General features: G+C 25.1%; 11 protein-coding genes across 13 annotated transcripts in view; 5 read left to right on the forward strand and 6 right to left on the reverse strand.

The window, feature by feature from the left end:
* Positions 1-1,034, reverse strand: part of LOC112594126 (ATP-binding cassette sub-family F member 2) — a 5,375-nt gene extending 4,341 nt beyond the window's left edge. Inside the window, exons 1-2 of one of the 2 annotated variants that reach the window (XM_025338765.1) lie at positions 888-1,034; positions 384-526 (exon numbers count right to left, since the gene is read on the reverse strand). In XM_025338765.1, the coding sequence (XP_025194550.1) occupies positions 384-525 (142 nt within the window). In that variant the 5' untranslated portion in view covers position 526; positions 888-1,034. Of the gene's footprint in view, positions 1-383; positions 527-887 lie in introns of those variants that run through there. The other variant, XM_025338766.1, reaches the window with a different exon arrangement.
* Positions 1,035-6,247: 5,213 nt separating this feature from the next.
* LOC112594153 (WASH complex subunit 1) lies at positions 6,248-7,833 on the forward strand. The gene has a single exon (XM_025338809.1). The coding sequence runs from the start codon at positions 6,417-6,419 to the stop codon at positions 7,740-7,742; it is 1,326 nt and encodes a 441-aa protein (XP_025194594.1). The 5' UTR covers positions 6,248-6,416; the 3' UTR covers positions 7,743-7,833.
* Positions 7,834-8,329: 496 nt separating this feature from the next.
* On the reverse strand, positions 8,330-11,766 carry LOC112594123 (protein HIRA homolog). Its single transcript, XM_025338762.1, has 3 exons — positions 11,379-11,766; positions 11,013-11,272; positions 8,330-10,903 (listed from the first exon to the last, which is right to left on the reverse strand). Exons 2-3 carry the CDS (start codon positions 11,205-11,207, stop codon positions 8,396-8,398), a joined length of 2,703 nt encoding a protein of 900 aa, XP_025194547.1. The 5' UTR covers positions 11,208-11,272; positions 11,379-11,766; the 3' UTR covers positions 8,330-8,395.
* Positions 11,767-12,055: 289 nt separating this feature from the next.
* LOC112594124 (replication protein A 32 kDa subunit-B) lies at positions 12,056-13,940 on the forward strand. Its single transcript, XM_025338763.1, has 4 exons — positions 12,056-12,203; positions 12,985-13,166; positions 13,234-13,503; positions 13,567-13,940. The coding sequence occupies exons 2-4, from the start codon at positions 12,993-12,995 to the stop codon at positions 13,870-13,872; spliced, it is 750 nt and encodes a 249-aa protein (XP_025194548.1). The 5' UTR covers positions 12,056-12,203; positions 12,985-12,992; the 3' UTR covers positions 13,873-13,940.
* Positions 13,941-13,988: 48 nt separating this feature from the next.
* On the reverse strand, positions 13,989-20,131 carry LOC112594135 (phosphatidylinositide phosphatase SAC1). The gene is made up of 13 exons (XM_025338782.1): positions 19,972-20,131; positions 19,717-19,901; positions 19,115-19,209; positions 18,842-19,047; positions 18,637-18,768; positions 17,008-17,113; positions 16,302-16,489; positions 16,087-16,242; positions 15,697-16,014; positions 15,398-15,634; positions 15,220-15,321; positions 14,362-14,422; positions 13,989-14,287 (listed from the first exon to the last, which is right to left on the reverse strand). The coding sequence occupies exons 2-13, from the start codon at positions 19,773-19,775 to the stop codon at positions 14,133-14,135; spliced, it is 1,815 nt and encodes a 604-aa protein (XP_025194567.1). The 5' UTR covers positions 19,776-19,901; positions 19,972-20,131; the 3' UTR covers positions 13,989-14,132.
* Positions 20,132-38,252: 18,121 nt separating this feature from the next.
* LOC112594233 (tubulin beta-1 chain) lies at positions 38,253-41,387 on the forward strand. The gene is made up of 4 exons (XM_025338919.1): positions 38,253-38,430; positions 39,450-39,558; positions 39,636-39,831; positions 40,202-41,387. The coding sequence occupies exons 1-4, from the start codon at positions 38,374-38,376 to the stop codon at positions 41,181-41,183; spliced, it is 1,344 nt and encodes a 447-aa protein (XP_025194704.1). The 5' UTR covers positions 38,253-38,373; the 3' UTR covers positions 41,184-41,387.
* Positions 41,388-43,877: 2,490 nt separating this feature from the next.
* Positions 43,878-51,223, reverse strand: LOC112594110 (hapless 2-like). The gene is given in 10 exon segments (XM_025338740.1): positions 43,878-44,572; positions 45,156-45,397; positions 45,905-46,289; positions 47,176-47,336; positions 47,393-47,509; positions 48,401-48,618; positions 48,681-48,818; positions 49,422-49,550; positions 50,965-51,096; positions 51,098-51,223. Coding segments are annotated over 10 exon segments (2,343 nt in total).
* A 2,249-nt stretch (positions 51,224-53,472) lies between these two features.
* On the forward strand, positions 53,473-59,679 carry LOC112594136 (islet cell autoantigen 1-like protein). Of its 2 annotated transcripts, none has more exons than XM_025338784.1 (7): positions 53,473-54,043; positions 54,600-54,847; positions 55,669-55,829; positions 56,553-56,907; positions 58,353-58,446; positions 58,555-58,816; positions 59,440-59,678. In XM_025338784.1, exons 1-7 carry the CDS (start codon positions 54,021-54,023, stop codon positions 59,539-59,541), a joined length of 1,245 nt encoding a protein of 414 aa, XP_025194569.1. In that variant the 5' UTR covers positions 53,473-54,020; the 3' UTR covers positions 59,542-59,678. The 2 variants fall into 2 exon arrangements, with proteins under 2 accessions (XP_025194569.1, XP_025194568.1); XM_025338783.1 differs by lacking the exon at positions 53,473-54,043 and adding an exon at positions 54,273-54,337 and having other exon boundaries at positions 59,440-59,679.
* A 2,425-nt stretch (positions 59,680-62,104) lies between these two features.
* Positions 62,105-64,939, forward strand: LOC112594154 (fas apoptotic inhibitory molecule 1). Its single transcript, XM_025338810.1, has 4 exons — positions 62,105-62,339; positions 63,690-63,915; positions 64,674-64,726; positions 64,796-64,939. The coding sequence occupies exons 1-4, from the start codon at positions 62,208-62,210 to the stop codon at positions 64,937-64,939; spliced, it is 555 nt and encodes a 184-aa protein (XP_025194595.1). The 5' UTR covers positions 62,105-62,207.
* A 139-nt stretch (positions 64,940-65,078) lies between these two features.
* LOC112594155 (dynein heavy chain 10, axonemal-like) lies at positions 65,079-82,088 on the reverse strand. Its single transcript, XM_025338811.1, is given in 27 exon segments — positions 65,079-65,430; positions 67,792-67,971; positions 68,083-68,250; positions 68,351-68,700; positions 69,712-70,060; positions 70,129-70,274; positions 70,350-70,566; positions 70,643-70,802; positions 71,433-71,614; positions 72,614-72,937; positions 72,939-73,367; positions 74,685-74,842; positions 74,926-75,206; positions 75,391-75,612; positions 75,691-76,227; positions 76,365-76,696; positions 77,776-77,973; positions 78,952-79,144; positions 79,221-79,353; positions 79,592-79,750; positions 79,944-80,121; positions 80,183-80,368; positions 80,560-80,748; positions 80,896-81,107; positions 81,176-81,287; positions 81,500-81,652; positions 82,023-82,088. Coding segments are annotated over 27 exon segments (6,108 nt in total). The 5' UTR covers positions 82,086-82,088; the 3' UTR covers positions 65,079-65,133.
* A 19,612-nt stretch (positions 82,089-101,700) lies between these two features.
* Positions 101,701-111,780, reverse strand: LOC112594221. Its single transcript, XM_025338905.1, has 12 exons — positions 111,747-111,780; positions 111,027-111,258; positions 110,884-110,960; positions 110,606-110,660; positions 109,781-110,058; positions 107,654-107,855; positions 106,775-106,951; positions 106,233-106,659; positions 104,250-104,300; positions 103,642-103,704; positions 102,238-102,414; positions 101,701-101,966 (listed from the first exon to the last, which is right to left on the reverse strand). Exons 2-12 carry the CDS (start codon positions 111,218-111,220, stop codon positions 101,766-101,768), a joined length of 1,902 nt encoding a protein of 633 aa, XP_025194690.1. The 5' UTR covers positions 111,221-111,258; positions 111,747-111,780; the 3' UTR covers positions 101,701-101,765.
* Positions 111,781-112,255: the final 475 nt, after the last annotated feature.

Genomic DNA, 112,255 nt, shown 5'->3' on the forward strand with positions numbered 1-112,255 from the left:
TATATATATATATATATATATATATATATATATATATATATATATATTCACTCTACTATGTACTACATTTAATTATAAGTCTAAACATACCAAAACAAAAACTAGGTTGTTTTTTAGGTAACATTTTTAAGTTGAAAACAGTTGAAAAACCTAAGAGATCATATTATTGGACTTGAAATATTTTGTACTGACAGATACAATATGAATATAATTGTATACTTAGTCTTATTTAATTCTTATTATTTATAACATTTAGATATTATCAGTGGTTTAACTTTATTTACGAGCAATATTGTTGTGAAACAACCCAGCAATATTTGAATATAAACCAAATCATAATAAGAACAATTTAATTAATTAAATATAATGTCAATAAGTGTTACCTTCTTCACTAATAGGAACATTTTCTTCACCATTTGATACTCCATTGCTGTCAGTTTTAGAACCAGCTGGTTTAATATTTTGCCTTGCTTTTGCTGCATCTTTCTTTTTCTGTAGTTGTCTCTTTTTCGCGTCAGATGGCATTCTAAGCATAAAATTTAAAAATATAAATCAATATGCACTAATATTAATTATCATATTTTGTTTATAATAATTTAAATAGATAAAACAAAAGGAAATGTAAAAAATGTTAAGTGTATGTGGAGTACCTATATGAGAATAGACAAAACTGATTAAGTATAACACATATTATGTGATAACATGCAATAAGTTATTATTTGAAATGTAAACCATAACTATTTTGACTACAACTAAAATTAAAGTTTATTGTAAAAAGTAATTTATTAAATTAACAAATATATTTAATGTAGCATGACAAATAGTGAGTATAAAATAGAGCAATGACCCAAGGACTCATTTGTTGCATGTAGACGATTAACTCATACCTGAATACAGTTGAAAAAACACAAAAATGTATTTAAAAATGTATTTTCATCAAAACAGAAACAACAATTGGGAAGTAGCGAAGAACAGCAGACGTATCAAACTTTATAAAGTAAGACACGAGCTTTCCTAATTTTTAAAACTAAGATATGAAGTTAAGTACAATGTTTAATAAACGATAAGAAACTAACCTTAATTTTTTATTTTTTTTAAATCAAAAAAAAAATTATTAAATAATAATTTATATATGGCCAAATTTGTACAAATTGATTGATTGTTTGATTTTAAATTTTACTCAGTTTTAATTTTAATTTTTAATTAAAATATTTATAATTAGTAAAAAACAACTTAATATTTTTCTTCCAAGAGTTTTTAATAAATTGTAAGAGAATACAATATTTTGTGGGCACGGTCTTAGAAGATAATATAAATTCTAACTTTTAAGGCTATGTGCCTATATGACGTAGTTCTTTACTTCTATATAACATTTGTACTAAAAGTGCTTTTGTTTCATAAAAGGTTATATTAATTAATAAATGTATATTAACTAATCACTATTTAAAATAATATATTTTATAACATCAACATAATATAATGTTTTTTATTCGTAAAAAAAAACAGTAATTTTATGATTTAAAGTAACAAAATGAGATAAAAGTTATCAACTAAAAATTTTAAACCCCGCTATTATTTGAATTCTTATTTTTATACATATCTAAACTTTAAAAAAACGAATCGTTTTAAACTGTCAGATGTATATGAATGGACTAATTCGAAACTATATGTTTTAATCATTAGCGCAGTCAAACCTCCGTTGTACCTATACCTACGTTTCACTTTAGGTATCACATTATTTTAATATTTATATTTTATATAATAAAACACTTCAGTATACTTACAATAATTTTTAGCGTGGACTATAACCATTGCCGGAAAATAAAGTCCACGTAAAAACAATTAATCTAGGTACATTGATATTTCGATATCCGTTATTATAATTTGCTAAATATAATTGATATTATCATGAAATTTATCGAAATAAAAATGCGCAAGTATACCTTTTTAATATACTTATATTGCCATCTTAAAAAAAAAAATAGTATTTTATAATTATATAAGGTCATCAGACTGGTGAATTATTACTTTTTATTTATTTTCAGATTTTTATAAACTTCGATATAATGCAGCTGCAGTGACATCGTACTACCTCGGAGCAAATCGTTTACCTATCTATATTCAATAAACATGTTACTGATAAAAGTCCAGGAAAATTCACTAAAAATTATATTAAAAGAAAGTTAGAAACAAATGACAAAAAAAATAGACGTAGTAACTAATAGTTTTTTTTAAAACATCTAAACGATCTATAGTGTCTAAGAAAAATCTAGGACCAGATGAAAATTATGAAAATGTGTCACACGACCCATTTTTAGAATTTACTGAATGTGAAATTGAAAATTACAAACATAAATATCTAGAAAAGTTATCACTATCTGAGTATTAAGTAAAAACATTAGAAATTAGAACTAAGAGGCAAAATCAATACGAAGAATGGTACATTGAGAGAAAAAAAACGGTTGGTATTCACAAAAATAAAATTAACTGATTCAATATTATTATTGTAATTATTAGATTATATTATTATTTACAGACTCGGTGCATCTATGTTTGATAAAATTTGTAAATTACGTGAAAAAACATTTTGTATGAAAACAACAAATGATATTTTATTTGGGATATTTACCGGAAATGCCGCAACTAGATATGGAATTACTAAAGAAGTAGTAGCAAAAAAACAGTTGGAAGAGCACTAAAAAAAAAAAATTCTGCCTTCTGGTCTGTTTGATGATATAAATTTATCATTTGATTGTTTATCATTAGATGGTTCGTTGGTAGAAATTAAGTGTCCAGCAAGTGGTAAAGAACTTTCACGGGAAAAAGCAATAAATATTGGTAAAATTAAATGTTGCTTGGTAAATAATAGACAATTACAATTTACAATTAAAATAAAATGGTAATTACCAAGTTCAGGGGCACAGTCGGAAAATGTATTGTTATTTTTGTGTATGGACCCCAAAAGGTAATCAATATTGTTTAAATAATTAAATGAAATTAATAATATCTACGAATAATATCGTCTTTTCAGGTTAAATGTACGAAAAAATTCAATGTGATGATGAATTTTGGGGGAAAAGTATGAAATTTAGCGGGAACATTTTTATTTGTAACATCTTTTACCAAGCTTTATAAAAGAAAAATATTAATGACAAATTTTAAATAAATAGTAATAATTAATAAATGAATGGGTTACGGTACATTTATTATGAATTATGATATTATTATCCTCGTAAAACTATTATAATTTATTCACCAACAATTATATTATTAAAAAATATGAAAATATAATTATTATTTTTGTATTAATGACCCATAGTGAATAAAATTTTTATTGTCTTGCTGCAGTAGCTGTAAAATGTGTCTGGCTAAAATTACCACCACATCAACCGCGGAAATATGTGTACGGTTATTTACACTATTTACAGTAGCCGGGTAGTTATATTATTAGGATTGTAATATTGTTATTAAGCTATAAACCGATTAACTATTATGTATTAATTATTATTTTTTATTACTAGGGCTCGAATGTTTAAGCACTTAAAACTACTGTAATATGCATGCATTTATGCACTAAAAAATTACGAAAAATGCAATCAAAATATATGCTAAAAATTATAAAATATGTATTTTTAACCAATAAAAATGTCAAAATATGTACAAAAAAAATGTATTGTTTATTTTAATACAATTTTAAATATATTTTTTAAATTTACATAGCGTTTTATTTACTTTAATTTACATTATTATTTATAAATTAGGTATTACCATTATTAGCGTTATACTGTGCTAGGTACTATATAGTTTTTTTTAATTTGTTCAAATTTGTAATTTCGTCTATTATTGTTTAGTAAATTTTTGTAATGTGAAAAGTTTCGTTCTACATTAACTGATGTTATTTAAACCTTGTCCAATAAAGTACTGTGATTCCGAACAAACACGATAAGTCGATAATAAACATTTATATTTTACGTCAATACTTGGTAAATTGTAAACTGTAGTTACCACCCATAAAATTTATACATACAATTTTTTAAATTAATTATATAGTTCGTTAATTAAATTGTTTTTAAAAAAATGTACTAAAATATGCTTTTTATTTTTAAAATCCCAAAATATGCAATTAAAATACGAACCATTAAATATGCAAAATAAAAATAGTATTATTTGATTCAGTATAACATGAATTAAATATGTATTCAGGTTAGCATTAAATTGGATAAATAGAAAAAAATATACAATTTCATTAACATCCGAGCCCTATTTATTACCATTCAATTTGGTAAAAAAGAATAATAACATTTTTATGTTATGGTAATAATTAGTTACTGAAAATTCAAGGAATTTATATTCATGCTTGCAATCAGTGGCGTAGTTAGAATTTTTAAATGATGGGAGGGAGAAGTTAAGATGGTTTAGGTCACCAGGGATGATTCAAAATATGCATCTTAATTAGAATTATTTTGTTTATAATGTAAAAGTATTTGAACTTCATAACATTAACGTCATTAACCATAGTCTTCTTGTTTTGATCGTTAATTTGCTGAATAATAAAAATATTAAAATAATTAAATAAAAATCAATGGGAGAGGTTACAACACCCAAACCCCCTGGCTACGTCGCAGCTTGCAATCCATTCACATTGACACTATTGTTGAAAAATTACATAAATTTTGCTCGAATAGCCATGCAATAGCACTTTAAAAGATCAGGTTTTTGAAAATAACTACTTATAATATTCCATTTTATAGATGTAGTCACAAACAATTGAAACATCCATTTCTTCTTGGCATATTTAGGAATGCTTTGAAATGTCAAGTGTGTCATCGTCTTCGATTTAAGATCACAAGAAAATGTTTGGGTATACACCAATGTTTTTACATACAAATTTAAACTTGAAATTTCTTTAAAAAAACAATTATCTTTATTTATAATTTTTTTTAGGTGTTGTATTTTATGAAGAATCTTGAAAAAAAAATTCAAAACTATGAAAAGAAAATCGAAAATTCTCTGTACTTTTCAAAAATTACTGGAAAAAAAAATCAAATATTTTTAAAATTTTAATATTATTATTAAAATAATTGATTGGAGACTTTGCAGATTTCAATGTAAAATTCCAAACTATCAGTAGTATTAACCAAGTCACTTTCAGAAATAGACTGTCACAATAATTTTAAGTAATATTTCTTCTAAATTTATTTCGCCTTGTATACGGTAGTCAGTTAAAGTATTTTGACATTTCTGATTTTATCTCTGATTAAATACTTTTATAATACCGGGGCAATGGTAATATTTTCCAAATGTCACCCGCAAAGACAAATGTTACACCTATCGTTTTATCTGATATTTTAATATATTTATAAATGTTCTGATTGAGATATTGAAAATATCATGTATTCGTTCCAAAGTCCTCATTTCACCAGGTAAATGAGGCAAAATCTTAGTAATAAAGCTAGTATAGCTAGTATATTGTTTAATCTAGTGCAGACTATAAAAGCCCATGTTATTTCTAAAATCACAAAAAACAATTAAAAAAAATATCGTCAAATTATTCCATTAGTTTATAAGCTGATTCCGATCAAAAAAGAAATACAGAGAATTTTAAATATTATTAAAGATTTAAAAAATAGGGGTGCATAATACGACAAAATTCCAAGTCTGAGAATATAATTTTGATACAAATCTGCAGGCACGTTGTGTTTTCACCGCATGCAACCTCAGTAGACTTAACTGTAAATAGTGTAAATGATGAATATAATATATTGCCAATACTATGTACAAGTGTCATAGTAATTATGCATACGAGTAGGTATAAGGTATAAGTACCAAATTTACGTAAGAAAATCATTATCAATTGTCAGGTACTGTCAGGCACATCAAACAGTGGCAGGGTAAATGACGATTATAACAAGTAGTTGAGAGTGTTAAGACACATATTTATTTCATATTTGAGATGCAAATACTCGGTTATTAATTATTATCATCACACCGTATTGCCATTACCACCTTATCATGAACTGATAAGTCTATTATGAATACGTTTGTGATATTAATGTGATAGTAATGTCAGAGTAATGTAGAAAGTCAAATTCATTGATAATTAAGAAATAGATATTCAATTCTATTTGATCAAAAAAAAAAAAATAATTATAATAATATTATTCACTATTCAGTGGTTCTAGTTCAGTGTTGACTGTTGCTCAGTTTTCTCTGTTTATACTTTATACATTCTTTATTTTTCATAATTTTACATTATGTTGTCTAATGTCTATTGTCTAATATTATAAGTTCTTCGAAGTTCTATGATATCAAGATAAATATTGTTAAGTTTTATTCATAATATTTTTGTTTTCACGTATTATAATAGTGATATAAGTATCATTTGTTTTTTAATTCAAACATTTTCACTTATAAATATGGTTCAAGTTAATAAAGAAGCGTATATACCACTGTTACCTTATGATCTAGGATATGAAGAAACTATTTTGCAATTGATAAAATCATTAGATTGTCTAGATAAAGTTGTTGAATGTGTCTATGAACATGTAAGAGGTAATATAAACTCACAAAAATCAGAAATTGAGAAGCTGAGTGAAAAATTGAACAACATAGCTAAGAAAGTACAACAGTTGTCAAATACCAAAAAATCAATTCAAGTTTATTCCAGTTCAAAATATCCAGCTACACATTTACAAAAAGATTATGAATATAGTTATAATTTTGAAATAAAATCTGATATTACCGACAATATCCAAGTTGCTCATCAAATATGTGTTTCCAATGACCCAAATGATAAGCTTAAATTTTACCATGTTAATGATGAAAATAAAAAATTATCTAAAAATAAAGATATTATTCAAATGAAAGGTCTAGGCAGATTACCTGATGATGTTAATTACATAAATTCCTTGTTATTATTTAATTCTAATGAAAATTTATACAAAAACTATGTTTTATCTAATCCCTATAAAGTTAAAACAATACCGACGAGTAAACAAGTCGAAACAGTTCAATATATTAATAAACCTGTATTTACACTACCATTGAATGATATTGAAAATCAGTTTAATTATTCTTATACACCAGAATATGAAGAGGTTCCTACTATTGATGTGCCATCTGATTTACCCGATCTTCCAGGAATTGCGGGTGATGTATTATGTTTTAAAAATGAAGAAGAAAATATTGGCATGCCACCTGTTAGTAATCCATCCAGTGTAGTAGATCTTCCAAGTTTTGATGAGTTAGACGAAATTAAAAATAATGAATCAGTTCCTGAACAATTGATACAGACTGAACAAGAAATCATTAAACCAGCTGAACTAGAAGAATTGTCAACTGTTGTATCTATTCAAAATAAAAATGATCATATTGAAGAAATTGATAATTCTGTTAAAAAGGATCAAAATGTTAATAAAACATATAATGATAATAATATTAATACACACAGTGTTTTAATGGACGAAATAAGAAATGCAGGAGGATTACAAAAAGCTAAATTACGCTCAGTGGTTGATAGAAAAACCAACAATGAAACAATGCCTACTGGAGATGGATTAATGGCAGATTTACATAAAAAATTAGCAATGCGAAGACAAGGGATTTCTGGTAATAATAAGCAAAATGATAGCGGCTTAGAAGGGGTTATTTATCGTATGGCTTCAACGATGTTACCTCCAAATCTTGAATCTGAAAGTGAAGCAGATGGGGACGATGACACAGAAGGTGATTGGGATGATTGATTATTCATTTAGTCCAACATAACATACTTTTTTATTCATTTATAATTAAATTTGTTTTTTTTTTATAAATATGTATTAATGTTATATTCAATTCTTTATTTACCTAATTATTGTTAAATTGTTCTATATATTTATGTAATATTAATATCCAAATTATTTCTAATCAAATATTTTATTTTTAAATGTAAAATGTAAATATAGAATTTAAAAGAAAAATAATTTATTAATATATTGTTATAGTTTCAGACTAGTTAGGTAGTAAATAGCTTTTAACTTAAAAATATTATACTAATATTATGATTTAAATGTTCACACATTTTTAATTACAATAAAAATAATTTAAAGAACTTATAAATTAAATACAAAACATATTGACAGGTAGATACATTACAATTTTTTATGAAATTTACAATTATTTTTTTTTATACAATAAGAATTATTATTTTAACTAATAGTGTACAGTATTAGACAAAGAAAACACGATTTATAGTATTTATTATTTAAATTATTGAAATAAAATATTGATTTTTATTATAATTTTATAAAATACTGGAATTTTCAAGAAAGTTAATTCTATTTTTAGTTATTCTTTTATTGTAAAAATATATAATATAAGAATTATTTAATTTAAATTATACAAAATAAATAATTAATCAGTCGTTTAGTGACATTTGTTGTAGTTGGTCATGAAACTCTGTGAATAATCTTTGAGTGTTTCTTGAACCAGCTACAATAACTAATACTTCTCTTAATAGATCATGTTTTGACATACCAATTATTGTTTCAACTTTTTTATTACTTGAATAACCATGTGAAGCTCCCAACAAATCTTGACATAAATATCTTAATTGATCATTGTCTTCTCTATCAGTTAAAAAGGAAACATAAGCCAATAACCAGTATTTATACTCCTTGTCTGACTCTAAAGCTAAAGCTGCTGACATCTGTTGTTCCAAAAATGATTTTGAACATAATTCACTGATTCCTTCAGTGTCATTAAAATCTAAGTTTGATTTATACTTTGAGGAATATGCTTGCATGATACTTAATGGATACTTGCCACTAGTCTTATTTAAATCATTATGTTTATTTTTTTGAGTAGAATTTGAATAAATAGCATCTCCACTATCACCGATCATCATCCAACATTTTGCACTTATAGAAAACATATATGATTTACCAGTAGTCAATGTGATGATTGATGTTCCATTTTCAGTCAGCATACATTTTTGTACATTTACTGGTTTATTTTTATTAGAACAAATCAATGTGTTCAGTTTTTCTTCATGTAGAACACATTCTTGTTTATATATGTTCCATACAGAAAGAGAATTTTGCGTTATGCATAATAAGTAGTGATTATTGGATTTTATGGAAGTTACTAAAGACGATAGTACATAGGGAGGACATATTAATAGACCATTTTTTGACTCCATCACATGAATGGTACAATCACTCAATGCTACAGCTATTAATGATAAAGTTTTATTAGTACAATACTTAACTACACTTGAACTAAATACTTTCTCCCAAGCAATTATATTATTAGTATAGAATTTCATTTTAGTTATAGTCCCATTTATAGTATTGCATTTATCGTTTTCCACAACAACTCTATCAGTGCATACGTTTGAAATGATAAATTTTCTTTTTTGTGATGTAGTTTCATTAAAATTAGGTCGGACATCAGATGAAATATCATTATCATCCACATTATTAAATTTAATTTTTTTAGTTGAAAACAAATTTGATAATAATGCTACGGGTTCTGGCCTTTTCTTGGATTCTCCTCTATTGGGAGATATTTGTAAAACAGATGTAGGAGTGCTCTTTGGTATTGTTGAATCAATAATTGTTGGAGTTTGAGATTCTTGACTAAAGTTACTGCAACTGTTGCTTATATTTGGCTCAATAATATTATTCACTCTTTCAACAACTACTTGACTTTTACATTCACTAGACGACGAAAAAGGTAAAACATTTATTTCTTCTGCATTATCAGGTGTTGGTGGTATAAAAATAGGTGTAATACGTCTACGCCCATCAGATGTACGAGTTTCAATTTGTTTTTTCAAAATTGGTGGTAAAGGTTTAATTACATTTGGAGTTAGTTGTTTGATTTCTTTTTTAGAATCTACTTCTTGAACTTCTGATCGTTGTGTGCCATTCATTTTTAGTATTGCAGGATTTTCTATGAGTAAATTGTTGTTATGACGTTCTAAAGGCGAGATACCATACATTTTTTTAAAAATTATATTTTTATCTTGATTTGTAAGTGCTTTTCCAATATCTTTTGGATCAAATATTAAAATTGCTATGGTTCCGTCATATGAACAAGCATACAAGTTTAAACCATTCGTTGACCACGACAAATCTAACACAGGGCCTTGAAATAAACTTTCAAGAACAACAACTGGTCTTTTTAATCCTGTTTGCCATATTGATACATTAGTATCTCTCGAGCCTACAGCACATAGACACATGTGATGATTCTTCTTACCAACTTTTCTCTCCATTATTGAATTACTAAATCTCACACAATTTACAGCTTTTCTATGTCCTACATAATCTTTTTCATATGTCCAACCATCTCTTTCAATAACTTTAGCTACAGGACCTTTATTGTTCATGGCATGAGCCGATACCAAGTATTGACCGTCTGGGGACCAGCTGTGCCGTAGTACAGAAGTGTTTCCACCACAGTCTTTGAAGGGAGTCGTAACAATAGTATCTGTTTCCCAATCAGATGTTCTCCATATTCTTAAGGTTTTATCATCTGATTGTGAAGAAATATATTTACCAATTGGATCCCAAGAAACTCCTTTTACTAGACCAGTATGTCCAGAAAGAACTTTATGGACAGATGGAAATTTTTGAGCATCCCATATAATTATTGTATTGTCTACTGAACATGATGCCAAATATTTGTCATGGGGTGACCATGCAATATCAAGTATATCACCAGAGTGTGAGCGTAAAGTAAACATACATTTCCACGTTTCAATATTCACAATATTTTTGGTACCAAATACAATGTTTCCACTATTAGGATATTTGCTCAATGTCCACACCATAATGATTTTATCGTCACCGCCAGACGCCAAAAATTTGCCTGAATGACTCCATCGAACACAATTAACACTCGCTAAATGGCTGTCAACCTAAAAAAATTAAACTATATTCGTTTTTTCAATCATTATTTATTTTATTATTGACTTAAAATCATTTTGAACCTCCCACTAGTATATTTGCCAAAATAAAAACGCTCACCTGGCACAACATTTTTGGTACATTTTCGTCGTTTTCGCTGTTTTCGTCCAACACCGCCGCTGTGTTCCATAACACGACTAGTCCTGAGTCTCGACCCTGGCCACCGGTGGCCAGACGAGTACCATCCGGATGAATGTCGATTGAAAATATGGGCATACCATTGTGAGATATCCATGATGGTTTCAAAATAATCATCGTATAAGATGGCGGGTTTTATTTACAATTTTTTCTTTGCACTAAATCCGTTCATAGCCAACAATCTAAATGACATATTGTACCTTAAAGCTTATAAAGTAGTTATGAACCAAAAGCAGAAAACAATTTTGTTTTTTAATCTTTGGCACTTAAATTTTATTTTTTTTTTACCGGGAATTATTTTTCATGTTTTTGTTATTCGTTTCCGTCAACGCGACGTTACGGACATCATGAATGTCGAAATTGTTCGTAACTACCATAATTAAACCAGCTATATCCTGATTCCCGGTAGAAAACTGGAAAATCCAAATTGGTCAACGGAAGAAGTGAAAGCATAATTTAAATATTAGAAATTTAAGATTTTATGATAGAATTTTATCTTAAACCTTGAAGAAAATGTAGTAAGCCTCACTGATGGCACGGAGTACGGACGCAGCTATACATCGTGTTTATATGTATTTATTCGATATATATTTTAAATCGTATGATGTCGTACGAAACATGTTCGAACGGCGAATACGTCGAAAAAAACAGCACTGATATTCGACTGTTTATTTTTAAATATTGATCTTAGTTCGTAATCGTAGCCCGTAGATAATTAATAATAATGTATCAATGTACATTTAATAGCTACATCATCATATTGTGACGAAATCTAGTGTGAATTGTGATGATGAACAATTTTTAAATTATAAGTAACTTTAACAAAAATGTCAACAATATCCGTTGTTCACCATTCAGCCGTCTGTATCTCACCGATTCCTTTATCACATTTCTCGTTTTACCGCCAAAACAATAGTTTGAGACAAACATTCTTTGGTTCGATTTTGAAGATTATCATTCGTCAATCGTCACGATTCACGATTACGCGTTTTAGCTTTTAGCATTTACGCGATTAATCACTGTCCGGCGTACACGGTACACGTTTAAACTGTGCATTCGACATCAATTTCGTTAATAATCATAGTTTTCTCTTCAACGAATACTTTCCAACAGGTAAGAAATGAATATTGTGATTTATGGTGGCATTAAAAATCTGTTTTTCGTTTATAGAATTTCGAATTACGCTCGTGTTCACCGTTTCAATGTTTAACTCCACTATTTCGGTAGAAAAGCAAATTAGTAACTTTATAATTGGTAGTTGGCCTTGTTAGACTTTTAACATTGTCATTGAGTACCAATAAACTATTGCTTATTGTCTGTTTTTGTCATATGTTTGGATGTTCTAAACACCTAGTTCAATGATATTTAATGTTATACCATTGATTAAATAAATATACATGTTTATTTAATCAATTGTTATACTTTAATTTTTTGTATATCATAATTTATTAAAAATTGAATGTTAATATAATATGCGCTCTACAAATAAGTTTTTGATTCAGTATGTGTTCTACATTATGTCGTTTTAGTTGCATTTTATTTTACTATTACTTTACCTTAAGTGTTTCAACAGAGCGAAAAAAAGGTTAAACCATCTTGGCGGTAAAGTTTCCAACTTAGTAATTAAGATAGGACTACAAATGATAAAAAAAAATACCCCTCGTTTTTTTCAATAATTTAATTTTTGTGGCCAACCATTACATCTTAATGCTTTGAGCAAGGGCTTCTGTATTCGCATCGGTATATGAGGTTTAGCGATTTACCACAGTGTTGAATGAGACTTCGGCATATGAGAGTATGAGACACCTATATTGAAATAATTTTATTTATTTTTTAATTTTAATAAATACCATGTGTTATCATAATTATTTTTCTAATTGTAAAATGTTTTTAGTCTTAAAAATGTGGGGTGACGATGAAGGTGGATTCAATGTCACAATGACACAAAGTCCAACAACAGCATCTGGAGTAGAACCAAAACAAAATACTGTAATTTCAGTAGCTATTCGTGAATTATTAGATAGTAATGAGGAAAATAAAAATACACATGTTGTAGTTGTTGGAATTATCAAGCAGGTAAAACATTTATTTAATAATAATATATCTACTTAGAAATAATATAATGTTATTTTGTGTTTTGTAGGTTGAAACACAGACATTAAAAAATATGTTTACAATTGAAGACAATACTGGTCGCTTGTTATGTATTCAATGGGGAGATGAGAACGAACTGTCAAGATATCCTAAATTGATTGAAAACGCATATTTTAAAGTAGTTGGTAGTAAAAGAATTCAAAATGACAAAGTCACATTGCTTTGTCATAGTGTAAGACCTTTAGAAAGTCTAAATGAATTAACACATCATTTATTAAGTATTATTGCGTTACCGTATCAAACCGAGGAAATCAATATGGTAAGATTATCTAAGCAACCAAGGAAAAGAATAAAATAAAAACTGCTAATTAATTTTTTTAAGGCAATTGGAACACAGCAGTCAACTGCAACAAACCAAAAGGACTTTTTAATCAGTGGTGATAATACTAATGGGTATATGGATACCACTAACAATTTATCGCTGAACCCTAAGCAATTAAAAGTTTATACAGTGATTAAGAGGTGCCAAGACGAGGCAGGTTATTCGGCATCAGATATTCAAAAAATACTTCCAGATAAAATGTCATTGCCAGAAATAGAAAAGATTCTTTCATTTTTTATTGAAGAAGGACATATTTTCTCAACCATTGATGAGAATCATTACAAAGTCACTGATTTTGGAAGTTAATTGTTCAATTTTTAGTACTTATTAACATTATTTAAGAAATTGTAAACACTATGAAATAAGTTATTATTTAAGCATAATAATTTGAATGTATTATGTTACTTATACAGTACATTTTTATTACTAAAAATAATCATTACATTGGTATAATAATAAAGATAATAAAGCTATAACAAGTTAATTTTCAAACATAAGTTTTACAACGGTTTATACATCCTAAAAAGTAGCATACAGTTATAAAAAAATTGAGTTGGAATGCAATACTAAGACTGATGATGATGAAGTCTTTTTCCATTGTCAAAACTTGACAGCCGTGGATAATTAACAAACTCTTTTCCATAATAAAATATTAACGACAACACACACATAACCATTGTGCCCCAGAATAGAAGAAATATGTATGTTCCAGTGTTGTATTCTAACAAACAGATAAATAATATTATTAAATTTAGTTTATGATATAAACAGTATAAAAATGTATCCATTACTAACCAGAAGTAAACACCGCGTTAGCCATGAACATCGCTAGTGCAATCATTAAAATTATTGGATACTAAAAAACATAAAAACCATTAATACATAAAATGTGTTATAATATTAGCATTAAAATATTAATTTGTTAAATTATGTTATGTGATTCTTTATAATATTTCATGAAAATTATATCTACACAATAGTACTAAATTCAACTGGAATATTATATCAACATTAGTGTTATGTTAACATCCACAACTATTAGTTTTGTGTAATAATTAAATTTTAATTTTATTAATTAAAATGAATAATGCTAGATTGTACAAATTTTTGTAAAAATTTCATCATATTGTTGGTAATAAAAAAGTTTTAATTTTCAATACTTTAATAAAACTATTATTCCTATAATAATTTGAACTAATAGTTGATTAATATTCTCTTAAACCTAATTTAATGATATGATAACTATATTCAATTTTAATTATAAAAAATGTATGATGGACCTATCCGTTTTGTACTAATGTACAACTTTACATCGAGTAGTTACAATTATGTGTTGTTGGTTTTAATAATAGAGTAAATTAAGTTGTTATCAAACTTAAAGGTAAAAACATTGATTTTTTTAAGCTAGGTATAATTTATATATGTTCATATCTCACTTTAAAATTATAATAGAAAAAAAAAAAATGTTTTTATCTGTAAGTTAAATAATAAAGCAAATATTCTATGTTACTGCAAAAAAAGCAATTTTCTTTAAAGTAATTTATAATTGTGTTAAATTATTATTTATTACACAATCCTAGTAGTAATGCAGAATTTTGTACATGACAATGCAATTTAGAATTAGTATCATTATTAATTTTATTTAATACTTGCCATAAAATATTTAAGAGCTGGTTTAACTTCTAAAGGACATGATAAAGATGCACTTTCCTCAGCATTTACAACATAATTTCCCAAAACAAGATCAATACTATCCTATAAAACATTAATAACATTTTTTTATTATAGTTTAAAAATTACACTATTTCAATAATATGAATATTATATTTACTTGACGAACTCCGTCTCTCAAATTGTTTTTGTAATAGCGCAAAATTGAGTTCTTTAAATCTCTAAACATTCCATTGTAAGTGCGTTTACCAGTTCGTGTAAAATCAGTTTTTAAGGCTCCTGTTCCAGAGTATTGAATTGATATAATATCAGCATGGTCAGCCCATACTGATTTGAATAAACTTTCAAAATCTAATTGATCTTCTACTTTTTGTCCAAAGTTTAATATGTCCATTTTCTTAAATGATTATAAAATATTTAATTTTACATTTTACATTTAATAAAATAAAATAATTTTACCTGCAACATAACAGTCAAAATTCTACGGCCTAATAAACTTTGTACAACATTTGTTCGATCCAAACAGTCTACACAGTTTGTTCTAAATACTCCTTTTTGTAAGATAAGCAACTTTCCATCAGAGCCAAGAAGAAAGTACTTTAAATTATCTTGCTCATGAGCTACTCTATTTACCAAAATTGAAAGTCTATCCCATCTCATTTTTTTACATTCACTATGAAAATCAAATGCTTCATATTTAATTTTATTATTGTCCAACATAGTAACAATATCATGATAATTGCGTTCCAATTCTTGTTCTGCACCTCTATGATCAATCTTTTATTTTCATTATTATTTATTAGTATTAATTTAAAAATAAAGAAATTTTACAAAAATAATTTTTATTACCAAGTTAATCAAAATTTGTTGACCATAAATAGAAATCTGTTCATTAAAATGAATGGTAGCTGCTTCTAAATGGTTTTCATTTTGAGCTATCTGCATTACAGGTTTATATTTAAGTGTTGGATATTGTGCCCAAAATAAAGGAATTGATCCACGTGTCTAAAGAATCAACTTAATTAATTACTGATAAACGATCAGGTTAGTGATAATTGAAATACCTGTACATAAGAACTCATAGTATTATTATATTCTACTATCATTTCTGTCTCAACAAAATTGGCAACATTTCCGTTCAGATCAATACCACGTTTTAATAATCTTGGGCCATGACGATTTCGTGATCGTCTGGATACTATTGTCCAAATAAAATCTTTTCCATTTAAAATGCAATTATTTATCGCAATAACTGAAATTAAAAATAATATACATACTACATATTTATAAATATTTATGAATAATTATTGATTAAAATCAATAAATATTTTAAAACCAACAGCTGATTTATTGATAATATATTTCATTAGTTTTAAATTTTTAATTTTGTACACATTTATATTTTATATTTATATTTTATAAAATTACTCGAAGATTATTCAGTAACAGACCAAAGAATAATTATTTTTCTAAGATTAAATATAAAATGTCAAGAAATGCTTTTGTAACATTTATGTTTAAATTTAGGAAAAACTATACTGTGAAGACTCACTTATTCATATATAAAATTAAATATATATTGTTTTTTTCTAATTTATAAAATATAATTTTATAAGTAGCAATATGGCTGTAAAACAAATCTGTAAGCTTCAGAAAATCAATTATTTAGAGTATATAGCTGATAGGTGAAGTCAATACAGGTTGAAATACAATATTATATAAAATGTAGGTCAGAATGTTTCTTATTTTAATACAATTATAATAACTTACATCCATGAATGATGGGAACACAAAACTCATGATGGTCCATACAAAAATTCTTCAGTAAAAAATGATTCCACAGAAATCGTTGATCTGCTCTTTCATGCATTGGAATCTAAAATAAAGAAAAAATACTTTAACGTTTTAATCATTAATGATAAAATATCTGAGATTAAAGTCAGGTCTATACAGACAGCAAAACAATGTTTTTGTTTTAAAAAAATATTTAGATAATTTAGTCTATAAAAGGAAAGTTAATTTTTTGTACACTATTTTACTACTATTTTAACTAACATTACATTTATCAATAAACTATTAAAATCGTATTTTATCAGTAATCGTTGATTATAAATCTATCTTACAATTATTATCAAACGTTATTTATTATTATTTATTCAGCTATTGTTATGACATTAGCATTTCAGTGATTATTTCAGTAAGTCAGTTGTTGTCTAATTGTTGTCAGTTTAGTTTTTCAACTTTTTTAATAAGTAAAAATAAAACTGACAATGATTTGATTGAAGGTGAATATGGGTCGTCTCATTCTGAAGTTTTAGATGTGTTGGATTTGCCGTTTGGTTCAAGAGGCAAGATGAATCAAACACCATTTAATAGCTACAATAAAGGAGATTGAGGAATTTAGCTGCTCTAAAGAAAAAATTAACAATAAAGCAGACTAAAATATTGTCATTTTCCAAACCTTTGTAATAAATAATGTACATACATAGTTTTTTCTTGTTTCATTTTGATGACATTAATAATTTGCTTATTGTTACTAATGTCAAATTGAATAATAAATAAAATGTTTTTATATAAATGTTTAACTTTTAATATATTATACTTCAATTATCTGTATATTTGTTTGTCAGGACCACCCTTGACAATAATTAGTCCGAATAATCAGCGTTCTTTTATACTTTCAAGTTTAACTAAGCGATTCAAACTATTATTTAAAATGTCTTATATTTACACATAAATTATGTAGAAATATAAAACCCAGGTAAAATTTTAGGAAAATTGTAACTTATTCAACAATAAAACAAAATTTTATTTTACCAGACTATTAAAGTTTGTTACCATATGCAATTTGAATGTAACGGCGATGTAAAAAAAAAAAAAAAACTGGTAATATAATTAGTTAGATAAGACAAGATCTTAGAGTGAATAATAGGTTATATCCTTGAATTATATATTATATAACTATTGATTACCAAAAATAAATCATTAATTATGTATTCCTATGAGTTAGATATAAATTTTAAACTTTGATACATTACAAAAATATCATTTAGGTGCTACTGTTGACTGAAATGATTGTTAATACAGTAGAGCCTCGATAGTTCGAACTCTCATTAATCCAGATGGCATAAGTCCATTTGATCATAAACGACATAAACACATTTGCAGTTTGTTCAGAATTCTTCAGAAATAAATTACTGATTACTATACTTAAGTTCTATTATTATAAACATTTTGTTTTGGTAATTCATTATGATAAAGTTATTTATTATTTTTGTAATTTACAGTGCAATAAATATAAAGGTGGTGGAATGAAAAATAATTTGAATTTGTCCGGATTATCGAGCTTTTACTGTAGAACTTTTAATCATTAATTAACTGAATAATTTTTAAACTTACATTTACAAATGATGTAGAAGTGTTATACAGCCTTTGCATAGTGTGAGTTAAATCATAAGTGTATGAGAAATAATAATATGGCGTATTAAAAGTTTGCTTGATCATGTTTAAATATTCAATATCCATTCGATCCTATTAAACAGAAATTATTTTCATAAAAATATAATACTAGTTTTAGATACAAAAATATAAAATATATATATACTTGTGTTTCATTTATATGAAGTTTAGTCTTAGGTACAGGTAAAATATCAATGTCTATCAATTTCCATATATCATGACCATTTATTTTACCAACAAATTCTTTTTTTTTTATTATGATAATATAAGGGCCAATTAAAAGTTTAACGACACCTAATATTCCAGAAATTGTTTGGCTTTTAATTTCTGTTGGTATTTGACCATTATTTGCTGTAAAATAATTAAACTCAGTTAAATAATAACAAATATGTACAAAATAAATCAATAAATTAAATACTTTGTTTTTGAGAAGTAAAGTCAATTCGATCAATGTTCAATATTATATTTGGGTTTTGTACAGGCTCAACAAATATATTATTTGGACAAATATACCTGAAAATAAAATAAGTTTGTCATATTTATCATAAAAACTGGTAATAAACAATTGAAAAATAAATAGATAAGATATTCAATTATATCCTAGTTATTAAAATTGTATGACCTAAGTACAATAAAAGATTAAAAATATAAAATAATTTTAACATGCATTACAAAAATACTTGATTTTAAATAAAAAATTATAAATTATAAATCAAATTAAATTTTGCAAGATATATTTTTAAATTTTAACTTATAAATAATATACTAAATTTTTCTCTGAATAAATGCCTACATTATAAATAATGATAATTACTTAACACTATGAAAATATAAAATGATAATATAATTTTAGTTTCAATTATTGTAGTCAAATTTACTCTATACTTTGTACTTACTATGAATAAAAACTAAAAAAGTAATATAAGAAAAATGTTTTTAAAAAAAAAAAAAGCTATTTTTAATTTGTCCAATTGCTGATTTATGCAGAACTTTGAAATAAAATACAGAAAGTTTACTTACATATTAAATTCGTTATAGATTAACGAAGTGGCCTTAATGTCTGCAGCTGTAGAGTTCATGTTTAACAATCTATTGATGGTGAAAAACAAAAAAGATAACTAAGGATTCACCTATATTTGAAAGTTTTAGAAACGGTTAAAAAAGTCTTGAATATCTTCGATTATTCAGCGACCGATGATGGGTACCTGATGCAATCGCACATATTAAAATAGTAGGTAAATATTATTACCAAGTACAACGATTTATAAAGAGTACCTAAAGTCGTGCTAATTACGGTTTGTACAGCAAAAACATAAACAATAATAATAATTTATTGTTGTTATATGGTCGTAATAGCAATCAGCATAATGTTTTTATCTAATATTTATATTATATAAAAAAATAAAATAGTTTGCGTTCGACTATTATAGCAGAAAAGCTCTGTTATCACTTATCATTTAATATTATTTTGGTAAACTACACAGTCGTAGATATACATATATTTATAATTGTGCTATCGTGGTAACCAGTAATCAGTAATCACGAATTAAGATACGTATACATATTTTGGTCCACGGACCACGGTGGTCGGTGATGATAATTTAATTCATCACTGTTAACAGTATCAAGTCAACTGATACTTAAAATTTAAATCCTTGCCCTTTGGTACTATACTAATTTTAATTTCCCAACAGCTATATCACATACCTACCTACTTTACAAAATTTGTGATTTGTTATTATTTATTTATTTATTTATTTATACTTTTAATGTTTTAATTTGACAATAACTCAAGTCTCAAAACTGATATATGTGATTTCTAAGTAAAACACATTTACGTTTTTCACCTTGTCATTTTTTTTCCTTAATTCGTCATTTAAAAAATGTTTTGATCACATATGTCGGGAAAGGTTACTAGTCGAACGATTATCGTGACTACAAAATAATGTGTAACCACCGAACCAATGTGTTCATGAATCCATCTAAGATAGACCGGTAAGTGGTAATACAATATCCTTTTATTCTGTGGACTGTGATATCGGCATACCTAGTGGGCGTATATAGATGGGCGCGCGGTATCCGGAACGTGACGTCGGAAATCCTTCGAAAATTACGCAAGTTGTTTTGTTATATCGCTTCACCAGTTACCACCACTTGCCGAATAGACACATTACCTTGAACATTTAATAAAAACGTACACCGTATAATAATGACAATAATCTATTATTCTATTCTCATCGTAGTGGTTAGTACCTATGTATGTACCTATGTTATAACTTTGCGTTGTAATTATATTACAATAGGTCAGGCTATTTTTTTTAGCATGTCCACTCCTCCCTTAACAATAAGTTTCATTAGTAGAACAACCCCCTCCTTTAACTCAGTGACCTCATCAGTTACTCCCTTAACAGTAGGAGCGTTATCTAGAATATAATATTATGTCATAAAGTAATATAAAAATGTAGTAAAGGCCAGATAAAAAAGTAAACGGGCCTCCAGTTGTTTCCTGAGCTATAGTAATTTTTTGCTTACAATAAACTTCTGAATAATTCTGATACTCAATTAAAGGTATATTTATAATAATATTTTTTAATAACCTACATCTATATATTTTAAAAATTATTGTTGGGTTACGCCTTTTGGTAAAAACCGTATAACATATAGGTATAAGAGTATGACGATATAACGGCACTGCGTGTTGATAAGTCATTCAGAAGAGGGCTTTGGGTCACATAGGTAGTATATATTATTATATAATATACAAATAGTTTAAACATTATATCCTTGTACATAAATAGTTCATGTATACATATATAATATAGCACTATACACAGTTACAGTTTTTCTTGTTTATATCCCTGTAAGCACAAATATAAAATTTATAAACTTAAAATATAATTTAAGAACCGAGAATACATGGTTAAACAAGTAGCGCCTAAATTGAAAATAATTGCATAAATTCACATTAATGATGGGAAAAAAAATTTAAAATTTTTCATTTAAAAGGACTTCTAAAATGTAGGTATATTCAAAAAACAGGTTTGTGTAATAAATTTACATGAATATTTATATGTGTGACGTACTAATATGTATATATGTTTATGCATGTGACTATGTGAGTTGTGAGTGTAGTACGGTAATAATTATTGAGCTAAATGTATACCTAGATAAAAGTTTCTCAAATAAAATAATAGCGTTTTTCGCTTCTAAACAATACATTTTTGGTATAAATAAATTATTCATTATGAAATGATTTTAGTTTCGATTAATGTAAAATCCAATAAGGTAAATATTTAAACTGTTAACAAGAAGTACGGATTAATCCGTTCAATGATAGAATATATTTTTACATTACCTATATTAGTATCTAAAATGTTAACAATTTTTGAGTAAATAACTATAACTTTCAATCAGAAACGTTTATCAAATTTACTACAATCATCGCGTCATATATCATTATTATTGGTAATTAAACAGTTTTTTATTATGAAAGAAAAAAAAAATGAAATATTTAAAATTAATAGCATTATAAAATTATGAAAGCAATGATGTTTTTATTGTTTCGAAATTATTCTGTGTTAAAAACATTTTATTCGTTAACAACAGTAGACAAATATACAATGGTCACAACTGTCTTGTGTTCATGAGAATTTTAAATGGCAGCAGGAAACGTTATAATTTTGATTGAAATAAACTGTTTAACAAGTAATTGATGTAGGTACATGTAATAACTGATAAGAATATATGTGTATATACGATTTGTTATTACTGTTATGTAAATGAGTAATGAATTACGGAAGTAGGTATCAATAGTAGATCTAGTTCTTCATATTCTCTCATTCCTTTTTAAAAAAAGTTCCTCTTTATAATAAAAGATACAATTTAATGATATAATTGTTTTTTTTTTTAAAGAATAATAATAAAATTTAACATAAATCTTGAAAGTTACAGTTTAGATGACAAATTGTTGACAGTTTGAATACGATTTATTTTAAATAAAATCTCATTAAAAATAAGGAGGAGTTAATATTATATATATCTATATATGTATCTGACACGTGTGTATTGTGCAGTTATACTTTCTCCTTTTTGTGAAGCTCAATAATATAACGGTGCATAGAGAAGGGGACATATTGCAAGACTGAACATAAAATATGAGTTGCTATCGATATTCCACAACTTTCTCTATTTACGGCTTATCACAGAAAATATTAGTGTAATACTTTTTATAGTTTGAAAAATTAGCTTATGAAGTTAAGTAAACTCTAAGCAGATATACTCTTAAACTTCGTATTTAAAAATAAAATCGTATTATTTGAGTTTTTAATAAATATTATTATAACTAAAATAACTTATAAGGTTTAAAAACTATTATAATATGCATAAACCTATTAATTATTATTATAGAATAAAGATGATAAAATGTTGATATTTAAAAAAATATATTATTAATTAAACCTTTAAAAATATTTTTATTTTGTTTATATTACATGAAATATGATGCGAATATGAAAAATTTATTATAATTTAATTAACAACATTTCCTTTGATCTTTGGAAAGCTTAAATTTAAAAACCATCGTAATTATACTCATTTTAATAAATAGCAATTAACAACATTTCAATAATTTGTAAATTTAAATTTATTATAAATATTAAAAATATAATATTGAAACATTTTAATGTATTATTAGTACCTACAAGGAATTGAACACCTCATGATTAAAATGCAACTTTGTGCAAACTATACGTCAATGGCTAATCAATAATAGATATAGGTGTAATAAATACATAAATATATAAAATAAACATGGTTAATACTAAATAAATATTAAATATGTATGGTGTATAAAAGCTTTAAACATTATTTTTCATTTAAAATAATCATAAATACTAATAATAGTTAAAAAATATTACTAACTTAAGCATAAAGGTAATATAATATTTTCAATAAAAATTATATTTCGTTAATAATTATTATCTTAAAAATTTTGTTTTAAATATCGAGTAAAAAATAAATCATTTATCATTAAAACTACAAATTTTTTACAAAAGATTTATTAAAAATTAATGGATATTGGTTAAGCATGTGAGGATATCAAATGTATAATACAACAGCATATTTACATATTTAAGATATTCTTAAAGAAATTTAATAATATTAATAGTATACATTTACAATTTTTATGTTTTTAGATATTCAAATTCAAATGTCTATAAAATGTTTATATTTAAACGAAATATTAAATAACAGTTATTTTTTTAATTAAAAAAAAAAAAAAATGGATTGTTATTATATATCACGATTTTAGGTATATTCATACTACTCTAAGAATTGTAATACGTCGATATTGACTTGTAAGTTAAGAGGATACTTTACATCCGGATATGCAGTTGTCATCGTCTTACAAGAATACAACATAACAAATTAATGTACAGGAATCGATATTTGAGTGAATTGAAAACCTTTCATCAAACTTAAAGGTAAAAACAATGTCTGCTATCTCATGTCGGTTTTTAAGATATTTTAATTTTTAAGCAAATCATAAGCATTTTTATATTTTATTGTTTTACATACTCATAATTCACTTGAAAATTAAATTATCTAACATAAATAATAATAAGTTATCTGTGTTCAAACAAAGATAATATGTCAAACCTTTAAATTTGATAATGGGTCAATTAACTATTACGTTAAAGCTAACAATACAAAATTAGTTCTAATGAATGCAAATTTTCTATGTTGTACATTTTTAAGACGGAGACGTCACGTCAGTCTCGAGTGCAGTGTCCTCTTAATAACCACTATAGGAATATATTATTTATTTTAAATTCATAGGAAAATTTCCTTTTTACAAGATTATACACTAAGATTAATAACTATTAATTATTATTGTAACTCTTATTACAAATATATAATATTATTATCACAATTTTATTAATACTATTATGATAATTTTAAAACCTTAAATCTAAATTTATTGCGAGGAAGTACAAAAAAAATCTAATTAAGCGGAAATCTTGTTGGGCAAAACTAAAGTTCTTGAAAAAATGTATTATTTCCACTGTTGATAATATAATTAAAAATTATGAATAGATCTAAGTTCTATGGTATAAAGAAACCAATTTAGGAAAGTCTATGATCTTGTTCAAAATATCGTAAACTAACATAATATCTGCTGATATTCGTATTTTAGTAATACTCAGTGAATCTAGGCTCAAGAAATTTTCAATAACTTCAACGGTACCTGTAGTGATATATATAATATATTTAAGTAAATTTAATCTTTTTAAAAACTTAGATTAGACATTATCAAAATGATTTATACATTTTGAGTAGGTAACTAAAAAGTCAGATCAATGAACCGAATTCGAGGTTAGATCTTACAAATAATATTTAAAGTGTTTTTAATTTCTTTCATATTTGTAATGATAAAATCTTGCATTTTATATGATTTATTTATAATCATTTCATGATTTAATTTAAATGATAAATCATCAAGTTGTTGCTAAAGTCTTTATTAGAATTTACTTTATTAAGATAATAGTTATTAATTTGATGTTGAAATATTAGTGGATTTTTACTACGTATAAAAGAGGTAACTTGGCATTTATTTGTATTTAGAAGAGGAAGATTTTACTCACTTCATTGGAAAAAAAACTTCTATGGCCGGATTGTAAAATATTTGCATTATTAATAGATTTAATGTCAAAGTATAATTTTATATCCTTTACAAACAACAAAATATTAATACTAGTGTTAAGAGTCGACAGAAGATTATTTATAAAATAGAGAATAATTATAATTCTAGGCGAGAGTCCTGACTCCTGAGGTCACTGGATAATCATCAGAATAGCTAAACGAGATTTTTGCTGATTGTATACGATTAGTGAAATAAGAATAAAGCTAATTTAGAAAGTTACTTCCGCATCCAAAGCTTTTAATTTATGATATAATAACGTATGACTTACTTTTTCAAATGCTATTTGAAAATCAGTACTTTTGATTTAATTGATAATTAAATAATTATTTATTTATATGAAATAATATCACAATAATTAGGTACTGTACACTATTATAATATACGATTTGTTTTTGATTAAAATTCCTTCAATTTTTTTGCTCAACGTATTACTAATACAAAAATAAATTACAAATATTCATGAATAATAATAAATCCTAAAAATATAGGTCTCCACACAAAAATTTGTTTTTAGATTGCAATAATTTATTATTGAATTTAAATTTTACACATAGATACATTACATCAGTCTACTCAATAATGAGCTACACCATTGACACCTATACAATATTAAAGTGATTTATTAGGTTTTTATTTGTTTTAAATTACTCTTTAATTTTTATTAAGACAATTGTGACAAGTTAACAAATAATTTAATGTATAGAGGTAGCTAAGGTAGCTATAATCACTTATTCGAATCCTAAGTATACATCTCATGACAAAATTTCGTCGATATCTTTTGAAACTTTCGATTTGGCGACGTTACATTTATTGTGGCGCCTTGTAAGTGCACTAGTTTTATACTATTGCATGTTTTCCGCAGGCGTCTGGCTATTGATTTTATTTCTGTTGCTAGGACCCATGGACCAGAAACAAAGCTTACTCATAGGTATAATAAAATGATGACTCACGTTGTGACATGAATCGACGTGCGTGTGTCGACTTGTTTGCATGCAACTTAAACTAATTTTATTGAAACTCTTGAATATTAATGTAAGTTGATTATGCGTATAATACTAGCTGATTCTTTTAGCAGTTAACACTCGTAATAACAATTTTTTTTAACGTTTATGAAAAATAAAAATATTTTTTTACTATTTTTTATTGTTATTGTATTTACTTTTTTGATTCATAACATTTATTTTTAATTTCATATTCTGAAAATTTTAATGTAAAAATATTGAATTTTTAACGCGTAATAATTTAGTTGTATTTATAAACATTTAAATTTATGAATGATTGGAATAATCGCAGTGTACCATCATTTTACGGAATACTGCTGTGTATATAATATACTAATTAATCGTTTGATATTTAATTATCACGCATTTATTTCTACAGACATCAAAATTCTTAAAATAATATATTCTTTTATATGAAACTAATAAATAATAATGTATGTAAACTTTAAAAAAATTAAAAAACTTATTTTGTTTATAAAAATGTTTTTAGTTACGTTAATATTAATTTTTTATCATAAAATCAATGTTAATTATTTAAAGAAGAATTTCAATCACTGTATAAAATATGAAAATTTATTGTGTAATAAATTTATTTTTAAAATATTATTTTTATTCATTGTACTTAATCAATAATATAATAATAATAAACTTATATATTATAAATTATAATTAATATTTACAAATTACAAATACTATACTATTATAAAATAAAAATTAGGCTTGAAAATGAATACTTAAAAGTTATTATTGTATCTACAACTACTAGAATAAATTTTGTTTAAAATTGCATTTAGTAATTTATTGTTAATTTTATAGTTAAAAAAATTTAATAATAGTATATTTTAGTTGTGATTGAAATCGTTGCGAAATAATTATATAAACACAGTTCGTCATTTTAGAAATTAGTCAGTCCTTTATGAAATAACCTGTATATAAATAGTAACCAAAATTGGAATGAATGTTAATATTTTCTTAAAAAGGATTGGTCTGAATATGTAACTAAGCCATATATATATATATATATATATATATATATACGAGTATATAAACTCGAATTCAAACATGCCTACCTTTAACAGTCGTTAGTATTTATATCCGAAGCTTCTTGTAAAATAATCATGATTTATGTATAAGTAATGAATATATTATCTGCTAAAATTAAATAATTATTTTTTCCCATCATATATTTATAACTTAAGTATTCCTTAAACAATTAAACAATAATAAAAATTTTAATTTAACAAATAATTAAAAAAAATCTAGATATTTGTTTCATACTTTCATTAATAGACAATTTGGATGTAAAATTAGTGACATATAATTAAAATAATGCATAAATATTACAAAATATAAAGTACCTATAAACTCTACATTTTATGTGATTGTATCAAATTTATTTGTTATTTATTACAATATACGTATACCTGTGATAACAATAATTATTGTAATTTTAAACTTTTAGTAACTAAGTTAGTAAAATAGTTTGTGAATTTGTGGTGATATATTTTGTTCACTTAATCTAGCTTATATATATACCTATATATTATATACTTCATGTCTTCATACATGATATATAAATATATTACACCAATTCAGTATATTTATTAGTAGTTATTATTATAAAAATTCGACATTTATGTTTTGTTTTAAAAATAAAAAAAAATTATAATCTAACATTTAAGAAATGTCTATACATATAGGTACTTATCATAAACTTATATACTGTCATTATTTAGTCAGTATAAATAATATAGCCAATATAGGCAATCGTCGATGGACAATCGTGCATAATTTTGGTACATAAATATATATATAATGGTTTGTCATATACTCCAATGACGAATTTTGAATAAATATTATTACCTACCTAATATGCTATCTACCCAACTACACAGTGCGTATAGTGACGCAAGCAAACGCGCGCGCACACATACATACCTATATATTCAACTATATACCTAAAATATAATATATTAACTTATGTCGCGTGTACACATGACTGTATAATATGCAATGTAATGAATGAAATATGTAAGTACCTACTCAAGATGTAATTGTGCATTGCAATTTAATTTTGATAATATAGAGTATCACACATCATACAGTTATTATTGCTTTATGAATTTAAAATAAATAATATTATTATATAGGTAATAGATATCTATGTTATTCATACACATGGAATGAAAATAGAATAAGACGTACACATTTAATACTTTACAATAACGGATATAGTATATGTATTATTATAATATATATATATATATAAACTGTATGGTGTATAGTAGTGAAGTGCGAAAGGCTTTTTCGAAAACAAGACCGAGGATGACGGTCAGTCTATATACGGGCAAAGCTATATAGTGGCAAGTGGGTAGGTTTGGTCGTGTGCGTAGGTCGTTTACCTACTGCGCGATGTGATAATCGTCGAACCAGCAAACACACTGAGAACGTGGCCTTATATGGTTACATACACTAGTACGTGTTTCAATATTTTTTACATTATTTTCATACTCGTTGCCACGCCGATTCAACATAAATATATATATATATTCCGTTAAATTTCCGTTTGGCCATTTTTCTTATGTATAAATGTATAATATATATATATATATATATATATAACATACTATATTACTATAACATTAGACCAGATGTTTTATCTTTTATTATTGATTAATATCATCCGTGAAAGTCTTGCGGGTAACGCCATCATCGAATTCACAGATGAAGAATTCTGTACATGATATTTTTTCCTGAAGTTTAGATCATATTATTATAGGTTTATGGTGTGTATCTATGTATTATACAAAACATTTTTAATACATTTATTTTTATCTCAGAACAATTTACTAATAAAAACATATTACCCGTAATAATGACATCTGTTTGCTACAGTTCTGAAAAAAGTCATTTGTCAGTCGGTTTCACAAATATAAGTTACATAATTATCATATAAATCGATTTTGTGTATTATACATATATGGCCAGAAAAAAAACCATTAAAAATTTAGTATTTTCACTCGCTTAAATTTATTTATAACCTGTAGTTTTCATTCGTGTGAATATAACGAGTAAAAATATTTTATTATAGATATAAGCCTTACAGTTTATAACTTTTGTTGCTATAGTACATCAGTATGTAAACTATATTACTTTAATGTAATAGTTTATCAGTTTATTATTTTAAACATTTTTGTTTAAACTACAATCTGGCTAATTGATGTTGTTACATATATTTTTTTAATTATTGTGTTAAAATACCAAATTCTTTTACAAAGTTGAGAATTATTAGCTTTGTTAAACATTTAGTTATGTCATATAATTATGTATATATTAAATAAATAATAATTTTTGAAGCATTCTAAAATTTACATTGTACAAATGTTTTTCCATTATGATATTTATATACTTTTAACTAAAACGTGGTTAGTTTTTGAACTTATGGACTACTTCACATGGGTGAATTTTATAACAAATTGGAAGAACAATTAGATGATAGTAATTAATTTACCCGGAGTTAAACTATTTTATAAAATATGAAATATTAAATAATAAAATATTTTATATAAAATATAAAATTTATTCAAAAAATAGTATTTTTTATGTTATGAGAAACTTAATTTATTATAGGAATCTCTATTTTATATGATTTAACTAATGACTTTTAGTTTAACGAAAAAAATACAAATTGTTTTATAATTTAAAATAAAATGAAAATTTTAGCTTTTATAAGAAAATTCATCAATAAAAAGTCGAAACTGTTAAAAACAATCTTTCAAATGAACAAATGCCAGATGATTGTTAATAGTTAGGTCAGGCAACGATTTACCAATTCACTGGCCCAGTACAATTTAAAATGTTGTGCCCTTTTACCATAAAATACAATTGTACTGGTTAAACATAATTATTAAATAGCAAAAACATTATACATTTTTAAATACCTATACTTAATAATGTAATATTTATGCTATGAAAATATTATATAATATTATAATATTAAACTAAAATGTATAAACATTTTTTTCAAAACAATTTATGTTTTTGATTTTAAGTACACATTTATAAAATTAAATTTTTTAAGTCAAACTTTATCGAAGTGTACACAAAAATTTTCTTGTTTTGTGTTTTGTAAACTTTTTAATAAAGTTATCGAAACTCAAACTCTTGCTGAATAAAAAATATAGTAACTAATTTTGTTTGCCTGATATCGGTGGACCCTTTGTTTGAGTAAGGCCCAGTGCAAATGTCCCAAATGCCCTTGCATAAATATGACACTGAGTTCAGTGTCTACGTGTATATAACAATACGTCTGAAGTGCTTTAAGGTTTGTTTAGTCACATGATATCATTTTTAAACTATTAATTATCATATGAAATACATTTTAAGTTATGCGACTATTATGAACTATAAAGCATCTTAAAAATGTAATTGTAAAAGAATCTCTAAAATTTTTTCTAGTTATGATATTTTATTATTATTTTAATTGTAAACTACTTTTTATATACTAACATAATAATGACACATACATAATAATAATCTTATTTATATTGGTATCGATCTATCAACTCAGAAAATATGAAATATTGTTGAAATTGAATTATATCTTATTATAGGTATCTTAGTCATCGTATTGTATATAAATACCTAACTATCTATATGGTTAATCAAGAATGCAATTCTCGAAAAATTTATTGTACTGGTTTTATCTAGACCGAGGTTTATTAAACTAAAAACTAGCTGCAGAATAATTTTCATTGCAATAAAAGGTTTAAGATATGTAAGTACTACACACTGTGTAGTGAGGATAGTGAATTTATATTTTTAATAATGACTAAATTACTTGTGAATAATACTAATAATAGTTAGGTTGGTGTATATACGAGTATTATACATTTATATTAATAAGACTATAACTTGTAAACAATAATTATTAGTCATTATTCATTAATAATTATTATACATGTGTACTTTTATTACTTATTGTCTTATATTAATAATAATAATAATAATAATAATAAAAATGTTTTAAATCCTCTCTTCACCATTTTTATTGCTATCTTACCCGTCACTTCGAACGTACAACACAGCAGTTTCGTGTTCTGTAGAATTAATTTTATATTATTAATTTTGTTAATATTATAGTAAATACTAAATAGACCAATTATCAAACTTAAAGGTAAGAATATTATCTTTGTTTGTACATGGTTTATTACAATATTTTAATTTTAAATGCGTTAAAAGCATTTTTAAATTGTAATATTTTACATAGGTACTTATGAGTTATGAGTCATATGTCATAACTTGCTTAAATATTAAAATATCTAGTGAACAACCACGTACAAACAACCAGATAATATTCTCACACTTAATTTTGATAATGACTAAATTATCTTTAATGTTAAAGTTAACAACACGACATTGGTTCTACTAAAGGAAAATGCTATGTTGTACACTTGGACGTTTAAAGGTTTGAGAAAATACATGTAGTAGACAAGTGGCATTATGGTTGTTACAATGTTTAAATTATTGCGATTGATAAGTTTACTTGTGATCATATTTTATTTTATAATGATAAAATTATATAGATTTGCAAAAAAAATCAATAACATCACCAAGGGCAAGTATATAACTAAAAGTAAAATAAGTGATTTAATTAAAAAATTGATTAATAGTATAGTACCTATTTGGCACCTATATATATTATTGCAGGTATTTAAGTAGGTACTATATGAAATATACCGGGAAGAGAAAATTGATAAAATAGTTTTATTAGTTAATTATATTTTTAGTTACCAGTGACAAAATTAGAAATTATGAGTTAATTAATTACTGTTTGGTTTTTTTTTTGTACCTGTATATTTTAAATATTTTACAAAAACTATTATAATGAAATACATTTAAATAATTTTTAAAAAGTGTGGCTTATCTTATATTATATTCTTTTTATTTACACTAAAATTATTAAAAAAATATACATTTTTAGTTATTATTTACCTATTTTTGATAATATATATATATTATACATAGGTACCTACTATAATTATAACATACTAATACACACATTTTATTGTAAATACCTAAATTACTTTAAAGTATTTTAAAATATGCCATGATATGAAAAAATATTTAAACACCTATATTAGTATTTTTAATATTAATACTTAATTTATACCTATATGGCCTACCTATTTAAATCAATAGATATGGTATGATCATTGCAGTATATTATAGCATGTAGGTTAGTATTAGCCGTTAGGTATAGGTGATTTTTATATATTCTATATTCTGATGTTTATGTAAGTTAAATGTTTTACTTTATACAATGACGTTAAAAAATTATAAGCAATTAGGTTTTTTTTTAGATTCTGAGCGAAGTTATAGATGTATTTATCATTATTATTTTTACTTCTTAGAATATTTGTAGACGCACATAATAATATGTTAAATTAAAAAAATCTTGACTTGTTTTTTTTTGAGGTCTCAATATAACTATAATTATTACTTATTGTACCCTTGTATAGATTGTAATATTCTTAAAATAAAGTCATATTTAAAAAATAAATGAAATAAAATAAAAAGGTTGATCTAAAACATTTAAAATAATTTTTTATTCATATATGAAGAAATACATTTTAAATAATAATTATTATCTATTAGAAATAGGATATTGTAAATATGTAATAATATCTATTGGATTATTAAAGGGTAGGTATATCTATATCTAATTAATTATTATTTACCGAACTTCTATGTTCTATCATTACTTTCGAAATATATTATTTCTTAACGATTTTATAAGTTATTATTACATAAACACTGTCTATTAAACAGTAAGCTAGGTATTATTATTATTTATTATATTATTGCTGATAGCTTTACATCAAATTTATGGATGTTTTAAATTATATTATGATACATGTTAATACATTTTATAGGATATGACATTACCAAGGTCCTCACCCACTATGATTCAAGTAATGTATTTTAAATTGTGGGCGGCGAATCTACTCCTACTTGAAGTTAAAATAATTGTTCAATTTCCGTCATCCGTTATTGGTGGAAAAGGAGCGCCTCCGTTAAAATAAAAAATCATATAACTACAGCTTCGCATGACTTCTTTAGATTAAACGAACAATTACATAGATTGTACAATAGGTACCGTATTAAATTGACATATTTATACGCCGTTCGCGATATATAGTATTATAACATTTAGTAACACCAGAAAAAAATTAAACTTCTTATACATTTTAAGATATATCGCATATATAATATTATATAAACATGATAAATTATATAACTTTAACGAAGTAAAAAATACTAATACTAATATATTTAGTGATAAAAAAATTTAATAACAATACAAGTAAAAAGTAATTGTAGGGTTCACATTTGCCTGCCAATTTTTGTTAAAAGCCTTCTTAGACTTACACCAAAATTAAATGAAATCATAAACATGTGATCTTAGTTTGATATTGAGTTAATATTTTATAATCTGTATTTTTAAACTCTGATCCGAACATGAAATGAAATTAGTTTTATAATGATGTGTGTTTATTTTTGTATATCTATCATTGCCTTCAGGAAGAATATAAATTCTTCAATCTTTAACTTTAAGGATTGTTTTTGGTACAAAATTTAATCTAGTAGATACTTTGAGAATACAAAAGTAAAAATTTGATACAAAACAAAATAAAAATCATGAGATATAAGTAATATAATTTGTAAATAGGTACATATATTATTTGTATATTAGTTTTTGATAAATTGACTTTTTATTTTATTGTAGTTTAATAATGAATAATTATAAATCTTTCAAAAAAAAAAAAAAAATTCCAAATATTTATATAAGAAAAAACATTTAAAATACTAATCACTTTTAGTTAATTAGCTTTCAAAGTTTAAATTTTTAAAAACATTAGTTAAAATTACAAAAAATACAATTATTTTAAAGTTAATTATACTTATCTTTTTTGATATTTTTAAAATTATGCAAAATATTAGGAACCTTTTATAAATAACATTGTATTAAAAATAAAAATAAATATTTTATTATAATTATAACTACATAATAATTTCCAAGTATTAGTGATTTTGTTAACATTTATATATTAAACACTTATAAAAAAGTTGTGCTTATTATCTATGTATTTTTAAATTATTATTAGTAAGTATAATAAATACGTTTATAAATTATTTACAACCTACTAAATTTTTAATTCAAAAAAGTAAACTTTATTAGCAATTATAAAAAAAAAAATAAAATTACTGAAAATAGCTTTAAAACAAATTAAAATATTTTAAAAATTATATCATGTTTAAAATATAATAATTAATTATTAATTTTTAGATTACAATAAAATATGTATTTTATTTTGTCTAAAACTATAAGACCTATTGCATAAATATATATGTAGGTATACATTCCCGTTTTCATAATTCTTTTTTAATTATTTAAAATTGTCATAAAAATTTAATTTTCAAAGTACTAACTAGATACAATTTTATAATATAACTAACTATCGTGAATATTGGAGCATTTTTATATCTCCAAAATATGATGATAGATGTTAGACACCATTCTTACCCACATATTATATCTATATAGTGTCTAACTTGTTTGGGGATGAATGGTGTTGTAAAAACTGATCTGTGGATTTAGTATATATCATGGAGTAATAACTAATAAGTATACCTATCTAATGTCTAATTTTAAGAATTGATAGCCAATAGATATTTCTACAATAACACATAATATTAGTTCCATGAATAATTAAAATTTAACCTAGGAGTATAAAACTAATGAACTAGTTATATTTTACTCATATACCTGCTGTAATAATTGTAATCGGGATATTCGTTTAAAGCCGGTAAATTATAGTGTATAAAAATATTTAAATGTATAATGTACAATATGAATTTTGGCGGTAGATATACATATACCTGAAGGTGCTATTACCAATATAATATTGTAAACCTAATATGTAGGTCTTAGATAATGTATCGATATGAAGTAGGTACCTATTAGTGGTTAAAGCAGATAGTAATGATATATTATTAATTATTATAAATTATAAATTATGATAAACATATTTAAATAATAATCATATTATAACGGTTTATTTTTTACTAAATAAAATTGTAGGTATTTTTATAATTAAGTACGGGTATAAATTATAAATAATAATAATTTTCATCGAGCCCTTAGCAGTTGTATGTGTGGAGCTAAGAGTAATATTTTTTAAAAATTTTTAAATCTGTCTGTAGGATTGTTAGTAAAGTTTATATAAATGCATTCATAATAACTTTTATCAAAATATAATTATATGTGGGGTTATCTCTCATTATAATTTTAAAGATATATTATTATACTAATATGACTGATATGGTATTGCGAGTATGTAAAATTATAACTATACTTAATTCTTATTTATTACGTATATAAATATACTAGTATAAATGTTTTATGTGCATTATATACAAGTCCTTATATGTATTTTTTTTAGACTTTACACTTAATGACTACCGTTACAAATGCACATACCGTGTATAAAGTACTACAGTCAATACTAAAATACGTTAGGCGTGATTTAAAGGTGTTTGAAAAAGATTTTAAGGTAATAGATTTATAATTCATTTTCAGTATACTCATGACAAATTAAATCCGCATAATATACTAATATGAATAATCGAATCAAATAAATTCAATGACACGTACTCTCTCATCAAATTATACTTCATATTTAATTTTAATGACTTCGGGTGGGCTTAAATTCATGATTTCTGTAGAGTGTAGATGTTAGCATGCAATTATATCAGAGCAGTAATAACCCTTCAAACAAATATGGGTAGGTAGTAAAAAAATTATTATTATAACAACTATTGCATGTTATATAATACATAGCTGCATAGATATATAAGTATACGACGTATAATGTACCTACATATTGTTATGTCGACAATTGACTCTACTAAAACCCTCTTTTGTCGTTATGATTAGTATTTATGAAAAACTGGGAAGCTATTTCACCCTAAAATAAAACATTGCATTACGGTCATGATATTATATTAAAATCAAACCGACGCCGGTGATTCCATGTACATGTTTCTATCTGCTACATATTATACCAACTATATTAAACTTTTTTTAACCGTTTTTTTTAACTTTTACATAGTACCAGGTAATTTATAAATAAGCCAGATGCCCTTAATGTATTAGCTTTCATAATTATTATAAAAAAAACATCAGTGTTATAGTTATTGTGTTTACTAAGATAAAAAATAAAAATGTTAATTTGTATTATATAATCATTTTTTGTTGTCGATAGGTATTAGTTATATATGTATTGTTACCTATTAAGTATTAGTATAATAGTATCCAGTTCATTCATAAAATCTCAAGATAAAAAATAATATAAGGTAGGTGCCAATGAATATGAATTTGACCTTGAAGTACTTGTATAGAAATAACCAAAATAAGACCTAGTTATGTCAATATTAAGATTCTGTGAATTATATCGTAGGTAGAATTATGTATTTACTTATACTCAATAGATAACAACGTTACTATTTAATAAATAATAGGTATAGATGTATAGCTACCAAGATATTTATAAATATATTTAAGAGAAAGTCGAGGACTTTAAAATCCCATACTCAATGATCAATATGGAAATAGAAAATTATGAAATAACCATGTACCTGTTATAGTTTATAGGTAATTACTTAAAAGTATCTTACAAGTTTAATGAATTTGGTACCTAATGTCATTTGTCATTTGAACAATAAAATTATGGGTATAAACATAATTTTTTTTTATATCAAATTTTGATATTTTTTACCCGATGAAATAGGTAGGATATAGCCGTCGAGACAGGTGAAATTGATTCCAATGTACAAAGGTAAAGGCACTTATTACCCTACCTTTTAACAGTCATTGTAGAATTATTATGTAATAAAAATTATTCATCTTTTCAAATGAATTTTATCATTAATTATTGCTGTGCCTATACGGCTATACTTATAAGTTATAACAAACATAAACAAGTTATTTTTTATCGGTTTCCTGTTTCACCCAAGTACTAATTATAATCTACGGATTAATTAAGGCCGTTTGTTGTACTAGGCATTAAAAAAAACGTTAAATGTGATTGTTTATTTTTAAGTTTCAAGTACCAACAATGACTGTATGTAAATATGTAATGTTATCATATAAATAAGATACATAACCATTACATTAATATCAGGTAATCACTAATCACAACTGTTATTCAAAGTCTATAATATGGAAATAATACTATGTAAGTATGTAACTATGTATGTAAGAAATAAGAATGATATTTTTCTTTGAAAAAGTTAACATAATTCTTGAATACTGAATAGAGAGCTGTGAGCAGAGAGAGGAAGAGTTATTGAAAGAGGGAGAGAGCGAGAGAGAGAGAGAGAGAGAGAGAGAGAAAGCACTTTTAACGATCGAATACGTTAAATTTCCGTTAAAGGATAGAACGTAGGGCGAAGCAGACGGCGGCATCGGGACAGACATCGTCGTAAACAATCGTTTTCAATGCGGTATGTACTGCACAGCGGCGGCGGCAGTGCGTTGGCCGACGCCCAAAACGGCAAGCGGCACGCGATTAACGATTGGGTTATTTAAATTCAAAAACGACAGTGCGTCGTGCGGAAGGTAGACGAAAAAAAAAACCAAAGGAAGTAACGAGAAAAATCGTTATTTCGGTGCGTTTGCGTTGGCACCACTGCAAGAACCGGCCAATCGGAACGCTTTAAGGGCGTCGTCCGGAGCGGGGTTGCTGGTGCGTCGCCAACGCCACAAAACCGACAAAACCCGTGCCGTAGCCATTTTATTTCTCTGTAGCGTTCGAGACGGTCGCCGTGTTGTACCTCAATTATTCCGAGCTTCTCACTCGAGCACTTTTAATTTTTTAATTTTTTTAATTTTCACTTCAACCTTTAACCATGAGGGAAATTGTACACATTCAAGCTGGCCAGTGTGGAAACCAAATTGGAGCCAAGGTAAATATAAATAGTAATGCGGCGTTCGGTCTGATCGTTCAAACATGGCGGTCGGGTCAAGATACTTGGCGGTATCTAACCGGTATTTTTTTTCGAAACTTAATTTATACTGGCGTCTTCGATTATTATTTAGATAAAAAAATTTCGATTTTCGAACATAGCATTGTTTTTCTTACTCGCAATTTTAGTTTTTAATTGTTTGTTCATGTTTGTATATCTATATACAATATACGTGATCTTATACGAACCGGTTTTCAAACTACAGCGTGGGCAAGTTTGAAAGTCGACAAAGGATGCGATCTATGCATCTGCAAAAACCGTTATCGTGTGAATCGCCTACTTTTCTTTTTTGTTTTGGTTGTTTAATTTGAATACTTAGAAGAAAAAAAATTATCTTATTTTGTTTGTTTATAATTTATTTTTTTTATACACTAAATGCTGATTGTTCAGCGTGTATTGCATTTTATTCTAGTTATAATAAATTAGTTTCTAAGTGATTTGGATTTAAATTGGTATATTTTTGCTATTCCATATTTAAATTTGGCATTAGTCAATTGATGACAATTATATTATTCTATTTAAGTAGGTACTTTAATATGAACTAAATACAGCTAATGTATTCCACTGTATGTTATAATTTTTATGACCCACTAAATTTATAAAATTTTTAAACTGTTGTTCAAGGCAGTTAATTTCATTACTATTATGATATGTAATTTTTAACATGTTTCTTTTTAAAGGTTGTATATAGTTTTAATTTATTTGGACTAGGTAGCTTGGTATTTTTTATGCATCATAAGTCAACCGTAACTTAATAGTTATTATATGTTATTATTACTTGTTTTAATATTAAAAGATAATTTATATTCTTAACTTAATTTAGAAAAAATATTTTTTTGTTCTACTGTTATATTTAACATAAGTTTTTTAATTGCCTAATTCATTTTTGATGATAATAATCACAAAATCTTAATATAATGCCCTTTAAAATGTATTAATTTTATTTTATAATTTTTTAGTTCTGGGAAATCATTTCTGATGAACATGGCATTGACCCAACTGGAGCCTACCACGGAGATTCTGATCTCCAGCTGGAACGTATTAATGTTTACTACAATGAAGCATCAGGTAGTGTTTTCTTTCAATTTGATACTCTTTAAATTAAATTTAAATAATTATTTAACTAATAATATAAAAATTTACAGGTGGAAAGTATGTACCTCGTGCCATTTTGGTTGATTTGGAACCTGGTACCATGGATTCTGTCAGATCTGGACCGTTCGGTCAAATTTTCAGACCAGACAACTTTGTCTTTGGACAGTCTGGTGCTGGAAACAATTGGGCTAAAGGTCACTATACAGAGGGTGCTGAACTTGTAGATTCAGTATTAGATGTTGTCAGGTAAGTTTTCAATTATTACTTCTAGAATATTTATTTTACTAGTCATCTATTTAAATCATAATATTGATGCTAGTTTTTTTCTTTTTCTTTTTTATTTAATGTAAAAGTGTTATGAGTGATTAAAAACATTTTTGTAAATTTATTTGGAATTAATTTCTTAACCATTTGTTTTAATTATAATATTATGAGTTGATATGCGATAATTGTATTGTTCTTTTCACTTAAATTTATTTTACTTAATGTTCTCAATGTTGGACACTTATATTTAAATATTTATCCTTAACTATGCGTATTAAATTTTGTTTTTACATTAAATTATAAATTAATGTATTAACTTTTTTTTAATAGTTGAATGTTTTTGTTCTTTTAGGAAAGAAGCTGAGAGCTGTGATTGTCTTCAAGGTTTTCAATTGACACATTCCTTAGGTGGTGGTACTGGTTCTGGTATGGGAACCTTATTGATCTCCAAAATCCGTGAAGAATACCCAGACAGAATTATGAATACATATTCTGTTGTACCCTCTCCCAAAGTGTCAGACACTGTTGTAGAACCCTACAATGCTACCCTTTCAGTTCACCAATTGGTTGAAAATACCGATGAAACCTATTGTATTGACAACGAAGCCTTGTATGACATTTGCTTCCGTACATTAAAACTTACAACACCAACATATGGTGACTTAAACCACTTGGTCTCTTTGACCATGTCTGGAGTTACTACTTGTCTCAGGTTCCCTGGTCAATTAAATGCTGATCTCCGTAAACTCGCTGTCAACATGGTTCCTTTCCCCAGATTACATTTCTTCATGCCTGGTTTCGCTCCTCTTACATCTCGTGGAAGCCAACAATATAGGGCACTTACTGTACCTGAACTTACCCAACAAATGTTTGACGCCAAAAACATGATGGCAGCATGTGACCCACGACATGGACGTTATCTAACTGTAGCTGCTGTATTCCGTGGCCGTATGTCTATGAAGGAAGTTGACGAACAAATGTTAAACATCCAAAATAAAAATTCGAGCTACTTCGTTGAATGGATTCCCAACAATGTTAAAACTGCTGTGTGTGATATTCCTCCAAGAGGTCTGAAAATGTCTGCTACCTTTATTGGTAACTCTACTGCTATTCAAGAGTTGTTCAAGAGAATCAGTGAACAGTTCACTGCTATGTTCAGGCGTAAAGCTTTCTTACATTGGTACACTGGTGAAGGTATGGATGAAATGGAATTCACTGAAGCCGAATCCAACATGAACGATCTAGTTTCTGAATACCAACAATACCAAGAAGCTACTGCTGATGAGGAAGCTGAATTTGATGAAGAACAAGAACAAGAAGTTGATGAAAACTAGACTTCTTTTAAACAATTAGCTTATAATTTAATTTTTGTTACATTTTTTTTAAAAAAAAAATTCTGTAAATTAATCCATTATTTTTTTATACTTAATGCTTTTTCATTCCATGATACATTTCCCTCATACTAAAAAAACACTGCTTTTATTTATTTTGAATTATAATTGAACAATATAGCTTTACGAGATTAAAATTTAAAATTATTTTCAAGCACATGAATATTCTTTGTATTTCATTGTATTGATATGTTCTTTTTTAAACCTTTCAGTTTTTACAAGTCATGGGTAATCAAGCGTAATAATTTATTATATGATAAATATATTATATAATCATTTTAATTAATAGTACTGCTTGACTTAATATATTGATGTGAGATATTGGAATATTGTATATTGGTAGATTTAATATTACTTGCAACTTAAAGTTAATTTCTAACACTGATACAATTTGTGGTTGTTTTTAAGTGAAACAATTTGAAAACTTATTGTCTTAGTGAAGATAATCAAAGTATTCAAAAAGATAGTTTTGTACTTACCAATTCATCTAGTTTGGTATCATACTACTTGATATATGTATATTAGAATAAGAATTAAGAAATTATTTTTTAGTAATTTGGTTAGTATTCTGTTGGACTTGAAATGTGCTCGTCGGTTGACTTGTGTTGTGGGTCAAACACGCCGTACACAAAAATATTGCTTCACTGTCGCCAAGTATATTTCTTAAACAGGAAATCGAAGGATATTTACGATTTTTGTGAAATATAATGTATATTGTATAGGCATTAACGGTTTTAAGTAGAACATTGGATGTTAATTTTAAAATTGTGTACAGTTAATATTAGGATTTTATTGATAATGACAAACATCTATGCTTGCACTGAACCATGGAGAATACCAATATCATGATCTTGGCTTAAACTTCAAATATGATTTTTAATTAAGGTTGATATAGGTATCAAAAATCGGCTAGTGCCCAGTATAATTGTATAAATATGTCTCTAAAATATTAAATTATTATAATATGAAACCATCATTTTATTCTTTTTTACCCCCAAAAAAAAAAAGTTATCTTAAACTATAATTAGGTTAATAAAATTTGATTATTATTTATTAACAAAACTGGTATTTGGTTTCAAAAAATATTTAGAATAAATATGTCAGAATCAAAAAAGTGCAATGCAATTTATTACCTACCTATTTGGAGGCAACCACTAATCATTAATTATTATTATATATTTAAACTATAAAACCATATAATATCAACCAACCGTATGATATTTACTGCAACACCGCATAAATTATTATAGTTAAGAGCGCTATAATGTACTTATTACCTACCTACTGGGCATTGGCTACTAGTACTATAAGTAAATTAGTACCTACTAATCAGTAGTCAATGATTTAAATAATTTAGTTAAACAGCAAATTTCCGCCATGGTCGATTCCGAGTATAAATTTTTAAAATTTTTTATTGAGATTTTAACTAAAAAATGATTTTATCTTAATAATTAGGTATTATGTTTTACGTTGCAACATTGGTCAGACAAGAAAAAAACACTGTAAAGCTCACATTTAAAATTTTTAAACTCAATTTTTATATTATCTTAAGCAAGTATACCTTCGATGATGATTGATATTATTGGCTGAAAGCAGTACCTATGTAGTGAAGGAAAATTAAATTCGATGATAGCTATTCATAGCACACGAAAAACGATTCTGAACAGACTGCGGAGATTTTCTGACAAACGTCAGCTTAAGTACCTATATTATATCCAAGGTTATTTTTAAGATTTATAACCTGTACCTACATAAGATGGCTTCACGTTTTTCAATTGTCTTAACCGGTGGTCGTCATTACCGCACATTTACCGTTCATAACCGCATATTTTACACCGTTCAATACCGCACATATTTATTCTATTGTTAAAAAGGTAAATCTGAAAGGTTGATAGTTCAAAACCGCACTCATTTGATTGACAAAAATTAAGCATATTATATTATAAAAAAATAATTTAGTACAAATTAAAAACGATTTTATGTATAATTAAATTGAAATAAATGTACACTCTAATGTTTTTAAATAATCAATTAAATGTATTTCCTTGGTCATGAAACGATTTTATAAATTTAAAATATATTTTTTCCTACATACTTTATATGTACGGTTTACGTTATCGTTTCGTACGAGTCTAAATTTGGTTTAAGATTTTTTGACCTTGATTAAAAAATATGGTGTGCGGTACTAAATGATAATATTAATTTAGATAAATGTATATATTATTGAAATATATTGATGCGTGTGGTATTGAACGGTTTAATTTGGGGAAAATATGCGGGATAAAATTATAAAAGTGTGCGGTTTTGAACGACGACCTTTTTTTTGAAAGTGTGCGATTATGAACGACGTCCGTCTTAACTTTTAAACGTAGTTTGTGAACCGTAAATCACGTGGAAACATGAAATTTCAAATGGGTACGTATATTTTATAATACTTTTTAATCTACTTAATATGGTGGACTGCAGTGCATAACGCTATGTAGTTAAAGGTAAGTCTTTTTACGTGTAGCGATAACGACTCGCCCCGAAAACGGCTGGTGTGGTGGTATAGTAATAACTGTACATATAGCAATAATAATATTATTAGTAGAAAGACAATAACAATGTTGCTGCGAGCCGGATTATGCATCGTGTACGTCATTCGACGTTTTCCGATGCACTCGATTCTTGCAGAAACGGGAAATCGCAACAGTCATGGAACTTCCCGTTGGCCGACAAAGCAGTGGAATAGGACGAGTGCAGTTCTTGGGCCTGGAAACAGCAATCGCTCGTCAGGTTGCAGTACGCCTGGTACACCGCGGCGGTCGGCAGGCTGACGAAAAAGAGCGCGTTGGCAACGAATTCCTGTCCCCTGTCCAGCAGCCGTATGTGCCGGGACCTGGTTACGGGGTGCACGCAGTAACCGCGGTCGTCCCGGGTCACTGGGCACGCTCTGAGTTCCGGTTCTTTGTACGCGTCCAAGTGCCGCTTACCTGGGCCGACTATCCACAGCCAGTGGCTGCGGTACGGCGACATACCTTTGAGCAGGCCCAGGACCAACGCCACGGCCAAGTAGCCGATCAGCAAGACGAGACTGGCGACCAGCGTGTCTCGATCGCGGACGGCCTCCTCGGCGACCGCCGTCCTCGGGGGCACGTCGCCCAGAAACCCGGCCGCAGTGTACTGTGCCTGGCTCAGCGATCGGCCACCGGTGGTACACGGGGATACGGTCTGGTAACACTTGCACCGTCTGTGCCACAGGCAGTAGCAGCCGGAACCTCGGACGATCTTGAATTTTCTGGACGCCACTGCGGTGGCAGTGGTGGCGGCGGTTTGGTTGGCGTACAATCGCACTGGAAAACAGACGCACCGGAATAAATTTCACGACGATGCGCTCTCCCTAGCTGTGCGCCAGTGTTTGGCCAGTGTACGTATTACGACAATACGACAATACGACATACAATGTACCTACGTAAAAACGAGTGTATAATAACCGTTACAGGTAGGATCAGGCCATAGTTTCAAACGTCTTGCATTGGTATATATTTTTTATGATTAAAACAAAAAACGAAAGTAAAAAATTGTATAGTTTTTTGTGAGATCTTCCTGTACATACCTATCTATATTACACGAAATTCCAAAAACGTCATATTTTTCAGATTTTTTTGTATGAAATATTTTGAAACAGAGTTATCATGAGGTGATCGGAATGTCCAACGATTTATTTTACCCAAAAAATTATTACTGTTGTGAAAAATTTAAAGAAATATTTCAAAATTATTAGAAACAAATACGCATCGTGTTCGTTGTTTCGAGAAATTGTACGTGAAAGTGTGTTTAGTACTACACAACGACGTTGGTTGCATGTAAATTCAACACACTGTGTTGTATTATCTGACGAATAGGTACTTAAAAATATAAATAGGTACAGCTCACCGGTTGCGACGCACTCGTTAGTGTGGCATTCGAATGCCATAAATATCTTTTCGGTCTGTTGGGGATGTACAATCACTTGTCCCCGTTTTTTTTCGATTTTTTTCAAATCTGATTGACCAGAAGTGTCAATGAAGAATTCTGCTGTTTTCAAACCTAAATTCGTCACGAATACGAGCAATTTTGCGGTGTTATTACAGCCGTTGTCAAGAATCGCGTGTATCTCGCTTATCTGAAGTAAAACCCTATAGAAAATTTCTAATATTAAAAAAAAAAACGTGTTATCATAATGGCTGAAAGGTATAATATCATGATTTATATAGTATATTACACAAATTATTAGTCAGAAATCCTGGTCGTATTACGTTTTAATTATATGCCGATAACGAGGAAAATTTGTTATAATATAATGATCATATTATTAGGAGTGAGAAGACCACTCTAACAAAAAGTCATGCTAAAACTAATTACTAGTTACTTTCAACAAAATTATCTACCGAAATATTCACCCAATAAAAACCAATAAAACTATATATTTCAAACATTTTTGCCGTATCTTGAAATAACATAATAGAAAACGGTATGTAGAGAAACTGATTTTTTTCACTATTAATACTTTTCAACTTTACCGATAAGAGGATATCCTCGGTGATAAGTTGGGTCATTTTGAATTGCATGTATTTTATTAATGTTATCATCTGAATGTCATAAATTATTTTTTATTACCATTGAATAGAGATTATAGATAATACTTGTCGTTGACGACTGCGTTGTCGTCTAGTCTGACCTCTCCGACGCTCTGCACGGAAACGGGTGTTTCGGCATCGGACGAGAACGGTTGACGGTCCACGATAATGTGGTCCGCCACGTTGTCGAAACTGATGTCGCCTTTTACATAGTCTTCGACGAACAAACGGCCACTTGTGGAGCCCGCCAAAGGCTCCCCACTGCAGTCTTCCTCCCGCTGCCGCAGCAGTTGGATGGGCTGTTGGCCGAGACAGCTGCCTCGCGGCCGATAACACCTGTCCGGTTGTTCGTGGAAAGCTCGTGGTTCCACTCCGATTTTGTCGCATTCGGCACCGCCGTTTTTCGACATCTTGCTCGGATGGATAGCGAGGTACTTTCCGGCCGGTTGATCTGCAAAAGAGTGCATTACTGAAGCTATCGATGATTATATATGATATCGACGATGATGACAACGGCGGCGGCGACCGTGGATATCTGGCAGAAGTAGCAGAACCATTTTGTACGTACTGACAACTTGTGGTACGAGGCAGGGTGGACATTGTGCAATTAGGTATTTAGGTAATTCGAATACATTTTAAATAATAATAAAATCGATGTAATATACAGTAATGTTTAGGAAAATCTCGACCTTTTTGTCAGCATCATGATTTATTATCACTTATCGTGATGTCACGTAACTATTATACATTCATCGAATATTAATGTATTTATTAGATTTAAACGGGTGAAATGTTGTGTAATTATTTAATTTGAAATATTAATACTAAAAATAATGTCTAAAATGATAATAATAACTAATGTCTATTAGTATAAAGAACAATATGCTTTTACTTTTACTGTGGCTTTTTTCATAATATTATTTACGCCCTCACGGATAATCGAGGTTTTATTTTTAAAGTTAGATTTTATTTGTAGATCACTGGTTGAAAGCCACTGTCATACCAAACTTACGAGAGATCTTAATCGAGCCTCTCCCAACACCCCTCTCCTACCCCTACATTCAAATTCTGGCTTTACCATTGCTATCAACACACAAATTCAAACATCAATAACGACTTTTCTCTAAAAGCAGACCGAAACGCAAATTAATTTACACTTATTAAATAATTATTATGGTCTACGAATTAAAATAAAAAAATAAAACCATATAATGTTCATTCAGTAAATGAAGTGTGTTGAAGCTATAGTAAAGTTGATAAATGTAATTAGACACACAAATAATATGAGTATTATTATGAAATAATATAATGAATTTAATTATTCTTTGATGACATACTGTTTAAGTGCGGGAGACCGTATTGATAAGCTTTAGGTATGTCCTGAGGTATCAGAATAAACATGGCCATCAAGTCGTTGTCGACTGTTTCATTTAAACCTTTGACCTCGTATCGGTACGATACTAAATTTTTGTAAATGGTCAGTTTCCTGTTGGTTGATCTGTGGAAATATATTTTATAAATAATATGTGTAAATTATTTAAACTTTGTTTTTACAGTGAAGATGAACTTTGTTGCTGAAGTACGTAAACGCTACTACTTTCAATTTTTTTGAATAATTCCAATGTTAGTGGCAAGACTGTTTCTGATTTTTCTACTTTATAAACATTGAGCCTGTGTAAGTTATAATAATAAACAAATATCGCTAAATAAAGTTGTAATTATATATTATAATATTGCTGTTATAAATTATAATTAATGTTTGGTGATCTTCATCGGTACGTGTGCTATTTTTATCATTCCTATTGATTTTCTGTTGTATGAAATAATAACTAATATGGCTAAAATGTAAATGCTTTTATAAATTTTTTTTGTAACTTTTTTTTTTAAATATTTAGTAAGCTTAATGTACACAAACCCGTCTCATATTAATACAAAACAAATGGTTAATATTTTTATATTTTCGGTATAATACATATTATTGCATATTTTTATATGAGTGGGGGAGAGGTGTAGATAATAGTAGGCGTTATTCGGTATAAAATAAAAATAGACTTAAAATTCATCTAAATATTTTGAAAGTGTCATTGTTTACTTGTAGTAAAATATAGCAATATACGTAAAAATTTTTATTTTTCAAGAATAATATTTTTGAATCACGATAAATTCTTAAAATCATTGTTCTTTGTTTAAATATTTGGATTCATTCAAATTTTGAAAATGGAAGTACACTAATTTCATGAAAATTTCAAGTATCAAAAATTATTCGTATTTGTATTATAATAAAATACGATTGATATTGTCGAAAATCGGTTTGGTGTAAATATTTCCGTTGTTTTTTTTTCCAATAGTTTTGAAAATTACTGGAAATTTCCAATTTTATCTCTCACAAGTACCAAATAGATCCAATTTTCTATTAGAGACAGAGAGACTATCTTCAAAATTAAGATCAAAGCATTTTTTGCTCTATAAATTGTATCATTGTAAAATCAATACATTTGTTGCTTCATTCAGGATCTAAAATAATATCACTATAAATACTAAGTATTACAATATAGGTATTACCATAAATCGCTATATCTAAAACAATGCGCACTCTCGTGGTAAGCAAATGAATTCGCATAACTAGGACTTTCACTAATGTTTTTACAATCTTGTTCGCCTCTTGGTTGAATGACAATATCATTGTTGGTCGTTATTGAAATGTTATTTTTGTTAACTGCCTCGGATGATCTTTGTTGACGTGCAGCATTGACCGAATCAAGACACGAACAACAAAAACCCTTTATAAACAGAACGAACTTTGAGTTATTATTTCGTTAACTTCAAGAGTTAATTTACTTGCTTTTGAAAAAGGCACCGGTTCATTTAAGCCATAATATTGCACACCGCACGTTGGGTTAATATTTCCAGAATCGCATCCAAAGTAATTCTTCCGGGTCGCTTTACTGATGACTTCTTCTGTTGGTCCACCATTTACGTACTTCAAAAATAATTAATTATGAGCACATAATAATAATTTATTGTGCGTATTATAGATAAGTAATTCATATTCATATTAATGCACTCTAATTATACCGTAAAGTTAAGTTAGCTATCAGATATAAAATTATTTTTTAAATAAGGTTTTCGTTAATTTTTTTGATTTTGTTCAGTACCATTTCTTTAATTAAATATAATATACATATTGATAACTCCTAAAAATTTCCTGAATTCTTAATATATCACTCCAAAAATATAAATTGATAACTTCTATAGAATAGAATATATTAAGAATCTGGTAGCTGGCAAAGGTTGGACTTAGTTTTTATGATATGAACAACCAAAGTTCACATAAAATAAAGAATAATATTGTGATATAGTTTAAAAGTTACACAATAAATAAAATATATATAAATATGTTAGGGTGGTCCTTATTTATATAAGTGGAATATTTTTATTTTTTTTAAGTTAACACCTTCTTAATATATATTAATATATTATATTTATATACAATTTATTATTGTATAATAAATAATTAACATTGTCATAACTTTTTTTAAACAGTAATAATTACCTATTTAACTAAAATAATAATAGTACTCACATTTATAAAGCGTAACTTATACAACTCTCTTGGCCCAGCTAACTGTACTTTTAAAACGATTGGTTTCAAGAGACGATACATTGTGAAATTTGAATTTATTGAATCACGAACATAATTAATAAATAGTACCTGGTAAACATTGAAATATAAGATTTTGTATTTGAATATAACCATAATATTATGTAAGTATGTATTTTACACATAATTTTAATACTTAATGTGTTATACATATCATATATATTATATTTATAACCAAAAACGTATTTCTTTATCGAGAGTAAACTAAAAGAGTTATAAAGTTAAAAGTATATAAAAATAAACTAATAATAACATTTTGTATTTAGTTTTAAGGTTTATGTTTTTCAATACTGATAAGTATTTGAAATTTTTTTTTGTTTCACAAAAACGTGAAATATTGAAATTTTTTCTAACACAAATATTAATTATGGCTATTTATCAATTATTAATTATATAAACTAAAAGTTCTAGGTATAACCATTACCATTGATAATATTATAAAATTGTGAAGGTTAATTATGACAACAATATGTAAAAATTAAATTTATTTAAAGAAAAAAATGTATTATAATACCGAAATATTTCACAAATTTAAATTTCATGAAATTTTCATACACTAATATAATAGTTAAAACCACACCAGACGATGATAAATTCCATCATTGTTATAATTCGTTTTTAAAAGCACTATTTAATACCTACCTATTTTGAATAAATAAATCTACTTTTTAGTGAATATTTGTAATTTTTGTTTCATATCGGAAGCCTAAACATTTTCAGAGAATTAAAACTCTTAGAAAAAACTTTAGAAAGAAGTTATATCGACAGAAGAAGAAAGATAGGACACTAAACAACATCTTATTCTATTATTACTCGTTTTAATTGGGCACTATACTAAATTTTTAAATTTTTACAGGAAAATAACTGCTATACACATTATAATTTTTTATTTACACTATTATTAAACAACTTCGTTTTAGTTTGAATGCGATGCAGGTAGTTTATATCCACGAGATAATATTAAAAACATAACTAATAAATCTGTATATAATGACTGAATTTAAATCGTTGTATACAAGAGATACAAAATATAGAACGGATTGTACAAAAATTTGTGAAACTAATAAAAACACGTACCAACTACCTATCATTATAAATGGACAAACCATTGATCATTACTGTACATTACATAAATTAAGACGTCAAAAGAAACAGTTAAATATTTAAACATTGCCGTTAAATTTTTATGGTTAGACATTTGAGTAATAGCTATACATTAATATTCTTTTAAATAAAATGGCAACTTTCATGATTGTATATGCTGTTGGTATTTATATCCGGCTACACAAATACATATTGTATATTGGGGTCCGCGGAAATGTGAGATGGTAAGGCACTTAATAAGCGTATTTAAAATGTACGCATAAAATATATTCTATTATTAAATTATCCTCTGTGATTATTAGGTTAAGATTGTAAAACAATACATTTATTTTATTATGGATAGGCTAGTTGTACAACTTACGTGAATAGTAGAAATGTTTTCGATTTCAAGATTCAACAATACCTTATTGTTGGTATCTATAATTACGTCCGGTCCGGGTTTATCTAAATAGTCAATTATTGTTTCACACGAAGTGCTGTTGCATAGTGTTTTTTATACATTTAAAATGTATGTTACCACTCATACCACTATTTGAACCTGTACAGTAATAACTATTAGATCCACTAACTACTCGAAATATTAAATACATAATTTGGAAGAGTAATATCGTAAATCTCATTGTATAGACACACACAAAATGAACATACACATATACAACCATGTATCCATATCAATCTCACGATACTACGATAGAAATTTAAAAATACCAAATAGGTATAGTTGTTATTTTGTAAACTATAGAAACGCAAGACACTTACAATCCTGTATTACACATACAGTTGCATACGTGCAACACATAGTGCATTACAAAATAATAATATCTATTATGAATGAGAAACATTATTTTTTGACATCAGAATTCAGCAGAATTTAATTTGTTGTTGTTTCATTCTTGATAAAGTGGCAATATTGGTTTCATTATTTCATAATATACTTGGGACACTGTATGCTATTATTGCCTATAATAAGGATTTACATTATTGATTCTTGATATACTTAACATGGTATTTTTAGCTACAGATGTCTGTGAAGATATATTACATAGTTAAGTTACTCAATTTAAGTTAATAGGTATTAATAATATAGTAATAATCGCCTATCCATGTTAATTATCTTTTGTACATATGTCAAGCTGATCTAATAGAACTGTACATAAATTTAAAGACGGAAAAAACATTCTACTTATTCTGTCGACGCGAACGTGCAAAAAATATGGACTGCAGTCGATTTATAATTATACATTATACAGCTTACAGGATATGTTCCAGTTAATTTTTATATCAAACTGATAAATATTGTACCCTAAAAAGTAAAAACAAATTAATACAGAAAAAAAAGCTAAAAGGTTCTGGAGGATAATATAATTTCACTCAAATCATGCACCGTTGGTACGTTACACTAGTAATATTAATTATGTTCTGGCTAAAGTTAACACAGGTCAATAAAATCGTAGGTAATATTACGTCTTTGAATTATGTATAATTTTTGTTAAATCTTTGCATCGAGTTACGTTAGTATGGACGTGTAGGTAAGATGAATAAATAATAATAATGTTATATTTTGGGCGTTTTAGTAATGTATGACCATTGTACATAGGTCAAATTTATTTAATTATAGATTTATTATCTTTATGTTTCAAATTTTCAATGCTAAATTGTTTTCAAAAATGCACCTATATTTTAACGTGGTCAATGGAAAGGACTGAAGCACCACTAAAACTTTAGAACCCTGATGGGTACCAGGGTGTTCGTTACTGACTCAGATACTCGTTTAATTGTTGAGCCAAAATGTGTTTAGTGTTGCATACCCATCTATATAACAACCATACTGGTACTGGCCGTACTGCTGCAGCGATAAATTTGTTGTAGTTTTGAAATGATAGTAAAAATATACTTAATATACAAAATAAACTCAATTTCAAAATATTTTAATACTGCGCGATATTTCTAAGTCACAAACAATTAATATTCTTAAGACATTTGACGTAAAGATGCTCTGGATTCAATGACTAAATACATTTAAAAATGGTGTTTTCACGGACTCTCTTTTATTAAACGAATCGGGTTTATTCTTTTGGAGGACATCTGTGCGACTGTGTGAAACTTGTTTCGTTGGTTCATGCTATAAGCCTGTGCCGAGTTTGTGCCCCACAATCACTGTCTCGATAACATAATTTATCATTCATATTATGCACTTCCTTTAGTTTTTATTTTATTATCATAAATTAATTATCCATTTACCAATAACCATCCGGTAGGTATTACATTTTTATTTGGTCTAACGATTTTTTTCCTGTAGATTATGACAATGCTTAGCAGGTTCATACATGACGAATCTACAATATTTGTGAGTTCGTTGGCTCATAATATGGTTTTATAAAGTTTATACCGTAATTCGTAACGCTTTTACACATCTACTATATTATATTTGTGCGTCTGCGATAAGAAATTCCATGAACAACTCTCAGCGTTTAGGTATATTTACATTAAATTATTTTCGCGTATAGTCACGAATAAAACGTCTAAATACTAAATCGGTTCGAACGTAAATAAAATTAATATGAAGTATACGTATTGCACGAATGCGCCCGCGCGTGTACTATAATATATTACCTATAAACTATATTTTGTGGTTTATATTCGGATCCACAAACGTTACCTCGATTTCATTGTATGTAAATTATTTTGATTAAAAACAATAGACCCTTCTGCGGTCAAAAAAAATTTCAAAAACTTTGCGCGCGTGTTAACACTATCATTTCTACGCTACGCTATAGTGAGTAACAGCTGCGAAAGGTAGTGCATAACACTATTCTATAGGGGCACCCCGCGAACGCGTTTGCCCGGTATAGTATTGATTTCCTCCGGTCGCCATTCCAACCGACAACCGTTTACACAAGTGGTGGCGTATGACGACATCATTTTCGCTGTAAGGTCGCATGCAGACGGTTCGCGCGCCCGAATTCATAATCGATATTTTATTTTTCATCCACCGATTTCCGTATAAATCTCATCGGACGGAGAAAACAACGGCAACAATATTATTGCAATAAATGTAAAAACAAACGGAAAATAAAATCGCCTGTTTCGTCGTTCGCCACGATTAATATTCTACGATTTAAGACAAATATGCATAAATTTCGCTGCTAACGACAATAGTAATCATATATTGTTATCGTCACACGTCCTCTGTAAGCTAGCTGTTTACACCGCGTCGCAAACGGTCGTCGTGGCCACTATATTATGTACTTAGTGAATTCCTTTTTAATCTAGTCCGCAGCGCTCGTATCCACGCACACTATCACCGTACGCATAGAGCGTGTGTGTCAATACAATATTATAAGTTAGTTTTTTTTCTACGTGAACACTCGAATTTTTTCGAAAATTTTGTCGGACATCCTGTAACGTTCAATCATTATGAGTCTCTCGGAATCGGGATGGTGAGTAACTATAATTATATTACATATTTTTGATATTGCGGGCACGCCTCCAACATTGTGTTATCGTACATCTGTAATATCTATGTAAAGTTAAATAGTAATAATTATTACATATGTGTACATTTTGGCTATTATTACTATTATTATTAATATTATACTTTTTACCATCGTTAACATTATTTTAATAAGCATATTTACCTTTTATGTTTTATCATTATTAATATCTTATTTAACCAGTTCATCTTAAAGGTGTGGAATTTGCATGTTCCAAAATCTGATTAGAAAATGCTTTTGGTAGGATTTACCAAAAATATCATGTTATGTCTGTTTATTATTATGTCATTTTGAAATGGTTTCTCTATAGCTAACGTCGTATAGTCTATATTCTATGATATTGATGAAAATGAGCTAGGATAATAAATAATTTTATTATTATTTGTTGGAAATACATTTTTGGTTCCATATTTTAGAAAACATTAAATTATAGTTCCGCAATTAAAATTCAAAATTTAAAATAATTTATCTAATAACTAATAAGACATGTATTTTTGTTTAGGAATACGTATGATGCTCCAGGATTGAACCGTTGGCAAAACAACGCCAATGGCTCAACTGTAGCTAAAATGCAACACAAATACTGGGTAACTAAACAGCAAGTATGTAAAAAATTGGGGAAAAAGGACGACGAATTCATAGTAGCTTCGGACGCTGAACTTGATGCTAAACTAGAACTATTTAAGTCTATTCGGGGCAGTTGTCAACATTTGCAAAGGATTGTCAATAAATACGATGAAAAAATTTATAGTGAGTATTGTTTGAGTTCAATCCATTAACTATTTATTTAAAACTTTTGCATTTATAAAGAATATGTCATCACATATCTAACTTACCGACTACTATTGTATTGATAGAATAGTTTATACCAGTGGTGCGCAACTTGGGGGCCGCGAAATTTTATTAGGGAGTCGTCAATAATTTTACACCAAATGAAAAAGTTATATATTATGTATATTATTTTATAGTTTTATATAAAGTAAAATTATATTGTACCATCGATGGCTGTGTCACTCGTAATATTATATTATATTGTAATGTTGCGATAATAAGTTCTATCGAATTGCGCAGTATACATGGGTTATTTTTAAATTGAATTTAATCAGTGATTTTATTTAATCTCATGGTTATTTTTATTTTTTTTATGTTTTGGATTAATTAAATTAAAGAAATATTAAAATTTAACGATTTAATTTTTATGAATAAAATGTTTGTATACATTAAGACATATATATATATTAATTTACATTAAGTTAATATATATTATACACTTACATAATGTTGGTAGGAATAAGAGGGAGTCATATTATTAAAATACATAATTTTGGGGGTCGTGGATCAAAAAAAGGTTGCGCACTACCACTGGTTCATATGCTTGCAAAATAGTCCGATGTGTTACATATATAACAAGTAAAGTATTTTACATTTACATCTTGATAGATAACAATATATTTTTTTAATATGATATAACTAATACTAATAAAAGACACGCTATTTGTACTCAAATCTAAAAATATAGTAAAGTGATTTTCTAATGCTTGTGAATAAAATTATATTATTTATTTTTGAAGATTTAGCATATGAAGAAAATCAAATGGGCTTGTTTTTAAAAAAATCTGGAAACAAAGATCAAACCAAAGCTGGTGAAATGATGCAAATTTTGGGAAGTTGTATGGCACAGTCAGGACAAGAGAGAATTGGTTTACGTACGCCACTAGCCAGGTTACACCAGGTATAAATAGGATTAGAAAATTATAATTATTAATTATCTTATAATGTTATAAAATAAATAAAAAACAAAAAAAGTCTTAAATTAAAAAGCAATGTAAATATAAAATACAATTCCTATAATATGTACAGTTGATTATTATTTATTACCATATACAATTAGTATATAATGGAGAAAAAAAAATATAAAAGTGATATTTCAGATTTTAATTTATCAAAATATTGAAATAGCACGATAATTCTAATTTTTTTTTATTTTACATTATTTTAAAAGGCAAAAATTAAAACTATCATTTAATTTATTCAAACCCATTACGATATTATAAAATAAATAACAAAACAGCTGCAGATTGTCATTTTTAAAATTTATAATGATCTAATATTTTGAACTGAACCAAAGTAAATCTATGATCCGATATTTTTAACAAAATAATATAAAATTAAAAGTTGAAATTAACTTTATTATAGTTGTATTTACAAAAAAAAATTGTGACTTATTTTAAATTTCGTATGATCATTTGTTATAAGATATTAGATCTGTCTTTGTGTTGTAAATGTGGCGTATGTACGTAATGTATATTTTGCAGATTAATGATTTTTCGAAAATAATATTATTACTGAGCTGATAAAGTCGTTCTTCTCTTACTCGAATAGATGATTGAATTGCATAAATTCATAAAATGTTATAATTTCTTTATTTATGATTTGATATTAATGTGTTATACAGGAAATAGAAACATTTTGTTTAAGAGCTGTAGAAGATACACAGAGCGATGTGAAACGTATGGAAAATGCCCGTACAGACTACAGGGCTGCTCTGAATTGGATGAAAGACGTTTCTCAAGAACTAGATCCTGACACCAATTCACAATTAGATAAATTTAAAAACGTACAGACCAAAGTAAAAAAGTCCAAACAGCAGTTCGATCATCAAAAATTGATTTGCTTACAAAAAGTCGACCTGCTTGCCGCTGCGCGTTGCAATATGTTTTCACACGTCCTTATTTTCTATCAACAAAGTTTACAGCGATTTGCCGAATCCGTTGCAGCATCGTTTGAGCACGCAACTAAAGATTTTAGACGTAAGCCTAAAGATTATATGACCTAACCTTATCAGTTACACTAGATATTATTATTATATTCATTTTATATAAATGTATACTGTTACCTGCAGTTTTATGTCAGGAACTGGAGTAGGTACATCATATTAAATTGCATTTATATTTCGTCTTATCAAATCAATAACCATATCCTGTATCTTATTGGTGAAGAATATGTTTTCGTACTTACGTTTAGAATTAATTAGCATTATATTATCACACAACTATTATTAAATTCGTATCTCAATACAAAACAATTTATGGATATCTTTCCGTATGTTGCGGGGTCCAACCAGTTCTTCCGAGATACCCCGAAGACACTCGACCCCTATATCGTATGTCTCTTCCGGGCAAGAAACCCGCACATCTGTCCTGGAGACCCTCCCAGGGTGCCACCTCACCTCGGGCGCCGTATTGAGTGACCACCGCGGCCAGGGCCCAACGGATTATCGCCTGAGTCAAACCCCTTCTACTAAGGTGGTACAACAATTTATGGACAGTGAAAGAGTGTTAAGCACTCGATTAATTTTGATCTTCTTATTTTAAGATTGTAGTGTACCATAATACACTATTATTTATAATAAGCTATTTCATTCGAAAAAAGATTCACGAATAACGTATGCACAATACTTATAGTACGGTATCGGTAGTTGTGTACGTTATAATTCATTTAACATAAAAAACATTATCAATAGTTATATTTTTAATAACAATTTTTTTTGTAGCTAAACTATATTAATTTTATTACATAATTTTAAAATTACGTCTTAAAAGTTAAAAACTTTTATGGATTCTATCTTAAAAAATACCAATTATTCCAGAAAACATAACTGTTTAAAAAATAAATATATTGCAAATATAACTAATAACATTATACATATTACAATATAATATTTTTGAAAAAAAGATATGATGTTTTTTTTTTAAATTTTTTTATTCTTTTGAGTGACAACAAACGTAAATAGTATTTTAAATAATAAGTATTGATGTTAAACGGATCAATCGGTATTTCTATATGAAGTTTTTATTCTTTAATCAATATATAGCTAAATAGTTTAGAAAGGAATTAAATAGTGTTTTTTTTTTAAATTTGAATTGAATCATATAATTATTATAAATATTTAAAACTTTAATTATTCAAGATACGTTGTTTAATTAAATCAATACTATTGGTATCAATTATTTTCAACTCTTATTTCTGTTATTTTATAGGTTACACTTTTGCATGATGTAATTATTTTCACTTAACTACCTACCTATTTTTATTTTTTCAATTTCAATCTCTATTTGAATTTAATTTTTAACTTAAATAATCTTTCTTAAATAATATTTGATGTGTTCTAGTTAGTCGTTATTATGCCATATTTTCATATTTTACTATATAGATACCATTATTTATTTATAATATGATTATTTTTTAACCATAGAGTACCAACATTATGACTTCAAAATGATTAAAGAGTTGAGAACGGAATCTGTAAAAGCTACGTCCAAGACAGAAGATAATACCAATGATTCAAGGTATAAATTTTCTGTGTAATTTAATTTTAATATTGTTGATTTGTTTATTATATCTAAATTTAATATGTAGTGAATAATGCTTAAGTCATATTTTAAATTTTCCATTAGTTCGTATACGGAATTGGGTATTGAAGCAACTTGCGACCAGGTAGAAGAAACAAACGAATCCCCTTTGCTTTCGTTGTTTGACGGAAGCGAAAATTTTGGAAATTTCTTATCAAATCCTTACGAAAGTAATCAAGAAGAGAAAAACTCAGAACTTAAAGGAAACTTACTCGGAACAGGAGATGAATTTTTACCGTCCCAATTATTGTCGGACTTGTTATCCGGGTCAACTGGGTCAAGTACAGCCGTTAATACGAGTACTAAAGTGAGTTGATAATTTTCGACTGACGAAAGCAAACTCATTATTATAGTAGAGAAGGGTATAAATACATTTTTTTTCGGGAAAAGGGTAGCGATTAAAGAGAATGTTTTTACATTTTGGTGAGGGGGGCTGAGTCTTGGGAAGTTTCCCCTCTCCGATGTCAACCTTTCTATACAGTATAATATAATATGTGATAGGTAACGTTATGTTGATTCAGTTGTTGTCTTGTTGTCATTATGTATGAACGTATGAACAAAAAAAAAAATAAATAGTTTTATAAATTTGTAATTTTAAACAATTTATCAAATCTATTGATAAAATTTATCAAAGTTCACCCGTAAATGTTTTAATTTGACTGAAAATTTCATATGTTTCTAAAAAAATATAATCAAATAATATTTAGAAAATTCTTGTCGAGGCACTAAAAAATATTTTAAACCATTGCTTAATTTTATTGAATTCCCGGATAATTTTGGGTAAATTAAAACTCAGCTTAGAATTATTGTTCATTTAATGTAGTTTATAGTATAGGTGATCAACAATTATAACTCATTGAAGGCATTGATATAAATCTAATCACACCCACTTACTTAAGTTATTTTATACTTATATTTATATCTTTACAGAAATCAACCAGTTCATCAAATTGGGCAGATATTTTTGCTGATCTTGATCCACTGAACGATCCCAGATTGACAACAAAATTAGACCCATTAGATCTTCTTTGAACTACTTTAATTTAAAAAAAATTCTGTTTTTCTGCTTATTTATTTTACATTAAAAAAGATAAGAAAAGTGAATTGTATATGATTATGTATATAAGAGTTAATCAATAATGTGAATGCTTATAAATTTGTATAAAACAAATTTTTATACTAGCTTCAATATAAATTATGTTTAAAAAATATACTTTTATGGTACATATTGTGTTAATAAAATCATATATTTTATTACTTATAAATTTATAAATACATATAAAAGTAGCAAATTTTTGGTACGGAAATTAAAACTTTTTTATAAAAATTGCAGATTAATTATACTGTAAAACCATAATATTAAGAAAATGTAAAATATCTTTTTTATTTACTGACATGGAGGTTTGCGTATTTTATGGCTGACAGTTATTATTAAAATATTCCGCGATCCTGATGTTACATCAAACAATTTTTGTTTACTTATTGCGTTTTTTTTTAAATATCCAAATATCTCATTAGTTATAACATGTAGGTAACATTCATTATTCCATTAAATTAATATTCAAATACCGTCAACATAAACTAAATATGTCTAATTATCGTAAATTAAATAATATATTTTTAAATTATTTATGATAAAAATTATTTTATTATCTTCATAATATGTATTTAACAATTTTTTGTAATACTATTATAATATATAACTAATATTTTTTTTCTATAGGGAATATTATTATACAAAAAAAAATATTGTCATTTTAAAAATCTAAATCTAGATGAAGATCAGGTATTCCTAAATCTCGAACAAATAGGCCTCATGATATATACTTAAGTTATAACCAGTGGAGTATTGGTATGGATAAGCGAATATAAGCCGTATACTTGTCAGCAGATTTTCGATTTTCGGCGTATACCCAACGTAAAATATAATTTTATGAGTATACGTTTATAAAATAACTCGAAAATCAAATAAAAAATATTGTTTAGTTCACAGGAAAATATTTTTAAGGTGTTTTAATGAATTATTTATCTTATTTATTAGTATATGGTGTTTTAAAATAACATTTAATAAATTATCTTTTTAAAGCATTCAGTTTAATAACTTAGATATTAGTCTTTTGAATTATCGATTAAGGTACATTGATGCATGCATATTATATTAAAATAAAATTTTCAAAAGAATCATTTGTTTATAACAATTTATAGTAAAAAAGATAAATTGGTACTGATTAGTAATTAAAAAAAAAGTTTTTATTTCTAAAGAGTATCTAAATATCATGTAATAAGTCTTCACTATTAGAGCGTTCGTTAAGAATTTAAAAATTGCATTGTCTTTATTCGTTATGTGTATACGTTGAGGTTTAATTATTAATTAATTTATTATAAAACTATGAATAGTAATAATATTTAAAAAAATTTAATTTAAAAATCGCTTATTGTTTTAAATTTTGAATATTGTGATGACACAATGTTGAAACAAAAATATGCAATATATGATAACAATGTTTGCTGAACGAGTGGACACTGATACTTAACGTTCCCGGTCTTTAATTTTATAGTAATACATTAGAACTTAGAAATTAATAGATATAAACATGATATAAGGGATTAAGTTGTAGCGTAACGAGTGACGACTAACAAGGAAAAATTATTCGAGCGGAGTGAGAAAAAATTTTTAGGTTGACTATATACATAATTTAGTAGTCCGTATATCCATAAATATATTTACCAATACACCACTGGTTATAACTACACCAAGCTATACAGTTTCATACATAAAAATTACAAATCTTCATCAATTGGTGTTTTCAATAAATTAAGTGCGAGATTTTGGGAATCTAATTTTATTAATTTATGATAAATTGAAGTATCTAAATGACTCTTCGCTCAATCCAACAAGAACTATTTTCTAAAATATTCCTTTTTGGATTATGCTAATTATACTATCTACAAACGTAAAGAATTTAGTTGTTAAAAAAAAAAAAAAAAATGAATTAAATCTATACTTTTAGAAAAAGGGCTATCCGCTATATAAATGAAAATTGAAGTTTTTGAAATATCAGGTGCTGTGTTGATTTTCTTAAAACTTTACAAATTATTTTATATTATAGTTATCCATCAATAAATTTATTCTAAATTAAAACTTTTAATATTGTGTAATGTAATAATATAATTTAAATCTTACCCACATTTTTTAAAACTATTTTTTATCAAAATGTAGATACCTATATATTTCGTAACAGCGACTAAATTTTAAAAATTAAAATAATTTATACGAAAAAAGTATACGTAGTACCTATGTATTAGTATCATTTTATAAGAATATACTTTAAAACTTATTGTATTAATGAATATACTACTTTTGTGGCAGATGATGTCGCAGTACAGCAGGAAATCTGATTTTCTGAAGAAAAAAAAACATTTTCATTCCTATAAATACACCAGACAATTATTATACTATCAATTGTATATATTGACCTAAAAAAATAAAATAAAATAAAATAATGGTTGTTTCCATAACAACATTTTATAAACATTGTGACAATTATAAAATAGTAATAAGGGGTGATCAAGGTATGCGATTATAATACTCACAGAACAGTTGAACACCGACTGTTGAATCATTACTATTTAACTAATATTGATTTGTTAACTGAACGCCAAAAAGTTTTGTATAGAGTCTGTTTGATTACTGACTAATGACAGAGAAAACAAAATATAACGAAGACACGGTGGCGGTGTGGAAACTACCGTTAGTAGACGGTGTTCATGAAATAGAATTTGAACACGGAACAGCTACTGGTAAAAGAGTTATTAGATTGGATGGAAAAGTAAGATAATTTTTTTTAATTAATTACAATATTTTTCTATAATTTATAACTAGAGTTTTATGTTTTTTATATCTATTAACTACATTATTATCAGTGTCACGTGAACTGCATTATGTCAGTCTTTTCTTAAAATTCTAGTCAAGAAATAAATAACAATTGATCAATTTTTGTTTTTGTTTAATTATAGGGTGGACATAATTTTTGCAATAGCACCTAAATTATAATTTATATGAAGTATAGCACTACATAGTAGTAAGTTATAAGTGTTCTGTTTGGTGATCAGTTTTATCTAGATATTGTTATCATCGTCAAAAATTGTTTAGGAATTCCAGAACTCGGTGATTATGCGAATCGTATACTATATAATCACGAACATTTACTTTAGTAATTTTTTTATCCGTTCTCCTAAGTTTTAGATGTTAAATTTTTTCATCGATGATTTACTTCTTCAATAAAGTTTTAATGAGATTTTACCACCAATAGAATTTCATTAGTCAATATTTACTTCCCAGCAAAAGTTTTTTAGGTTCAACAAATTATTATATTAACTGTAATAATATCTATTTGAATTTTTTATTTTTCATGTTATTAATATTTTTTTTATTCAAAAAATGTTGATTAGTAAATAAATTTTAACTTAACTTTTATCTTCAATTTGTAGTATACAAGGATCAGATTTGTGTCTTTATTTTTTGAAATCTTATTTTTAAAAATATGACAATTAGCTTGAATATATTTAAAAATATTTAAATAATATGGTTTAATGATTAAAAATTCAACTATTATCGTCCATAATTAATATTTTTAAACATGACTGTTATTAAATATAAAAATACCTATTTAAAATTATAACTTTTTTCGATTAACTTGTATACAATATAGTACCTTCAACTCTTTGGCAACAATAGCATTCTTATCATCTTATAAGTTTAATGTGTATATGTAAAAAATTTCAGAAACCAGACCTAAAACTGTGTAGTTGTAATATCGTACATTATCAGCTTACAATTAAAGATATTGTTAAAAAAATTATTTATAAACAGGTACTAGTAATAATTATCAACTTCTATTTTAACTGCTACATAAATAAAACAAAATCAGTTACTTGTGTATTGATTGTTTCATATCACATCAACCTTTCCATTTTTCATTTTTATTCCAATTCCGTTCTTCAAATCATATTTCCATTTATATAGTCTACAAGCTTAAAGTTAAGTGATATAATAATTATGTGTTAATATTTCAATAATACAAAGAAAAAAGAATGCTTAAAGTTTTATATAAATTATAAATATATAAAAATAATAAATAGTTTTAATTTATACAATGTTTATTTTATAATAATAACAGATAGTGAGACGAAAAGAATGGATGTTTCGATTAGTTGGAGATGAAGTTTTTGATGTAGACAATGTACAATGCACTATCAAAGTAGAACCAGATGGGTTGTTTATGTACACATATGATTTGTTGGTTGACGGAAAGAGCTTAAAAGATTTTTGCGAATACATCTCAAAAAATCGATCTACTTGGTTAATTACTACGAACGACGGTGTTGAAAATCGAATTATTCTTGGTAATATTAATGAAAAATTATTTAAAAAAAAAAAAAAAAATCCTACGGATACTTAAAATACATGTGTACACGGATTCCGTTAATTGTGTATTTGAAATTAAGAACCCGTGTGTTTTCTTAACGTGTTCATAGATTCTTATATATCAATCACGTGTTAATTACACGGATTTTTCTAAATTATGCGTGTAGAAAATACAAAATTTAATTTATAATATATAAAACATTTTTATTAATTTTTTATCTATACTATTAAATAAATTTATCCTACAATAAAATCGTTCATTGCTCATTGTTACTTGTTTAACTTATTTAACTTATTTTTTAATAAAGTTAATTTCTAGAACTTACCAAATTTATTTTAATATATTATGATTTTTAAAGTATCAATGTTATTAAATACACGTATATTCCTAAATACCCGGAAATCCGTGTATTAATAAACACTACACGGGTCATTATACGTATATCCGTGTATTTAAGTAAACGAAAAATAATAAGTCCTACTAGCTGTATGTATAAAAACTCTCGCAATGAATAAATGTATTTAATTGATAAAATCAACTCAATTAGAAATAAAATAATTTAACAATTTGGCTGACTTTAGTAATATTATTAGTTATAATACTTTCTTTATTTTGAGTTAGGTTAGGGTTAAACAAGATAACATTTTACTCAGCTGTTAAACTTAAAATACAATTTATCATCTACAGAAAATAAAATTTGTTTTTATATATATTTCATGTGCTGGTAATTTTTAGATAAAGCTTCAATGGATATTATTGTAAACGGATCTCAAGTTACAGATGCAATGGTAAAATCTATAATATTTATTAATATTATAAGGCAATAATAATTTTAATATAAACTTATTTGTTTTTAGTCTGAATTTATTGAAAACGGTACAGAAACACATTTTGCTGTTGGTGAAATGTTAGCAACAATACGAACTGAACATAGTTGTGACAAAAAAATTGGTGTCGTGCACAGTCTATTCGTTAATGGTGCATTGATTGTAGAATTATAATATAATATGTATAATTTATTTTGAACTAATTAAATGTTATTGTTTAAAAGTTATATAAAATAAATTAGTTTAAAAAATTTAATAATTGTTATGTAATATAGTTTCACAAATTATAATAATATTTTATGAATTTGTTGCTTTACAAATAAATAAAAATAGAATAAAAATAAATTAGTGTTGTTAATATTAAATGATTAATCAGTATTCATAACAATGCAAATCCCTCGTAAAATCCAAAAGCTCTTGTGTAGCAGTGTATTCAAATTGGCTTGAAACACACAATTATCGTTCATAGAATTTCCTCGTTTTGAAGTAACGTAAACAGGTATAGCAATTGAACTCCTTGGTAATTTTAGCAGGCGAGTTTCAATAGGAATTATAGCTAAAATCGGTAACTTTTCAAACGTATTATGAAAAGTACATTCTGACAAACATTGTTTATCCATATCCCAACGTGCACCTTCTAAATATAATCCGGTAATGTAACATCCCTTAAAAAAAACATATTATAATATAACTACAAATAGAAGACACCAAGGTCAGTCATCTACATACACACACAAACTAATACCAGATTAAATATATCTTCATAGCACTATATATTCATAAGTAATATAAATAATAAGCAGATTAAGATAAATTTAGATAATATATTAATATACTTTAACATTTACAAATTAATCGATTAAACATTAAACTTAACTTAATTAGGTGTAGCATTTAAAATAAAGGCGAAAAACCTTTATTTTTTTTGTAGATTATTTGGTTTAACGCGCATTAAAAAAATATGCATGTTATTGGACGAACACAATTTTACGTAATCAGGCATTATAGTAGTATTTTAAAAATAACATCTGATTGCTTATGATTAATGTATTTGAGAATACGATTGCATATATTTGATCAGCAACAAATGAATATATTGAATATGACATAACCGCATACTTAATATAGGTTGTAACGCTATTAAATTTATAATAAATATCATGAAAAATTCACAAATCTGAGTCACGATAGGTATCCCGCTCAAATACAAGGCCGTATATCATTATGCGTATAAACGTCAATTCAAACGGGTTTTCTAAGTACACTCAATGTAATAATTAATAATTATTAGAAACTATTGCTAAAATATACACTCAGTGACAAATATATTTGCATCTATGGCTACTTTATAAATTCTATGGCGAATAAATTTGCATCTATAGCCTAAATATTAACTCTATGGCATATATCTGTACATCTATGGCTACTTTATTAACTCAATCCAATATAAATATATTTGAATTTATGCCATAGATTTAATATTTAAGCCATAGATGCAAATATATATGCCATAGAGTGAATATATTTACCATAGATGCAAATTTACTTGCTATAGTGTATACATTTTAGCTATAGATCGAAATGCATGAGCCATAGATTGGTAATATACCATAGGTATATTAGTATTGTTGTTCTAAATTTTTGTGTTATAAAGTTAATGTTTTAGTTCTTGAGCCTTTCCGTGGAGGTGATACGTAAGCGATTCCCACGGCGTCATTGATTTAATCCGAAAAAAAAAGTTCTAGAGCCTTTATGATAGACATTTTATGTTACGGTTAATGATGTAAAAGTAGCATTTAAAGTATTTTTATTGTAAATTATGTCATTTACCTAGATATTAATAAATATTGTAAATTTAGACATTTTCTAGTTGTTGTCGTAGTTTCCAGTTTAGATAGAAAATGATGTTCTATTCAATCATATCGATATGAACGACATAAAAGAATGTCCAGTGATAAGTGTACACGAAATATAGCTTAATTTGTTAAAAATATTACTGTGAAAGTAGATAAACGAGTAAAAACACAATTATGATATAAGTCCGTTAATACAAAACGAACTTATTAGCTTATGTGCGAATAATGTTCAAAGTATGATAATATCTGAAGTTAAGGATGCTGGATGTTTTTCTATTATGTGTGATAAAGCAAGGTAATTAAAATATTAATACAGACAATTTTTCTATTTATTTATAAATAAAGAATGTATAATAATTAGAAAGTAATTTTTCAAAGGTGTCATAAGCAAGAGCAAATGTCTATCTGTATTAGATACACAAAAGACTTTGAAATACTTGAACTTTTCTGGGCTTTGTAAATGTATCACAGAGCCAATCTGCTGCTTTATTATTAATAGTTTTATTTTATCTTTATTGAAAAAATTGAACTTAGATAATATACCTATCGTTGCCCAATCTTATGATGGTTAACACTTAAAATTGATTACCCAAGTAATGATATGAAATGGTTTATTAGTTTCTTAGTTAGCATCTTCACTTTTATTTTAATGAGTTGTGTGTGTGATGGTCATAAAATTTTTTTATCATTTATATTTATAAATTGTGTTATTCTAGTATGGCTCAATAAAAATTTTAATGTAATCAAATCGTTGTGGTTTTATTTAATTATAGTATTAAATTATGGAATTATCAAGAAAAAGTTAAGTCAAAAAAATCGAAAAAATAATAACCAATAAAAAGAGAGGTGACAATGTATTATATTTTAGTTTTGTAGAATATAACAATATGATTCAAAAAGTAAAAGGTGTTGAAAATTGTTAGATGCAAAAATATTATTATGTTCACGTATCGTCAATTTTTTTTGATAATTTATAACTGATCAGCTAATTCCTAATTATGTGTCATAGATGGAAAGATTAAGTGGCTTTTACCTCAGCATATTAATGATTATCGATTAATTATTATTTTATTTATTATAATTTTTGTTCTTTAACTATATTTTACAGTATTTTATAAATAATAAGACAAACAGTTACCTACTAATATATAATTTAACTGTTTTACTTACGGTATCTGGTTCTCGTTGGACTTCGCTTTCATAAGTCCACTGCGTAACAGATGTATATAACATACTGTGTTCAATTGACCAATCATATTTTCTACATGCCAGTTGTATCAAAGATGTAAGAAATGATTTCGGTGAATGCAACCCTGACAGCCACATGACTAATGGTTGTCTGATTTGACTCTGATAAATCATACAAAGTTTATTAAAAAATTAAATAATACTTTGTTCTTTAGTTTTGTTTATTTATTATTATTTATGTATTTAACTTTAAGTGTAACTTTTATATTTTACCCAATTCGAATATTGAAGTATACGTTTCATAAGGTGTTCAATATAACCTGACAATGATTTTACCGTCGGTGGTGATAATTTGCTCCAGCAACCTGGAACGCGACCGGCGTATAAACACATCGAAACTTCTTCTAATATCGAATTCATTTCCACTTTCCCTAGAAACACCTATGTAATAAATTAAATATAATGTATTAATATATAATATTTCTTTACTACTTATAATTAAATCAATAAATAAATACAAATACTAGCTAGTAGCTTTTACCTCTGAGAGTTGTGATAGTGTGTTTTTCATAACGTCTAATAACGCATTAATTTTCTCGAGTTCGTGAAGTAAAACTATAATATTAGGAGCAAAACATTTATCTCCGTAAAACATTTTTACTTTATTAATATTATAAAGTTCAGGCAATGATTTTAAAATGTCTTCAGTAGTATTTTGTACAACTTTATCCCAATCAGTATTTTCATCATCAATTATATTAACACTTGGATATAACTTGATCATGTCTGTCCACAAAAGTTCAGCTAAATTATTATGGTATCCAAACAAAACATTCGAGTTTAATCCGCAAACTTCCGGGTTAATAGACAATGGCAATTCATTAACTACTTCTATTGTTATAAACATAAAAAATATATTTTATTAATAATTATTAACAGTAAATTAGAATAATTACGTATATTATTTATCAACAATTATAATAATAATTATTAATGTTACTCTATTTTAATTTTGCTAAATATGTAAGGCCATCATATGATATAAAATTGATTACGGGCTAGTATAATGTATGGTTAATAATATGGATTGATTAAATAAATAATAAAAAAAATACTAAATAAAGTACAAATTATTGCTATCCATTTATTAATATAAGAGTTTTCAAAAAGTAGTTCAGTTATACAAATATTTAGCATAACATGTGAAAGACTCTTTTAATTATCAATAGGAAAACTATTGGAAACCAAGTATATTATAAAATTCACAAAAATCCAATTTTTCATCACATTTTAAAATTTAAATTTATCTCATTTTGAAAATTACATTTCTTTGGTGATTTAATAAATACCTAATTAATTTAAACTCAACTAATATCAGACTAAAAATAACGCTCAATAAATTATTATAATGAATATATTATATTTAACATTGGGAATATTTAATTTTAAACAAATAGTATCTGTATATTGTTTTTACAGTAAAAGGTATAGGTACTCAAAACTATATAAATCAATCAATCTAATAAAAATAACAAAATAATTAATAAAATCTAGTTTCCTAAGCACTGCATTTTCATACGTTATCAAAAATATCGTAACGTAACCAACTATAGTTCAAAAAATCAACGAAACAATCGTAAAAAACATAATAAGTATCTTTTGCATAGATTTCCAATCCCGAATATGTTGGCATAAGAAAATATTAAAAAGCTGTTCAAAATAACAATGAATAGCTTTGGCCAAGCCTTACTATGAGCTATGGATCAAAACATTTTTATTGATGTTAAATTTAATGATGAAATCGAGTTGTTTAATTAAAAAATTACCCCCCTTCTTGCTAAGAAAAAATTAAATAAAAATATACAGCTATTTATAAGAATGTATTTCTTGAATACTATTTACCTATTAGACTGGGTTTATTACTTTCAAATAATTTTCTTTCCATCTCTATGTATTTTAGTGGCTTATTACAATCTTTACAATTGTAAAAGCTGAACGGTTGGTAAGAACTATAAATGAAATCACCAAAATATTCATCCACATATGTTAAGAGAATCTTGCGATCATAGCTATCGATTACTTTTCCTCCATATATGATTTCACCAATTAGATATTTAATTGTAATCCATGGTATTTCATTTGCTTTACTTTTTTTCAAAAAGATAGTAATCATTAGTTGACACATATCATAATCAGAATATTCAAAATTATATGGTATACTCCATCCAAATTGATTATACTTTTTGCGTTCCTATAATATAATTGAATTTTTTATTTAAATAATAATTTTAGCTAAAAATATTTAATCTAAGAGTTTACCAATAATATTCCATGGAAAAATAGTATTGCATATAGCAATGATTTGATAGCAGGATGTTGATTTTTATCTTCTTGATTGTCAAAATCGTATTTATCTAAAGCTTTCTGCATACTTATCTTCATATGATTCGGAGGTTCAATGATAACTATTCCAATAATAATATAGTAAAATATATAGGTATAGTGTTTTGGAAATTTAGCACACGTAAATACAATGTTACCTTTTAATGATCTGAGCAAAAGAGATATTGGAAATGAATCACTCAATAATGAATCTCCATTAAATATAAGCCATAATCTAAAGTTTGGATGCCAACTTGCGTTTGACTGTTCTAATATATATTCAATTTCGTATAGAAAACGAACAGAAAAATTACAGTTTTGAACAATTAACCAATTTCCGCGGTTCATTGCAGATTTCAAAGCTAAATAAATAACCTATTAAAAATAGATTTTATATAATCCTCTAGTTCTTTTATGCAGTGATATTTATTTATTAGTTAATAAAATTTACATTTTCATTGAAAGTTCCTAATGAAAGAACTTTGTACGTTGGACCAGTTATATCGTTTTTTGCTGCAAGATTAGTCAGATCCTTCGTCGGATCAGATCCATTATTTAATATTAGAACACATGGAGTTAAATTTGAAAATTTTTTATGTATATTTCCAAAGCTAAAAATTATTAAAAAAAAATTAGTATAAAATTTAAAAATCATAAAAAAAGTACTTAATTTCAAATTTTAGTTAGAATATTTGAAATGCTGAAATACACTATAATTCTCAACCTGTATTCCACGAATAATACGTGGTTCGCCAAGTCCTTAGAAGTAGCTAGAGTCCAATTTTAAAGTTAAAATAAAATATACGATTATTTCAAATATTACGTATTTAAATTTCTTTTTCTTTATCATTTTAATTATTTTATTTTTTTTATTATTGATGGTTTGCCGTAGAAAAAAGTATTAACCTTAAGTGACGTACGTAATATCAGACTACATATTTGCGCGCGCTAAGTAATTCTAAGTTTATTCTAATAATAATTATAATAATAATAAAACATTTTTTTTTTTTTACTCTATATTAAAATAATTGTTAATTACGAATTAATTTTTAATTTTTATGTATTATAAACATAAAAAATTATGTTTTTATATTTTTTTAGTTGTATGATAATAGCTAAAATTATTCCATGTGCGTCACCAAAAGTAGAGAAAAAGTAGTTTTCTGCTCTGATACATTTATTAGAAATTGAAAATATTAAATGACTTTAAAAATTAAAATTTGTAAACTATATGTATTTACTTTGTATTTTTGTTATTGATAAACCTCTCATTATTTACTTCAATTATTTGATAAACGTAATTTTTAACAGATTGATATACTCGATCAGTTCGAAAACATCTTATAAGCATTAAAACTTCAAAATATTTGTTAATTTTGATAGGTATTGTATTTTCAGATTCTGGATATTCCGAATAAAACCACTAGAATACAAATATATTAGTAAAATTATCTTATAAATATTAAAATAAAAACTAAGTTCAATAGTTCTAAATTTTACTAGTATTAAATTTAAGACATTAAGTATAAATTATAGTTATTAGTCAAGTATAAAAAATATTAAGTTTTTAAATCATATTATTTAAAACTATTTTATATTAGTATTTGATTTTGTTATAACTGAATAAAAAAATGTCTTACACTTATGCACATTAACAATAAATTATAATAGACGAAAGAAAAATATTTTTAATATTTATCTTGAGAGTACACTATACCCGCATTCGTTGTCTGTTTTGAATTGTATAACTGCGGAACATAAAAAATCTATACTCAGTAGTTCACGTTTAACTTCATTAACTTTTATATTTAAGTAAATCAACCCATTGTGAAACTTATTGGTAAGAATTTTATCTGTGTTTGTATACAAAGTTTTTAGGATAATTTAATTTAATTTTTAAGCGATTAATGAGAGTTTTCATTATTTATATACGTAAAACTCAATAAAAAATTTTCTAAAAAATTAACTAAGCCCATAGCATCTCAAAAATGTTTTTTCAATACAAAATTCCATGAACAAACTAATACATTGAGATATGCATTAAATATCTATGATTGAAACATTTGAAATATTGACTTCTCTCAACTCTAACTGCGTTTAATATGAAACAATTTTTCAAACCATCACGCCCAACTATTAGTTTTATAACCTTATCTATCTAAAAAAATTATATATTATCCCATTTTAACTCTTCAAACAACTCCCTCCTTTCAATTTTCAATTTATTTTCTCTTTTCTAAGATATAAATAACATAGTTCTTCTTATTTTATGTTTTTCAACCATATACAAATTTCAATATATAATTTTTGTGATAATGACACAAATTTTTATTTTCGTTATTAACATCATTATTGCTTCATTTAATTTCTATGACTAATTGTAGCACTACATTGAAATAAACAATAAAAATATATAATTTACCTCTTTCCATTTGACGATGTTACTAAAAATATGTTCAATTAAATTCGAAAAATTTTCAAAGCTTGTGCTTAAATTAATAACATTTTGCCAACATTTATTTGATAACCATGTTGTTGGGTTTTTTATGGTAACATTTTCAGACCCTACAATTTTACCTTTGATGAAGAACATTAATTCAGAATTCAACAAACGTCCTGCATCTTTATCTAATGTACACGCTATTTGAAATAAAAATAATAAGTTGTGCTTTTCATAAACACTGATATTAGTAAATTCGTAAACATCATTTGTGAGTTGAACGATAATATTTGATATCCTGTTTTTTTACATTTTGATCTTTTTTTGCTGAATCAATCGAATTTAAATATAATTTGATGAATGACTGTATTGAAAATTGATACAAAGAGTTAATTTCTTTTAATCCATACAGAGACTTATAAAATAAAGTTCCTTTTTGTGATACAGATTTGTAAACATCTCTAGATTGATTAACTAAAGACATTGATTTAATAGACGATTTTAATTCTGTAGAACATAAATTAGTTTTTAATTTTATGTCTTCAAGTTTATTTAAAATATCTGAATTATCAATCAAAGGTTCGGCGCAGTTTATGATTTCTTTTATAAACGAATTTTTAAATGCTTCAAGTGCTTCCTTATTTTGATATATATTTTTTACTATTAATTCTTTTTTATCTTCTAGTTCTTTTATTTCATGTTTAATCAACAAATTAAGTAGTTGACCTTCTAATCCCTAAATACAAATAAAACTAAATAAGTGAGTAAATTAACAAAATTAATACTTCATTATAAATATAAATAGAAACTAGGTCTGTGAAAAGAATTTTTTTCTGAAGGGGATTATAAAAAAATTACTATTTTAAAAATTTATTATATATTTGACTCTTGGTAACTCAAAATTCATGGAGAGCAAAAGAAATTCGACTCAATAAATTTTTTTTAGTTATTAAAATCTTAAAAAAGTATTAATTTATTGCTTAAGTATTTAAGAAGTTTACACACAAAAAAATCTAAACACATTTTTATACATCTACAACACCATTCTCATCACAAATTTGTTTAAAAATCATGTTATCCCTGGTTTTCCAATTTTTTAACTAACTCCACCGCTGACTTTAAAATGTTCATGCCCTAATAATGTCCAAGTTCTTCACATTTTTTGGAAGAATATTGATGAAACCATTTCAATAAATATGATTCTATATATATATATCAGAGTATTCGCCTACTTAAATGTTTTTACAATTCACCGAGTTTTTATAAATCTTTTTTTGAAATTACATATTTATTTTTTATAACTGTAAACAACGTACTATCTGGAATTCAAAATTCTCTGGCTATATTTTATTTTTTATTCTCGCTGTTTTTAATAATTTTAAGCAAATTCAATTTTTTTTGCTTGTGATAATGTTGTCAATTTTCTTTTTTGAGTCATAACGTAACGCGTTTAACACTAACACACAATGCACGATTAAATAAACTGAAATATAATGAATAGTATCAACGTTCTACTTACTGATAGTCAACTGTAATGATTGAATTTTAAAAATCACGGAGATAAACTACATGTTTTTAATACTAAATTTGGATAAGAAAATATGAGATATCGAAAAATTTTCCAATTAATTTTGAAGTTAACAAAATTATTTAAACATTAAGTGCTAACACTCTTAAATTATTATTATTTGAAGAAGAATTTTATTTGTTTAAGATACCTAGAATTTAGAGTTATCAAATTTCCAGTTACTGAGAGTCGACTGTATTTTTATATAATTTTTTAAATATATGAAATCTTTTTATTAACTTTTAATAAAACATTATACTTCAGGAATCTTACAGAAGTAAACTTCCTTAAACCCATGTCTATAATGATCTATATGCAAAATATGTACCTCTCTCCCTTGCGCACGGAATGATAAAAACATATTTATTTTTAAAAAAGCAGCTAAATTTAGGACGGACAAATATACGGTATTACTAATATAAGTAATATATGGACGTGGGCCTTCAATAATTAACTATATTATTTATTTATATTATATTGACTTACTTCTTGTGTAATAGAACAATTTATTACAGTCATGTTGGAGTAAATGGATGTTGTAATCTTTGGATTAGTTTGTTTAGTTACCAAATATAATCTAAAGTTTTTATTATATTTATATTTTTTATCATCCATCTCAATAAATTCAGAATCAAATGACTCCGCTAAATAAATAAACATAAACACACATATTCTGTAGAAAAATAATATTTAAAAATAAGAACTTCTTTTAACTTATTTTACTTACATTGTATATTTTTATTTAATAAATCCTTTATGTCTAAATTTATGTTTTCAAAATCAATAAAAATTACTGGTTGTCCATATTGCAAAGCATTTTTTAAATGCACAATATAATCGTTATCAGCAAATGAAAGTATTTTTAATGAGTTATTTTTTTCATGGTTTTTTATCCAATTAAACCCTTGATTATGTGGGTCAATACAAAGAGGAAATCTATTAGATTGTGTCATCAATATTCCATTTTGAATTGTGTATTTGTCGCAAGGCAACCCATTTGAAATCAAACTATAAAGAACAAAATAAAAAAATATATAAAATGTATAATTATACTAATAATTGAAATATAATATTAAAAATGATTTTAATGCATCTCTACTTTGTAATAAATTAATTGAAAATTCTTAAATATTATAAAATTTCATTTTGTTAAAAAAATATTAATTGAAAATTAAGTAATTGATTTATTTACTCGTATATCACTTTTTCGTCCATTATTTCTTTTTCTAGGTCAGTATTTAAGTCAATTGGTAATCCCAGATCATTAATATGATTGTACCAGTCGTTAAAAAATATTTTTTCACGATATTCTAATGAAAATGGACCAGCATACACTAAAAATGAAGCATTCAGTAAACAATTACCAATTATTTTATTTTTTATTATGGTTTGATTTTCTAAATCTATAATCCATCTAAAAATATAAATATAAAATTTTAGTTACTTATATAAATATTTTAAGCAATAAAGATATTTAAGTTATTATTTTTACCTTTCGTGTACAGATTTTAGTTCTTTTATAACCTTGTCAGCATAATCAAATTTAATTTTCAATTTACAATTTTCTTTTTTAAGTTCAATATTTTCCTTAGATATGTCATCTAATGATTTTTCTAAATTTGATATAGTGCATCGGGTATTTTCTAAACTATCTTCGTATTCTTTTAGTTTTAAAGTAGAATTAATATAATCTTTCTCAAATTTATTTATTTTATTTTTTAATGGTATAATATCTTGATAAATATGACAGTATTTTAAAATAGATTCGATAATATTTAATAAGCTCATTTCCACTTTGCTCATAGTTTGAATATCAATTGTTTTTTTCAAAAATTTTAACTTTGTTCGAACTTGAGTTTGATGTCTTTGGTTAATTTTATTTGCATCTAATTCTTGTAAATTATTTAGAAAATTTGGATCTTCAATCATATCACTTAAACTTTTCCATGTATTCATATCTTTAAGACCTCTTAAAATAGCTACACATTCAAGTAAAGTCATAATTGATTCAGATGGTGTTTCCAGAGATCTAAAAATACATTAATATTATTATTTTTCATTAAAACTTTTTCATACTATGTTTAAATATTTTTCATGATGGTTATTAGAAGTTATTAAATTTTTCTTGATAAAAATTATGTAATATTAATAATAATATTTACTTACTTTAGTTCTGTTAAATCATCTGAATTAATTTCATTCAATAAAGTTTTAGTATTACTTAAAATTGGTAATGTTTTATCAACTAACTCTTTCATCTGATTTTTTGTGCTTATAATTTGTTCATTTTTTAAATTTAATTTTTCAGTAATATTATTCACAATAGATTTTATTTCTTCTACAAGTATACGAGTATCGTTAATTTGCTTCATAAAATCTTGACACATTTCGTTCTTATGTATTATAGATAAGTCTTGCTCAAGTAACGTATTATTTATCTTATCAAGTTCTAAAGTACTTTCATCTATTTTTTTTAATCCACTCTGGATCTGTTGAGACTTTAAAAAAATACAATTTAATAAATTAAAATATTAATTATAGTATACCTAACTGTATGATATATAAGTATAACATGAATAATTAATTATTTTACAAATCATTCATTAAAGTATACATAACAGGTGGACCTTATATTATATTATATACAAACAGATAAATGGGTCATAATGTCATGGAATTAAAGTAGTTATAATCACAGAAGATTAAGTACTTATACGATACTGATACTACTATACATTATACAAGTAAAAGTATCAGGGTCGTTATCTATATGAAATCTATATTTTATTTATGTTAGAATATTAAAACATTAGATTCTTGAACTATCTATAATATTATAACAATTGATGATGACGACAACAAGAAATACAATTTATAATGTGAAATGAAGTTACATTAAATGGGTTAATGAGATGAGTATTCTTAAATTTAAAAATAATTATAAATCTGCTTCAAAAAAATAGCTGTAAATAAAGCTTATTGTTACATAAAAAAAATTATTTAATTTTATTGTTTAAACTGTGTTCAGTTTCTAATAGGTACATAGAAATTTTATTGTCTATGAAACTATTTGAAAATTTTTTTAAAGAAAATAAATCATAGGTACCCTCATTATTAACAACTAAAAACTTATATTACCTTGACAGCCTCAATCTTTCCACTCGTAATTTAAAATAATACTTTGATTAATTTATAACACCAAGTCAAAAATAAAAAAATAAAAACGTTTTATTTTAAAACATTGAGGTAATTTATAAGTAAGAATGTAATATGTATTAATATTTATATGTAAAGATATATAAGTTTTATTTCAAAATTTTTTATTGTTTTTAAATGTATATTGCAAATTACTTTCATTTGTTGAATAAGTATAAAGTATGAATATAAAAATATAATTATAAATACCAAAGAATAAATAGTTTAATATAACTATCGTGTGATTCAATTTAAATTTCTAATTTAAGTTAATTTTAACTCAATATTTTATATTTTTATAATATTTTATATTATTTATTGTGAATTATTAAAATTTAATATTATTTTATAAGCTCACCACTTTAATTAATTAATACAATACCTTAATTAATGATAAACTCGATTTTTTTCTAACTAATTTCTTATACATTTGAATACAGTCTACTAAGTGTTCCAACGTGAAATAAATTTTTCGAGATGTATGCTTAAAAAATGTTTTCGTATAGTCTTCTGCAGATTTATGCATATAAACAATTTGCTTTATTACATTGTTAACGTAAATATCTGAAATAATTTGATCCTAAAAGTGACAAATAAATAAAATATGCATTTATCATAGTTTTTGATATATTAAAAAATAAACAATCAGCCATCATAGGCGTAACTAGGGGGGGACTTGGGGGGCTTCGTCCCCCCAACATAGATTTTAGCCCCCCCTTTCATAATTCCTAGTCCCACACTCCCGGTAATAATAGTAACATTTTTTAAACTTAAATTTAAAATATCGTTTTATTTTTTAAATTTAATATCTTGGAAAAATATTAATTTAAACTATATTATTGTATGTAATGATCCTGTGTAAGACGTATCATGTTGTGTAATTTTTACTACACAAATACTCCCTACTAAGAAGTTGTCAATAAACTAAAAATCGTTAAATTCTTTATACCTAAAATAATACTTAATAATATGTTAATACATAAATATTTAACCTCAATACCACTTGGTTTATTATTTGTTTTATAATTAAATATTAATTTATATTCATATTATATGTATAATCAATGAATGTAAGGTGTTTGGGGGGTATGAGGGGCAGAGCCTCCCACTTAATTTACTTATAATAAAAATTCTAGGGCTAAAGCCCCCCCTAACTTTAAGGTCTAGTTACGCCTATGTCAGCCATTCTACAGTATTCCCTATATTTTTAAATGACTCTAGGATTATGTAAACTCCATTTCTCATAATTTTATAATTATTATAAATAATAGAACTTTGCAATGAAAACTACCGTATTTTACACAAACCTAATATAGTTACTATAATTTAAAAATAAAACATATTATATAGTTTAGTAAGAAAATTTCAGTTTTAAAATAATTTTTATTTAGTGTTGCGTAATTGCGTGAAAATCACAATCCTTTTAAGTTAACATGTTTTCACTTACGTAGTCATACCTAACATCGTGATAATATTAAGTAAACAAAAATACATATAGTAGTAATGGAGCCAACATTCCCTTTGCACCAAATTGAAAAAATAGTATTAAATATCATACGTTTATCAAAACTTTTTCCACCACAGCATTTAATGCCTCCACGGGCCATTTATTGATCCAGTCAACATAAGTTTTATTCACGAAACCGGGGTAATTTTGAAATATCAATCTTAGGTTGTTTCCCGGTGACATTAACAGTACAATATGAAGATTGTTTAGACAATTTTTTAAAAACATATCCCAACAAATGTTTCTAAATTGATAAAATTTAATCAAAAAATAATAACTCATAAATGTGTGTTATTTAATGTATTATAAAAAAAACTTACGTATTGATTTCACTTGATTTATTAATATTTACATTTTTAAAATGCTCAGCGATTTCTAAATTTTCTTTTTTATCTAAGTATAATGAAGGTACAAACCCATTCGTTAATATATTATTGATAAATTCTAAAATCCCTTCATAAAACATACAAAAAATATAAAAAAAAAAAATGTTTCACATTAATATAATATCATGTTAAGTGACATAAATTAAATACAATGATATATTATTTTTCCTACATTAATGTTTAAAAGACTAGAAAAAAGTGAAATAAAAAATAAACATAATAATATGATATAATATTATTAATTACAGATATATTTTAAATTGCAAGTTTTAAATTGTAGTGCTTATTACATTGTTTTTAATTACCTTCTTCAATAACATCAACTTTGTCAATAATAAAAACAGTAGGCTGATTTTTTATTCCTACATTCAAAAATATATCTTTCAAATCCTGTTTAAACTTTTGTTCATTCAATTTAAAACTATGTTTCGAATGAAATGAATTATTTATAAATATTTCATATCCTAGAAATAAACAAATACTTTAAATTTATTTTAATGGACAGGATATAACTATAATATCACTAATAAATAGTAGAAACAAATAATGCAATTATGTGTAATTTGAATAATGAATATATATATATATACTGGAATAAGTAATTATTAGGGTCGTATTACGATCAAAAATATCACTAATTGTGATGTAATATATTACCAGATGTAAATGCAGCTAATTTAGAAAGCGATTTTTTTCCATTTCCACTAGAACCTATCAACAAAACATGTCCTCTATCCATCCTTAGCATACGATGAATCCTTATTAAATGATCTAAAGCATCATTGAAAAGTATCATATCTAATAAACCATGATATTTTTTGAATTCTAAAAGTATCTGAAATATATTAAATTATTTCATTGTTAACCCAATAAAAATTATTACTAATAATGCTTACTTCTTGAAATAAATAAAATACAGAATCATAATCTATTAAGTCTTCGTATATTCGTATTTGCTTGTTCGCACTCATAGCATTCCTACAGTCACCGAACAAAAGAGGATCTCTAAGAACATATTCCATGTGTAAAGGAAAATATGATTTTAATTCTTGAGTAAGATGACATTCAATCATTTCTCGATCCTGATAAAAATATTCAAACTCTTTTGAAAACAAATTCTTAGTTTTATAAATAATTTCTGTCATTATTTGTTTTTTATTTTCAATCTTGGAATTATACAATATACATATTATTAATATGTTTATAGCAAATAAAGAAAAATAATTTTTTTTTTTATTTAGATTATATATTTTAATATAAAATATAATAATACTTGTTGATAAATTAATCGGTCACATATCACTCTAGTGAACTCGTTCCTCCAAACTCGTACAAAAGATTCTGTAGTCGTAAATGTGTTAGGCAATATGCGAGTCATACCATTAATGATAAAACTTACATGACACAAATTGAATACATAAATTAATTTTTCTGGTGTTTGATGAAGTTTTTTAAGTACCAACTAAAATTACAACACAATTACTATAATTGTATACGATAATATATACAAAATTTATTTGACATGTAATTCAATGACATTAAATTTAAAATAATTTGATTATTTTAAAAGTAACCCATTGTCTTAATTTATATAAAACATAAAACTTACTTTGTATAAATTTACCGTCATATTTATTATATTATGAACTGCAGATTTTATGTTCTCTTCAAAGGATTTTGTATGTCCAGATAAAATTGAATTGAAAATATATCGAATTGTATCATCAGATGGTAACGGCAACGAAAAAACTGAACATAGTGATAAAAAACGTGCATCTAATTCATTTCGACCACCTATATGATTCATAGCTGCGAAAAAACCTAAAATTTAAATTTAAAGCTTATAAATAGATATTATGTATGTTGTTAATTAAGTCATTAATAAGTACATATATCCACAAGTTCTTTCCAATCAAAACATTTTTGTCTATCGTACATTCCTTGTTTATCAAATATACTTTTTAATAATGCAATAGGTTGTTGTGTGCCACATTCATCCATCTAATATTCAAATGTATAAATATTTATCAGTGTTATTTAATAATAATACATTAATTTATCAGTAATAATAATTAATTATATAGAACTAAATATTTTGAATTTGATACCGTTATCTTTCTTCTCAACAAAAGCTTAGATGTTTATTAATATTATGTATATATTCTTTCTTAATAATGAAAAATGAAATATAATAAATATAGGGACGTGCTTACTTGAGGCAAATTTAAATCATCAATAAAATAAACTAATCGTTTTCCAATTGGTGGGCCATATGATTTTCTAGAATGTCTTTCTAAATTTGTTTCTAAATTTTGTTGAACATCTAATGACGAAGTCCTAGCCGATAAATTCAACGCCATTTTAATCTAAAAATAAAAATACAATTAAATTAACTATTATACTATTGAGTTAACCTTTATTATTCTATAATTTTAAAAACATAAATTATCGTTACACTATTATGTATACACCGAAAATAATTTATGCCTTCATATATAAATCAAGTTTTAAAAATGAATATTAAATACTTGAATAATTTCGGATGATAATTAATTTTTCAGATTTAATTAAAACACATCTGTATAAAATTTTTCTAAGACAAATAATTGTCATTTAATCAACCAAAAATCATTATATTTAAAAATACATTAATCATTTTATCAAACTTATAAATATGTATATAATGTTAATTTTAACTACATATTAAAATTAATAAAATATAAAAATTCTATTTACATAATGTTTTTGATCAAGATTACGTATGAAATATTTCATTGTTGCTGTTTTTCCGGAACTCATGTCACCAACTATAATTGTAGGACGTTTAACCTATAAAAACAAATAAATACGTACACTGTGTAAAAAATAGAAAATATCGTAAGAAATGTTTACCTTTTTAAATATTGCACTTCTAAAGTAATACTGAAATAAATATTATTAGTGTTATGTTTGTGTATAAAATATAACATAATTATGTATGCAATAAAAAATAATAATGAATATTGTTATAAATACTTCGTTTATTAATTTTAATATCCACACTAATCTTGTAGATTCCACTGTAGGAACAAGTATATCATTGAATGTAATCGTATTATTATGGATATATTCTGGGATTGCCTTTTTCCACGATATCCATTCCAGTGTATTAAAATCTAAATAGTAATCATACCAAGTAGGCTCGTCGGAAGGTATGTATTTCAAATTTTGATTTTTTGATCGTTCGTGAACATTTGGACCATTTACAAAACCAGATAATTTTTTAACGTTTTCATCAAAAATATGACGAGACGTTACATCAGTTAGTAACGCACCTAGTGATAAATATAAAGCTTGGATAAAAACAGCTTCTAACACTCCCATACCAGCCACAAACGAAATCATTGAAGTCAGCGGAATAGCAATATCATTACTAGTCATTGCAATTTTTTTACGGCCAACTTTAATTGAATCATTATTGTCTGATGAAACTAAAGGTAATATTGTATCCAAAATAAAACAAAGTTGAGTAATCTAAAAACGTTATAAAAATAAACCATTATTTTTTAAATTCCATTCTTAGTGGTTAATGAGAGTACATATTTATTTATAATAATGCGTTTTAAAATTGTATATTTAATATTTACCATATTTAATCTAGTTTGAAAAACAGCAGTCTTAAGCGGGATTAATTTATTCAAATAATTTTCATTTTCAAAAATTAAATTCAACAACACGGGTACGTATTTTTGAAAACATTGATCTAATGCTGTTTGCTCCATTAAACTACGTGGTTCTAACCACCGTACCCAAAACGGCATATAACCGAGATTACAAGGATCGACATACACTAAACCCATTCTGGATATCGTGGATGGAGCAGAATATGATAAGTGACCGACTTCAAACAACAAATTACATTGTGGTTTTATCCTATAAAAATAGTATAAAATTGATAACAATATTTAAACGTATAACAAAAAATAAACAAATTTTAGTCTAGATTTGAACTAATATTAAAAATGTGTGACTAGATTAAACTATCTGTGACAGTAAAAATGTATATCCCAAAAATGAAGATAATTTATAAATATATATATTATTCTTTTTATTATATTACGCTTATACTTAATAAAAATTTAAGTTGTGGTAGTATAAATAACTCACCTAATCTTTTCTCCGTTTGATAATGTTAACATTCTATTATCATCCATGACAGGGTTTAAATCATCAACCCACAATGAATCTATATCACCGTCAAACAAAATAAAATGGTTTGACTGATTATTAGGGACTATTGGTTGATTAATGTTTCGGAAAATATTTGTCAATAATCCATCATTCCAGGATTTTGTTATTGGATCTACATAACCGTATAACTCTAATTTAGTAAATGCTTTTGGATTAAGCGTTATAAGTTTTGTTGATGTTTTTAAATGATTTAAAGTTTCACATAGCACATTAATTATAACAGATTTGCCTCCACTCGTTGGTCCCATAATTGCAATTGAATTCCTATTTTTTAGCATTTCCATAATTTCAATAATTTTTTCTATTTGATTATCAATTTTTACAAATTTTTCACGCTTCAAAGCCATTTCTACAGCTTTAATCAAATCAGCATTTGTTTTTTTTATGTATTTGACATCTGGGAATAAGTCAGATAAAAATGACAAAAATAAAGCGATATCTTTATCAATTAATTTAGGCAAATTCAAATCTCTGAAAAAAATATACAACCTAAATTAATTTTTTACCCAAATAAATGTTTTCTAAATTAATATAATACTCATTAAGCTTGTGTTTTTAAATTTAAAAGTAAGTAAAATCTATTTAAAACTGTACTCCTATACAGTAATGTACTAATTTTGCATATACATTACGCCGTTTCATTAGTATAGGTTCGAGTAATTACATTAGTATCCAGTCAGTTATTTTTTATGAAAAAAAATGTATATTAATAGATATTAATTTTATAAATAAGCCATGAATCTATTATATCCTTTTTAAATCTATGGTATGTTAATTAAATTATAATATGTTTTTCTTTTTTAAACTTAATAAATATTTATTTTTTAATAAAACTATTCAAAACTATGGTAATAATATAACCTACAATCCTACAATAATAATTATTAATTAATAATAATTGGTATTTATCATTTTTATTTTACTATGCCAACCGTAATATTTTCATTATTATTAAGTTTTCTTCAAGTTCTGGTTGTTCGATTAGTAAGTGTCTTGCAGTCTTGATGACTAGTTTTAACGACCTTAAATCAAATGTGTAATTTAATGGATTTGAAAGTTCATCTTTGCACAACTTATATAGTAACGATATTTTCTTTGATAAAATCTAATAAAATAAAAATAATAATAATCCTACTATTTTTTTTTTTTTTTAATTTTAAATTCAAGAATAAATAGTTTCTAAGATCTTACTTTAGCTTCTAAAAATCCTTCAGAATATAAAATAGTGAAGCATATCTGTTCAAAATCTGGAAGAAGACAAATCACTGGTCTAAAATGACTTTTAATTATTTCATCAATCTCTTTTTTTTGCTCATTAACTTCTTCAATATTTAAAGTAATAAATATACCAACTTTTGGACTTATACTTATATTATATTCCTGAAACTAAATAAAATCATTAATTATTATCAATAAATCATAATATAAATAAAACTTTAAAACTAAATCACATTTTCGTTTTTGTTCCCAATTAGTGACCATTTTATAGAAAATAGTAAATTTGATATAACAGACAATGTTTTTTGAGAAATTCTGCTGAACTTGGTAAATAATCCCCAAATTTTACTTTGGCAAATTCCATTTATAAACTGACTAAATGACTGATGGTCTAACCCATCACTACAATTAATAACTTTACATATATTGCCAAAAATTGTTGCCATAGCCATAATAGTATCAGTTTTACCAGTTCCGCTAAGACCTATATAAACATTATACTAAATTAAAAACATAATTTTTTAAGAATTAGAAAACTTTTAAAACTTTAATAATAATTTATGAAATATACTCGTATACTAAATGATACTTTAGAAAGTGATTATAATAATTATTATAATTATATTAATAATAAAATCTATATTACAAATGTTTGTGTATAACATGCACGTTTAACAAAACTATAAACAAATAATTAAAATAACATTATTTATGTAAAATGTAAATTAGCTAACAAGTGCTTATGACTTCATTATATTAGTTAATACAAACAAATAAATTATTATTGCAAATATTTTTTTTAGTAGTTATTCTTTATAATTTAAACTTTAAAGCTTGTAAATTATAATTATCACTACAACTATGGTTATGAAGCAAAATATTTCTAACATTATTTTCTTACCATGAGTTGCACCACCTAAGCACATCATTAATGCTTGAGTGAATGTCAAAAATATGCGATTGGTTAATGGGGTTATAACAATGTTTTTAGTAGATCCTATAAATTCATATTCATAGTCAAAAAATCCTAAAAATATTTAAACCATTATTAGATTTGAGAATATGGACAGATGACAAACTCCAACAACTGGGTATGGGGCACTCAAATAGTTAGTATTTAACACAATATATCTCATATTTAAATGTATTTTTCAAATTTTATATAAAAATCATATTTTATAGTTGTACAATCCTTTAATATTAAATATTTAAGTATCATTAATATACTAAGATTTTACCAGAGCACTGAGATACGAATAAATTATCCTTGCTTTTTATCCAGTATGTTTTAATTACGCTGTCCCATTCAAAAGATTTTGCAAAGATCACACTAAAAGTTATATTAAAATTATATGTATAAACAACTAATTAGAAAGTTCATAAATTAATTACTTGTTTATAACAAATGATTCAATAACGTCTCTATGATGGACATCTGAAATTATTATAGAGCTATATTTATTTCTTCTATTTCCCAACATTTCTTTTCTAATTTGTAAAACTATATCACTGATATTTTTATTCAATTGATTCAAATATTGTTTCATGCTTAAACGGTTACCCTAAAAACAATGTATATATAAACATTGATATTTTTATTGAATTAACAATTATAATCTATGATAACATTGCATTAGAATTCTGTATTATTTAAAAACTAGTTGGCTATAAATCATAAAGATTGTGCTATTTAAATTAATATAAATATGGCTTACTAATTTAATTTCATCAAAAACATTTTCTACTTCGACTGTCCACCATACATTATCTGCAGTTAAACAAACTGATAGTGGAAAATTATTTATCCAATCAAATCTATTACTTGAACATGAAATAAATCCTAAATCCAATATAGCTTTTTTAATCATAAAACGATTTGATTTTCGCATTTGATCAATAACTTTATGCATCCATCTATCAACAGTACTTTTAATTATCACAGAATTTTTAAATACTAATACTTCATCATTAATTGTTTTCATTGCTTTAACTGTATAACTTTCATCTTTTACTTCATATACAAGACTTTTAATATTATCAAATATCTAAAATAAAAAATAAAATTACATTTATTAATCATTTTAGTTTATTAAAATTTAAATTGGTACATATTTTCAATTTTTAAACCTGAATAATATACTCCTGAATAACAACTGGATTAGAATTACCATAAATGAACAATAAATCATTATCTGATATAAAATAAAATCTAGGAAAATAGTTTCTTTTCTCGGTAATATAACTATTTAACTCTTTTTGACTAGTGTCTAAATGAAATTCTAACCACAATAATTGATTAATAATGTTTGGTGTTAAACACTGTTCAAGAATCTTTGAATGTCTATTTGCATTGGCCATTACCTATAAACATAATAATTCAATATGTATTGAAAATAATTTATAATAAATACTAAGCATATTGTTTACTAATAAATAATAAGTTATAATATATGCAAATTGTTTTATTGCAATTTATTGCAAATCTTTAAGACTTAGAATTTACTAATACCTATACAAATATACCTAATTAGGTAATATATAAAATAACATTAACTTGTAAACTAATGTCTGGGAACCAATTGTATCACTATTCTGAAGAAAAAAAACAAGCTCTTATATTAAAACAATAAAGTTTTTTTTGTGTGTTCAAAGTAGTAGTTTAAATAAAATATTTTTATGTTTTATAATTGGTTGATTTAAGTTTGATTCTCTTTAAATTGTATTACATTATGATGAGATTTTTTTGATATTTATAAGAACAACAAACAAGGTATCCTGTAGAAATAGTTAAGATTTTTTGAGTTGGAAAAATATATGTTATCAATAAATATTGTGTTATTTAAATATAAGAAAAAAAATTATTTTTATCAGTAATAATACATTGCAGTATTTTTGATATGAATAATTTACTGAAAAAGCTATTTTATCAAATCTGTTACTTACACTCACTGCTTGGTTCTTGTCTTTTAGATATAATATGAATTAATTTGTTTTCTATGTTAACATACTCATAAAAAAAATACTTTAATTTATCTATGAAATTTTTTTTTTCGATGATATAAAGTTGGAAAATTTTATGATGTTGTAGAAAATAATAATACATCACATAATTTAGGAGTAACTCAATCTGCTATTGAGTTTTTCATTAAGGTTATGGAAAACTATTCATTACAAATTACCAAGTATAAATCAAGTAACTAAAACTTTTAAAGGTTTTAGAAAAATCTCTTCTCCAACTGTTGCTCCTTACATAATTTATTAAATATACTAAAAAACTAATTAAATTATTAAAATCTTAGTTCAGATAAGATACTTGTATTGTTTTGACACAATAATTTATAAACAATACAATTTAAAAATCAATGTTTTAATTCCTTCCTAAAATTTAATCATATTTATAAAAAAAAGTAGGATTATTAATTATTTATTCAATAATAATAACATACCTCTTGGTAGAAATTATTCAATTCATTGAATTTCTCAGCTTTTTCAGATAAAATATTTAAAATATCTTTTCCGGCATATATTTCTGAGAGATAAATCCATTTTTGTTGTACGTACCACCATTTATTTAGAACTTCATTTACAGTCGATAAATTTTTTTGCCATATTTCAACTTTTTCTAAAAATGGTTCAACTGAACTAAAAAAAAATGAATAATAATTTAAAAATAACTTTTAAATATAAAATATTTAAGAGTATTTAATTTATTTTAAATTACTATGAATTCATCATTTTATGCATTGTAATTTGATCATCTTCCAGTATTTGCAACACATGATGGACTTCACATAGTTTGTATTCAATATGCAAAGTTGCACTCGAAAATTTCTCTATGTTCAAACTCATTGTATTCCACCGCTATAAAATATTAATTTAATTTTGTTTTATAAAATATTTATACTTGATAACACTTAAATGTATTGTATTTTATTCTTACCTCATTTATTTCTTTCAATTTTTGTTCAATCCTATTTTCATCAATAGCTTTACATAGTATTTTTTTAATAATATGTTTATGTTTTACAATTCTCATTTTCAAAACAATACCAAAAGTTAAAATTTCTTCATCAAAATTAAAATATATACCTATATAAATAAAAGTAAAATTATTAATTATTAATGATCAATAATTATAAAATATAAAATATATTCTAATTTATATTTAATTTTCCATTATTAATTAATTTTATTGACTTTTTTAGATTCTGAGTAGAGAAATACCTAAATGTATTTACTTTATATTGATGTTTTTTTTTATATCTGTCATCACTTTTTGGGGTTGTAAAATTCTAATTCTCAAATTCTATAAATGATTATAAAAAAATTAATCACTGGGTAAAAACTAAAGCTAAGTTATTGGCCAAAATTAAATTCTTTCCGTAAATTATGAAAACAGTAATTAAATTTAAAAACTATTTACCAATAGTATCCAACATTTCTTTCCAATGTCTAGATTTCAGTGCCTCATTTTTTAACTGAAGTAAAATTGGTACACTTTGTCTTAATTCCTTTAAATAGTTTACTAAAATTTTTGCTGGGTATGTATCTTGTGCTAAAACAGGCAGTGTCTTAAATTTTAACATAAGGGCACCAAATATTTCACGAACAAATTCTATTTCAATCTCAAACCATGGTATTTTTGACCACTTTTCAATATCTGACTTTTGTGCTTCATACAATGAGTACACTAGCTTCATATATTGAAACTCAGAATAATATCTATCAAATCGGTCTGTATTTAATAATTTTAAACTAAATAGTTCTTCTTCCTTGACTAATTTTTCTTTTTTTTCCATAAAATAAGTAAAATTGTAATCATATTCCTAAAATATTACATAGTTGTATTAAAATCATCAAAAACTAAATTATTAAAATAGTAAATATTTTACAAACGTTCATTAAGATGAGTCCTAAATCTAAGTTATCCTTAATTTTCTTTAAGCCACACTGATCATATTTTTCTAAAAATGTGTCTACACTAACTGAAAACGTTTCAATATGTATTTTAATAGTATGGGACCAAATAACTTTGGCTTTTTCTAAAAATATTTTTTTTTCTGAAGCAATATGTTGTAACATTGTCCATTCGTCCTGTATATATGAAATATATGTCAAATCTGCACATGGCATAATAACTCCCATTTCTTCTAAAATATAAATACGATGTTTCAAGTTTTGAAAAAATATCTCAACATTCACTTGTTCTGTTCTAATCTCTTCTATTATATAAAGATTGTTGTAAAAATCTTCGCTATTATTTAAATTATCGTTTTTCAGTATTTTAAAAGTCTGTAATTATTTTTACAAAAAATATTAACTTAAATATATAATTTATATATATATATTGCATATATACAAATAAGTATTAATAATAAACGCTATATTATTATAAAATTTAAAACATAACCTGTATTTAAAGATCTAGATAAATTTTATTTTGTTTTATACATAATATTTTATTATAAGTAAACAATAAAATACATTTATGCAATGATGAAGATAAGCCTGGTAACATTTAATATCATAGTTCATAAAATTAAAATAAAAATATTAACCAGTACTCACGTTTAAAGAAAGTTCCTCAACATATTTACATAAATATTTAGACATACTTACTCAATTATTCAAAAAAATATGAATCTAACTAATGTCATTTAATAATTCAACGTTTCATTATTTTATTTTATTTTAATTCACTTTTTTTTTTTAAACACTTAGATAAAATTATTTTAAAAGGTAAATTCAAAAATTCCAAAATTCATTATTTTAAGTGAATTTATTAATAATTACTAATTGTTTTTAAGTTTCAACTGATTATTTAGTACTTACATCAAATTTATCTCCTTGCCGATGCATCATTTCCCTTGTAGATTTTATTAATTGGTTAGCAAAATATAATATCAATTCCTGGGTATATAATTTCATTTGATTTATGATTGGACTGAGATCTAACCTAATTTGGATAAAATTTTAGTTAAAAAACTTTAAAATTAAAAACTGTTATTAAAATAGTCATTTTAAAACCAAATAATATAAAGATAAAATAAAACAAAATTAGTGGTACGGTAAAAAAATAATTAAGAACCAATAAAAAAAATAGGGAATTAAATTAAATTAATTTTGATTAAACTTAGCAATTTATTATAGTGAGAAATTAAATATAGTAAAATTATTCATATATACATTATTAACATATATGTCTTATATCAAGTGTTCAGTAAGTTTGCAAACTTCTAATTACTGTATGCATATTTTAATATCTACATAGAGCAATAGCTAGTAACAGATAACATTGTTGTACATTTATAATGCAAAACTTTAATAACCTCATTATTATTATTGTTCATCAGTCCCAATTACTCCAATAACCATTTTCAAACTTATTCAACACTCTGTATATTAAACATTCATAAAAAGTTAAAATTGTTATTATTATAAACTAGAGTTTAATAATTGCTTTAATTAAATAGGTAGTTACTAATAAAATATTTTAAACAATAAACACAATCAAGTAATATATAATTAATACACTTTAAACATACTTGACACATTGTATTTTTTTGTATGATGACATTGTTGAAAAATATAATAGAAGTCGTTTTAAGTCATTAAAAATGTTTTCATAATCTTGAATAGATGGATCTGTTGTTAAAAATCCTTTATTTTTTATTTTTGATCCTTTCCATAAAAATTTAAATCGTTTCCATCTAAATAAATTATAAACATATTATTTCTATATATATATATATTTCTTTGATAATATAGAACTATCTTTAAACATATTTAAACTAAATATATAATTTAAAAACATGTGTATCTAAATAAACTATTACAATAAAACTTTATTTAAATAGTCGTCTTTCATATTTTCATAAACAATTTAAATTACTATTTATTAATTTGTAATATATTTCACATACTTTTTTAAATATTTATTTACGTCAACCATTAGACAGTGAGAAGTTTTACGAAGAGTTTCTATTTTTTCTAGAACAACATCATTACTTATTATTTGATCATACAATGTATTTTCGTAATTTTTGTTCCTCCATTTATCTTCTGCTGACAAGCAATATGTACAAGATTCTGTTTGCCAAACAGGCAAAAATCTTAACCATGTCAAACACTTAGTTACATTTCTTAATATGTTATTATAAGTGACAAACAAATTAGGAACTATAGTTATTTCATTGTCGGCTACACTTACTGTCAATTTTATAAGTGAATTATCACTTAATAAAGCATTATTATAATAATCCAAATTTTTTAAATACATCCTTAAACAATACAATTGTCATAGAATAATTATAAATTCACTCTTATTAAAATTAAATAAACTTACTTAAAAATAGAGTTTAGCATCATATTTTTATAATTTGAATATAACCCAAACATAGGTTTACATGTACCACTTTTTGAACTGAATAAATATAGTTCTAAGCATATTAAATATTTTGAAATAGCTTGGTAATTAGTAATGACGTGACAAAATTCTTTAAGCCCAAAACGCTCATAAATTATAGGTAACATTTTGTACTTCTAATATAAAATGTATGAAGACAATAAATTCATTAATAAATATGTAGCTAATAAACTTTACATGCTAATAAATAAAATAATTACAATTAATGTTGAATCATTATCGATTAAAATATTTAATGGAAATAAATTCAGATTTTCAAATGATTTTATCAATGTTGATATATGAGATTCAATCTAAGGAAATAAATACATTAAAATATGTTAACACTTAATTGACATATGTACCATTGTAATTTATTTACTGACTATTTTGATGTTTATCAACTGATTTTTTGTTTTATTGATTAAAATCATCCCATGATTTGTAAATGTTTCTATACTTATTGAAAGCCAGTTATAACGATAAAGGCCTGTATAAAAATAATCTTCAATATCTTTCAATTTGTGTTTTAATATTGTAATCTAATAAAGAGAACATTTTTAAATAAGTATATTAGAACTATTCATGATAAATATAACTAATTTGTTAAATTAACTTAGAGTCATACACATAATATCTAAATAGACTTCTATAAAATGATTTCCAGGTTTACCAAATAAAAATAAATTAAACCAAAATCAATTTTATTAAAAAAGACGTCAAAAATAAAATCCCTCTTTAAATGTATCTTTTAAATTAAAAGTAAAACTTACTTCTAAATTATTCATTGAAGAAATAAATGAATTATATATATCAACCATGTTTTTCACTTTCATTATGTCATCCAGTAAACTATTTTTCTTAGCTAATATCATTTTTATTTCTCCAGGTAAAACAATTCCTAAGTTTTCCATCATTTCTGCTTCTTCAATTAACTCATAAACTTGATTCTATGTTTAGTAAATAAGCAATTAAAAAATTATTTGAAATAATTTAGTTAGCTAAGAATATATTTTTTACATTAAAATTAGTTTTAAACATCAGTTCACTATCAGATAGTATTTGATTTGATTTTCTAGAACACTTTAACCAATCTTTTACATCTTCAATCTTAGGTAAATAACTTTCAGAATGACATTGATCTAAATTAAAATTAAAAAAAAATATTAAACATTTTAAACAATACACATATATTACATACTAAATATATTAATTATTATTTGAAAATGAGTGGTTTTGTTTGTTTTTTGTTTTGTTTCTTTTATACACATAGTTTTGGTTTTTTATTTGGTTTTATTAATATAATATTAGATACATTTTATGATCATTTAAAATTAGTAATATTTTAATGTTAATAACTTTATATCATAAAAAATAATAGGTACTTAATTTAATAAATCTACCTTTATTAGTTTTTGTTCTAATACAAACAAGTATGTTACTATCCATTTGGCATACAGCCAATGATCTTGCTTTATTTGTCCAGTCAATTAGTTTTAACCGTTCATAGCATTTCATTTGATCAACAATACTTTCATACATTTCTACAACCTACAATAATTTAACACAACATTATCAACACTTATACTTTATAAATTTAAAATTCATAATTTTACCTTAAATTTTAAAGGCATATTAAATTCATTAACTGATTGAAAAACAGTTATTGGCTCTTTAATCTTATCGAATAACATTCGTACCCAAAATATAGATCCAGAAATTGGAGGATGGTGTCGAGACACTGGAGGATTATTTTGGTGAGTCTAAATAAATTAATATTATTAAATGTAATGAATTAAATTATATAAATAAAACCATGTATGTAATTTTTACCAAAAAATATGTTTCAATTGTTGTTAACTCATTTTCATACTGTCTTAAAATTGATTCATACTTAGTTTTAAGTTGTTCTTTAAAAACAGGTCTTGAAGTAAACTTCTGAAGCCTCTCCAAAATTAAATACGCCTCTTTACATGACCTTAATTTAAAAACAATAATTATAAAAGTTGTTATTTTATTAAAACATTAATTATGTAGATCAAAAACTAGACTCTGTCTTTAAATTTTAATTCAAGTTATAATTTTTAACATAATAATATAATATGAATACCAAAATAAGTCATCAAATGATTTAGGTACCTACCTTAAATTATTAAAACACCAGTCAATAAAAATTTTGCATTCTTCTTCAACTCTTAATACTTCTAAATTAAATTCTTTTAAAAATAAATTCCAATTTTCTACATTATCTTCACAAAACAAATCAAAATCAATAGCATCAAACACTTTGTAAAGCGACTTGACCCTACTTATCATAACATCTAAACCAATCATATCTTTAATGACTGATCTTAAATCCGAACCCAAAATGTTCAAAAATTGATTAATTGTCTAATAAAAAAAAAAAAACACACAACAATACACTTTAATACATTTTAGTAATCATTATATTTATTCAAAGAATTGATTTGTAAAAAATTTAATCAACACCAAACTATAGAAAAAATCTATTTTTGATTCTTTTAAAATTTCACTATTAATTTAAATATTACAATTACACTAAAAGTCTAAAAAATTATTAAATACGTTATTATGAAAAATGTATAGAAATTACATTTTTGTTTTGAATTCTGACCTATGTTAATATTTATCATTATGCTTAGATAAAATTAAATATAAGCTCAACTATATATCTAATCACCATTAATTCTGCTTATTATAAAAATAAAATTAAAGTCTTTAAAAATTATTAATTATAAATATACACATACTTCATGTATACAAGCTACACAAGCAAAACACTTACTACTACTATTTCATGAATATCTTTTGCTATACGTTTAATATACTCTATTTTATTAAACAATACACATTTATCAAATTCCCATCGTTGGAATTTAGATTTTTCAATAGATCTTCTAGTTTCTAAATATTCTGATGACCAAACATCTAACATTTTTGTGGCATTAAAAGACATTTCCGATATTTCTTCTATATTTTTATTTCTAAAGAACATTTTATGTGATATAATGACGTGTTAGTTAGTATTTTATTATTTTAGACTAAAATATAATATAATATTAAATAGGTAATTAGATATATTTCATTATCTAAAATAATAAAAGGTAAATTCCAAAAATAAAATAAATAAATAAGTAGATATAGCTTAATATTTTTCAAACATTTTCATTTAAAATTTATTTTAGTAAAATTAATAAATACTTACTTGAAAATCGATTTTAAGTCGCCTAAATTTTTTCCGACATTTTCACATAAGCCATTTGAAATTTGCAAAAGCAATCTTAACATATTTACATCTTTACCAAAATATGGTGATAAAACCCATACAGATCTTAAATCATCAAACCAAATAGGTATAATTTTAATTATAGTATTAAAATCTGCTGATATGAAATCCTAAAAATTATTAAAATTTGATTAAGAGAGTAGACATTTTTTAACACATTCAAAAATTAATTTTTTTATCATAATAAATTGTAAACATACAAAATGTATCTATCAAGATACAATGTATAAAAAAATATAATTTATATTGCTATAATATACTACAAAACAGATTATATTATAGATAAGTATAAATTAATATAAATACCTTATAGTGTTCCATGATAAGTGAAACATATTTTAAATTATCTTTTGCTATGCCACATGAATGAATAAATTGTAATTTAATAATTTTAAATTCATCCCAAATGTTTTTAATTGCTTGTGTACAGTTTGACGTTTTTTCTACTACATTAAGAAATAATTTTGTATCTTCAGATTCTAGTTCATCTATAATCGATCTAACTGATGCTTCGCTGTTTTTCCAAAAATTAAACTCCGAGTAGATAGTCTCTCGCTCTTGAAACTATTTTAAGTAGGTAATCACAAATTTGATTGATTATTAATATTTTTAAATAATTTAACTTTGTGATTTTTAAAAATCAATTATTAAACAATTAACCAACTATATAAATTTTAAGTAGCTCAAAATTGAAAAAATTGTGTACTGTATTAAAGTACTTATTAAATTTACAATTACAATAATTACCTCAAAAATACTAGAACAGAGATTTTTCATTTTAGAATTCCAATTTTCTAGTATATTAACACATTGAAGAATCATAGCAGGAGTTTTTTCAAGAGCTTCAGCTATTTCTTCTACATTATCTTTAGTAAGACCACTTAAATATTCAGTGGCTTTCAATGATTGCCTTTTTAACATGTAATCTATTGTCCTAACATACAATTTAATCTATAAAAAGTCGTGATCTTTAATGATTAACATAAAATATTTATTTCATAAATAGAATTTATTTTTGTTTTACTTTGATTACAATTTACGTAATTTATATTACTTTTTCATACATTTTTTTTTCTAATGCTAAAAAGTAGATAAGAAATACTAGAAAATACTAAAATTTATATATTATTACTAAATTTTAGCAAATTAATATTAATATGTAATATATACATCACTTTTTTATAAATTCAAATAATACCTTAAATAATAATAGATACTGAAATGAAATCAGAAATATTAGATACTAGACAAAACATATTACCACTTTAATTTATCTGATAAACATTGCAATTCTATTAAAAAATGCTGTTTCAATGGTTCGGATGATGTCAGTTTATTTATGTCATACAATGGTAATGACTCAAGAATAAAAAGTTCACTTAGTGATATAATTTTTTCTAAGTCAACATAATCATGTCTCTTTTCATAATCATCTGGACGTTCTTCACTAACTAAATAAGCATAAAAATTATTATGATTAGGAACAATTGAGTAATAATCGATAATAATAAATCGTTTTATGAATTAAATGCGACATACGAATTTCATAATCATGTTGAGCTTTAATTTCACGAGTTATTCGTACAAATGTTGATGGTATACTTGCTGATGCCAATGTTTTAATAATATTTTTTTCAGTACGAGTAGTAACACAGTCGTGTAAAAACGGATCAATTAAAAGTTTTTTTACAGATGGTATCCAAATGTTTTCCAATTCTTTTTCCATAGTTTTAATTAAACACCCAGCTTTATTACCAATTAAAAATTGACTAGGCATATAAAAATCAGCCTCTTCTTCTAAATCATAAACTGGAATAATTGAATTTGTATTCTTAACAAAATACAAATATCTGAGATCGGCATTAAGATTTCCAACCATACAACCAAAATGAACATGAAGTTCTGGTAAAGTAATTATTTTTTCTTGAATCACCTAAATGAAACAATATATAGGTAATTACTAATTATTAATACTTATATACAAACTAGGTGATTAATTTATCGAATAACGCTCATTATTTCACTCTATTAACATTTTTGATAAAAATTATATATTTTTATAGTTATAATTTTTCAAATTTCTTACTTTTTTGAATGATAACATAGGTACATTTTTAATTTAATACTTTGAAGCTGAATATTTTAATCCAGTATTTTGATACATCAAATTTAAAATTCGGATGAATAATTTTTGAGTTACAATTATTTAAAGTTGAGGAAAACGGAGTAGTAGATCAACATTTTACGAAGTATTTCTGTACTTCCTTTCACCAAAACTTTGACTTATTATTAGCAATAAATAACAAAAATTAAACGCATAGAAATTAAAAATCGGATAAATAGCTTATGAGTTATAACTTACAAGAGTATATTCAAAGTTTAGGTTAACCGTACGGGGATACCCCACAAAATGTTGATTTACTATTCAGTTTATCTAAAAACTAAAAACACTTGTAACTTATAAACTAATTTTAATTTTTACATATCGAAATACTGTATAAAAATATTCTGCTTCAGGGTATGAAATTAAAAATATATGTTGTCATTCAAAAAAAGTAAAAAAACTTAAATTATAACGATAAAAATATAAAAAAATGTTATTTTATTTTGATAAGAAATTTGTAAAAATATATTTTCAAAAACTATAATATATTTTGAAATAATGAGTGTTGTTCAATAAAAACATTATCTTATTTATTAAACATAAAATAAAAACACAATCGTCACTAGTCTAGAATATAACTGTGTTTGAAGAATAAAAATTTTTGTTTTTAACAAATTAATCAGTTTCAGGAATTTTTATTGATAAACTATGTGTAAGAAAAATTATTTAAATATTTTAAATTATACAATAAACAATAAGTTAAAATGTAGGTATACTAAATAAAATAAATATGGTTTCCGTGTTTATTAAAATGTAAATACTGTTGCGAATTGCGGTAAATACCTAGGTATGTATATTTTTAGATACCTATACTTACTTTTACTCTTTTAAATAGTTTTTCGGAATATTTTTTTACTCCATCTTCGTCGGCCATTTGTATAGCTAAAAATTAAGCATAAAATGTATCAATCAAGTTAATAATTTTATCATTTAAAAACTAGTAGATACCTAATGTTTTAATATAAATACCTATTTTTATTTTTAACTGAAAGTTATGTTTTAAAGATTAACTTTAATCTAAAATTTGTACAATCTTAAACATGAAATAATAAATACTTACCTACATAATTAAACATTTTAAAGATTTTATTTAAAACTCAAATTGTCTAGGGAATAATTGGATAGGCGTTATTGTACGTATAAATAGGTACTTAGAGAATTCTGAGACTATATACTATTTGTCTACTACTAGATAAATTATTTATGTAATATCAAATTGAACAATAAACAACATACTTAATCATTTTACAATTCTAATTTACATGATAAAAACTCAATTAATAATGTTTACAAAAACGCATGTATACCATGATCATATAGTTTAGTACACTTTTTTATATAGAATTTTTTATGGGTGATATAATTTGAAGAAAAATAAAAGTACCAGTATCTGGGCTGGAATAACCATCTCTAGATTTTCCGTCATCTGATTCATTGTCAGTGTCTGTGGCTGGCGAGTCACCGCTGGTTAATGTGTCTTCTCTGTGAATGTATTTTTTCTTTTTCTTCTTATCTTGATGGTGTTTTTTTTTTTTTTTTTTACTATCAGACTCTCTCAGTGATTGAATTTCAAGCTCAGACACTATAAAATATTAATAAAAATAAAACAATCTAACAGTTTTCAATAGAAATAACTTATTGATATTTTTCATCAATTATAATGCTAACAATACAACACGAAAATTAATTATTGATGTAGGTAATATTAAAAAAAAAAAAGTTAAAATACAAGAAAATGAAGAAACACTAATTTGATAATTTAAGTATTTAACTTATGAACCTTATACCAAATTTAAATATCAGATTGTACTCTAAATTATTATTCTTTACCTACTTATTGTATAAAAACTTTTCGAAATTTTGTTTATGCTGAATAAATTCTTACTATAACTTTTTTTCTAAATATACTAAATTTGTATGAATTACAGTTTATAATCTATTATTATTATTTAAACAAAACCAATAGTGATAATTCAAATTAAATACTTACGTTCTTCTTCAACTTCAATTTCTTCTTTAATAACCTTTTTTACCGTAGTTGTGTAGATGTAAAATATATTTGTGTTTGTATTTCTGTTGACAGTCGAAGATTCAAGGTACTGGATGAACTGCTGTCTTAACAATCCTTCATCTTTATTTAAAGTATCTCCAAATAGTTTAACTGCCTCTTTTTCAGTTCCAATTTCAAATACGTTATTTATGCATTTTACAAACCACAATAATCTAAAGTCCATTATTCCAAAATATAATTTTAAAAAACTACTGCAGTTTTATCCACAAATTAATTTATTAATTCATTTTGATATGAGATATTCCATTTTTAAGACTCCATTTTAAATTTAATTTGTTATTGTCTTATTTGTGCTTATACTTTATAACATGATAATTCTTAATTTCCTAAACAAGAATATTTTCAATAATTTTATAATTTTTAGTGAAATATATTTTAATAAGTAATTCATTTCTAGAAACTACAAGCATGTGCTATTTAAAGTAAACATTTGAACTAAAGTTGAAATAAAAAATAATTAAAATATATTGATATTTTGATAGCTACTTTGGCATAACACAATGTAAATACGGACTCTTGTATGCACTTATGCACTTGTACTTATTTACTACCTATTACTTAAATAGACTAGGTATCTATGAAAAATAAATCGATAATTTGTAGAAAGCATGTAGTTAGCAATAGGTAGTTATTTTTTTTATTCATGCATCGTCTGTTGCAGATAAACAATTTAAGTAGCTTGGCAACAAAACGAAAATAATATTGGTCCGTAACTACGACAAATCGACTGCTCTAGCTCCGTTGATGTATAAGTTATTTTTTCCATGCAATTTTATACCAAATAATAGACATATCTACTATTACCATTTTAAATAAATAATAATATAATGCCTATCGATCTATTCAGTACTAACAGTACTTCACCATAAGCAATTGGTAAGAATATTTTTATCCTGTAAGTCTATGCAGCATATAGAGATTATTTGATGAAAACTTATTTAAATTAACCCTATAAGTTATAACTGAATGATAATTCAACCAACAATATTTTCTGAAAAATGAACAGTGTTAGAATCCATTAGGAAAAATAGTTTTCTGAATTGAAATTATAATAAAGTTTTAAAATAATCATAAAAAGAATTTAAAAAACATATTTTTGTTCTTATTGATTATCCATTTTATAAAAAAACATGCCCACAAGACAGGGTATTGTATACACTGTACACTTGACATTTTGGTTATTATTATTTATTTATTAAGTACTAAGCAGTAGGTATCAAAATTATATATCTACCTACCTATATGATAAACCTATATTTTATTAATACCATTACAATGCATCTCTTTAAATTTATTTATGTCTAGAGACATTGTAACCTTGTTATGATAGATAAATTTCTACAAAAAAAATAGGTATACTGTTTATATATATATATATATATATTATTTTAAGTCTAGAATTTATGTTGACAATATAAATGCATTAAGTGTCAAAGTTTACATATTTAACATGATGCTATATTATTAAAATATTGTACTAAAGTATAATATAATAATATATAATGCTATATATTGTAATATAAATATTCTGTATGATATTGTATCATTAGGTTTAATATTTGTACGTTTTATTTTTGTCAAAACACAAAACACAAAATTATAAAATACTGTTATAAATTATAATAAAAAAATCATAACTGACAAATATGCAAAGAAATAAAAATTAATAAAAAAAAAAGAAAAACAAATTTTATCAAAATATTGAAATTTATAACAATTATATCTCATAAAATTTTCAAATACTATACATACCTTCAGCTATATGTAGTTGGTATCTATTTGATTTTTATGCACCTATAATCCATATCCATAAAGTACAACGGCTAACTAGTGCCACCTATTATTATTATTTGAATATTTATACATACTTTGTTCAATCCAAAATAATAAGAATCAGAAAACTATTATGTTTAAAACACAAAGGGACAATATGAAACTAAAAAAATTTATAGTGTTGAACAATAAAATAAATAATTATTAATTAAAGTCAATTATTTTTATTATAAATTGTTTTATTGTTCAATTACTACTTCAATAAATAATGATATAAGTAAGCTTTACAAATAAATAATAATAAATTGTAATCACAATGTTTTCTTATTTAGTAGTTGGGCTTTCATTAGGGCCAATTCATTGGCATTCTGTTCAACAAGCTGCTCAAGTCCTCGGACCCTCTGTAATATCAATTCACACATGTCATGACATGCGGTTGGATTTTGAGCTCTGATAGTTAACTCAGCCAATTGGCTATTTAAGTGTGTTTGATGATGAAGTAGAACTGTCATCTATAATCAAACCAAAATAATAAAGTTAATAATTAAAATTTTAGGATAAATATTAATAAGAATGTCAGAATGTTAGACAAACTAATGCATATTTGATATTTAAATGAGTATAATTATAATTGTTATAGGTGACTAATTATATATAACAAAGTTTCAATAAAAAATTTAAATAAAATTGTTATAGGCAAGCAGTTAAAAATGCAAAATATTTATTTGTTTAGGAATTTTGTAGTTAATTTTCTTCTACAAAATAAAAATAAATAACATTTACCTGTCGAACAATTATTGCTAGTTTGTCTACATCAGAGTTTGAATCCAACAGATCAGCCACATGTTGAACTTCTGCTCCCAAACAACTTTGCAATTCATGGTGTACTTCATCATCGGTAAGCTTATTTAAATAAACACGGAGGGCGAGTCTTAAAATTTTACACTGAAGTGCACACCTCTATTAACACAGTTAAAAATTATTCATAAATAAAATTTCTACATTTTTATATCATTAATAAAATGGAGTATTAAAATTATAACAACAAACATAATAATGTATAACTCATATATTTTGAAAACAGACAATTAAAAATTTAATAATTTGTATACCTAACTTTACTAGTTTAAGTTAGGTAGCTATACATAAATTTAACAAAATATTCATTTCAATTTTTATTTATTGTTGGTGCAAACATTTTCACTGACCACTATCATAGGTACTTTTTTCATGCAAAAGTTAGGAGGGGACATATCTCCTTTGTCTTCTTCTTTTTTTACCTCAACTGCCAATCATTATCCTACGCCTACATAGTGCTCTATCCTCCACCCCTCCTTAATTAATAGCAGCTATTTTCATGCCATTCACTATATTATCTAATATAATCTTTTGTTTTATCTCCCACTCCCTTTCTCCCTCACTGCCACACAATAGCCTCTCCTTATAACTAGATATATCCTCACTCTATATAATTTTAGAAACTGTATTGTGTAATTTTTTAAGATAATGTCTCTCATATTAATATGAAAATATCATCATTGTTATTAATTTTATTTAATTATGTGTACTTTTAATGTATTTATATTTATTTCATCATTACTAATAGTATTAAATTTATGAGTATGAGCATCTTAATAACAAAATATCTAACCTAACTTAATCTAAAAAGTTGTTTGCAATGCATTAGAAATAAAACATGCAATTTATTCCATGGGCAACCTTATTTATAACAGCACAATATACAGTCCACTTAATTCATATTTCTAAATTGTTTCATTGATATTTTATTTTAACTTATTCAATTTAATAATAAACTACAGAGTTATAAAAATAAAAATATTTATGATTATAAAACAATATCATGACTTAATATCTAATTTAAAACACTTGAGCACCTATATCAGCGCTTATATTTTATTTTTGGTAGACCAGAGATGTCTTAAAAAAATTTGATGTAAATGCATCCCCTGTACTCCCCTAAATAACACTATTGAACTTTTGTACAGTATCAAAAAATTAAGTACATAAATAAAATGTACATATTAAAGAACTCTTAGATTGATAAATAGGTACTAAAAATGAATGCATAATAGATTTAAAAATAAACTATTGAAAATATTTTTATAATCAGTAAGAAATGAAATTATATTTGATTGTCATTTTATCCAAATTATATTATTAACTTACCTGTTCTGCAGAGAGGGACATAAATTGATCTTGAGGCACAATATTGAATGGACAACCTAATACCTATAAAAATAAATAATGATGAAGAAAAATTAACAATAGTATATTCTTAAAAATATTATTAGTATTTTGTTTTAAATTTAAACAATCAAATTCTTTAAATATTTAATCTTTAATTAAAATTGGGTGTTAAAATATTGCTTATTAAGCAATATTCAAAAAAATTCTATAAAGGGTTATAAAAATAATCAATTTTTTTTAAAAAATTAATTTTTTTCCATAAAAGTTTATAATATATACCTACTATATCTTAAGTTTAAGGATTTCATCATCACTAATTTAAATAAAATAATGATTTTGAAAGAACATTGAAATACTTTGATCTATTAAATAAAAATTGAATAAATAAGAATTTTTGTTAGACCTTTCTTTATATAATTTGAAATTTATTGTACATACATAAACACAAAATCAAAATATTTCAGTGTATTTATAGGTCATGTAATTAAAAAAAATAGTCATACTAGTTAGGTACTTATTATTTTTATTACATAACATAATTAACTATAAACAATAAATATTTAATTAATAAGCTAATATTAACTTACATTTAATCTCAATCTCAGATTACATAAATCTTCATATTGCCTAAATAAGTTCTGAAAAAATAAAAATCACTGTATAGAATAAATAAATTATAACAAATAAATAAAAGGTATATTTGTTTTTTTATAGTAATTTGTGACCTACTAACTAATATTAGATTTTTTTCAATAATTAAGACTGGTAAAAGTATTATCCCTCACACTAAGATACATAATACTATACTACAATAAACGATGGCAGCGAAGGAGTAATATTGTTTACAAAGATCCTCCTTTGCTGTCGGTTATCCAAGGAATAAAATATGTATAATACTTTATAAATTTATCATTTGAATACATGAGTAAAAAAATAAAATACAGCTAAAAATAAATTTTTGTGTTAATTTTATTGAAGATACATGTAGTCAATTAAATAAAATATCATTTAAACTTAGATTTTCTATCAATTTTTGAATAATGTAGTAATTCATACCTGCACTTTTTATTTTGTTAACTAATTTAACTATACAAAAAAACCTTAAAAATTAATAACTTCTATTAGAGTTCTATCATTGGATGGCCTCCTTTTTTTATTATTTTTTCGGCCAATTACTTTTATATGTCTTATTTTTTCTTTGTATATTATATATACTTTTATCAAATTTGCTTAATGAACATTTATGTTTCAGCATATGCTGTAATTAATCACTTAAAAAAAAAAAAAAAAGGTTACTGGTTTTTCTATTTACCTTATTAATTCTACAAGTAAAAAAAGAAAATTAACTTTTAACTTAAACCTTAACCAACATTTTTCCATTTTAACTTAAATTATTCAGCAATAGCACAACCAAAGTGACACTAAGGAATGCATTACTACCTCCAACTTTAATTTAAAAATTCAAAGTTCCAAGTATTTATAATTTTAAATATCTATTTAGTTTTGATAAATATAATTTAATGTTTAAGAATTTATTATCAGTTTACATTGTTTCTTTAATTTGCATTTCAATTTTTTTATATTAGTATAAATTCTATTATGCTGCAAAATCTATCTCGGGAGTTTAGTAAAACTTTTTAAAAAAAAATTGACTTGCCCAACCATTTGAATATCAACAAATCTTTACAAATATTATGTGAATAATGAGAAGAATCTTGAATGTAAATAACAAGAAATTTTGAATCACTAACTTTAAACCATAAATATATGTATAAGTGTGTATAACCTTTATAGTTTATGTAATCTTCCCTCTAACAATGGTTATTAATACTAACTCCCTTCAGAGCATATGCAATTTTAGTACTTTTTAACTTATCTGGGCATCACTAAATATGATCAAGTTAAAATAGAAATGGATAAAGTTAATTGACATCATTAAAATTAACTAACAAAATACATACTTGATATTAAAAATTACATGACAAAAAGGAACATAAAGAATTTTAGTTTTTAATTAAAATGGAGATCATTTTAAAATATTCTAAAATATGTATAATGTTTGTACATTCTTTTTATTAATAAATATGATTCTCTGTCCTCTCTTCAATTAACCAGAAAAAATATGTTTTTAACTTACATAGACTATAACTGGAGTGTTAATTTTTTTTTAGTTTTGATTTCAAAGTATTAAGATGTGACTTGAAAAATTACTGATATAGACTTATGCATTAGTCAGAAAACTATTTTTTTAATTTTTTACAACCTTTTACTGGTCATTATTTAATTTTTTGAACAAAATCTTGTAGCTAGTACATTAAAAGAATGCTCATGGCATCAGTTTTAAAATGACTGCACTAATCCTAGTACACAGTCTAATCACCTAATTATCCAGGTACATTATAGGACCCCAATATTTTTATTTACATTGACATCAAGTTTAACAAACGTATACCTTTGCAAGCCCAATTATAAATCATTGTACTCACAGACCAAACATATATTAAATTTAAAGTGTTTATGTATATTATCTAGTATAATACTCAAAATTAATTTGAGATATAATAACTTACTTTAGAAGAAACATCTTCATTTGCTGTTAATTCATTTTCATTTAAGGATATTAAATTGATTTGTGCACATGATGTATCAGCACTATCAGATGCTGCACCTGAATCAACTTCTGAACTCGCTTTACTAACATCCTGACAAGGCTCGACTATAGATAATAAATCTTCTAAATCTCTTTCGGGACTATAATCTTTATCAAAAGGTTGATTTGAATTAAATATAGGACTTAATTTATCCATTTTTATATCATTATTATGTATATCAATTGACAAGCTATTTTCTTGTTGAAACTGTGTATCCGAATTTGCTGATGATGATGAATCAACTTTAAATATCACATTAGTATCTTCATCTAAGTGTGGAGAACTCTCTTGAACAACAGTTTGAGCTTGTTCGTTAATTACTTTTGTGTCAAACGGTACTGGTAAACTGAAATTTATAAATCAAATTACAATTATATTAATCTTTGAATAGTTTGAATACACATTAATAAGTGACATGTATTCAAATAATTGAGAAATTAGTTTTAAAAACATTGACAAACTTTTCACTATCAGCAGTAATACTAGATGGCGGTGTCTCTATTAAAGTACCATCACGAGTTAACACAAATGATTGCTGACCAATTATTAGTCGTCTTGACATTTCTGGAGACTTGTCACCACCTTGACTGTCAAGCCATTTACGATTGTCTGGAGTTAATACACTACCAGGTGTACACCTATAAAATATAATAAAATATTCAAACATAAATAATTACAGTAATAAATATGTTACATATTTGATTATTTTAATTGTAAGGCATGTTAAAATATTTATCTTATCTATAATTTTGTAATTATTTATTATTTAAAGACAGTTACCTAATGTTTATGTAAGTTCATTTTATCATTTTTTTTTACAATTATTTTATTACTTAACCATATTTCATATTTGTAATAACTACTAACAAGAAAATTATGAAGAAATAAATTTTAAATTTACATACCACTGTTATCAGTGAGTTATAATATATTAGCAAAAAAAATATGAAACTATTTTTAATTCAGATAATACAGAATGCAGGATACAATTTTTACTACTGTATTATACATTTATGCATCATAATTAAAATTATTTAGGTTTAAATTTAAAATTAACACTATTAATTATTTTAATATGTTTAGTTACATGTCAATAAAAATAATAATAAATACCATTCAAATATAAAAATAGTAAGATTGATTATTTCTCATCAAACATTTTAGACACATTATACAAATCTTCTGTATCATAATTAAGTAAAGTAATAAAATATTATGTTAATTATTCACTTCTAAAATGATCATGGATATTTTTCTTAAAGATCGTTTCACTATTGAATTACTATTTAAAGATTATTAAATGTCTAAGATAGAAGAAATTTTGAAAGGTTTGTTAATACCTAATTTTAGTAAGAATATTTTCAGCAGCTTTATTAAATCGATTTGAGGTTTGTTTTGCACTTGATTTTGTTAAATGCATAGATTTAGTTGTTGGAACCATGACACTTGAAGAACCTTTTGGGCACGTCATATCGCGTTCGTGTTCTCGAAGTTTTTCCATGATTTTTGCAACTATTACTGATGGGCTCGCATGTGGTGGCCCTATAAAATATTTATGAATTAGAATTATACATTTAATAACAAATTAAATTAACACACAATATTAATGCAATAAGCCTGCTACAAAAAATATTGATTTCAATAATTTGCTTTGTTTTTTTTTTTTTTTTTTTTTAAATACTAAAAACGTAACATTTTGTAAATAAGTAAATTATAGTAAAATTGAAAAAAAGTTATAAATGTTGGTATAAAATAAATAAATAAATTGTACTTTAATATTTTTAATTTACATACTATTAATTATCAATGAAAAAAAATAATTATAAATGCTTTGTATAAAATGTGATAATTAAGCTTTTCTAACTAGATATTAGCACAAGGTGAAGCTTAATATTCAGTGAATGTCTATAGCTAAAACAAACTTATTATATGATCTAATACAGTCATTAAATGAGAACAAATACATTTTAATAAATGTGCATTTAATTCTTAATTGTTTGCAATAACAATACTATACTAGTTATGAACCATAAAAAGTATTTTAAATATGATACTTAACAATACATAATATGAAAGAAAATGATTTAAAATAAATTTATTTTAGTAAATTAAAAAATTAATATGGTCAAAGTATAAATATAACTTTACTACTTAGTGATTTCCTTAAAAGACTAGTACTAGGTTGCATGAAAAATTGATTAAATTATGATTCAATAAAATGTAATAGATCAATCACCGACCACTAATTTGTGTTTTAAAAACCATTACTTTATTATTAATTTATTAAATATTTAAAAATTTTTTATGCAATCTGCCAAAGACCATTTTTATTGACACTAGTAACTTAACAATTAATAATACACAAAGATTTAATAAATAACTTTTAATGAGTTAATTAAAAATGTATATTAAATAATTAATTGAAAATAACGAATTACTCAGTAATTAGTACATTAACATTAGTTAACATTTTTAACATAATTAACAATAACAAAATCCTTAAACATCAATCGATTTTATTAATTTATTTTATTGTTTAATATTTTTTCAACTGTAATAAAAAACTTAAAATATTTTTACAGTATTTTAGTAAAATGATTATAATTTAACAACTAAAATAACTTCATAAAATATTTTAAATTTATTAAAATTATTCCAGATATGCCATTTAGGGGTGGAAGGGAGTAAGGACACTCTGACATCTTTATTTTTTTTTACGCCTTATTAACATTTCTTACAAATATACAATTTACAAATGGGTGCTGATGGCCAACGTATAAATCATGATGTTCAAAATATTATGTATACTAAGATATATATTATTAGTATATATGACAAAAGCCATTTCAAACTTTCTAATTATTTTAATTTATTAAAATATTAATTATATTACTCTTTAACCCCTATACATGTACAATACATACATAAAATAAATGTATGTATTACATAAGATATGTATATCTTATGAAAAAATAGTAACTTAATAATGAAAGAAATTTGCCTGTTTAAATTTTAGCCCCATTAATAAAAAAATTAAATTATGTCAATGTATTATTATAAACAATTTATAATTCGTGGAAAGAATAAAAATAAAAATTGTATTTGAAAAATATTTAAAATACTTAGTAAATTTGATATATCAAAAATGTATTTCATCAATAAAATTAAAAGTTAAGTTTATAATATATTCAATGCTACTTCTAAAGTTATAACATGCAATAAAATAATAAATAAAAATCTATACAGCAACAAAACAATCAACAAATTTGGCACAACAGCTGTAAAATGAACTTACATAATATAATTGTTTACTGAAACACCTGTAGATTGATGTTCCATCAATGTACCTGAATGAAAAGATCTTCCTTCATTAATTTTTATTAATGAATAAAAATGTAAATGGATTTTTAACTAAGAACTTTATAAAATACCAATATAAAATGTAATAAACTATAAAATAAACCTACCAGTTAATCCACGGTAACCCCATAATCCAGATTCATACATATAAATGAGTTCTTGTTGGTATTTTAAGTACTCTTCCACAGAAACCCCCTTTAGTTGAGATGGCTGTAAAAACCGCTTGGGAACACGTCCATACTCTCCATATGTAGTTGATTCAATTCCGCCACCAAATCCTAAGCCTAGTAATATTTCTTCAGGATCTGGTTTACGATCATTTAATATTTTGGAATCAAAACTAGAAGTTTGGCTTTCAGTTTCTGATGGTGCACGTACAATATTACTTTAAAAGAAAAGTGAATAAAAAAGAAAGATTACATATGTTTAAAAATACCTTAACTAATAAATCCACCACTTTAATTTTTGTATATCCCCGTTCATAATCATAATTATTACTATACTATATCATTATAATGATTATATTAAAACTATTAGTATTATTATTAACTATTAATTATATAGTATAGGTGTTTCAGGTGTTTATAAAGTTAATAATTAATTATGCAATTTTTATATACCTATTATTTAATAAATTAAATAATATAAATTGTAAATCAAATATTATGATTCATTATTTATGAGTACATACTAATTTATTTTTCAAACATTTAGATAATGTAGATTAAATTTCAAATATTACATGTCATGTGGTCTATTTAAATTTAGCTTCAAAGTTAAAAATTCCAAACAAAAATAAAAAATTTTGAATTTTAAAGCTTTATACCTAAAATCTATATATATATACCTACGGATAATGTTATAGTATTATTTGAAATGAGATTTTGATAAATTCAACATATTATAATTAACATAAAATAAATGAATATTACCTTTCAGTTGTTACAGTGACACTTGGAATAGTTCCAACTCTAGATAAGTGTCCAGCTACAAATAAAATTAAAAAAATTTGAAAACTAATATTTTATAAAAATAAAATATATGTTTAACATATTTTGCATCATTAAAAATTAGTTGTTTAATTAATTATTTATATCCAATTTTTTGAACATATCATAAAGTGTAAACAATACATTTTTAAATAACATGTTATTATTAAATAGTTAAATTTTTATCAATATAAATAAAAATTAAATACTTAAAATATTACCTTCTGCTCCTAATGTAAGATTATCAACATCCGAACTATTTAAAAGTGTAGAAGATTCTACATTATCAAAATCTTCTCTAAAAATAATTAGAATGTAACAAATCAATTGAATTGATCAAATGCATTTTAAAATAAATAATTACTTTTGATCAACAGATGTGGTTAATGAATCTACCCATTCTTGTATAGTAACAGGACTCCTATTTCGAGGAATAGCAGAAGGTGGTTTTTTTAGTTGACCTTCATTAGTTTCTTGAATAATTTGTTCATTGATTACATATTTATCTCCCAAACTTTCTACCATTACATCAGGAACTTTTTCATTATTTTGGGCCATTTTAATTGTATTTTCATCATTTGATACACTTTGTAAATCTGCCAAAAAAATTTTAAAAAAACAGTTAGGACTTCTAACTATTATTAGGTACACCTATTACATATTGTGCTCAATAGTACCTAACAATACATAATTACAGTTTTAAATAAACAAATCAAAATTGTATCCATCACTTACTGAATTCATCAAAAATAAAATGAAATAAATATATCTAAACCTATAAATATTATAAAAGGGTTTTTTTAATGTTTAACTTATGCAACCAAAATTTTTGACAAAAAATGTTAAAAAAATCAATCAATTAATAATTATTTACTTATAAAACACTACAATTATCTATCAATGAATCCGATCAATTATATAGTTTTTTCGCTCAGAATTATCATACATAAAATACATGCCTAACCTATATTATAAAATATATTAATATTAAATACTAATAAGTAATGATTTGTGATTAATTTTTGCACAAAACTGAAGAAACTAAATTGTATTATTTAGATAGTGATTAATGATTATAGCTTACCAAAAATATTAAAATATATTATTAAGAAAAAGTAAATTATTTAGTTCAGTTTTCATATTTTTTTTATAAATTAACAAATGTATTTATATTAAATTAATTATTCACATAAATTAACTAGGTATATTACGGCAAGATTATTGACTAAAAATTACACACGAAAAAATAATTACAATTAAATAAAGTCAAAACAACTATTAACAATTACAATTTAACAATAATTATATTATTTGTATTTATAATCGCATTTATCATGGATTTAAGTATGTGATAAGGTCATACAATCTAGCATTGATAGTATCGTATTGCTTATCAATAGACAATAAGTCTCCTCTCACTTTACAACAGCATTCCTCAGTCCTCATCATCAATGATTTAAGATAATTATCTTTAAATCGTGTCATCAGCTGACATTCGACATTCTCATGAGCCATTATGCAATACTTCGAGTTTGAACTAGCATATTTTTTATATTAAACTTAAAAAATGGATAATCTTTCAAATTTGTTATC

This window comes from Melanaphis sacchari, unplaced genomic scaffold (genome assembly GCF_002803265.2).
Source record: "Melanaphis sacchari strain LSU unplaced genomic scaffold, SCAv2.0 Contig221_pilon_pilon, whole genome shotgun sequence".
NCBI lineage: Eukaryota > Metazoa > Arthropoda > Insecta > Hemiptera > Aphididae > Melanaphis > Melanaphis sacchari.

Coding starts and splice junctions, on each gene's coding strand:
- LOC112594153 (XM_025338809.1), top strand. CDS start 6,417: ATGGTTCAAGTTAATAAAGAAGCGTATATACCACTGTTACCTTATGAT.
- LOC112594123 (XM_025338762.1), bottom strand. CDS start 11,207: ATGATTATTTTGAAACCATCATGGATATCTCACAATGGTATGCCCATA. Junction 10,904..11,012: donor TACCAAAAATGTTGTGCCAG/GTGAGCGTTTTT, acceptor TAATTTTTTTAG/GTTGACAGCCATTTAGCGAG.
- LOC112594124 (XM_025338763.1), top strand. CDS start 12,993: ATGTGGGGTGACGATGAAGGTGGATTCAATGTCACAATGACACAAAGT. Junction 13,167..13,233: donor TTGTTGGAATTATCAAGCAG/GTAAAACATTTA, acceptor TGTGTTTTGTAG/GTTGAAACACAGACATTAAA. Junction 13,504..13,566: donor AAACCGAGGAAATCAATATG/GTAAGATTATCT, acceptor AATTTTTTTAAG/GCAATTGGAACACAGCAGTC.
- LOC112594135 (XM_025338782.1), bottom strand. CDS start 19,775: ATGAACTCTACAGCTGCAGACATTAAGGCCACTTCGTTAATCTATAAC. Junction 19,210..19,716: donor ATCTATAACGAATTTAATAT/GTAAGTAAACTT, acceptor TTTTATTTTCAG/GTATATTTGTCCAAATAATA. Junction 16,490..17,007: donor TGTTCCCATCATTCATGGAT/GTAAGTTATTAT, acceptor TTTTAATTTCAG/TTATTGCGATAAATAATTGC.
- LOC112594233 (XM_025338919.1), top strand. CDS start 38,374: ATGAGGGAAATTGTACACATTCAAGCTGGCCAGTGTGGAAACCAAATT. Junction 39,559..39,635: donor TTACTACAATGAAGCATCAG/GTAGTGTTTTCT, acceptor AAAAATTTACAG/GTGGAAAGTATGTACCTCGT. Junction 39,832..40,201: donor TCAGTATTAGATGTTGTCAG/GTAAGTTTTCAA, acceptor TTGTTCTTTTAG/GAAAGAAGCTGAGAGCTGTG.
- LOC112594136 (XM_025338783.1), top strand. CDS start 54,306: ATGTTCCAAAATCTGATTAGAAAATGCTTTTG. Junction 55,830..56,552: donor CACTAGCCAGGTTACACCAG/GTATAAATAGGA, acceptor TGTGTTATACAG/GAAATAGAAACATTTTGTTT. Junction 58,447..58,554: donor GATAATACCAATGATTCAAG/GTATAAATTTTC, acceptor ATTTTCCATTAG/TTCGTATACGGAATTGGGTA.
- LOC112594154 (XM_025338810.1), top strand. CDS start 62,208: ATGACAGAGAAAACAAAATATAACGAAGACACGGTGGCGGTGTGGAAA. Junction 63,916..64,673: donor TGAAAATCGAATTATTCTTG/GTAATATTAATG, acceptor GGTAATTTTTAG/ATAAAGCTTCAATGGATATT. Junction 64,727..64,795: donor CTCAAGTTACAGATGCAATG/GTAAAATCTATA, acceptor ATTTGTTTTTAG/TCTGAATTTATTGAAAACGG.
- LOC112594221 (XM_025338905.1), bottom strand. CDS start 111,220: ATGGCCCAAAATAATGAAAAAGTTCCTGATGTAATGGTAGAAAGTTTG. Junction 110,961..111,026: donor ACCACATCTGTTGATCAAAA/GTAATTATTTAT, acceptor AATTATTTTTAG/AGAAGATTTTGATAATGTAG. Junction 102,415..103,641: donor TGTCCCTCTCTGCAGAACAG/GTAAGTTAATAA, acceptor CTGTGTTAATAG/AGGTGTGCACTTCAGTGTAA.